This window comes from Candida tropicalis (genome assembly GCF_000006335.3).
Source record: "Candida tropicalis MYA-3404 genomic scaffold supercont3.8, whole genome shotgun sequence".
Classification (NCBI taxonomy): Eukaryota; Fungi; Ascomycota; class Pichiomycetes; order Serinales; family Debaryomycetaceae; genus Candida; species Candida tropicalis.
In genome coordinates, this window is record NW_003020060.1 from 323,567 (window position 1) to 462,437 (window position 138,871).

The 138,871-nt window shown below is 31.9% G+C and overlaps 65 protein-coding genes and 2 non-coding genes across 67 annotated transcripts in view; 37 read left to right on the plus strand and 30 right to left on the minus strand. All coding sequences in view use genetic code 12, as the record gives it.

Annotated features, from left to right (window-relative positions):
- CTRG_05364 (uncharacterized protein) overlaps positions 1–810 on the plus strand; it is a gene marked incomplete at both ends in the record, with an annotated part of 903 nt that extends 93 nt beyond the window's left edge. The window contains one exon of the mRNA XM_002551020.1: positions 1–810. This exon is cut by the window's left edge and continues 93 nt beyond it. Within this exon, the coding sequence (XP_002551066.1) occupies positions 1–810 (810 nt within the window).
- A 4,388-nt stretch (positions 811–5,198) lies between these two features.
- CTRG_05365 (uncharacterized protein) lies at positions 5,199–5,567 on the minus strand (the record flags this gene model as incomplete). The annotated part of the gene is made up of 1 exon (XM_002551021.1): positions 5,199–5,567. One exon carries the CDS (start codon positions 5,565–5,567, stop codon positions 5,199–5,201), a length of 369 nt encoding a protein of 122 aa, XP_002551067.1.
- Positions 5,568–7,002: 1,435 nt separating this feature from the next.
- CYC3 (holocytochrome c synthase) lies at positions 7,003–7,833 on the plus strand (the record flags this gene model as incomplete). The annotated part of the gene is made up of 1 exon (XM_002551022.1): positions 7,003–7,833. One exon carries the CDS (start codon positions 7,003–7,005, stop codon positions 7,831–7,833), a length of 831 nt encoding a protein of 276 aa, XP_002551068.1.
- Positions 7,834–8,005: 172 nt separating this feature from the next.
- On the minus strand, positions 8,006–10,276 carry CTRG_05367 (uncharacterized protein; the record flags this gene model as incomplete). Its single annotated transcript, XM_002551023.1, has 1 exon — positions 8,006–10,276. The coding sequence occupies one exon, from the start codon at positions 10,274–10,276 to the stop codon at positions 8,006–8,008; it is 2,271 nt and encodes a 756-aa protein (XP_002551069.1).
- A 1,273-nt stretch (positions 10,277–11,549) lies between these two features.
- Positions 11,550–12,236, plus strand: CTRG_05368 (uncharacterized protein; the record flags this gene model as incomplete). The annotated part of the gene is made up of 1 exon (XM_002551024.1): positions 11,550–12,236. One exon carries the CDS (start codon positions 11,550–11,552, stop codon positions 12,234–12,236), a length of 687 nt encoding a protein of 228 aa, XP_002551070.1.
- An 88-nt stretch (positions 12,237–12,324) lies between these two features.
- On the plus strand, positions 12,325–13,635 carry PUS4 (pseudouridine synthase; the record flags this gene model as incomplete). Its single annotated transcript, XM_002551025.1, has 1 exon — positions 12,325–13,635. One exon carries the CDS (start codon positions 12,325–12,327, stop codon positions 13,633–13,635), a length of 1,311 nt encoding a protein of 436 aa, XP_002551071.1.
- Positions 13,636–13,705: 70 nt separating this feature from the next.
- On the plus strand, positions 13,706–14,443 carry CTRG_05370 (uncharacterized protein; the record flags this gene model as incomplete). The annotated part of the gene is made up of 1 exon (XM_002551026.1): positions 13,706–14,443. The coding sequence occupies one exon, from the start codon at positions 13,706–13,708 to the stop codon at positions 14,441–14,443; it is 738 nt and encodes a 245-aa protein (XP_002551072.1).
- Positions 14,444–14,459: 16 nt separating this feature from the next.
- Positions 14,460–14,888, plus strand: CTRG_05371 (uncharacterized protein; the record flags this gene model as incomplete). The annotated part of the gene is made up of 1 exon (XM_002551027.1): positions 14,460–14,888. The coding sequence occupies one exon, from the start codon at positions 14,460–14,462 to the stop codon at positions 14,886–14,888; it is 429 nt and encodes a 142-aa protein (XP_002551073.1).
- A 139-nt stretch (positions 14,889–15,027) lies between these two features.
- CTRG_05372 (ADP-ribose 1''-phosphate phosphatase) lies at positions 15,028–15,504 on the plus strand (the record flags this gene model as incomplete). The annotated part of the gene is made up of 1 exon (XM_002551028.1): positions 15,028–15,504. The coding sequence occupies one exon, from the start codon at positions 15,028–15,030 to the stop codon at positions 15,502–15,504; it is 477 nt and encodes a 158-aa protein (XP_002551074.1).
- Positions 15,505–15,835: 331 nt separating this feature from the next.
- On the plus strand, positions 15,836–17,920 carry VPS1 (dynamin-like GTPase; the record flags this gene model as incomplete). Its single annotated transcript, XM_002551029.1, has 1 exon — positions 15,836–17,920. The coding sequence occupies one exon, from the start codon at positions 15,836–15,838 to the stop codon at positions 17,918–17,920; it is 2,085 nt and encodes a 694-aa protein (XP_002551075.1).
- A 554-nt stretch (positions 17,921–18,474) lies between these two features.
- CTRG_05374 (uncharacterized protein) lies at positions 18,475–20,052 on the plus strand (the record flags this gene model as incomplete). Its single annotated transcript, XM_002551030.1, has 1 exon — positions 18,475–20,052. The coding sequence occupies one exon, from the start codon at positions 18,475–18,477 to the stop codon at positions 20,050–20,052; it is 1,578 nt and encodes a 525-aa protein (XP_002551076.1).
- Positions 20,053–20,103: 51 nt separating this feature from the next.
- On the minus strand, positions 20,104–21,003 carry CTRG_05375 (glucose-6-phosphate 1-epimerase; the record flags this gene model as incomplete). Its single annotated transcript, XM_002551031.1, has 1 exon — positions 20,104–21,003. One exon carries the CDS (start codon positions 21,001–21,003, stop codon positions 20,104–20,106), a length of 900 nt encoding a protein of 299 aa, XP_002551077.1.
- Positions 21,004–23,073: 2,070 nt separating this feature from the next.
- AUR1 (inositol phosphorylceramide synthase) lies at positions 23,074–24,465 on the plus strand (the record flags this gene model as incomplete). Its single annotated transcript, XM_002551032.1, has 1 exon — positions 23,074–24,465. The coding sequence occupies one exon, from the start codon at positions 23,074–23,076 to the stop codon at positions 24,463–24,465; it is 1,392 nt and encodes a 463-aa protein (XP_002551078.1).
- Positions 24,466–25,989: 1,524 nt separating this feature from the next.
- On the plus strand, positions 25,990–29,088 carry CTRG_05377 (uncharacterized protein; the record flags this gene model as incomplete). The annotated part of the gene is made up of 1 exon (XM_002551033.1): positions 25,990–29,088. The coding sequence occupies one exon, from the start codon at positions 25,990–25,992 to the stop codon at positions 29,086–29,088; it is 3,099 nt and encodes a 1,032-aa protein (XP_002551079.1).
- A 2,201-nt stretch (positions 29,089–31,289) lies between these two features.
- GPR1 (Gpr1p) lies at positions 31,290–33,752 on the plus strand (the record flags this gene model as incomplete). Its single annotated transcript, XM_002551034.1, has 1 exon — positions 31,290–33,752. One exon carries the CDS (start codon positions 31,290–31,292, stop codon positions 33,750–33,752), a length of 2,463 nt encoding a protein of 820 aa, XP_002551080.1.
- Positions 33,753–34,300: 548 nt separating this feature from the next.
- Positions 34,301–36,667, plus strand: CTRG_05379 (uncharacterized protein; the record flags this gene model as incomplete). The annotated part of the gene is made up of 1 exon (XM_002551035.1): positions 34,301–36,667. The coding sequence occupies one exon, from the start codon at positions 34,301–34,303 to the stop codon at positions 36,665–36,667; it is 2,367 nt and encodes a 788-aa protein (XP_002551081.1).
- A 1,300-nt stretch (positions 36,668–37,967) lies between these two features.
- SGE1 (Sge1p) lies at positions 37,968–39,212 on the plus strand (the record flags this gene model as incomplete). Its single annotated transcript, XM_002551036.1, has 1 exon — positions 37,968–39,212. One exon carries the CDS (start codon positions 37,968–37,970, stop codon positions 39,210–39,212), a length of 1,245 nt encoding a protein of 414 aa, XP_002551082.1.
- A 102-nt stretch (positions 39,213–39,314) lies between these two features.
- NUF2 (kinetochore-associated Ndc80 complex subunit) lies at positions 39,315–40,793 on the minus strand (the record flags this gene model as incomplete). Its single annotated transcript, XM_002551037.1, has 1 exon — positions 39,315–40,793. One exon carries the CDS (start codon positions 40,791–40,793, stop codon positions 39,315–39,317), a length of 1,479 nt encoding a protein of 492 aa, XP_002551083.1.
- A 250-nt stretch (positions 40,794–41,043) lies between these two features.
- Positions 41,044–41,790, minus strand: CTRG_05382 (putative monooxygenase; the record flags this gene model as incomplete). Its single annotated transcript, XM_002551038.1, has 1 exon — positions 41,044–41,790. The coding sequence occupies one exon, from the start codon at positions 41,788–41,790 to the stop codon at positions 41,044–41,046; it is 747 nt and encodes a 248-aa protein (XP_002551084.1).
- Positions 41,791–42,112: 322 nt separating this feature from the next.
- On the minus strand, positions 42,113–43,237 carry CTRG_05383 (mRNA-binding phosphate metabolism regulator; the record flags this gene model as incomplete). Its single annotated transcript, XM_002551039.1, has 1 exon — positions 42,113–43,237. One exon carries the CDS (start codon positions 43,235–43,237, stop codon positions 42,113–42,115), a length of 1,125 nt encoding a protein of 374 aa, XP_002551085.1.
- A 952-nt stretch (positions 43,238–44,189) lies between these two features.
- Positions 44,190–44,831, plus strand: CTRG_05384 (uncharacterized protein; the record flags this gene model as incomplete). Its single annotated transcript, XM_002551040.1, has 1 exon — positions 44,190–44,831. One exon carries the CDS (start codon positions 44,190–44,192, stop codon positions 44,829–44,831), a length of 642 nt encoding a protein of 213 aa, XP_002551086.1.
- A 352-nt stretch (positions 44,832–45,183) lies between these two features.
- SNF1 (AMP-activated serine/threonine-protein kinase catalytic subunit) lies at positions 45,184–47,064 on the plus strand (the record flags this gene model as incomplete). Its single annotated transcript, XM_002551041.1, has 1 exon — positions 45,184–47,064. One exon carries the CDS (start codon positions 45,184–45,186, stop codon positions 47,062–47,064), a length of 1,881 nt encoding a protein of 626 aa, XP_002551087.1.
- Positions 47,065–48,229: 1,165 nt separating this feature from the next.
- Positions 48,230–49,765, plus strand: HST3 (NAD-dependent histone deacetylase; the record flags this gene model as incomplete). Its single annotated transcript, XM_002551042.1, has 1 exon — positions 48,230–49,765. The coding sequence occupies one exon, from the start codon at positions 48,230–48,232 to the stop codon at positions 49,763–49,765; it is 1,536 nt and encodes a 511-aa protein (XP_002551088.1).
- Positions 49,766–50,233: 468 nt separating this feature from the next.
- Positions 50,234–52,045, plus strand: CTRG_05387 (uncharacterized protein; the record flags this gene model as incomplete). Its single annotated transcript, XM_002551043.1, has 1 exon — positions 50,234–52,045. One exon carries the CDS (start codon positions 50,234–50,236, stop codon positions 52,043–52,045), a length of 1,812 nt encoding a protein of 603 aa, XP_002551089.1.
- A 189-nt stretch (positions 52,046–52,234) lies between these two features.
- Positions 52,235–53,263, minus strand: HPD1 (Hpd1p; the record flags this gene model as incomplete). Its single annotated transcript, XM_002551044.1, has 1 exon — positions 52,235–53,263. The coding sequence occupies one exon, from the start codon at positions 53,261–53,263 to the stop codon at positions 52,235–52,237; it is 1,029 nt and encodes a 342-aa protein (XP_002551090.1).
- Positions 53,264–54,347: 1,084 nt separating this feature from the next.
- CTRG_05389 (putative lipoate--protein ligase) lies at positions 54,348–55,754 on the minus strand (the record flags this gene model as incomplete). The annotated part of the gene is made up of 1 exon (XM_002551045.1): positions 54,348–55,754. The coding sequence occupies one exon, from the start codon at positions 55,752–55,754 to the stop codon at positions 54,348–54,350; it is 1,407 nt and encodes a 468-aa protein (XP_002551091.1).
- Positions 55,755–55,793: 39 nt separating this feature from the next.
- Positions 55,794–56,633, plus strand: POP4 (RNase P/RNase MRP complex subunit; the record flags this gene model as incomplete). Its single annotated transcript, XM_002551046.1, has 1 exon — positions 55,794–56,633. One exon carries the CDS (start codon positions 55,794–55,796, stop codon positions 56,631–56,633), a length of 840 nt encoding a protein of 279 aa, XP_002551092.1.
- VPS51 (Vps51p) lies at positions 56,628–57,590 on the minus strand (the record flags this gene model as incomplete). The annotated part of the gene is made up of 1 exon (XM_002551047.1): positions 56,628–57,590. One exon carries the CDS (start codon positions 57,588–57,590, stop codon positions 56,628–56,630), a length of 963 nt encoding a protein of 320 aa, XP_002551093.1.
- A 440-nt stretch (positions 57,591–58,030) lies between these two features.
- CTRG_05392 (uncharacterized protein) lies at positions 58,031–59,170 on the minus strand (the record flags this gene model as incomplete). Its single annotated transcript, XM_002551049.1, has 1 exon — positions 58,031–59,170. One exon carries the CDS (start codon positions 59,168–59,170, stop codon positions 58,031–58,033), a length of 1,140 nt encoding a protein of 379 aa, XP_002551095.1.
- Positions 59,088–60,746, plus strand: CTRG_05393 (uncharacterized protein; the record flags this gene model as incomplete). Its single annotated transcript, XM_002551048.1, has 2 exons — positions 59,088–60,104; positions 60,228–60,746. The coding sequence occupies 2 exons, from the start codon at positions 59,088–59,090 to the stop codon at positions 60,744–60,746; spliced, it is 1,536 nt and encodes a 511-aa protein (XP_002551094.1).
- Positions 60,747–60,813: 67 nt separating this feature from the next.
- CTRG_05394 (uncharacterized protein) lies at positions 60,814–62,064 on the minus strand (the record flags this gene model as incomplete). The annotated part of the gene is made up of 1 exon (XM_002551050.1): positions 60,814–62,064. The coding sequence occupies one exon, from the start codon at positions 62,062–62,064 to the stop codon at positions 60,814–60,816; it is 1,251 nt and encodes a 416-aa protein (XP_002551096.1).
- A 2,130-nt stretch (positions 62,065–64,194) lies between these two features.
- Positions 64,195–65,445, plus strand: CTRG_05395 (uncharacterized protein; the record flags this gene model as incomplete). Its single annotated transcript, XM_002551051.1, has 1 exon — positions 64,195–65,445. The coding sequence occupies one exon, from the start codon at positions 64,195–64,197 to the stop codon at positions 65,443–65,445; it is 1,251 nt and encodes a 416-aa protein (XP_002551097.1).
- A 276-nt stretch (positions 65,446–65,721) lies between these two features.
- Positions 65,722–68,487, plus strand: SEC5 (exocyst subunit; the record flags this gene model as incomplete). Its single annotated transcript, XM_002551052.1, has 1 exon — positions 65,722–68,487. One exon carries the CDS (start codon positions 65,722–65,724, stop codon positions 68,485–68,487), a length of 2,766 nt encoding a protein of 921 aa, XP_002551098.1.
- Positions 68,488–68,599: 112 nt separating this feature from the next.
- CTRG_05397 (uncharacterized protein) lies at positions 68,600–71,629 on the minus strand (the record flags this gene model as incomplete). The annotated part of the gene is made up of 1 exon (XM_002551053.1): positions 68,600–71,629. The coding sequence occupies one exon, from the start codon at positions 71,627–71,629 to the stop codon at positions 68,600–68,602; it is 3,030 nt and encodes a 1,009-aa protein (XP_002551099.1).
- A 1,958-nt stretch (positions 71,630–73,587) lies between these two features.
- CTRG_05398 (uncharacterized protein) lies at positions 73,588–74,562 on the plus strand (the record flags this gene model as incomplete). Its single annotated transcript, XM_002551054.1, has 1 exon — positions 73,588–74,562. The coding sequence occupies one exon, from the start codon at positions 73,588–73,590 to the stop codon at positions 74,560–74,562; it is 975 nt and encodes a 324-aa protein (XP_002551100.1).
- An 80-nt stretch (positions 74,563–74,642) lies between these two features.
- On the minus strand, positions 74,643–75,638 carry CTRG_05399 (DNA-directed RNA polymerase III subunit; the record flags this gene model as incomplete). The annotated part of the gene is made up of 1 exon (XM_002551055.1): positions 74,643–75,638. The coding sequence occupies one exon, from the start codon at positions 75,636–75,638 to the stop codon at positions 74,643–74,645; it is 996 nt and encodes a 331-aa protein (XP_002551101.1).
- A 200-nt stretch (positions 75,639–75,838) lies between these two features.
- Positions 75,839–76,777, plus strand: CTRG_05400 (uncharacterized protein; the record flags this gene model as incomplete). Its single annotated transcript, XM_002551056.1, has 1 exon — positions 75,839–76,777. The coding sequence occupies one exon, from the start codon at positions 75,839–75,841 to the stop codon at positions 76,775–76,777; it is 939 nt and encodes a 312-aa protein (XP_002551102.1).
- Positions 76,778–77,054: 277 nt separating this feature from the next.
- ARG3 (ornithine carbamoyltransferase) lies at positions 77,055–78,080 on the plus strand (the record flags this gene model as incomplete). The annotated part of the gene is made up of 1 exon (XM_002551057.1): positions 77,055–78,080. One exon carries the CDS (start codon positions 77,055–77,057, stop codon positions 78,078–78,080), a length of 1,026 nt encoding a protein of 341 aa, XP_002551103.1.
- A 337-nt stretch (positions 78,081–78,417) lies between these two features.
- Positions 78,418–79,299, plus strand: CTRG_05402 (methylglyoxal reductase (NADPH-dependent); the record flags this gene model as incomplete). Its single annotated transcript, XM_002551058.1, has 1 exon — positions 78,418–79,299. The coding sequence occupies one exon, from the start codon at positions 78,418–78,420 to the stop codon at positions 79,297–79,299; it is 882 nt and encodes a 293-aa protein (XP_002551104.1).
- Positions 79,300–79,950: 651 nt separating this feature from the next.
- CTRG_05403 (uncharacterized protein) lies at positions 79,951–81,150 on the minus strand (the record flags this gene model as incomplete). Its single annotated transcript, XM_002551059.1, has 1 exon — positions 79,951–81,150. The coding sequence occupies one exon, from the start codon at positions 81,148–81,150 to the stop codon at positions 79,951–79,953; it is 1,200 nt and encodes a 399-aa protein (XP_002551105.1).
- A 958-nt stretch (positions 81,151–82,108) lies between these two features.
- Positions 82,109–84,007, minus strand: SPB1 (27S pre-rRNA (guanosine2922-2'-O)-methyltransferase; the record flags this gene model as incomplete). The annotated part of the gene is made up of 1 exon (XM_002551060.1): positions 82,109–84,007. The coding sequence occupies one exon, from the start codon at positions 84,005–84,007 to the stop codon at positions 82,109–82,111; it is 1,899 nt and encodes a 632-aa protein (XP_002551106.1).
- Positions 84,008–84,642: 635 nt separating this feature from the next.
- CTRG_06371 lies at positions 84,643–84,713 on the plus strand. Its single transcript has one exon. It is a non-coding gene; the product is annotated as a tRNA-Gly (tRNA).
- A 440-nt stretch (positions 84,714–85,153) lies between these two features.
- On the minus strand, positions 85,154–85,708 carry CTRG_05405 (polyphosphatase; the record flags this gene model as incomplete). Its single annotated transcript, XM_002551061.1, has 1 exon — positions 85,154–85,708. One exon carries the CDS (start codon positions 85,706–85,708, stop codon positions 85,154–85,156), a length of 555 nt encoding a protein of 184 aa, XP_002551107.1.
- A 2,628-nt stretch (positions 85,709–88,336) lies between these two features.
- On the plus strand, positions 88,337–90,265 carry BMT6 (Bmt6p; the record flags this gene model as incomplete). Its single annotated transcript, XM_002551062.1, has 1 exon — positions 88,337–90,265. The coding sequence occupies one exon, from the start codon at positions 88,337–88,339 to the stop codon at positions 90,263–90,265; it is 1,929 nt and encodes a 642-aa protein (XP_002551108.1).
- Positions 90,266–90,436: 171 nt separating this feature from the next.
- On the minus strand, positions 90,437–91,549 carry ADO1 (adenosine kinase; the record flags this gene model as incomplete). The annotated part of the gene is made up of 1 exon (XM_002551063.1): positions 90,437–91,549. The coding sequence occupies one exon, from the start codon at positions 91,547–91,549 to the stop codon at positions 90,437–90,439; it is 1,113 nt and encodes a 370-aa protein (XP_002551109.1).
- Positions 91,550–91,843: 294 nt separating this feature from the next.
- Positions 91,844–93,574, minus strand: PBP2 (Pbp2p; the record flags this gene model as incomplete). The annotated part of the gene is made up of 1 exon (XM_002551064.1): positions 91,844–93,574. One exon carries the CDS (start codon positions 93,572–93,574, stop codon positions 91,844–91,846), a length of 1,731 nt encoding a protein of 576 aa, XP_002551110.1.
- A 320-nt stretch (positions 93,575–93,894) lies between these two features.
- On the minus strand, positions 93,895–94,872 carry CTRG_05409 (uncharacterized protein; the record flags this gene model as incomplete). Its single annotated transcript, XM_002551065.1, has 1 exon — positions 93,895–94,872. One exon carries the CDS (start codon positions 94,870–94,872, stop codon positions 93,895–93,897), a length of 978 nt encoding a protein of 325 aa, XP_002551111.1.
- A 500-nt stretch (positions 94,873–95,372) lies between these two features.
- Positions 95,373–97,442, plus strand: CTRG_05410 (dipeptidyl-peptidase III; the record flags this gene model as incomplete). Its single annotated transcript, XM_002551066.1, has 1 exon — positions 95,373–97,442. The coding sequence occupies one exon, from the start codon at positions 95,373–95,375 to the stop codon at positions 97,440–97,442; it is 2,070 nt and encodes a 689-aa protein (XP_002551112.1).
- A 387-nt stretch (positions 97,443–97,829) lies between these two features.
- On the plus strand, positions 97,830–100,256 carry MDL2 (Mdl2p; the record flags this gene model as incomplete). Its single annotated transcript, XM_002551067.1, has 1 exon — positions 97,830–100,256. One exon carries the CDS (start codon positions 97,830–97,832, stop codon positions 100,254–100,256), a length of 2,427 nt encoding a protein of 808 aa, XP_002551113.1.
- A 1,320-nt stretch (positions 100,257–101,576) lies between these two features.
- On the minus strand, positions 101,577–104,081 carry POL5 (DNA-directed DNA polymerase; the record flags this gene model as incomplete). The annotated part of the gene is made up of 1 exon (XM_002551068.1): positions 101,577–104,081. One exon carries the CDS (start codon positions 104,079–104,081, stop codon positions 101,577–101,579), a length of 2,505 nt encoding a protein of 834 aa, XP_002551114.1.
- Positions 104,082–104,296: 215 nt separating this feature from the next.
- Positions 104,297–105,367, plus strand: CTRG_05413 (uncharacterized protein; the record flags this gene model as incomplete). Its single annotated transcript, XM_002551069.1, has 1 exon — positions 104,297–105,367. One exon carries the CDS (start codon positions 104,297–104,299, stop codon positions 105,365–105,367), a length of 1,071 nt encoding a protein of 356 aa, XP_002551115.1.
- Positions 105,368–105,535: 168 nt separating this feature from the next.
- On the minus strand, positions 105,536–107,020 carry SHE3 (She3p; the record flags this gene model as incomplete). The annotated part of the gene is made up of 1 exon (XM_002551070.1): positions 105,536–107,020. The coding sequence occupies one exon, from the start codon at positions 107,018–107,020 to the stop codon at positions 105,536–105,538; it is 1,485 nt and encodes a 494-aa protein (XP_002551116.1).
- Positions 107,021–108,394: 1,374 nt separating this feature from the next.
- OPT8 (Opt8p) lies at positions 108,395–110,608 on the minus strand (the record flags this gene model as incomplete). The annotated part of the gene is made up of 1 exon (XM_002551071.1): positions 108,395–110,608. One exon carries the CDS (start codon positions 110,606–110,608, stop codon positions 108,395–108,397), a length of 2,214 nt encoding a protein of 737 aa, XP_002551117.1.
- Positions 110,609–111,454: 846 nt separating this feature from the next.
- HGT10 (glucose-inactivated glycerol proton symporter) lies at positions 111,455–113,083 on the minus strand (the record flags this gene model as incomplete). The annotated part of the gene is made up of 1 exon (XM_002551072.1): positions 111,455–113,083. One exon carries the CDS (start codon positions 113,081–113,083, stop codon positions 111,455–111,457), a length of 1,629 nt encoding a protein of 542 aa, XP_002551118.1.
- A 4,403-nt stretch (positions 113,084–117,486) lies between these two features.
- CTRG_05417 (SCF ubiquitin ligase complex subunit) lies at positions 117,487–119,307 on the plus strand (the record flags this gene model as incomplete). The annotated part of the gene is made up of 1 exon (XM_002551073.1): positions 117,487–119,307. One exon carries the CDS (start codon positions 117,487–117,489, stop codon positions 119,305–119,307), a length of 1,821 nt encoding a protein of 606 aa, XP_002551119.1.
- A 748-nt stretch (positions 119,308–120,055) lies between these two features.
- Positions 120,056–120,817, plus strand: ORM1 (sphingolipid homeostasis protein; the record flags this gene model as incomplete). The annotated part of the gene is made up of 1 exon (XM_002551074.1): positions 120,056–120,817. One exon carries the CDS (start codon positions 120,056–120,058, stop codon positions 120,815–120,817), a length of 762 nt encoding a protein of 253 aa, XP_002551120.1.
- A 1,048-nt stretch (positions 120,818–121,865) lies between these two features.
- On the plus strand, positions 121,866–123,278 carry SHM2 (glycine hydroxymethyltransferase; the record flags this gene model as incomplete). The annotated part of the gene is made up of 1 exon (XM_002551075.1): positions 121,866–123,278. The coding sequence occupies one exon, from the start codon at positions 121,866–121,868 to the stop codon at positions 123,276–123,278; it is 1,413 nt and encodes a 470-aa protein (XP_002551121.1).
- A 383-nt stretch (positions 123,279–123,661) lies between these two features.
- IHD1 (GPI-anchored protein IHD1) lies at positions 123,662–125,296 on the minus strand (the record flags this gene model as incomplete). The annotated part of the gene is made up of 1 exon (XM_002551076.1): positions 123,662–125,296. One exon carries the CDS (start codon positions 125,294–125,296, stop codon positions 123,662–123,664), a length of 1,635 nt encoding a protein of 544 aa, XP_002551122.1.
- Positions 125,297–126,976: 1,680 nt separating this feature from the next.
- On the minus strand, positions 126,977–127,906 carry CTRG_05421 (uncharacterized protein; the record flags this gene model as incomplete). The annotated part of the gene is made up of 1 exon (XM_002551077.1): positions 126,977–127,906. The coding sequence occupies one exon, from the start codon at positions 127,904–127,906 to the stop codon at positions 126,977–126,979; it is 930 nt and encodes a 309-aa protein (XP_002551123.1).
- Positions 127,907–128,469: 563 nt separating this feature from the next.
- Positions 128,470–129,228, minus strand: CTRG_05422 (uncharacterized protein; the record flags this gene model as incomplete). Its single annotated transcript, XM_002551078.1, has 1 exon — positions 128,470–129,228. The coding sequence occupies one exon, from the start codon at positions 129,226–129,228 to the stop codon at positions 128,470–128,472; it is 759 nt and encodes a 252-aa protein (XP_002551124.1).
- A 617-nt stretch (positions 129,229–129,845) lies between these two features.
- Positions 129,846–129,918, minus strand: CTRG_06373. Its single transcript has one exon. It is a non-coding gene; the product is annotated as a tRNA-Ala (tRNA).
- Positions 129,919–130,380: 462 nt separating this feature from the next.
- Positions 130,381–131,211, plus strand: CTRG_05423 (uncharacterized protein; the record flags this gene model as incomplete). Its single annotated transcript, XM_002551079.1, has 1 exon — positions 130,381–131,211. The coding sequence occupies one exon, from the start codon at positions 130,381–130,383 to the stop codon at positions 131,209–131,211; it is 831 nt and encodes a 276-aa protein (XP_002551125.1).
- Positions 131,212–131,251: 40 nt separating this feature from the next.
- On the minus strand, positions 131,252–132,406 carry SKI8 (SKI complex subunit WD repeat protein; the record flags this gene model as incomplete). Its single annotated transcript, XM_002551080.1, has 1 exon — positions 131,252–132,406. One exon carries the CDS (start codon positions 132,404–132,406, stop codon positions 131,252–131,254), a length of 1,155 nt encoding a protein of 384 aa, XP_002551126.1.
- A 64-nt stretch (positions 132,407–132,470) lies between these two features.
- NUP82 (linker nucleoporin) lies at positions 132,471–135,035 on the plus strand (the record flags this gene model as incomplete). Its single annotated transcript, XM_002551081.1, has 1 exon — positions 132,471–135,035. The coding sequence occupies one exon, from the start codon at positions 132,471–132,473 to the stop codon at positions 135,033–135,035; it is 2,565 nt and encodes an 854-aa protein (XP_002551127.1).
- A 2-nt stretch (positions 135,036–135,037) lies between these two features.
- Positions 135,038–135,928, minus strand: CTRG_05426 (U2 snRNP complex subunit; the record flags this gene model as incomplete). The annotated part of the gene is made up of 1 exon (XM_002551082.1): positions 135,038–135,928. The coding sequence occupies one exon, from the start codon at positions 135,926–135,928 to the stop codon at positions 135,038–135,040; it is 891 nt and encodes a 296-aa protein (XP_002551128.1).
- Positions 135,929–136,217: 289 nt separating this feature from the next.
- On the plus strand, positions 136,218–137,216 carry SNF4 (AMP-activated serine/threonine-protein kinase regulatory subunit; the record flags this gene model as incomplete). Its single annotated transcript, XM_002551083.1, has 1 exon — positions 136,218–137,216. The coding sequence occupies one exon, from the start codon at positions 136,218–136,220 to the stop codon at positions 137,214–137,216; it is 999 nt and encodes a 332-aa protein (XP_002551129.1).
- Positions 137,217–137,342: 126 nt separating this feature from the next.
- The window catches only part of CTRG_05428 (uncharacterized protein), a gene marked incomplete at both ends in the record, with an annotated part of 1,821 nt that continues 292 nt past the window's right edge, over positions 137,343–138,871 (minus strand). Inside the window, one exon of the mRNA XM_002551084.1 lies at positions 137,343–138,871. This exon is cut by the window's right edge and continues 292 nt beyond it. Coding sequence (XP_002551130.1) covers positions 137,343–138,871 — 1,529 coding nt within the window.

The following is a 138,871-nucleotide window of genomic DNA, read 5'->3' on the forward strand; positions in this document are numbered from 1 at the left end:
GGGTTGAAAAAACAAGCAACTAAGAAAACAAGGAAGAGTGTTCTTCAAAAATGTCAAGAATTACAAGATAAGTTAAATCAAAAACAACAAGGTGAATTAAAGAAATTTGACGGTGGTGGCGATGTTGTTGATGATGATGATGATGGAGGTGAAGAAGAAATGACTCCTGAGAAATTACTCGAACAAATGTCATTAGATAACAAGCCACAAGAAGAACAGACAACTACTACAACGAGTAATGAACCAAAGAAGAAGAGAAATAGACAAAAGGAAAGATTAGAAAGACGTAAACAAGAAATTGAAAAAATCAAACAGGAAGCAATTAAAGAATCTGCAAATAGTATAGATTATAGAAAATTAGAACAAGAATCTATGGAGAAAATATTATCCATGAATAATCTACAATTATATGAAATTAAACCTGATGGACATTGTTTATTTGCTTCAATTCAAGATCAATTATTAATCCATCATAATAAATCAGTTGAAATTCAAGAATTAAGAAATTTAGCAGGTGATTATATCCTAGAAAATCAAAATGATTTTATTCCATTTTTAATTGATGAAGAAACAGGTGAATTAAAAAATATAAATGATTATGTTGAAGAATTAAAATCAACAGCAATGTGGGGGTCAGATATGGAAATTCTTGCCCTTGCTAATATCTTCAATTGTCCAATTATTGTATACATGGCAGGTTCTTCAGAATTGAAAATTAATCCTGATGGTGAATTAAAAGAGTTAAATTTGGGTTATTTCAAACATTCATATGGTTTAGGTGAACATTATAATTCTTTAAGAGATTTATAAACCAATTTCCTTATCCAAATATTATACATATATATACAATGTCGTAATACGACATTTTTCTCCAGTTACCAAGGAGTGTGCGTGTGTGAATGCGATATTTAAGCAGTCGTGCATATTACAGTTTTCTAGATCTTGCCTCGTAAATTTAACTCTAAAGTTTTTTGTGTAACCTCTACAACGACAAATAATCCGGGGTAGAAATGTTTAATCCGATCTGTTACACAAACACGGAAAACGTAGGCTAAATAAGACGAAGAAAATATTTTTTTTCCATTTGGGGGGGTGTCATTTCCGAAGGAAAAAGAAAAAAAGGAGAAACCAAAAAAAAAAAAATTTCATTTTGTAATTACGTAATGGGGAAAACCAATTTTGGTTTGGGGAAAATTCAAGTTATGAGTTGAAATGATTTGAAATGGTCTCTAATGATATGTTAGTTAAATACTATTATAGTCTTTAGTTAGTAATATTTTCATCATAATTTATGCTTGTGTGAGTATCATTGGTTGTATAATGAAAGTAATGGAAGAAGAAGAAGAAGAAGAAGAAAGAAGGAAAAAGTAAAGTAAAATGAAAAAGAAAAAAAAATTTTTGATCGACAAATCTTCAAAGCAAAAAAAAAAATTTTCCATTTCATTCGCCCAATTGAATCTGTCCGGCATATAAACACTCACATTATCGCCAATACACTACTTCACTTTATATGATACCAGTTGTCGTTGTTTCAAACAAGTTATAACTATAATGAAATCTAAGTTGAACCTAAGGATTATAATTATTTAATTCAATCAGACATTTTTTTTTTCACTTACCAATAGGTTATGTGTAGATGTAAATTGATAACTAAGTTTTTTAAATTCTTTGATTTCTCTTGATTGATTAGATATTTTAAAAATTCCAATATTATTAGTAAACCTTTCAAAACTAGGATACAAGAAGCGTCTCTCTCTATGAGTGTGTGAATATCTTAGTTGAATGAACAGTGAATAACTACCAAAGTATTAAGCCATGTGGGTAAGGAGTTTTTGTTGATGAAATCAATGGTTTGTTATAAAAATAATTATTTTTTTCTTTTTTTTAGTCATGAGCAAGATTTATCGTGTGTATCATTGCTAGTAACCATCTTGGATGTAAAAAATCAACTTACAACGACAATAGCTAATAATAAAAAGAATCTGATTTTAAATCACACATTGCGTTGAATAGAGTTGTTTCCTTTTTTTTATATTTTCTATTTCTATTTCTATCTTTATTCATTCATTAACACACACATATATGCACCACACGACAAGAATTGTTCTTGTAGAGAAGTGAAATATTCGTTAGCATTATTGGTTTCCACGACAACCATATAGATGATGATAATAGTGATGGTGATGGTGATGGTGATGGCGATAGTAATGATGTTGTAGGTTATAATCGATCAATTTATGTGTTTTACTTACAATATGGATTAGTTTCAATATTAAAAGTTGATAACAATTGAAATACGTTTAACTGTATATTTCAAGATAAACTTTTTTTTTCTTGGGGTTATATTGCGAATTTTGATAGATAATGCAAGCAACTATTAAACACAACTATTCCATTTTTTGTCACATTATGATTAACCATGATTTGCGATGAAATAAAAGTGGATTATCAATTCCACTACTGAAAGACGTCAAGGGATATTGTCATCTTTAGTCATTAATACCGAGAAATATCAACCTGTTGGTTACTTCCTTGGACTAAAGGGAAAACAAAAACGAACATAAAGAAGATTTAATGTCAGAGTGGGGGAAGGGGAAAGGGACTAGAGAGGGAGATAGAAAGATCGAGAAATACATGGGGATAGAAGATGTATAGCAATAAACATTGGAAATAGACGAGTGAAGAATTAAAACTTTTCCCTATTCAAGGATTTTAAAAAAAAAAGAAATATTAGAGAGGAAACTATTGTCGATATACAAAACAGAGACAAGCCCTACTTTTGAATATTGAATCAAGACAGTCTTTTTGTTTAATTGGTTTAGCAGTTGTTCCACAATCATGAATTAAACTGGATTTTGGTTATACATGAAACAGATATCGGAATAAGAACAAAAACGTTTTCTTGAAATTTTCAACAATAGATTAGGCAACGAAGGCGTATTATTAACCCAATTGGTTATTACACTACAACTCTTAACAAGTGAACATCTAATCAATTATGTAAGCGTGAAATAAAACAATATAGAACAAAAAAACAAAAACCAACTTTCGTCATAGACATTATATCTGTACCTGCTGGTTTATTGACTATTTGTATAACATTCTCAAAGCATTTGGTATCATATTTCGTAAAAAACCATTATTTTCAAGAGTAGAAGTAATCATCCGATATGTTAAATGTACAAATTAAAAATTGAAAACTTTATTGCAGCGGCTAATCTCTAACTCATTCAATTGATATTCATAACCCTGGACATCGAAACTTTTTCTTTCCTATTATCGTTGCTGTTTAAAGAATCAAAAATTTTCAATCCTACAATTAATTAAATCAAATCGGCGCTGTGGTTATTTTTAGTTTTATCTTAGTATTGCATTGTACCTCTTTATGTTTGTACACTAGTATTTCTCATAACCTTATCTAAACCTAACAATAATCTATAGTATTACAATATGACTATTAGTCTTTAGTTTTTTTTATCCGTTTTCCATGTTGATTGTTTTCCGTGGATTGTTTTATCCTTTGAAATAGGATCGACAATGAATAATGTGTGTGTGTGTGATTTTTTTTTTTTCAATCCACAATAATGAACAAATTAATATGCATGGAAAATTTTTTATTTTTAATGGCTTATTTCATTGACGCAGTTCTCCTATACTTTACTTGCTATTTAGGTGCCGTTGTAGTTGATGATGTTGATGATGATGAGATTTGCTGGTGTTAAATAGAAGGGGCGGTTCTTCTCTTTGTTTTGTACCTTATCTAGTCCATAATTTATTTTTTCTTGTTTGGTCAATCAATGACTTGCTATATACAGAGTCAGACCTACACGCCATGTTGAATGTATCGTTTAATTAATTTTTCAATTGAATACCGATTGGTCAATTGTCTTGTGTGTGTGTGTGTGTGTGTGTGTGTGTGTGTTAGTACATGCCGTGTTGAAACGTCGATGATAATGCAGGCAATTTTAGTAAATTTGTTCGCATTTGCACTAACGACAATTTACTACTCATAGTTAACCATTACTCCCATTGGACGAAAAGCCTCCATCAATTCGTGTCCTTGCATTTGTTAAAGATACAAGTATCAACTAATATTCTTCTTACATGGAGTTATGCGATGAACATTGGCCACTTACCATCGATTGCGGAGTCTCTGTGGTTGTTTTTTTTATCTTTTTGGATCGTGCTTTACAATGTACATAGATATTTATTCATTTACACAATTGATTATACTTTCAGTGTGTTGGCTTATTCATTCGTAAGTTATGATACCACTCGTGTCGTACTACGCTAACCAGATTCCTCGGTATAAGTTTCAAGAATTAACCTACCATGTAAGAAAAAAAAATCTACATGTCTACACTTATTGGGTCTGTAATAAACTTTAAAGAAGTATTGTTTATTCTCAAAACCATTATCCACGTGAACTTCCCCATCATTACCCATATGAAGATTAAATTTTAATGTCGTAAGATTTTTTCTTATTCAAGCCTTCCTGTCCAACTATTAAATCGAAGAAGAATTAGTGGATGTAGGGGAAGAAGGGAGTCAAGAGTAAAAAGACTAAGGGTATATGGGTTCATGCAGACGGAATAGTAACTCCCGGGAAAGAGAACACTGGTCCCTATATTAGAAACCAATTCCACTTCGGTTCCCCCTTTTTTCTAAGAAAATAAAGGAAAAGAAAAGGTTTGGAATATTAGAGAAAATAAATTAAGGTTCATAATGCAATATCTAAACATATTGGTATTAGAAATATCTACTACTTGGTTAATAAAGATGAAATTCATTTTACGTGTTTTAGGAGAAAATAGTATTAAAAATAAATTGATAAGCCTCCCTGAATACTCCCATATTCGTAGTTCTCACTTTTGTTACATGTTTAAATGGAGGAGAAAGAGAAATGATTTCAATGTCAATTGCATTGGTATCTCTCTCGCCCATATGTTCATGTATTTATTGTTTAAGTTACAATCTTTACGGGATTATAGATTGCATGTCTATAAGCACTCTTTTTTTTTTATTTTTGCTTTCTTCTTCTTTCTGATCTTTGTAAAAACTTAGACGACTAAAATCAGTTTAAATTCATAAGTACATTTGTTCATTGTAATTTTGCTATTCGACCATAATGAAAAAACAAAACTAACATCATGTATTGGTGGCTTTGAATAAAACCAAAATGTCGTGTCTTGCCAGTCTCAATAGTGGTAGTATGCGGCGCATGGATTGGCTTTCCAAAAATGGAAATAAAGCACGACAACAATCCTGATTACAACAGGTTTGTGTTGTAACAAAGTTCTCACAGACACACGACTAAAATATTCAATCCCCCGTACGATTTTATTCTCAACTTGTATTGAACCTATGCAATAGTTGCAAAATGGTAAAAGCAATGCAAATTGTATTAGATAGATAGATAGATAAATAGGTCGGTAGATGCAACGTATCTTGAATGAATTGCCATGAATATTATTATTATTATTATTACTGGTGGTACTTCTCGTAGTAATATCATTAATTTTAAAATATATACGTATCATTAATTTACAAGGGAACATACAGAACATAACTACCTACGCTAATAAGACCAAAATAATAATGATACGTAATAAAAATAGAAAATTATCAATATTAGTCCAACGGGGAATATCGTGGTTTGTTCTATTAAATCCATATGACACGATAATATAATTGAAAAATAAATGAAATAAAAAAAAAAATGTCAGAGTTACAATTTTCGACATGTAGAAACTAATTTTCTCTATTGAATTTATTTTGTTACTTAATGTAGATATTACTGACTTAGGTAATCGCAATAAGCCATTATATACAAGTAACTGAAAGAATGAACTTATTGATAACAAAGTTAAGTCTATAATGCTAAAATAAATAAATACATAAAAAAGAAAGATTGACGATATTGTTGAACCACATTATTTTTTCAATTTATCCTGTGTATAAAAAACAATATCCAATCGAAACATAAAAACTCCACTTTTTATTTTTCATATTTAACATTTTAAAACATTACCAATTTTTTTGTAAAGAATGATAATGAATCATATGTATAATGAACGTTTTAGACTAAAAATAATAGGGAAAGATATCAAGACTAGAATCATCATAGAATAAAAAAACAGACACATGTTAATCATGTACATATAATTTTTTAAATGATTTAAATGTCAGATTGTGAATTTTCTAAACTAAAACCTAATCAACAAATCAACCAACTAGCCAAACTCAATCAAGACATAGACGAAGAAATCAACCAATAATATATTTATTTTTAATTGGCTATACTTACTTGATTTGGAAAAAGGAACTAAACTTTTAAACTATTTCGGGGTCTTCAATAGAACATATACTCTAATTAAATTATTCTTATTTTCACAAAAAAAAAAAGGTCTACAACATCAAATTCAAAAATATTATTATCAAATAATCAACATGTTCAATAATATCATCTACGGTATTTAGTTCATACTTTTTAGATATGAATTAGTTGGAATATCTGATCACAAACTAATTATACTGTAACCTTAATAAATATACTTTTTTTTTTTTGGTTTTTGAGGTTACTTACAAATCAATTTACATTGATGTATATATATATATGTATCATCCGTGGTACTCAATTGACACCTATCAAACCATACTTCCCGTTCATCCTATTTTCTCGGTACATTGTCATTAATAATAAATCATTATCACAGACAAAATATCATCTAGAAAATTATTGGATGTTCAATTTGACGTATTATCTTTGATAAGAGTTTGTTTCAATTTCTAAGCAAATGCAAAAACAGTCACGTGATTGTCAACACACGTTATTACATAAGCATATTGTAGGGAAAATTTCTTTTTTTCTTTTTATTTTTTTTTTTTTTTCTCTTGCCTTTTCTCTCATCAAAAAAAAAATAAGAATAATCAAGTCTTGTTTTAGTGGTTGATTCATTCATCATAAACTAAACTTTACAAATACTACAATAAATATTCATCATGGGTTGGTTCTGGGCCGATACACCTCAACAACAGCAACAAAAACAACAGCAACAACAGTTGCAAACATCATCTACATATTCAGCTTGTCCAATAGATCATACAAAACTTTCCACATCTTCCGCATGTCCTATTAAACCAAGTAATGGTGGTGATAATGATGATGATGTAGAAGTATTAAATCCATTAAATAACATGCCTATGGCTATATCATCTGAATTGGCACCAGGTCAAAAAATCAAATTATCTACAGAACGTACCATTTCTACCATTCCAAGAGGAGAACTGGAAGGAGAAGGATTATGGGAATATCCAAGTCCTCAACAGATGTTGAATGCTATGTTAAAAAAAGGTAAAGGAGATGGAATACCTGAAGATGCAGTTGAAAGTATGGTTGAAGTTCATAATTTTTTAAATGAAGGAGCATGGCAACAAATTTTATCTTGGGAAAAATCATATACTTTAAAAAGTCAAGTTGAACCAAGATTGAAAAAATTCACTGGTAAACCTCATGATTTAAGTCCAAAAGCAAGAATGTATTTATGGTTAGGTAATTTATTTCCTGAAACTTTTAATACTATCCCTCCTTTTGATAGACATGATTGGACAGTTTTAAGAAGTTTAGGTAAAAATAATGGTTGGCAAGAAGTTCGTTATGTTATTGATTATTATGGTGCTCCTGATGATGAAGAAACTGGAATGCCTGCTTTTATGTTGGATACTCGTCCTGCTTTGGATAATTTTACAAATGCTAAAGATAGATTCACTCATTGGGCTGTTCCATTATGGAAAAAAGCCATGGGTGAAGTTAACGTTGATGATGATTACTAATAAAGAAAATAAGAACAAACAGAAATAATTAATATATTCTTTGAATATGTACATGTATATATATATAAATTAATATTCTTATGTAGAATTGTGTTTTTTTTTTTGTTTTTAAACTGTGTTTTTTTCAATAATAATAATATTTTGATTTTATTTATTTACAGATGATTTTCGTTTAAGCATTGACTCTTTGTAATAAAGTAGCTGGAACATCAACAAATCCAGTTAAATTGTTGATAAATTTAGGTAAAACATTACCAAAATCTTTCCAATCTTTTTCATTCAATTCATTAATTAATTGTTGAACTTTATCCTTCTTACCTTTTCTTCTATAATGTTGCAACATGAAATAATAAGTGTAAAAATTAGGACCAACTTTACCTTCTTGAGCTTGTTGTTGTTTTAATTTATTGAAATAAACATCAGCTAATCTTTCATCTTTTTGTAATAAATTATGAATAAAAGTGTTCCAAATTATGTTATCATTTCTAATTTCTTTAATATAGTTGTTGAATAAATCTTCACCCAATTTAGCATCACCTAAAGTTACTTCGGCAATGATAATTTGAGTATTTAACCAAGATGAACGAGGATATCTCTTCTTTAAAATATCAAACAATTGTCTTGCTGCTTCAATATTTCCACCTTGAATCAAACCTTTCAATAAAGTAGAATGCATATGTTCATTGAATCCTTTTTTGTTAGCCTTGGATGATTGTTCCATTTGTTTTAAGTATGATGATAAATCTGGAGTTTTACCAATAGCATGTAAACTTTCAAAATAGGCATTGATTAAAATAGTTCTGGTAGTGACATTTTCTTCAATTTCATGTTGTCTCATAAATTGAGTTAATCCATTAACAGCACTATAATTTTTACGCTGGATATAGTAATGAAGGAAATCATTCATAACATTTGTACTTGGTTTATATTGTGCTTTGGATTGGGAAATGAATTCATGTAATTTTTGTTCAGCTTCATCAGTTTTATTGTTGGAAATCAATCCACGCAATAACCCATCATTAGCTAAGTTAGTAGCTCCTGGAATAGATGAATAATTCTTCATATATTCATTGGCTTTTTCAAATTCACCAAAATTGGCATAACCACTGACAATAGCACCAATAGTTCCAGCATTGAATTTCAATCCTGATGCTTGAATGGTTTTAATGGTTCTTTCGAAATTTTCCATCAATTGTTTTCTAGAATATTTCAGTTCAGATTTGATTCTGGTTGGATTAGTCATGGCTTTAATGACAACATTCCAGGACTCAATATTTGGTTTAATACCTGAATTGATGATATTTTCGAAAAGGGTGAAAACTTCTTCATATTCTTCAAATTTCAAATATCTTTCCATTAATGCACAGATAATCTTTTCATCAATTTGAATTTTTCTTTCTTTACAAACTTCAACAAGTTCCAAGTAGACCATATCCAATTGTTTCTTATCAAAAGTATTATCAATTTTATATAATGATTGAGCACCATTTGGATCAAATCTCTTCTTTTCATCATTTCTCAAGAAGTTAGCAAAATTTTGGAAACTTCCTTTATTGTATAATCCCAAATGATTTAATGTCTTTTGAATATTGTATCTCAATGGGATATGGTTTTCTTTATTGGAAAATTTACTAGCATCAACTGGTGAATATTTAATTTCTCCAAGTGAACATAATTGAACATAACAATAAACTGCTAAATTATTTAAATAATATGGTTGATAATCAATTTCTCCCTTTTTACCTCTAATTGAATAAATTGTATGCATATAAACATATTCATTTTGTTTACAATATTCAAAACATTTAAACCAAAGTGATAAAAATTTTTGATAATGGGTTGCTGTGATTTCTTCCCCTGGTGATACCATTAAATCTTTAACACCAATTTGTAAGAAATGCCATGGAGTTGCAATTTTATTATTAACAAAAAATTCCAATAATTCATCTAATGATTTCTTAAAAACTGGTTGATTGTTTTTTGGTTGATTTTGAGCTAATCTGAATAATTCAATAGTTAATGGATAAAATTTAAAGAAAATTTGGGAATCACTAATTCTTTCATCTTGTTGAATAGATTTTAAAAATGAAATACCTTCTTCTAATATTTCAAACGATTCACTTAAATCTTCATTTTTTAAAATTGCAGATTTAATTTGTTCAGAGATGTCTTGCAATTTTGGATTGATTGGAACATATTCTCTTTTTGATTTCTTTTTAATATCTTCTTGTTTCTTTTCTTGTTTAACAACAGGCTGTTGTTCAGAACCAGGAGTAGATGAGGTAGTTGTAGTACCTGTGGTGGCAGTAGTGGTAGTAGTAGTAGTAGTTGATGAAGATGATTGATAACGTAATGCTAAAAGACTGGTTGAAATTCTAGGAGTTGATACCTTTAATTGGTTGAAACTACTTGAAGCAGTTCTACCAACTATTTTTCTTAACATTATGATCTATTAACAAGGAATCTAATTACTGTTGATATCCATTCCTTCATTCAATTTCGATCCACGAAAAATTTTCAACTTTTTCTCTTTGGTTAAATTGACCAAAAATTCGGCACATTCGCACGACTATGTCGAAAGTGATTGTCAACGGGTCCAACGAAAGAGATGAACAACCAATGAGGATATTCAACTAGAGAATAGTACTTCAAGGTCGGCGAGTAAAACAAGAGATCAATATTGCTACATTATTGATAGATAAAACAGAAGTAAATAATATATATATATATTTATTATAACAAAAAGATGCTACATTGATATTGAAGTTAGTACCTGGAAAAGTCGGCGACAAAGCCCCACGACAAACAAGATTCTTTCTTCCCAAATACCGATCTCTATAATAACAGGATTTTCAGTTAGTATTCAATATTAAAAGTCTTATTAAATTATGTAGACTGTTTGAATATTTCTTTCTGGGTCTTCTTGTTTCATCATCATTTATAGATCAGGTATATAAAATATACTTAAACAATTCTTATCATAAACAATAAATATCAATTGAGCTGGGTTTATGCTATGGAGCCATAACGACTCAGTATCATCATTATAAATTAATACATGAAACAAAGAAAACCACCCAAAAGAACACATTCGCCCACATCTTGTTTTGAACCTTGATTACTGAAAATGATATATTGCTTTACAACATACATCCAATAATCATGGCTGGTAATATCTTCTTAATAACATACCTGGCTAATACCGATGATCCAAACAAAAGGAATGACGAAAAGAAGAAGAAGAAGAAAACCTTTAATAAAATTTTTTTTTTTCCAATTTCTGTTTCTTGTGATGAATTTATACTCACAGGAGAAAAAAAAAAAAAAAAAATCCCAGAGTTGTGCGAGACACGCCCCTGTGTGTGTGTGTGTGAACTTTTCAGTGTTTTATAAAACCCTAATAAAATAAATCACCATACTGAAGATGAATATCACCAAAACTGCATTGAAGTTAAAAAAAAGGTGGCATTACTAGAAGATATCCTATCTACTCATGGAATACTTGGACAATTGCACATAGGCACTGCGAAAAGTCATCTGTCATTGAATATGGTTATTATTAAAGTTTATCACGTGCCATTGATCACGTCTGGGGTACAAAAACGGGATTCAGCAAAAAAAAAAAGTTAAACTAAAAATTGAATATTAGTAAAATTAATAAGATTATCCTTATCAACTGTACATACAGATATCACCACACATATACCATTAGAAAAATGACTGATATGAATGAAAAGATAAAGAGTGCTTCACAACTGGGAGAAGGAGACATCAGTGAGCAAGAGCCACAGAAGTTAATATATTTTAATTACAATGAATATGTGGCTATTGGAACTAAAGGCATGGGGAACGATGAAGAAATATCATTAGTAATTAATCATTTTCCTAATATTTATGAAGATATTAAATCTAGTATTTATAAACAAACTAGAATAATTAGAATTCCTAGGATTTATGATACTTTAGATTATCCTGATTTAATTCCCCAATTTTCAAAATTTTATCCTGGTGATGAATCAGGTGCAATAACTTCGGACGAATATATTAGTGGAGAATATGATGATGGAGAAATATTCAATGAAAGTTCAAAGATACAAGGATTAGAAGATATTATTAGTAAAGAAAAACTTGAAAAGATTGTTGATCATGTTAATTTAATGTTGCAATTAGCCTTTAATCCGTATAATAAATGGACATTGCTAGAGAATGTACTTGAGCTATTAACTGGTGGATTGTTCCTACAGATCTTAAACTTAATTGGTATTTATTCTTATACTAGAAGAAAAGTTCAACAATTGGAAGATTACATTGATGGAATTAATCAAGAGAATCTCAAAAAGAATATTGATTATAAGGTTATATCTCCAAGAGTCAGTGGTTATCTAACAGTATGTATCATCTAACACTCACTGGAAGTATGACAATTCCGATTACTAACAATCTTCCCCCTATCTAGCTTGATATTCAAATTCCTAGACCATCAAACATGGGATGAGATATATCCATGCGAAATCCGAAGCGAAAATTTTCTGGAAAAAGGAAAAAAAAAAGAAAACAAAAAATATCAACTCCTTTAATATCATTAATCCATTTGAATCAGGTCAATCGTATATGCTATTACGCAGAATGAACGGAGTATTTGCAGTTTATAAACCATCGGGTATAACATCCGCCAAATTTATTGATAAAATTCAAGACAAATTCACCAAGTCTGGTGTTTTTGCCAAAGATTTACAAGAAATGAAAGAGAAAATTAGAAAAGATTTAGGTACAAATAAAAAATGGAATCAAAAGAGAATTGATAAAAAGGTATCATCAGCTAAGATTAAAATTGGTCATGGAGGTACTTTAGATCCTTTAGCTAGTGGGGTATTAGTTGTTGGTATTGGATTAGGTACAAAAAAATTACAATATTACCTTGCTGAATGTCAAAAAACATATGAAACTAAAGCATTATTGGGGATTTCTACAACTACTGGTGATTCAGAAGGGGAAATTATAACTCAAAATAAAATTGATCATATTACTAAAGAATTAATTGATGAAACTGTACAAAAATTCATTGGGAATATAAAACAAACTCCACCTATTTTTTCTGCTTTGAAAGTTAATGGGAAACCATTATATGAATACGCAAGAGAAGGATTACCATTACCTACAAGTATTAAAGTCAGAGATGTTACTGTTAATGATATTAAAGTTATTGAAGAAGATTCATTGAAAACCGATCATGAATTTGTTAAATTACAAAGTGAATTGGATGAAAATGGTGTACCAAAAGAACATGGATTAATGAATAACCCAACTTTGAATGATTCTCCATTGTATTTTTCTAGTCAATATCTAGAAAGAGCAGAAAAGGAAAACTTACCAAAAGAAGTAGGTAAAGCTAGATTATTACCGGATGGTGAATCATTACCGGAAAAATTGCCAATGATTCATTTCGTAAGTGATGTTTCTTCCGGTACTTATATTAGAAGTTTGATTAGTGATATTGGAAGAGCCATGGAATCCAGTGCATATATGGTTGAGTTGATTAGAGTTAAACAATCTGAATGGAAATTAGATCAAAATGTATTTAAGATTGAAGATTTTGATAGAGATGAAAAAGTATGGGGTCCAGTTTTAAAGAAAGTTTTTGATGAAGGAGGTGATAAAATTATAGACCTACAAAAAGAGTTTGAAGAAATGACCAAACAAGTAGAACAAGAAGAGAAAGAACAAGGCGAAGTAGGTGAACAAGATGGTGATAAAGATCAATCCATCCCACAAAAGAGACCAATCGATGATGTTGAGCAATGAGCACTAACGAACGAACGAAAAAAAAAATTAAAATCCCTTTATTTTTATTATATAGACTTTGTTCATAGAAATGAAATATCCAATAATGATCAAGAAATTTCAAAGATTAAATTATACAAATTCTACTCTTTCATATTTAACAAAAACAACTATCAATCCCAATGATTTTCAGTTGAAAAAACCAACACATTTCATCCCCAAATCATTACTTGTTTTATCAACTCCAAATAATTTACCCCAAGTTATTGAAGATTCAATTAAATTTCATCAAGATCCATCTCTTTCAGATCTTCAGCTTGTGGTTGCTGGTGTAGATACAGTAGTTCCATATTCACATCGTAATGGAGTTTCTGAACTTTGGATGAATCAGCCTATTAAAATTGGACAATCGTTATTATTGGAAGATCGAGATGATTTAAATAAACCTCCAAGAGAATCAGATGGACTTAATATAGTAGTAGCTAAGAAGAATTGGAAAAATATTGAATCTAATTTGAATATTAAATTAAGAAATGATATGAATTTGAATTTAAATCTTGCAAATACTGTGTTTTCTACTGGATCGATAATTACGTTATTTTATTTTTCACATATTAACAATCAAAAGGGTGGTATAAATCATCTGGGTCAACATTTATGTGATTTACAAATTGAATTACCAAGAGGCGTGGTTCCAAGACATTCACATGCGTCTATTCATGATAATTGGACTGATTTATATCCTGGTGAAAATTCATTTAAAATTACTAAATGTGTTGGTAATTTGTTGAAAACAGTTGATAATAAACCAGCAGCCCAAGTTTCTTGAAGATAATAATAAATTAATGAGTATTGGGTCTAAAGAAACTGAAGTTTATGTGAAGATTAAGAAACCAAATAGTAATACTATGGAAAGATTTAAAGTTATTGCTGGAGGTGGAGGATGGGGAGCTAAAGCAGATATAATTGCCTTATCTCCAGAGGCTAAGTTAGAGAATGGAAGTGAAATTCAATTTTATATGGTTACTCCAGAGGATAGATATTTGAATCGTCATGACGATGGAAATGTTGATAAATATGTCAATTCATTTACATTTACAAATTCTTATGAACAAACAGGATATGAAGATCATCAATCCGAAGAACAGAAAGTTTATGAGAATGTCTTTGGCTGTGGAAGTGAACATGGATTCTTTTTCAATGGCATTAAACACAATTCCCCTGGTGAATCAATCACTTTGAAGTTAGGTGGAAGTAAGGAGAAAAAAATCTAGCAACAATCATCGGTATGGGTAGCAGTGAAACAAAAGAAAAAAAATTGACAACCAAAAAAAATCCCCCTTGATTGTGATTCTTCTTTCTTTTCCTCTATTTGTACATATTCAATTATTAATAAATACAACTCAATTGACAATGTCGGTCATTAAATACATCCAAGGTGATTTGTTCACTCATTCAATTCCTTCTGGTAAAAAGATAATCCTTGCTCATGCTTGTAATACTCAAGGATCTTGGGGTGGTGGAATTGCAGCAATTTTCAGAAAAAAGTTCCCTCAAGCAAATAAAGAATATAGTCAGTATTGTCATGAAAATAACAATTTATTGGGTAAATCATTGCTTATTGAATCGGATAATCCATCAATTTTAATTGCTTGTTTATTCACAAGTGACTTTAACCAATCTGCAGCACAAATTGTTCATCATACTGAACAAGCTATAAATGATTTAGATAAAATCTTAAAATCATACGAGGATTTAGAAACTATAGATGGTAAAATCGTCATTAATATGCCAAAGATAAATGCTGGTATCTTTGGTGTTCCATGGGAAAACACCGAAGCTGTGATAAAGAAAATCAATGATTTATATTTCAATGTATACGTTATATAATTTCATAATAAAAAATAAACAATACGAATTTGGTCTATCTTCATGTCTATCATTTATCCTCTCCAATTGATCATGGTGGTGGCAGTGTTGGTCTTTGACTGCAACAAAAACATGATCTTGGTGGTCGTGTACATTTGACCATTGTTTAAATTTTTTTGAGAATAATTTTTTTTTTTTCGGTGGCCACACAAATCAACGTACAACAACAACGATCTCTCTCTCTCTCTTGTACAACATGAAAACGATAACAAAAATTTTGACAGCACTTTTCTTTATTTGATTTTAATAAGGACATACACCATTCATTTTTTAGATCAAACATATAGTCAAGATGGATGAAACTTTGATTGCAACCATTAACAAATTACAAGATGCTTTGGCACCATTGGGAGGAGGGTCATCTTCCCCAGTTGATTTACCACAAATTACCGTAGTTGGTTCTCAATCAAGTGGTAAATCTTCAGTTTTGGAAAATATCGTTGGTAGAGATTTTTTACCTAGAGGTACTGGTATTGTCACTAGAAGACCATTGGTTTTACAATTAATTAATAGAAGACCACCACCAGATTCTAAAAAGAATGATTTAATTGATGTTAATTCATCGGAATCTACTGGAGGACAAAGTGAAAATAATGCCGAAGAATGGGGTGAATTTTTACATTTACCTGGGAAAAAATTCTACAATTTTGAAGATATTAGAAATGAAATTGTTAGGGAAACTGATGCTAAAACTGGTAAAAATTTGGGTATTTCTCCAGTTCCTATCAATTTAAGAATTTATTCACCTCATGTTTTAACTTTAACTTTGGTTGATTTACCTGGTTTAACTAAAGTGCCAGTTGGTGATCAACCAAAAGATATTGAAAGACAAATCAAAGATATGATTATGAAATTTATTTCCAAACCAAATGCTATTATTTTATCTGTCAATGCTGCCAATACTGATTTGGCCAATTCAGATGGTTTGAAATTAGCTAGAGAAGTTGACCCTGAAGGTGCCAGAACTATTGGTGTTTTAACTAAAGTTGATTTAATGGATCAAGGTACTGACGTTATTGATATCTTGGCCGGTAGAGTTATTCCATTACGTTTTGGTTATGTTCCAGTTATCAACAGAGGTCAAAAAGATATTGAAGCCAAAAAGACTATTAGAGACGCTTTAAAGGATGAAAGGGCATTTTTTGAAAATCATCCATCTTATAGAGCTAAAGCCCAGTTTTGTGGTACTCCATACTTGGCTAAGAAATTGAATGGTATTTTATTACACCATATTAAAGGAACTTTACCAGATATTAAAATGAGAATAGAACATTCATTGAAAAAATACAGTCAAGAATTAGCATTACTTGGACCTGAAATGGCGGAATCTCCAGCTTCGATTGCTTTGAGTATGATTACCAATTTCACTAAAGATTATACTGGAATTTTGGATGGTGAATCGAATGAATTGAGTTCTCAAGAATTAAGTGGTGGTGCTCGTATTTCATTTGTTTTCCATGAAATTTACAAGAATGGTATCAATGCCATTGATCCATTTGATCAAATTAAAGATGGTGATATTAGAACTATTATGCACAATACTTCAGGTTCTGCACCTTCATTATTTGTTGGTACTCAAGCTTTTGAAGTTTTAGTTAAACAACAAATTAAAAGAATGGAAGAACCTTCTACTAGATGTATCAATTTGATTTTTGACGAATTGGTGAGAATTTTGTCCCAAATTATCAGTCAACCACAATATTCAAGATATCCTGCTTTGAAGGAACAATTGTCACAATATTTTATTCAATATTTAAGAGAAGCTTTAATTCCAACTAATGAATTTGTTAATGATTTGATTCAAGCTGAAGAAACTTATGTTAACACTGCTCATCCAGATTTGTTAAAAGGTTCACAGGCCATGGCTATAGTTGAAGAAAAATTCCATCCAAAACCACAAGTTGCTGTTGATCCAAAGACCGGTAAACCATTACCACCAAGTCAACAACCACAGCAACAAAATCCAAATTCACCAAAAGTTGAAGATGGCACTGCCAATGGATTTTTTGGTGGATTTTTCTCTAGTAAGAACAAAAAGAGATTACAACAAATGGAAGCACCACCTCCAGTATTAAGAGCCACTGGGACTATGAGTGAAAGAGAAACCATGGAAACAGAAGTTATCAAATTGTTGATTTCTTCTTATTATAATATTGTTAAACGTACTGTTTCGGACATTGTGCCAAAAGCTATTATGTTGAAATTGATCAATAAATCCAAAGATGAAATTCAAAAGACATTATTAGAGAAGATGTACAGTAGTCCAGATTTGGAGGATTTGGTTAAAGAAAATGAAGTTACAGTTCAAAAGAGAAAAGAATGTATTAGAATGGTTGAAGTGTTGAAGAATGCTAGTGAAATTGTTTCCAGTGTTTAGAATTGATTAGCTTTTTATTATTATTATTATTATTTTGATGAATAATTAAAAATTAATAGAGAATTTATATCCCCTACCAACTTGCAATCTATGTTGAGAGAATGTATCTTTTGTTTATTCAGTTTTATATTTACTTAATTAATATTTATATATATATTTGTGTGACTCTACTTTTTGTTCCTTGTTGTTAATTACTGTAGATCATTCCTGTAATTTCATTATAGGATATATTATTTTTATTCTTGATTTGATCTTTGAACGGTTTGGTTGTGATGTTGAAAATAAAAATTGAATTCATTTTTCAGTCAATGATTAAATAATTGGTAACTGCACGACATCGCTATTTATTGTTTACAATTTGTCCCAAAGGAGATTGAGCGAGAATTGGGGGCCATTTTAATCTTAAAACAATTTTTCTTTTTTTTTAGACCAAACAAACAAAAAAAAAAAATAGATGAATAACCATCATCATCACCATCATCTTCAGATAAGACGTTAATTGAATTATCTGTTAGGAGTGGGCTATAAATGTTAATAACTTAGGGAATATCAAAATGGAATCAACTATGAATTATCCAAGTAATGTATCATTGAATACACCAATTAAAAAAATCAGAAATCTTACATTAAATTCACCACCTGATAGAATTCATCATCATAGTGAAAATAAACATAAACGAAATAAAAGTAATTATGATAGTATTAATAATGAATTATATCCAAGTATTGATGATATACAAACATCACCAACTGTTTCTACGATGTTACAAAAAGGTTATTCTCAAAGATTGACAAATAATGTTTTATCTGAGTTGAATTTAAGAGCTCAAGAGATAACTCAATCAATGTCATCACCTTCAACAACAAAAATAGCGTCAAATAGAAGTCAATATTCTCAACAACAACAACAGTATCAACAGAATCTATTTATTGGAGGTGATACGTCAAGAAATGGGGGAAATCAAGTCATGAATAGAAGAAATAAAAGATATAGTGGGATACATTTTAATAAATTTAAACAAATGGAATCAATAAATCAACATTATTCAATACATAATAATAATAATACCAATACTAAAACTCCATCACCACAAAAATCTAATTATGAATCAACACATGTTAGATCATTATCTAAAGATACTATACTTCAACAAAATCATCATGGATTAGAAGAATCTGCAAGCAAAAGAAGAAGAACTTTAAATGGTAATGATGAAGTTATTGCTATACCAATATTACAAAATAAAGAGACTACTATAAAAGAATCTAATAGTAGTACTAGTATTAGTAGTATTACGGGTAATAATAATAGTAGTCCAAGTAGAAAAATTTCACCATCTAAAGGTTCAAGAAATTTGAATTCAATGTTGAGACAAACTACTGATACTGGATCCCCAAATAAAGATGAATTTGCCAAACCTTATCCACCAAGTTTTAAATTAAGACAAAGTTCATTAGAAATGGCAGGTGTTGTTCAACCTAGTAGCAATAGTCAATATTTCCAACAACAACAACAACAACAACAACAATCAAGATTTATTAAACCAATGGTTCCTAGTTTACAAAGAAAATCATCAATTCCAACATTAAATAAAAAACCATCATTACCAAATTTAAATAAAAAACCGTCATTGCCAAATTTAAATAAAAAACCATCAATACCATCGTTACAAAAGAAATCTTCAATACCTACATTAAATAAAAAATCATCAATTCCAACATTACAAAAAAAACCATCAATGAATTCATTAAATCGACCTTTTGGTGGTAACACTCCAACATCACCAACTGGTCCTGTTCCTATTCCTCCACCTCATGGTGATTCATTTGATAAGAAACAACCAATATCACAATTTAATAATTATAATTCCAATCATAACACTATTACTAATAAGAATACCCCACATTTATCACGAGTAAGTCCTTCAAGATCACTTGGAACTAGTTCATCTACAAGATCAATCAATTCTCGTGTATTGTACAATTCAACTAATTTAAATACCTTACCAAAATCAAAATCAGTAACGATACCCCAACCTTTTTCATTATATGATAAACCCACAATTTCATCATCACAAAAATCATTAAATAATTTTCAAAAAAATTCAAAGATAAATTCATTTAATAATTAGTAAAGAAATATAATATTAATATATATATATATATATACTATCTTTCAATGTCTAATAAATCTTAGCTTGAACTTTAATTTCACCACCAAGAGTAATTTCTTGAGCACCTGACCATTTATCACCTGGAGGTAAAGAAATCATTGTAGCGACATGACCAGGTTCAACACATAACATTTGATGAAATCCGGATTTTGGTTCAAAATCAGCCATACCTTCAGCTTTTTTAGTCCAAGGATTCCAAACAACAGCATCAGGTAAATTTTTTCTATCAACATTAAATAAAACTTTACCTTTATCAACAATTTGTAAAGTTTTTTCAGTACTTACATTTGAATAAATTCTATCAAATTCTTCATGGAAACTAATAATTGGAGCCTTTTCAATATAAGATTCGCCAACCAATTGATCAAAACAAGTTTGTTCAGCCAAATTATTAACTAAAGAATCAGTAATATCATCAATTCTATAATAAGTATGGAATAACCAATTGAAATCAAATGATTCTTTACCAGTATTTTCAACATCAATAGTTGTAATTAATTTATCTTTAGATAAAGTAATAGTTAATAATAAAGTGAAATCAAAATTCCATAATTTTAAAGTTTCTGGATCAACATTTTCAGGACCTAAACCAAATTGAACACTAATTGGATTTTCAGTAGTTTGACCCAAAAATTCCCAAGTTGAATTACGAGCAAAACCATGTTGTGGTAATTTAAAAGTTGGATGATTTGAATCTTTTTGTTTACCAAAAACTGGGAAAACTAATGGAATACCACCTCTAACGGCTTTACTACCATCTAATTTAGCAGCATCTGATAACCATAATTTTTCAACATTATTATTCTTCCATGAAATAATATTAGCACCAAATTTCAAAATAGTTACTGAATTGGATGAATCAGATGGATCAGTGATGATGACACGATCTTCAAGTTCTTCGACTGGCATGGCTTGTAATAATAAATTCAATAAATCAATTGATATTGGAGAATACTTTTAAAAAAGTAAAAAAAAAAGGGGAGAAGAACTATCAAAATAGAAATAAGAATGAAATAATTCATTTTAATCTGTGGAAATCAGTCCTCCTATTTATTGTTGCCGTGTTCCGCGTTGGAAGGCTGGAAAAAAAAAAGTTGGGTGGTGACGTGTACATGAGGACAAAAACAAAAAGAAGAAAAAACACAGAAAACTTTAACAATCAATCAATCAATCCAATTAACAAACAGACAAACAAACAAACCAAAGGGTAACATCTGGTGTAGTTGTATGTGTGTGGAAGGGGAAATTGAAATGAAATCAACGACCCGATAATAATTTACTATCATAGAATAGGCTTAATAGGATCGTTTCATTGATAAATAGGTCTTATTGTAAAGTTGATTGGTACATTTCTTGATCACGTGGATTGATGGTGAATTACCGAATACCTTCCTAATTTGGACAGGGTGTGCGGTGTAAAGCAATTTATTCAATTTGGGGGAATTAATAACCATTTAGTAATAATTCAAAAGTTTCTGCTTATTTTCTTTTTTTGGTTATGTTTTAGAAATTAAAGCAAATAAGAAATAAAATAGGGGCAAATGAATTGAAGTAGACAAGACTATTAATGGTAATGGGTGGGCAGGGGCCATTCTTTTTTTTTTATATATATACAATTAGTATTGGATAATTTGACGAAGGAAAATATGGATGGGAAAGTGATGTATGATCAGATAGTAAATGTACGTCTGGTTAGATTTTACCTTCATCGATGTAAGCAATTCTTGTAAGTGTAAAAAAATATTATCGATCTTTAAGTCTACAGTGGTTTATTTTGCAGTAATTTTGATGCAAATTTTAACATAAATTTCAATAGATTTCGAGAGTAACTTGAGTTTCTCTCTTGTCCAATTCAGCCTTTCAAATTCACATCTCGAACCAAATCAAGCCAAGCCAAATGAAATCAAGCTATAAGCTTAAGTTTATTTCCTGCCACCATGGATTCCTCGGAAGGGGCATGGGCAGTTTCTCTACGAAATAGATGATAGTTTACGCTGGGGGGGGGGATTAATCCCAATGCAGTTTCAAATATCTCGAACCAAAATTATATAAAAAAAAAGAAAAAAGAAAAAAACAAACGCGAGACCGGAAGTACCGTGGTTTGTGCAGGAGGAAGAATACATCCGGTTCTTAAAATAGTGTATAACTTCACTTGCCTTAATGTTACCTAGAAGTAAGAGAACAGAATCAACAGTAACATCATCATCAAGAACAACAACAACAACAAGAAGAAGAAGAAGAAGAATAATGAAAAAAAAGAAATAATAACTTGTTGCTATTGAAGAATCAGAACCCCCCAACTGTAAAGAAAAAAAAAAGAAATTTTATTTAAACAGAATAATTACTGTGCACATTCACACGACCTCATAGTGTTGCCCCTATTTTTTTAGTTTTCTCTCAGTGGTATGAAACAAGAGTAAAGAGAGACATCATCAAACATTTTAATTTTTCATAGAAACTAAAGACCAGAAAGACCTTTCTCCCTTCCACATAAAATAGACCCTTGTGTGTGTGTTATTGTGATTGTTTATAAGTATCATCTATAAAGGAGTGAAATCAGGTGAATAATTTTCTTATCTATCAACCCACGAGCATCATCATTATCATCATCATCTTTTGGAAGTAATTTCAGATATTATTGCGGTTTTTTTTTTAAAAATTCTATTTTTTTTTTGATTATTGATAATTCTCTTTACCAAAGACAAAGAGAAGAAGCCATATTTAACTCAGTAAATACACCGCCCATTCCTACTTGCCGATCATCCATAACAGTTTTGTCTTATTTCAAAAGAGCCAGCCTTTTAGATACTTTGGTGGTCTGTATTCATTCATAAACTAGAGTTTCATTTGTTTTCTTTATTTTTCCCCTTCTGAATCTGTCTGTCTGTGTGTCTGTGTGTGTGTTTATTTTGATCCGTAAATTTTTTTTTATATATTTTCTTGCAACAGATTGACAACCAGTTTTAATTATCAGAAATCATGAGTTCATTATTACGATCAAAAGTTATACAGAAACCGTATCAACTATTTCATTATTACTTTCTCCTGGAAAAGGCTCCTAATTCAACCATCAGTGATTTGAATTTCGATACCAATATCAACTCAACTATCCGTAAATTGAAACATCATCATTGGACTTTGGGAGAAGTTTTTCATTATGGGTTTTTAATCTCAGTACTATTGTTTGTCTTTATCGTTTATCCTGCTTCATTTTTAATCAAATTACCAATAGTTTTAGCATTCAGTGTTTGTTTTTTGATTCCTTTAACTTCCCAATTTTTTCTTCCTGCATTACCTGTATTTAGTTGGTTGGCTTTATATTTCAACTGTGCAACTATTCCGCAATCTTGGAAACCTGCAATCACCGTTAGAGTTTTACCAGCTATGGAAACCATCTTATATGGTGATAATTTATCCAATGTTTTAGCAACAGTCACTAATGGTGTCTTGGATATTTTTGCTTGGTTGCCATATGGTATTATCCATTTCAGTTTCCCATTCATTCTTGCAGCAATTATCTTTTTATTTGCCCCGCCAACCGCTTTAAGATCATTTGGCTTTGCCTTTGGTTACATGAACTTGTTTGGTGTCATGATCCAAATGATGTTCCCGGCTGCTCCTCCTTGGTATAAGAATTTACATGGTTTGGAACCAGCTAATTACTCCATGCATGGTTCACCAGGGGGCTTGGGCAGAATTGATAAATTATTGGGAATTGATATGTATACCACTGGGTTTTCAAATTCTCCAGTTATTTTTGGAGCTTTCCCATCATTGCATTCTGGTTGTTGTATCATGGAAGTTTTATTCTTGTGTTGGTTATTCCCAAGATTCAAAGCGTTATGGGTTACTTATGCTTCGTATCTTTGGTGGAGTACGATGTATTTGACCCATCACTACTTTGTTGATTTAATTGGTGGTGCCATGTTATCATTAGTTGTATTTGAATTTACCAAATACAAATACTTGCCAAGAATTAAAACCGGCTATTTCTGTCGTTGGTCTTACACTGAGATTGAAAGGATAGATATTAATTTGATTGACCCTTTGTCAAACAATTATGTCGCTGTTAACGACACAGAAAGTAGATTATACACCAGATTATACCAAGAAACTCAAACATCCATGTCTCCAAGGGCTGCAACCCCAGAAGCTTTTGAAATGTCAAATTTTTCTAGATCCAGACAAAGTTCAAAGAACCAAATTCCGATAATGGCTGAGAATCCTATTACTACCGATCTACAGACAGAAGAAGATAGAGACGAAGTGTCCTCCAATACTCCTTCTGTTTTTGATGACGAACCTCCAAGCAGTACTTATACAGTCTCGTCAACCACTTCCTTAGATGAAATAGAGTCAAAAAGGATATAATAACTATATCCTTTTTAAATTTAATGTCTTTTTTTTTTCTTTATTAAGACTCATACATAACACTAATGACTTGCTTTATTTTTACAATTACAATTATAATTATTTTTGTTTTTTAGTCAAATTTAAATGCCGCATCTACTAATAATCATTAAATGGGTTTCCTTTTTTATTTACTGATTTACTTCCTTCCTGTTTTTTTTTTTATTTCAATCTGTATTGTTTAATATTTTAAATCATCCTTAATAATTAATATACACATGTCTAATTTTTCGTCGCTTTGATATCCTTGTATTTGTTTGATATCGTGACTCGCGTCACGGTACATGTACAGGAAAGAGTAGAGGGTTGTTTTGATATTGGTTTAGGCGTTGTTTATCTTTCAGTGTTTGTTTACATTCCTTGCACCCAAGAAATATGAAAAAAAAAGCAGAGACCGTGATTATGGTGTCATAGATAAGATCATAAATAATAATTACTAGATCTAGTTTGCAAATGTTTCATAAGATCAATAAGTGACTTCGTTCGTTCTCATCACAGATTTGTTTCGCTTTATTATGATTTTTATTTTTTATTTATTTTTTTGCAGTTAATATTATTGTTTACTTGTTTGTTGATTTGTTTGGTTTTATTTATTTATTTATTTATTTATTTTTGGCAGAGTTATTTGATATTTGTATTAGCGTGAACCAGCAGCCAGCAATAATCAATTCTCGAAGGTTACATTGACAAGCCATTCTAGTTCCTTTTTACTTTTGATATTTGAATTTGATCGTGATCTATATCTGTTCATTTTCTTTTCGATCCATTCAACTATTTGACACAAGATCCACTTATGCGTCCCCAGATCTAATGCATACTATAAGATCCTTGCACAAAAGACGCCAATACATCTGAAAAGGATGGATGGACTACTTTCATGAAATAATAAATCACGAAAATGGTGCTTCATTCATATGTTCTATTAATAGAACAAATTTTGATTATTTCAAATTATATCCTTCTCCAAAATTTAAATGTATGGTTTCAAAGTTGCACCTTCTTGCATTATTGTACATTTATGAAATTAGGATTATAGATATGGTGAATATTATTTAAGAGTTCTTTACTGCGGTTAGTTTTTATTATGACTTGGAGTGTTGGGTTGTTCCCCAAACATACGGAATTGTACTTCTTATTGCATATTGTCACGTCAATCGTGAGAGATATCTAAGGTTAAAATAATTATTTTAGATCTTTATTATTTACATTCTTTTACAGTCGTCATATGAATATGAAATTATTATTAGATGAATAATCAAGCCAGGAGGAATTCTAATTAGACAAAGACTTTTCTACATATGAGTAACAAATATATTCCTAAAATTATAATTATATAAAGAGGATATATTTCCCACTTTGTTGAAGTTCATTTCAGAATTTAAAAGATTTTCCCCCTCCTTTTTTATATCAAGAGATTCATTTATTAATCAATTATTACATTCGCTTAACAAAATTGTTTCAAACTAATTTGATTTTATTCTGACAATGAAGACCAGTTCACTCGTTTCGTCTCTATTGTTGGCTCTCACTCCAGTTTTGGCTGATCAATTTCGAGTCAAATTATCCATTGAAGAGACTGACTATTATTTTAAAGTTAACGAAGGTGACGACAATATTCAATTATATGCTGATGAATTTGATGTATTTGAACTTACTGGTGAAAATTATTTACGTATTTCTGGTGATGCAGCTAATGCAATTTCAAGTACTGCTGAAGATCCATTTTTGAAGAAAATTGAAATTGGTGATGCTCATACACCAAATACTTGGCTGTTGGACGACAATGATTTGATGTATGATAGTCAATTATATTACTGTGGTGATGCTCCTCCATTTCATATTATTACTGATGCTTCCACATACCCAGGTAATGAAGGTGGAGACATCTGTACTGAAATAGTTTCATTTAACACTGTTCCATATCAAGAACCACCTCCAGAAAATACAGTTGATCCAGCTGAACGTATGGAAGTCAAGGGTAAGTTGGGTGAAGACGATGTTACTTTGAGTACTAATGGAGAATACGTTACTGTTGGAGGAGAAGACACTGCTTTGTTTACTATTGACGAAGACGGGTACTTGAAAGTTGGTGAAGACAAATGGGTTAAAGTTGACTCCGGTACATTGGCTCTTGTTGACGCCAGGGAAGAAGGTACCGATGGCTGGAGCTTAGTTGGAGACCAGTTGAAACTCGATGATGACTTTGTTGTATACACTGCTTGTGAAGTTGATGACGTCAAGATTGTCCACGTTGATGCGAGCGGCTGTGATGAGGTTACTGAAATTGTCATTGAAAACTACGAAGAACCACCTCCAGAAAATACAGTTGATCCAGCTGAACCTATGGAAGTCAAGGGTAAGTTGGGTGAAGACGATGTTACTTTGAGTACTAATGGAGAATACGTTACTGTTGGAGGAGAAGACACTGCCTTGTTTACTATTGACGAAGACGGGTACTTGAAAGTTGGTGAAGACAAATGGGTTAAAGTTGACTCCGGTACATTGGCTCTTGTTGACGCCAGGGAAGAAGGTACCGATGGCTGGAGCTTAGTTGGAGACCAGTTGAAACTCGATGATGACTTTGTTGTATACACTGCTTGTGAAGTTGATGACGTCAAGATTGTCCACGTTGATGCGAGCGGCTGTGATGAGATTACCGAGATTGTCATTGAAAACTACGAAGAACCACCACCAGAGAACACAGTTGATCCAGCTGAACCTATGGAAGTCAAGGGTAAGTTGGGTGAAGACGATGTTACTTTGAGTACTAATGGAGAATACGTTACTGTTGGAGGAGAAGACACTGCTTTGTTTACTATTGACGAAGACGGGTACTTGAAAGTTGGTGAAGACAAATGGGTTAAAGTTGACTCCGGTACATTGGCTCTTGTTGACGCCAGGGAAGAAGGTACCGATGGCTGGAGCTTAGTTGGAGACCAGTTGAAACTCGATGATGACTTTGTTGTATACACTGCTTGTGAAGTTGATGACGTCAAGATTGTCCACGTTGATGCGAGCGGCTGTGATGAGATTACCGAGATTGTCATTGAAAACTACGAAGAACCACCACCAGAGAACACAGTTGATCCAGCTGAACCAATGAATGTAACCGTTATCTTTAGTGATGAAGAAATTTATTTCAGAACTGATGGTAATTTTATTACCTTAAATGAGGAAGATGTTGTTGCTTCATTTATAATTGATGAAGATGGTTACTTGAAAGTCGGTGAAGACAAATGGGTTAAAGTTCTTCCAGCTGAGTTATTAGATGTTGCGCCAGAACAAGGTCAATTGGTATTAGTTAGTAACAGAGAAGAAAGTACACAAGGTTGGCGTTTGTTGAATGATTTATTTATTCTCGATGAAGATGAAGTTTTATTTGCAACATGTTTGGATGATGATGGTAATCAAATTGTTTACGTCAACCAAGAAATGTGTACTGCTTTAGAATCAGTTCTTGTTCAGAATATTGAAGACGAAGAGGATGATCCAACTTCTACTGAAGACGAACCAACTGAGACTGGTGATGAATCAACCACCGAAGACGAACCAACCGAGACTGGTGATGAATCAACCACCGAAGACGAACCAACCGAGACTGGTGATGAATCAACCACCGAAGACGAACCAACCGAGACTGGTGATGAATCAACCACCGAAGACGAACCAACCGAGACTGGTGATGAATCAACCACCGAAGACGAACCAACCGAGACTGGTGATGAATCAACCACCGAAGACGAACCTACTGAAACTGGTGATGAAACGTCTACTATTGAAGAACCTACTGATTCTGATACAGATACAGGTACAGCTACTATTGCTCCAGGATCTGATAGTGAGACATCTACTACTTCTATTGCTGAAGATCCAACTGAAAGTGAAACAGAGACAGGAACAGGTACTGTTGCTCCAGGATCTGATAGTGAAACATCTACAATTACTGCAACCACCACTGTCCCAAGTGTGATTACTACTACAGAATGTGATAGTGATAGCAGTTGCTCAGTCATCACCACTACCATAGAACCGGTATTTACAACCATTACTGAAACTGATTGTGATAGCCTGAGTAGTTGTTCAGTTGTTACAAGAACCGTCGAAGTTATTTTGACTACTGTTACCGATGAAGTTATTGTTACTATTACTGATTGTGATGAAGAAACTACTTGTGTTACTAAAGAAACCATTTGTACAACAATTTACACCACATATTGTCCAGTTCCTGTCACTACCACTGAAGTTGAAACTTGTATTACTGATTTGACAATAACTATTACTACATGTGATGAAGAATCTATATGTGAAGAATACACTACAGTGGTTGAAGACACTGAAGTTACTACAACATTGACTACTTATTATGTTATTACTAAGTTCATTAGTGGAGTTGAACAAGTTGTTACTGTACCAGTGGTAGAAACAGAAGGTCCAGCTGGTCCAAGAGTAGGTCCAAGTGGGGATAAACCAGAAGTTCCAGCAGTTCCAGCAGATGCTGAGAATATTGCTAATTCTGTCAAATCTGCTTCTATTGGTGCAATTATTACTGCTTTGGTATTATTGTTTCCTATGATGATGATGTGATTTGAATATCATATTTTTTTTTATATGATATTGTTTGATTTATTTATTTATTTCATTCATTCTGGAGTGTTTTTTTTACTATAGTTTAATTTCGGTTTTAATAATTATTATTCATTATTTATTATTCACTATAAATTTTCATGCTGTTATGCCCTTTACATTTTTCTGTTGATTAATTATTATTGCTTGATGCAAAAAATAAATTAACATTTTGATTTATTAACTTCGGTATTCTTTTCTGCTTTGATAGTTAAAACATGGATTGTTAAACTAATAAGAGAGAATTTATTCATTTTCAAAGGTTTCAACTTCAATTTCAATTTGATTTTCTTATCATATTCTATTTTCTCCAAAATATGGTGTGTTATTTTCTTGAAATGGTTTTTTTTATGCTTCTGTTCTACATTACTTATTATTGTACATTATAAATATAGTTATTATTATTTTTTTTTTAGTTTAAAATTTAGTTAAATTAGTTAATATTAAGAATCATAGTTTATCTAGTAAAGTGGTATCTTCTCTAAGTGTGTAAATCATATTAACATTGAATAGTTTAGTGTATCTGGTTGCTATACCCGTTATTGGAGATAGTTTCATATTCTGCCATTTATTTTTTTTTTGCAGCTAATATTATATTCTTAATAAAGAAAAAAAAAAAGTCGGAGCTTTCTAACTGGGTCAATATATAGGTGACGGGATTTGAACAACGTTATTTTTGAAAACCACAAGTGGGTAAAATATACTAACAAAGGTGTTTCACTATGATGAAGAACCATTATGATAATGTGTATCCTGAAACACATGATCTGTAATAATGATAATGCGAGAGTTACAGTGTGCATTTAAATTATGCGGCGTTTTGGATCTGTCATGCACGTTGATACATTGATTAATCTTGTCTTTTTTTTTTTTTTAATTTATTTATTGCCGCCAAATTATATGTCTTATCAAAGATTAACACGAATGTCAAAGTCCACCCCCGAGACGGTGAATGAAATTTCTCTATTGGGTTATGATATATCTATTAGAACAAAGTGAGGTGGTGGTGGGGGGAGATAGTATGACGAAATAATGACATCGTATGCACGGTAAGTCACGCGGGATTGAGTCGGGATATGGTTATGTGAAATGATTGTAAAGAAGAATGTAAAAGAAGGTTTCTGGTTGATACGCCACGAAGTTGAGAGCAGCAGTAGGGGGATATACTGTAGGAGAAGGAGAAGTAATAGAAGAAGAAGAAGGAGTCAGCGGTGGGATTAAATGTAAAATTGCTACGGCGATAATGTGGCGACACTTTTTTTATCATTTTTGTTCCGTTCCTCCTCCCCTCCCTCAGACGAGCTCTATTGATTAGGTCCAATTCAGACTGACAGGGGGGTCGACGAGGGGGCGGGAGTGGGGATGGAGAATAAGCCGATTAGAATTAACACAAGGCGGGAAGATAATAATAGATAATAAGAAAAAGAAGAAAAATGTCGTCATGGGTGGCACACGACACACACGTAGTTGGGTGTACAAATTGATTCCAGCTTCCTTCCTTGTGAAATTTGTTACTGCAAGTATTTTGCTTACATAATATTTACAACCAACTCAATTCTCTCTTTTTTTTTTTTGCAGAGACACACAATAAAATAAAATAAAAAATAAAATAATAAAAATTTTTTTTCTTCGTCCTTTGCCTTAAAGTAAATGGATATTGTTGGCCAGGACACACACACTGGATTTTTCTAATTTCTTTATCATCATCAATATCATCATCAATATCATCATCAATATCATCATTCAAACATTATATTGGCTATTGACTATTGGCTATTTTTGTTTGATACATCAGTTTTACTTATCTTTTTTTTTTGTTCATTGTCACTTTTCATCATTTCGGGTTTTATCAATCCTATTAATTCCGCATCATTAACTTAACTTAACCCTCCTTAACTGACAAGACAAGACAAGACAAGACAAACCAAAAGAGAAAAAAAAATAAAATTCAACCAAAAGAACCAGAAAGAACCAGAAAGACAGACGGACAGACCAGGGTTGATATACATCTATTACTTATTAATATCTTAACAGATTTACATCATTACTTCACCATATTCATTTTGCTACTTCATCAGCATCATTCAATAGACTTTTTGACTTAGTCCCACCCTTTTTTTTTTTCTTATTATAATAATAATTAGTATTATTGATCATCAAAGATGTCACTAGATAATCACAACTTAATGGGCACAGGGCTACTACAGACAACCCTGTCATCAATATATACCATGGCTTCATCTACAACATCATCAACAACAACAACAACAACTGAAATACTACTATCGGCTTCATCATACGCATCATCATTACTAGTGTCATGGGCATCATCTACACTCTCACCTTCAACTACAATCAATATTCCCACTACATCGTACCCACTAAATAGTATTCTGTCGACAACATCTACAACATCTATTATTGGCAATATGGTGACAGAATCAGTACTATCAAGACTCTTCAAAAGATTAAACGAAGCCCTTATCGATCCAGTAATCAACCAACTAGTCAAATTTACCAGCCATCAAGCATTTGTTCAAAGAGTGGTTGCCATATCATCATCATGTGGATCAATAGCAGCTGTATTAATAGCAATGTACTTTTTATTTGCTATTGACCCCAAAAGAACTGTTTTCCGTCATCAGTTGATTTTCTTTTTACTTTTTTTCGATTTAGTCAAAGCTTGTATTTTATTATTGTATCCAACAAGAGTTTTGGCTCATTCTTCTGCATATTATAATCATAATTTTTGTCAAGTTGTGGGGTTTTTCACGGCAACTGCAATAGAAGGGGCGGATTTTGCCATTTTTGCATTTGCTATACATACATTTTTATTAATTTTTAAACCTTCATTGAATTCAAAAGTGAAAAATACAAATCGTGTCGAAGGTGGCCTTTACAAGTTTAGATTCTATGTCTATTCATTGTCATTCTTCATTCCTTTAATCCTAGCAAGTCTAGCCTTTATTAATGATGGAGGATATGAACCATTAGTTTGTTGGTGTTATTTGCCAATGCGCCCTGTTTGGACCAGATTAGTATTGAGTTGGGTTCCTAGGTATTGTATTATTGTGGCCATTTTTGTTATTTATGGTCTTATCTACATTCATGTTATAAGCGAATTCAAAACATTGGGTGGTGTATTTAGTAGTGTTGGATCAAGTCATACTAACCAACACGAATTACACGAACCAGAAAATCCAACTTTTTTTTCGTCACTAAGGTACTTTTTCCATTCAATTAAAAATACTTTATTCCCAGATATGAATATTTGCACAAATGATTTACGTCCACTGAGACTGCACCACCTACTGGAACAAGATCAGCAACATAGTCAGCGTCATAATGGACAAAGGGGCAAACATGATTCCGTCAGAAGTACAGATGATGACGATGATGATTCCGAAGAATTGGCAGAAGCTTTAGAACCAGAATCTGTTGATTATCAAGATGTTGAGAATCAAAAGGAAAATGGAGCTATGTACACTAATGAGGAGATCCAACAAGCTAATTTAGAAAGTTTTAGAAGACGTCAAAAGATTATTCAAAAACAAATGAAATCTATTTTTATATATCCTTTTGCATATTGTTTTGTTTGGTTATTCCCATTTATTTTACAGGCTACCCAATTCAATTATGAACTTAAGCATCATCCAGTATATTGGTTAAATGTATTGGGAGCTTTTATGCAACCATTTAATGGGTTTGTTGATGCGTTGGTTTTCTTCTACCGTGAGAGGCCTTGGAAAAATACCACTATGAAGACATTTGAAAAAGAACACCGTCAAAGAGTGGACACTATTATTATGAACAATTTGCAACACCGCAAATATAGTGAGGGGGGTGACTCGACATATAGTATGGCAGCAACTAGTGCGAAAATTGCAAAGAATTCATTGAGTGCCAGTTCAGGTTTGGTAGATATAGAACAATATTCCCGCTGGAGACGGTTCTTGAATGACTTGAATCTTCCATTTTATGAATTGCCTACACAGAAAAACATTGCCAAATTTCAAAAAAAGTATATTGATGAGAAATTAAACAAATCTCCACAAGATTTAGAAGAAGCTGCTAATGAACAACTTGAATTGTCCATTCCTAAAAATTTAACGGAAAAGTATAGAACATCATCTGGTGATGAAACTAATCCTTTTGCAACTAGTGCGGGCACAAGTTATGATACTATAGGATTACAAGATGTTCATGATTATTCTGATATTTTAAATGATAACACGAGTGGGATTGCACCACTTGAAACAAGAGATATTCCTGGATTCAAACCAAATTTTGGTAAATTTTCATTTAATAGAAGGTCATCATCAACATTGGGAACAAGTAGAAGGGGTAGTACAGTTCTTGGGTTTAACAGAAAAAGATCTAGTGTTGTTGATTCACCTGATCCTGTTGTATTGAAGTCACTGATAGGAAGAAGAAATTCTAGTTTTGCTGCTGGAAGTAATTCAACTTTAAGTACACCACATCGACTTGTACACTCTCCAACATCGAGTACTTTTTCACCAATTGATGATAAAGAAGGCATTTCTCCTATGGGGAATGATACAATTGAAGATGAAGATACCGAGTTGGATTTCTTGGAATTTTTAAAGAGGGGTCCACAAACCTAATGACAATGTTGGTTATGATATGATTAGCTACAATGATTGATTGATTTTTTTAATTTGTATAATTTATTATTATTTACTATTTGCATTGATTGATGGACATTTTCTATTGTAAGACATAGTTATTTGTATTTATTAATAGAAATTGAATTATTTATTTATTGATAATCTGTTGTTGCTGTTGTTGTTGTTGTTGGATGAACGATTGGTTGGATACCAGTTTGTTTCTTCGTGGTGAGGGGTGGGCGTGAGGAGCGGAGAGTGGAGGCGAGAGATAGTATTAAACTATGGCGGAGTCATCCGTCCGTCCTCGCCTCCTCGCCCCCTCGCCCCCTCGCCTCCTCGCCCGCCCCCCTCTTTTTCTATATATTTATTTTAGGATTAATTCGGTTATCGCACGCACGCGTGCAGATGAATTTTTCTCTTGAAATGATTCTCCACACTTTACATAATTTTGCATAAAGAGCAAATCATTCCTTATCATCATCGTCATTCCATCATCTAAGATTCCTTTTGTTTTTTGTTTTAAGGTAGTTTCAATTGAATTGTCAATGGACAAGATGAAAGGATTATTTGATTTACCAGAAGAGTTAATTTATAATATATTTGACTACATACCCAAAGAGACCTTATCTAATTTATCTAATATCCGTATATTCCATAAATTCATTATCAATCATCTCTTTCCCATATGTATAATAACTAACCAACAACAACAACAACAACATAATAATAATAATAATAATGATCTTTCAACTTCGACAATCAATAATAGTAAGATATTTAAAAAATTATCAGATTTTAAGAAATTCCAATTCAAACATGAATATTTTCCTCGAAAATTGATAATTTATGAATATAATCAAGGTGATGAATTGATATTAAATCAATTGAATTATTGTCCTCTTGTTGAATTACATTATCAAGGATTTGAATATTTTGGCGGCATAATTAATAATGAAAGAATATTTAAATTAGTAATTGTTGATCAATCATCTTATAATTCATTAATTAATTATATACCTGAACATATTAAAGAATTAAAAATCTCTCAAAATTTAATCTCATTGATTAATACTACTACTAATAATGATTTGTATAAATTAGAAATTGATAATATTGATTTTGATTTTGATATATTTCAAGGATTAACCAAATTTAATATTTATGATTTAAGAATAATTGGATTTATAAATAATTCAAAATTTAATCTCCCTAAAAATATAACAAGATTAACTATTGTTGAAAATCAAGAATCCTTATCAATAATGAATTTAGAAACCTTACCATTGAAAGTATTCAAATATAAAGGAAATTTAAACATTAATAGACTTTCAACATTTTCAAATATAAAATTACCAAAAGATATAGATCAGATATCATTAAATTGTATCAATTTAATTGATTTAAAAGCAATTGAAAAACTTGAAGATCTTACAATATTGGAAATAATAGATTGTCCTAGATTATTATCATTTTTCAATAGTAAATTCCCTGATAATTTGAAAAAATTGGTTTATAAATTTCAGTCAATAATTCCAAATTTAACATTTTTCCAAAATCAATTAATTAATAATTTTCAAACTACTGATCTTATATTTGAATCAAATGAAATGATTTTTTTAAAAATTGATGAAAATTTCCAATTACCCAAATATTTACAAAAATTTATCCTTGATAATATTCCATATGTTAAAATTCATCGATTATTATTATTGAATTTACCAAACTTGAATGAATTGATAATTAAAAGAATACCTGGATTTGTTAATAATAGATTGAATATGAAATTTCCAAGTAGTTTATATCGACTAACTTTAAACAATGTTATGCTTGAATCAATTGAAGGAGTTCAGTTTCCTGATAAATTGACATACCTTGATTTGGCAAGAAACCAGTTATCTGATATTAGTAGTAAACTGACAAATTTGAAAAGGTTACGATATTTAGAAGAATTAAATTTACTGAGGAATCGATTTGATAATTTTGTATTGAAAAATGATATACCAATTGGATTGAAAAATCTTAGTTTACAAAGTAATTTAATAAATCAATTTGAATTGAATCAAGATTTGGAATTATGGAAATTAAATTTAATGCTTATTAAAGATGTTCGATATTATGATAATGAAATTAAATTTCCTAATAAATTATGTCATTTACAAATGTCAATTCAAGTTAATCAATTATCTGATAATTTCCAATTACCAAATACATTACAAACATTACTGATACATCATCCATATTATGGTAAAATTCCAACTACAATACAATTTTTCAATATGATACAATATTTACCATTGAATGAATTAACATTATTAAATTTGATATTTGTTAAAGATTGTCAAATTAAAATCCCTGCTAGTGTAGAGAAACTTACAATCTCAGGGAATTTCAATCAGAATATAATTAATAATTTTAATATTTCCCATTGTGAACATTTAACTCATTGTAATTTAACAGGAGGAATAGTTAAACATTTTAATTTAAATTCATTACCAAATCAATCAATTTATCAATTAGAATTAAAAAATATGAAATTGAAATATATTACTGGTGATTTTAATAATTTTAAAAATTTGAAAATTCTTAATTTAGAACAAAATCAAATTATTTCAATTTTAAATTTACCAAGATCAATAAATGAATTAATTTTAAATAAAAATGAATTAAATGATTTATCAAATTTAAATTTTTTATCTATAGAAAATTGTCATTATTTATCTAAAATTTATTTAGAAATGAATCCAAATTTAAATTCAAAAGTTGTTTTCAAAATTGCTAAATTATTAATGAATATTCTGGAAAATTTCGTTGGTATTTATCTATCACTGAATTTAATCTTTAGTTCAAATTTATTCTTAGAAAATTATGATATTTATGGCAAAATTATAGTTAATACTGACTTTATTAATTGAATATATGTATATATACACTCATGATTATACCTAATGGGTTTATGCGTATTCAAGTCACGTGTGCTCTGGGCTACCATGTGCAGCAATTTTGACACAAGTACACGTCTCCAGAAATCATCATCATCATCATGTTTTGGTTGCGACACTACTTGCCATACAAACAAAGCGCAGAAAGAAAATTCTTTGTTAAATCCCGTAGATCCTTTTCATAAATGAATGAATGAATGAAAGGACAACATTCGACAGTGGAAAAGGAAGGATTTACAAAGATCAGATTTTGAATTATAACATTCCTTAATTTTTCACACTTGTCTATATATTTCATATTTAACAAACGTGAATTTTTTTTTTTTGTTTCAACGCTTTTTCTTATTCTTGTTCTTGTTCATCTTGTTCATATGATTGATCTACAAAGATAGTTTCATTGAAGAATCTGTTTATTTTTACCGTTTAGGTTTTAACCAACAAAATCATCATCCCTGGTTATACATTATATATATATATATAATTCAAACTTAGGATTGGAAGATATTCATAAATTTTTTTGTTGTTGATTGTTTGATTGATTGATTGATTTATTTCTAATTGGTATTAATTTCATCATTTCCATAGTAGTTTATATTAATTTAAATGACACTTCCGGAATTATTACCTGAACCAACCAATTTATCTGATCCTTTTAGATCACCAATTAGAAGTTCATTTGAAACTCATGATAGAAATCCTTTTACTTCACCTACATCATCTCAATATCCTGATAATGCAACTACTAATTATTCTCCAGAAACTTCAAATTCAAGATATTATCCTCCTTCTCATCCTCCTCAAACACCAAATACTTTAGCTATTCTGCCAACAGCTCAACAAGAACAACAAGAACAACAAAATAAAAAATATGAAGAATATGTTGAAGCAGATGCAGGTGATGGTACCAAAGCACATGAACAATATCTTAATGGAGTTCCCCTTTTTTTAACTATTACATCATGTATAGTTTCATTATTTCTTGTTGCTTTAGATCAAACTGTTGTATCTACAATTTTAACAAAAGTAGGTGATAAATTTAAATCATTTGAAAAAATAGGTTGGTTAACTTCAGGATTTATGTTACCTATGGCATGTTTAGTTCCATCTTATGGTAATATAAGTATTGCATTTGGTAGAAAATGGACATTAGTTGCAGGTATAATTATATTTGAAATTGGTTCATTAGTTTGTGGGGTTAGTAATTCAATGAGTTTATTAATTGGAGGTAGAGTTATTCAAGGTATTGGAGGTGGAGCAATTCAAGCAATTGTTTATGGTTATTTTAACTGAAGTTGTACCAATGAGTAAAAGATCATTGGTATTTGCATCTATTTCAGTAGTTTATTCAACTTCTAGTGTATTGGGTCCTATTATTGGTGGAGGTTTAGAAAAAATTAGTTGGAGATGGTGTTTTTATATAAATTTACCTATTGGTGGAATTGCTTTATGTGTTTTATTATTTGGTTTTCATCCTCCTAAAACTAAAGGTAATATTAAAGAAAAATTATCACAAATTGATTTTATTGGATTTATATTATTAACTTCTGGTTTAGTTATTTTATTATTAGCTTTAACTTTTGGTGGTATTAATTATCCTTGGAATTCAGGATCAATAATTGCTTTATTTACCGTTGGTTCAGCATTATTATTATTATTTATACTTTGGAATTTTAAATATTCAGAAAATCCTATTATCTTATCTGAATTTTTAAAAAATTGGAGAGTTTTAATGGCTTGTTTAGCAGGAATGTTTAATTTTGCATTTTTTATAAGTAATTTAACTTATTTGGCAGTTTATTTTCAAGTTATTTTCAATCATGGAAGTTTACAATCTGGTATTGATTTATTACCTTTAGTTATTTCTGTTACTTTGGCTTCTTTAGCTAATAGTTTTTTCATTGATTTTACTAAAAATGTTAAAATTACCATGATTGTTTCAGGCATTTTATCACCTTTGGGAACAGGTTTAATATTATTATTTAATACTGATAGAAATGTTGGTTTACATATTGGTATATTAATTATTAGTGGTATTTCAATTGGATTACAATTTCAAAGTTCTTTATTATCGGCTCAATTGGCAGTACCTAAAGATATTCCAGGGGCTACTATTTTAGTTACGGTGTTTCTGGATTTTCTTAAAAATATAGCATCAACAATTGCAGTTACATTATCACAATTATTATATCAAACAACAGGTCAAAATTATATTAATAAATTATTAAAAAAATTGGATAAAAATTCTCAAGAATATAATGATTTAAAAAATTATACTGCATCATCATTAATATCCAATCCTGAATTGGTTCAAAATTTACCTTCAAATACTAGAAGTTTAGTATTGGAACAATTTATGAAAGGTTTAAAAAATGTATTTTATTTGGGTTTAGCATTTGCTATTTTATGTTTCTTTACTTCGATATTCACTACTAATCAAAGAATACCTAAATCATCAGAAATTAAAACTAAAGAATCTGACGATAATGAAGAACCAACAGCTAATGAAGGAGAAAAGTAGCTAGATACAAATGGGTTATTCATAAAAAATGGCGGGAAGATTATGTAGTTATTATTGTTACAAATTATTTGGTCTATACAGGTTAGTGATATAAATATATATCTATTTGATATTTTTGTTTAATTCTGTCATATATCTCTTAACAATGTTTCTTAAATTACCCAACTTTAATTCTAATTCTGTTGTTTCTTTAGAGAAATTGTCTTCTAATTCAGTGATTTCTTGTTGAACTTTTAATATTTGATCCATTATACGTTTATGATCATCATTATGTTTTTCCTTTTCACCAAGTATTTTATCATATTCCAATTTAGCTTCTTCTAATCTTAATTTAATAGCTGATTCCTTTTTATCTGCTTGATTTATTAAATCTTGATATTTTTTATTCAGTTTATTAAGTTGATTTTGTACAATTAGGATTTGTCCTGCTAATTCCATTTGTTTTCTAGTTAATTCATCTAATGTCTCTTGATTGTCTCTTAATATTTTTAATTCAATCAGTTCTTTTTCAATGTTTCTAATAACATCTTCAGCTAATTTCAATAAATCTTTTAATGAAATTTCATTCACTTGTATTGAATCAATTGTGATTCCCATATTTTGATGTCCTTTTTCTAAATTTTTCAAAGTTGTTTGCATGTTTACTAAATCACTATTCAAATCTTGAATAATCTTTTCTAATACGGATAAATCAGCATCAGAATATTTGGTTAAATTTTCAACAGATTCTTGAGTTTCATTATATAAATAATTCAAATCATATAATTTTTGAGCTAAATTGGTTTTCTCCTGTTTATAATCATCATGTTCTTTAGTTAATTTCTCTTGAACTGTTTTCAATTCTCTTAATTTATTTTCTAATTTACGATTATATGAATTAACATATTGTAAATTAGCTCGTTTATCACCAGTTTCATAATCAATTTCTAATTTTTCTTTATTTTCATTAATTTTTTTCAATATATTGACATTTTCTTCTTGAATTAAATTGACATTTTCTGCATTTTCTTCTGCTTCTTTAGCCAATTCTTCCATTCCAGCTGATTGATCTTCTCTAAATCTAATAAAATTAATAACTGCACTTAAAATTCTTCTTGTTCGAAATCCATCAGGTTTACCTAAATCCATTAATGTAAAATCATTAATTCCACAGGCATATAAAAACCTTGTTAAATATCTAAGAAGTAAAGTTGTAGGTAATGTGGAATATATATATCCAGTTTTATCGTCATTTTCTAAATTTAAATTCCCATTTTCTTGATCTTGTTGTTGTTGTTCTTGATCTTCACTATTCCCATTAAATGATCCATTTTCTTCTAATTGATTAAATTGTGACATTTTCCTAGCTTTTTCTCTAATAACTCCAAATCCAATTCCCATAAAAGTATCTATGAATTCTTCATATAATTTGGTAACGAAATCAGGTGTTGGTTTAATGATTAATTCTTGTGTAACTTGAAATCCACATTCTTCTAAACAAACAGTGATTTCGGTGGCATCTAGTAATGGAAACAAATCTTTTCGAAGTCTAAGTTGTCGTGTGCCATTTGTTATATCACCAATTATGCTAAGTCGAGACATGGTTATATGTAATCTAGTAGATTAGAATATTCTTTATAGTTATGTTTTGTTTTGTTTTGTTTTGATTTTCAATTTTTTTTTCTTTTTGGTTTTGGTTTTGGTTTTGAGTTTCGCACAATCTTGGAGACCGGCCGAATTAGACACTGCTACTACTACTCATTCTTCGGCCGAAATATTCAATATTATCACGAAATCACATTACATTATATTAGACATATATATATATAGTAGAATAGTTATATTACCACTCTTAGATCCTTTCAGCAGCCCAGATAGCACCACGACAAACCAATTTAATAGCTTCAGTAATAACAATATAGGGAACAGCTTTTTCAGCATCATGATTAAGAGCAGTATCTAAATGTTCTAATTCATCATCTCTAAATTGACTTATTTTATTTTTCAAATCATTTAATTCATCACTTGTTTTAATATCTTTATCAATTTCATTTATATCAATTTTTTCGCCTGATTTTTTATCAAATAAATCAACATTATATTGATTCATTAATACTCTTAATTGTTGATTATAATGTCCACCAATAACAGTTTCAACAGCAACAGTACATGCCATAGCTGCTTCTTTCCCAATTAATGCAGTACCTACTCCCATTCCAACCGCTCCAACTTTCCAAAATGGTGTTAATAAACTTGGTCTAACTCTACGTTTTGTTTGTAATCTATTAAATGTATTATGATGATGAATTTCTTGTTCCCACATATGTTTTAAAACTGGTTTTAAATGAGGATATTTATTGGCTAATACAAAATATTGTCCCATATAAATATAATTGGCTCCTAATTCTCCTGCTTGATCTACTCTAATAACTCGATCTAAAAATGCCTTTTGAGCTTCAGAAAGTGGTCCATAAGTTATATCATCTTTTTGTTTCTTGGTATGGTTGGTCTTCTTGGTAGACTTGGTTGACTTGGTAAGTACTGACGATGTGGTTGAAAATTGTCTTATAGATCTCAATGTAGATGTTCTTGAAAGCATGGGGTTGTGATAATGTAGTGTGGTTCAATTAGGGATCTCCCTTTGGTATAAAAAGAAAGAATTATGAACTGAATTTTTCACACCAATAGGAGAATTGAAAAGGCAGGAACGAGAGAACGGAAGGAGAAGAAGAAAAAAAAAAAATAAGGTGATAATTGAAAAACAAAACAAGCATGGTTAGAACATTCCTTTTTCATTTCATTTCATTTCGTCGTATATAAAAGAAATCAATGGTTATATATTATAAAAGGGTTGGTATACCAAAATATCAAAAAAGGGACAAACGGCTAACTTTTTTTTTACGTAGGTTTTATAGAATCTATTATTCATTTGATCTGAATGAACTGATAATCTTGAGCATACTGATTCCAATTTCAAAAGGAATCTCTTGAGTATCTCTTGAATTTGTCACTGGCTTAAATTCATTAGCAGGGATTTTCAAATGTTGGAAAAACTTATTAGGAACATCTTTGATTAATAACCATTCTACAGAGAAAATACCCTTCCATCTGGTTTGTTCACACCAAATATCCAGACTAGCTGTAAAATCAATAGCACTCTTCATTTCTGCAATGCCACAAAATTTACCCAGAGAATTAACCAGAAAAAAAAGGAAAATCTTTCCATCAATGTTAGGATTACCTGTCGACACCAATTCATTATAAGCTTTATCTAACCGTTTATTTCCCAACTCGGTTGATGTCCAAATGTTGTGAACAAATGAAGCATTAACATCAAGAATATTGTAGGATTTAATGACAAAAAACTTTGAAGTTCTTGGAACGGTAAAGATAGCTCCTGTGTAAGTTCTGAAAGTAAGACAATTAGCTGGAGCGGTAACAGACAACGAAGTAGGTATCACGGGACCAGGAGGAGAACCAGTAGAAGGAGAAGGATTTGCAGTTATCAAACCTGGGCTAGTGACTGGCAAAATATATGGTGCAGAAGAGACAGCAATCGGTGAAGGAAGTTGACAGTCATAACCGGGTTCCTTTTCAGGAACATATACACCCATCTCAGAAGAAGGAGAAACGGGGAACATACTCCCAGCAGCATTGTTGTTAGTATTATTCTGAGTATTAGTCAATCTAAAGTTACTAAATGAATTAGCATTCTTGTTGAAGGATGTAAGATAGTCGTTGGACCAGATGTTAGTTTTAAAAATTAATGGCAAGTCGTCGATTTCAGATTCTATTGACTGAACTTTATTGATAGATCTTGGTGTGCAATATCTAATTGACTGAGTCTGAGAATGTGAACTATAGGTAGCGGTACCATACGATGAAGAAGTAGTGGAAATATCATCTAATGAAGGGATATAATAGCTTTCGGAATTGATCTTACTGTTATCATTGTCATTTCTACCAGTTGTATTGTCTTCATTGAGCGTAAAAGTTTGCGTGCTATCAATAGCAAAGTCAATTGGAGTGTCGGATATATCAAACATCAAAAGCGAATAAAAGAAATGAATTGAAGTAGGACTGTTGGGACAAGAAAAAGTGACCAGTACTTCTTGATATATAGGATAGTAAGAATTCGAGCCGAAAAAAATATGAAAAAGGCTTAAACAAATAGTTCAGGGTGCTTGTGGTGACAGGTATTTATAGTTTAAAATCTCTCCGATAAGACCGTAATGTTGAGAATAATAAACGGGGAGGGGAGTACTAAATTATACCAATATCACTATCTAAGAAAAAGGAAACCAAGAACAACGAAACCCTTGGATGATACTGAGTGACAAGTGATTTTTTGGTTTAGGCTCTAAAACGATCAAGGGGGAAGTATGACCGGAGATTACTCAGATATTGATTGATGATTGGATGATGGGGATACTTGCAACCTTAAACTCTCCAGCCGTAGAAGGATTCCAAAAAAACGAACTGATACAATATCAATGACGAAATGGGGTTTCCACCTTTTTTTATTTGAACTATATTTGGGAAAGTGGTAGACCAAATTTATGAGTTTGAGGATAATGGAATTAGTTCAATTATACAAATGTGTGTTTTTCTTTTTATTTATACTCTTTTGAATTTGTGGAGAAAGAGGGGTGGTGTTGGTGGTAAAAAGGAGTGTTTGAAGGGCTGAAGGAGGAGTTGATAGAAGTGGTGAAAGGTTTAATTAAAATGTGAAAATCAAGTGGAGAAAGCAAAAAGTGAAAATGAATGATAACTTATCAAATGTGTGTGTGTGTATGGTTGTCGGTGTGTGAGTTTCTCTGTGTGTATGTTTTTTTTGCAACCATAAAACCTGTAAATCTACCGAATTGGGAAATTATTTCCTTTTTACATGTTATCCCAAAGATTAACAAGAAAAAAAAAAAATTCAAGCGAAGACAACCAAAATTGATTATGTTGCCAATGCTTGAAGATTAGTACATACCACAGCAACAGATAAGAATGGCATACATGATAAAGCAAGTCGATGAAGACTATCTAAAATCCAAGCTAAAAGAGGAAAAACTGAATACTTCAACCAAACTTCCGAAAATATTCAACAAGAAACCAACAAATTATAAGAATGTCAAATTACTGAAATTAAAACTGTGGATAGAGGATCAAATTAATCAACACTTACCTGATGATGATATCGCAATCGATTATATTTATGAATTGTTACAAAATTATGATGATTCTGATACAGATAGTGGATGCCCTGATATATTTAGTATACACCAACAAGTAACTGATTTCTTAGGAGAGGAAGATTCACGCAAGTTCTGCAAACAACTATGGAAGTTGATTATAGAAGCCTCGAATGAGAAATCAGGTATTCCGAAAGTGTTTCAAGAGAAGGAACCATTGAAGAGGATCACACCAGAGGAATCAAAACCAAGAAAGAAAACAAATTACAATAGAACAACATCAAGCTCCCCCAGACTAGAGAATGTTAATGATTCGTATACTAAAAGGGAATACGAACATAGATATCAATCCAGGAGAGATTATGAACATAATTATGTTTCTAGGTCTGGCCGAGATCGAGATGAATCATATTATAGACTGAATAGAGGTAAGGACTCATATAGAAAAAGGTCATAGGTTGTATATGTGTTATATGTATTATTTACTAAGGTTTTGATGATGTAATTCCCGTTATAGATAGACATCTCTCCATCTGTGTTCAATCCAATATCAATTGTCATTACAGAAGTCGTGTATCAACCACCAATGTTTCTGTCATTTCTTTTTCTTTTAACTTTTTTTTTTTTTTTTGTTCAACTGTGTCGAACTAATTTTTAGGGAGAGCGAATGACAACGAACTAAGTCGTACTTACACATTCAGTTCAATAATCAACATAATAAAAACTATTATTACTACTATTTTCGTGGATATTTCAATTAGTTATTATCTCCATTTGTTTGTTAGCATAAATCCCATTAAAATATAGTCATGTCTGATCAAAATCAAGGACATAACGATCAACAACAGCAGCAAAGTGGTGATCACCAACACCACCACCATCATCATCATCACCACCACCATTCCCATTCTCAACCTCAACAACCTATTCCGATTGATCCAAATGTAAATCCTGCCAATAGAATAGGTAGATATCAAATCATCAAGACTTTGGGTGAAGGTTCTTTTGGGAAAGTTAAATTGGCTCAACATTTGGGAACAGGACAAAGAGTTGCTTTAAAGATTATTAATCGTAAAACATTAGCCAAATCTGACATGCAGGGACGTGTTGAAAGAGAAATTTCTTATTTAAGATTGTTAAGACATCCACATATCATCAAATTGTATGATGTTATAAAATCCAAGGATGAAATTATCATGGTTATTGAATTTGCTGGTAAAGAATTGTTTGATTATATTGTTCAAAGAGGTAAAATGCCGGAAGATGAAGCCAGAAGATTTTTCCAACAGATTATTGCTGCTGTGGAATATTGTCATCGTCATAAAATTGTTCATCGTGATTTGAAACCAGAGAATTTATTATTGGATGATCAATTGAATGTTAAGATTGCTGATTTTGGTTTGTCAAATATCATGACTGATGGTAACTTTTTGAAAACAAGTTGTGGTTCTCCAAATTATGCTGCTCCTGAAGTTATTTCTGGTAAATTATATGCTGGTCCAGAAGTTGATGTTTGGTCCTCAGGGGTTATTTTGTATGTCATGTTGTGTGGTAGATTACCATTTGATGATGAATTTATCCCTGCTTTGTTCAAGAAGATCAGTAATGGTGTTTACACCTTGCCAAATTATTTGAGTCCAGGTGCTAAGCATTTGTTGACAAGAATGCTTGTTGTCAATCCATTGAATAGAATCACTATCCATGAAATCATGGAAGATGAATGGTTTAAGCAAGAAATGCCAGATTACTTGTTGCCTCCAGACTTGTCCAAGATCAAGACTAGCAAAATTGACATTGATGAAGATGTTATCAGTGCTTTGTCACTTACCATGGGTTATGATCGCGATGAAATTATCAATGTTATTGAAAAAGCAAACAGAGAAGCTGCCGCCGGTGGTGCTACCCCAAACAACCAATCCAAATCGACCAACGAGGTTTTGGATGCTTATTTGTTAATGAAAGAAAATCACACTTTAGTTAAAGATTTAAAGAAGAGCAAATCAGAGAATATTGAATCATTCTTGTCACTGTCGCCACCACCAAGTTCATCTTTCCCCCATCCGGGATCCACCAGTTCAGCACCTGGTGTTCAACAATCATTGACTTACCAAACTTTGGCTACTGTTCCAGATTTGTCTACTTTGCCTAACTCTACCATTGCTATATTACCTACAAGTTTACCATCTATTCATCGTGCGTACATGATGGAAACAAAGGTGAATGATCCACAACAACAAATTCCTGCTCCACAACCAACCAAAAAGCTGAAAACCAGATGGCATTTTGGTATTAGATCCAGATCTTACCCACTAGATGTTATGGGTGAAATATACCGTGCATTGAAAAATTTGGGTGCTGAATGGGCCAAGCCAACTGAAGAAGAATTGTGGACAATAAGAGTAAGATGGAAGTACGATTCCACACAACAATATGAATGTGGAAATGCTCCTAATTTGATGAAGATGCAAATCCAATTATTCCAATTGGAGCCAAATAATTACTTGGTTGATTTCAAGTTTGATGGTTGGGAACAAACGAATGATGATAATGCCAATAACAACCATTCTAATACATCACAAGATCATAAACAACAAGATTTAGACGAAGTTGGTTCATTTTCAGCTTATCCATTCTTACATTTAGCTACAAGGTTAATTATGGAATTAGCAGTAAATAGTCAAAGTGGATAAAGTCACATATAGGAGATGGTGTAGGATGAGAATGTTATCATTTTTTTTTTCTTTTAAATAAATAGAAATGCCGATATTAACGTGTCTCTTTTCATATTGGTTGGTTGGTTATTATTATTATCATTTTCATTTTCGTGTTTTCCTGTACATTGGATCCAGCACAGTAATTTGCCAAAGGATTTCTAGTGAACAGAATTGGTTGTTTTTTTGTGTGTGTTTATGTTTGTTGCAGAAATGTTCGGTATTTCCTAATCGGGGCAAATTAAATACAACATTGTGTTCATAATTTCTGGCAGGAACAAATAACCCACCGCGCGAACAATTTCTGTTTCCGCATTACTTGCATGCCCATCCCGTACTAAAAATCTTTGGCCCTACCACCAGAGATTCATACCACAAAGATAAATCAAGTCAATCAAAATCAATTAACCATCAACAAAAAATTTTTTGTCAAAGTTAAAAAAAAAACCATCATCCTTTGATTCTTTTCTTTTCTTTCTACTTGATCATAGTAATCTCATTGAATCAGATTTATCTCATATTTCACTGATTATAAATTGAATCAACAACTGTACAATTCAATTGTCACTCAGACTAGCTAATCCAGCAAGAAAGAAAAAAAAAGTAATACGTCATTAGACACCAGTCACGTGATACAGCATCAGCATCCGAGTACATTTCAACAACTGAGATTCAATACTGACATCACTACAAGAGGATAAGTCGGTATTAATACTACAATAATTATTAACAGGTAAAGGATATTGAAAATTAGCAATACAGTTTTTGCTAGTACTTGGTTGTAAATTATTTTTTTTTTCCTTTTAGTTTTAAACCTTGAACCAACCAACCAACGAATCGAAACCATCTGGTGAAATTCGAGGAGAGACAGACAGCCAGACAACCAAACAAAAAAAGAAAGAAAGAAACAGCAAAAAAAAAAGAACCATCAAGCAACATTACGACTAATTTGTCTGTGCAACATTCCTTTTATTACATATTTAATTAATTGGCAGACAAGGTGACTTTTACAACATCATATACTGATAGCTTTAACAACTAGTCAAGAACAAACTCACATACATTGACAACCTTTTTCATTTTATTCTAAAAAGGACATTTACTAGCTATCACATACACACACACACACACAAAACATACAATCATGATACCTATAGACTTGTTGGATTCGCCGAATGATATTCCTTCTGAAACTTCTATTAAACTAAATGAAGTTATCAAATTCATTTCTAAAAGTAAGAAAATGACTGTGTTAACAGGAGCTGGTATTTCATGTAATGCAGGCATACCGGATTTTAGGTCGTCCGATGGGTTATATAATATGGTTAAATCCAAATATCCAAAATCAATTGTAAGAGGACAAGATTTATTTGATATTTCTTTATTTAGAGATGAAATATCCCTTTCGATATTTTGTACATTTATGGAATCCCTATACAAATCATCATTGAATGCCAAACCAACAGAGACTCACAAATTCATCAAAACTTTAAAGGATAAGAACAAGCTATTACGATGTTATACTCAAAATATTGATTGTATCGAGCAACGTATTGATTTAAATATGGGAATAAATCTAGAAGAATTTGATAGAAATACTCGTTTCAGACAAGTTTGGAATAATTTAGATGTTGTTCAACTCCATGGAAACTTACATAAATTATCTTGTACCAATTGTTTTAGTCAGTTCAATTGGAATGAAGAATTCCAAACATTATTGGCAAATGGTTTAAACCCAGAATGCTCCAACTGTATGCTTAAATATCAAGAAAGATTATTTCAAGGTAAAAGACTCACGGGCCAGACTATAGGTTTATTAAGACCAAATATTGTATTATACGGTGAGCATCATCCACAACTGGAAATATTAACACAAGGTTTAAATGCAGATTTGAGACTGAGACCAGATTGTTTAATTATCATGGGTACAAGTTTAAAAGTTGCTGGAGTTAAAGAATTGGTTAAAAATTTAAGTAAAATCATTCATGATAAAGGTGGGAAAGTTATTTATATTAATAAAACTAAATTAAGTGCTAGTTCATGGAAACAATATATTGATTACGAAATACTTTCCGATTGTGATGACTTTGTTAGAATTTTGAAGAAAGAGATTCCTGATTTGTTTTTAACTCAAGAACAATTGGATTCAAAGAAATTGAAACATGCTGCTGGAATTCATATTCCTCTACCAGTATTAAAACAAGAACCAGTGTTGAAACAAGAACCAGTATTGAAACAAGAACCAGGATTAAAACAAGAACCAGTATTAAAACAAGAACCAGTATTAAAACAAGAACCCGGATTGAATCATGATCCAGTGCTAAAGCAAGAACCAGGATTAAAACAAGAACTGGGTCTTAAAAAAGAACCCACTCCAAAACAAACCAAAAGACTTAAAAAAGAACCAACACCAAAAAAAGAATCAAAATCTAGCAAAACTAAAAAGGAGACAAGTCCTCCATCACCTCCTACAACTCCAAATAAACTGAAACAACGACCAACTTTGAAAAGAAAGTCATCTAGTGAAATGAATATTGAAGAGGTTAATACTAGACTTAAAAGATTACGTAAAAGACAAGGTCAATTGAGATCACCAACATCGTCAATTAATGGTAGTGAAGAAGAAGATAATTACGAAGTACATTTTACTAATGGTAAAGAAGTTCTTGTACTTGAGTAATCCTTGGATTTTCTCACATAGTTAGTGTTGTATATGTATTATAATTAATAGTAATTGAATGAGTTTGATGATGATAGTGATGATGATTATTTCACAACTTTCGGCACGCGCATGGAAGTGTAACTCCGGATCACGGACAAACACAGAAATCAAACAGAGAAAGAGAGAGAAAAATGAAAAAAAAGTAGAGACCGGATTTCCCTTGTTCTTAGTGTTGCTACATTAGTTTCCCATTTTGTAAATTTTCATACTGCTCCACCGTTCATTTACCTTGGTCTCCAATTCAATCATTACTCCACACATATACATATACACACACATATATAGCAGATTCATTTATCTCCCAATTAAATTATTATTGCCATTGTTGATAATCTTGATTACTACTTGAAATCTCCATCTAGGCAACACCTACGTTAGCAAGCATACAGTTACATGGTTTATTAAAGAATAGCCAATCAATGGAATATGGAACAAGTTTCATCATTATTAACAAACATATTAACAATTGAGGAGAATCCATCTCAAACAACAATTTCTCTGCAACCACAACTGAAGCGAAGTTCATTGGAAGCAACAACAGTAACTGAAACGGAAACTGTGAATGCAATGGGAGAAATGAGTAAAAAGAAACCACAACGGAAATCAATGGATCTTGATTTTTCATCATTTTGGAAGAAAGAATATCCTAATCAAATAAGTAAATCTGAAAGTCAACTGAGTTTTGTTAGTATGAATTCCACAAATGCTAAATCAACAACTACTGCTACCACCCCAACAATACAAGAGAAACCAGCAGTTAGTTCTGCTACTTCATCTGCTCAGTATATGGCGGATAAATTAGTTGAAAAAGTGATTTCAGTAATGGTATCTAATGAAATTGTTGACGATCAAACTAGTAAAGTCTTACAAGAAAGAGCAATAATGCAAAAACAACGACCAAGTTTAAGTATTGCTTTAATGCAAAGTAATAGTAATGAATTACATCAAAGAAATTCAAATATGTATATATTTATTGATTATGTTGAAAAATTTTTCAGTTGGCAAGATACTTATTATACAATAGGTATTTTGTTACTTATCACTCATGCTATTTTAAATCCTTATTTAATTACTATATTTCCATTTATTCAATTGATTGCAACAACATTTGTCCCACATTATTTGAATATTTATCCTCCTGATACGAATCTAAATTCTGATTATTTGGATGTGAATCCAATTCCATCTGACAGACCATTAAATACGTATTCTTTACCAAAACCAGCACCGTTGTTTTCACGGGAGTTTTTCATGAATTTAACAGATACCCAGAATTTTATGACTTTAAACATCAAACTATTTGATTTTGCTGTGTGGTTGACATCAGATTATTTGTATTTTAGAAATGAACAAGTAACATCAGTTATATATTTAATGTGCGTGGGGTTTATATTTGGTAACTTGTATTTCTTACCTATTTTGGTTCCATTTTTATTGAATCATTTTATCATTGTGCAATTATTTTTGATTGTTAATGTATGGAGTTTAACTATATTGTTACATCCAACAATACGTGGTTCAATTTTGGAATGGATTTATAAAGAAGACACCAGATTGAATATTCAACAATTCATGAATAAGCTAGAAGATAGGCTCACCAAGCACTTGGTTAGATCACCAACTGTAGATCAAGCAAGATTTGAATGTACAGATGATAATGATACAAAAATGGTGGAAATTTATGAATTACAGAAAATGAATACAAAGACAAAGATATGGGAGTTAGTTGGATTTACTCAGAATTTTTATACTACAAACCTGGTTGTTCGAAGATACAATAATGCTATTCTAGAATTGGAAAAACAGAATGAGGACGAATATTATCAAGAAGATGATGCTAAGCTTTTAAATCTTAATAAAAGAGATACCTTATCTGAGATTAATCCTCCAGTTAATTATAAATTTTTGGAATCAGAAAAATGGAAAATTGATTATAATATAAATGCATGGGTTGAAAATAATTTGATTCAAGATTTAGTAATCATCGATGAAGATGAAAAATGGGCTTATGATGTAATCACTAGCGAAGAGGATAGTGATGATAAAGATAAAAAAGATGTATCATCTGAGGTTCATACAATTAATGAATTAACATTAGATCAGATTGAAAAATTGGCTAATAATCATGAACTTTTCAGAAGAAGGAGATGGATAAGAAAAGTAGTTCGCATGAATTATCATGATAAGAAAGAACAACAACAAGGTGCTACAAGTACAGGAATTTCTTCATGGGTATAGGATATGTTCTAATAAAATCTAATAATGAATGCAATGATTAGTGAAGTACGTGATTATCTCTACATATGATGTGATGAATATTCTGTTAACCTTTTTTTTTTTTTTCATTTTGCACCAAGTTACAATACCTCTAAAATTTAGATATCTTGACAGCTCCTAAAGACATGTATTAAACCTAGTTAAATAAATCTATTTTTTAAGATTACCCAAGAACTCAAAAAGAACAGATAAATCTCTATTAGCATATTTTTCTTGTTCACAAGCTTTATCATACCAGTATCTACCAATATCACCAAGCATAAGGAATTGATTATTAGCTTTAGCTGATTCAGTAGCCAATACAACATCTTTTCTAGTTAATTTAGTAACAAATCCACCTTTATAACCATTATCACAAGTTAAATTTTTTTCAGGATAAACACCAGGAATTGGACAATTATCAACACTTGCCCAAGATTTACCAGTTGAAGTAGATACCAATTTAGCATAATTTTGTAAATTCAAACCAAATGAATTAGCCAATTGAAAACTATCAGCAACAGCAATATTAGTAATTGCTAATAAATAATTATTTGCTAATTTTGCAGCTAATCCAGTACCATGATTACCACCACATGGGAAAATATTAACACCCATATAATTTAAAAGTGTAACTAAATTTGGATCAATATCTTCCACAGTATCTCTTGAAACCATAAATGATAAAGTACCATTTCTTGCACCAGCAACACCACCAGAAACTGGAGCATCAATAAATGTAGCACCTTTTAAATTATCAGCAACAAATTGATGAACTTCTCTTGATGTTGGAATATCTATAGTTGAAGAATCAACAAATGTTAAAAGTTTATTTGAATCATATTTACCTGAATTATTAAAATGTTCAACTAATTCGGAAACAACAGCTTTAACATGTTTACCTTCAGGAACCATAGTTACAATGAAATCTAATTGAGATTCAGGTTCAGTAGTGAAATCTTTCAATGAAGACAATGGAGTTAATTGAGAAGCATTATGTGGTTTTTGACTAGTTACTTGAGTAATAAAATCACTTGTATGTTGTGGATTAACATCATGTACATATAATTTATCAACTGGTTTTAAATTATTGTAAATATGTCTTGCCATATGTTGTCCCATAAGACCCAATCCGACAAAACCATAGTTGGCCAATACTCTTGATTGAGTAGAAAATGTACGAATAGATGATCTCAACATTTTGGAATGAATGAATAATTTAAAGAAGAAAGAATAAGTGATTTGAAATACTTTTTGGTAAAAGTATAAAAATAAGGAAATTTGCTTTATATATATAACTAAAAAATACTAATGTAGAAATTTAAGAATTCCTGATGATATTTATATACACCTTGTTTAATGAAAGAATAAGAATAAGAAATGAAAATTTTCCCCTTTTCTGTTTAACCTATTTTATTGGTTTAAGTACAATCCAGGAATAACCGACCGGTTATTGTTGATTGTATTATCATTTTCAATTGTGGAGATGAAAAAAAATCTTGACTCCCTCTTGCTACATGCTGATCCCCCATCCTCATTACCCCCGCCTTCTTCTTGTTTAAATGTCAGTTAAATCTCGGGCTAGTCTAATGACAAGTTTAAACAAATGCTTTTCCCCACTTTAGCGCCCAAACTCAGAAAAAGGGACATTGCTTCATCGTGGGATTGGCATTCTCACCGGGCTTGCCAGAGTCAATCTGGTACAAGTACCCGTGTGTAATTAGAGAAATAACTTATATCAAGACGTGTATATGATTAGTAGTTTATGTGTAGTTGAAGTTTTCTCATTAAAGTGCTTGTGACATTTAACCTCATTTGGTATACACCATGATATTGCAAAAGACACACATATGCTAACAATTCTTACAGACACTCAATGATATAGTTACAGAAAGGAGCCAACAGTCATGGTGATGTCGAAATATAAGGCTATTTGACATCCATACCGACACTACTTCCTATTATCTGAACTACATTATACCGTGGTTGATTCAATTGTTGTTTAGTATAAATTTACCCCAGATTTACGTAATATCCACGGAAACTTTGTGTGTGTTCCCACTCTCTCCCCCGCGCGCGCGCAGGCGCGTTTCTTCTTTTTGATTGCTGCTGCGTTGCGCTTGGGTCGACGCTCGTGGTAGAGGAAGCCAAGCCCTGAGCCACTTCGTCCTAAATCATATGCGCTACTCTGATTACCAAATCAGGTATATTTCAAGAACGCCACACTTGATGTACATTTTGGGGGTAAATGCGCTATTTACAAATTATATATGTATATATACATCTAGACAGTTCCATCTATTGACTCTCCTATCCAATCACTGATCTCATCGTCGAGGACATACCCTGCAACATTACTACCTGTATATTGCAAAGGATGATTCTTGATATGTAATTGAAGATATTGGAATGATTGTGAAATCTCTTTACTTTTGGCATCATTGGAACCTTTAAAATCTAATTTAAACCCTTTTAGTAAACCTTGTTCCACTTCAAATAATAATGTAAAATTGTGTTTTTCGTTGGTTAATAAATGGGTAAACTTTGGCGTGTGGCCAAATTTCCATGACCATTGTTGCAATTCTTCAGAAGTTTGTTTAATTTCACTAGGTAATTCTGTATTTTCATCAATTGTATAAACAGTAACTGGTACATTGCCCATAAAATCCAGTAATCCAAGCATATCATTAAATTCAACTGCTTCTTTATCTTGTTCTTCATTGGATCCATAAATATTCTTGAATTCATTACTAACAACTTGAATAAACTTCTCAGAGTCCATTTCTAAATTCATAACTTTAGATTTAACTGAAGAAATAGAATTCATAGCATCAACAACACCTAATTTAGATTCATCTCTATGTAATAATTTCCCTAATACATCTAATTTCAGATTTAATAACATTGTACCATGATGATATGATTTCCCTTTTGATAATTTATAAGCAGACCCACTAATTTTGTAATTAATCCCATCAATTTCTTCACTTACTATATCACCACGTTCATTAGCTTGAATTTTAAATAATGGATTGGATTTATTAACTCCATTAGTTATATATTCAATAAATTTAAATCGATCAAAATTCCCCTTTGTTGTCATAAATGAATAATTTACATTTCCTAAATCATGAACAACTGTACCTCCTCCAGATCTACGTCTTAACATTGGGATTCCAAGTGAATTTAAAACTGGTAAATTAACTTCTTGCCATGGATTTTGATTTTTACCAATAACAACACATGGTGTGTTTATATAAAACATTAATCGATTGAAGGTATTGTCTTTTGGTGATTCTGGTTTTGGCATGACATTATAGATATAATCTTCAATGGCAAGATTGATATATGGATTATTCAATTTTGAAACAAACACAACTGGATTATGTTGTTGTGCTACTTCAGATAACAGTTGTTGTTGTACTGGTGGTTGAGGTTGTTGTTGTTTTTCAATTGCTTCATGATAGTATTGAAAATCAGCTAAATTATCATCTTCAAATGCTGTTAAATCATCTTCAAATGGAACACTAATGTTATTGAAATACCTTTTTGGTACTATTCTAAGTGGTTTTAATCGGACGATTCGTAGTAACATCATCTTTTGATTTCCATTAATATTCCCACAAAATTTCATAAACCTCATCAACTGCATCGAGAAAATTTCAATGTCTAAAAAAAAAAAAATTATCATCAAATAATCAAATCAGTACAACCAGTACTATTATCAACCATGTCATTAACTCCAAACAATGAAATTGAGAAGCATCTTCTTTCTAGATGTTATGATTCAAACTCTAGGATAGTTGAATTGTTAGAATCAAGATATTCCCTACATGGAGATCAAAAGCCAACTATATTATTCAAAAATATCACTAATAATGAACCAAAGAAACGAACATCTTTATTGAATCAAGATTCTACAGATGACGGTATTTCAAAACAGCGAAAGCTTACAACCAGACTTGAAGTTAAAAAATTCATTTCAAGTACACTTATCAATCAACGTAAATTAATTAAAAAAATCCAACACTACAATCGAAACAAAACATCATCTTCATCAGCATTGAATGTTGATAAATTATTGCAAAAATATAAAATTCCAAATTTTGATGATTTTATAACAATGAATGAATTATGGCAGAAATATATGCAAGATTTAATTTTCCAAAATGGTCAAAAATTACAACCATTATCAGCTATACTTCCTAGATTATCAAGTGCTGATTTTAATGGATGTTTAATAACGGTTTTACAATCACGAAATACAAGTGTTGTTGGAATTAGAGGAATTGTAATTTGGGATTCTCAACATTCTTTCACTATAGTAGTACCTAAAGATCAAGATAGTAAAGAATGGAATGAAGATAAATCAAATTTTACTCCAAGTGAATTAATTGGAGGATTAAAAGTTGTACCGAAAAAGCATACAATTTTTGGATTTGAAGTTATTGATCCAAGTGATGAAGAGAGTTATATTGGATTTACTATAGTGGGATCAAGATTTGAATTTAGATCTGTTGATAGAGCAGGTAAGAAATTTAAAAATCATTCTATTGATGATATTCTATAAAAGTGTGTTTTCAATCTTGGTTAATTGTAATGCAAGTAATTCGTTATCTGGATTTTCCTGTAGTATATTTTTTATATCTTGAATAGCTTCTTCTTTTGTTGTGTCATCCAAGTCTGCTTGATTGGGTAAATCTAATATATAATTAATGTGATCTATTATTTTTTGTTTTTCAGATTGTTCTAATTGATCATTATCATCGTCATCGTCTCTTAAAGTTAGTATACTTGCACTATCTGATGCAACAGAACTATTTAGTTTATCGAGTACTTCTTTAAATGAACCATTAAATTTGTCTCCCTCTGTAGATACAAAATCTGATAATTCATCAAGTGTTTTATCAACATATTCTTCCTTAGTCATCTCTTTCTCCTTCTTGTTAGTAGTAGAGTCGTCATCATCATCGGTGTATAGTTTAAATACCAAATTTGATTCTTTTTTAGATGGCAATCTAGCTGTCGATAAATCTGCTAACGTATTGCTTAATTTGATCAATTCATAATAATTATCATAAATAATTGATTTTTTAGTTTGATTAGATGAATTTAGTTTTGAAGACAAGGAATTCCTTAATTTTAATATATCTTCAATAGGTGAATTCTTAATCATATTCTCAATATTCTCTGGATTGGAAATATCTAAATTTTCAACAGATGTAACACCAATTTGAGAACTTGAAGAAGATGATGAATTTGGATCATCATCATGATTATTATTCTGATTTAAATGATAAAATTCCTGTAATGCTTTTCTTCTAGATGATACTTTTCTCGTAGTTGGAATGGTTGAAATAGATGATCTTGGTGAATCTATTGATGATGGCAGTTGAAAATGTTGAGACCCAATTGGAGAATCAGGTTGTGACAAATTTGGTGTTGAAGGAACTGATGAAGACACTCTTCGGGAAGAGTTATTATTCTGACTTGGCTTCTTATATGATAACACTGGTGAATCTGGCATGATAATCTAAGTCTGTTAATAATTTTACAATGACCTAAACCGTACCACCTCTGTGTTGGACGGGAGATTTTGGAATCGGCTTTGGTAGTATTTTTTGGCGATCTCGCTGTTGTCTGGTACATGCAGGAGAGTGTCAATGTACACGACCCTCAATAGCAAAAGAGAAAAAAAAACAATTCAAAACATAAACAAAAACAAAAGGCAAAAAAAAAAAGAAAAACATAAACATCAACAAACCTGAAATTCATTCATTAACCATAAAGTCATTTCCACCTGACCAACCACTGGATTAGTGTTGTATTTAATAGATACCATGGATCATTTAAAGGACGGTATGTAACATAAGTTTACAATCATTTAGTTGTATATTTGTATTGAAAAATACTAACAGCAATTATTTTTCTTTTTCTAGATTTTGACCCATCATCATTGACATCAGCTCAATTGAGGAATATTTTAAACAGACATGAGGTTAAATACTCCTCTTCAGCTACCAAATCATCATTAATTGAAGTATTTAATTCTGAGATTGCTCCAAATGCAAAGAAATTACTTAAGAAATATAATGAGAAGGTTAAAAACTCCAATGATGAGGGGTTTGTGAATGCCTCTGAAGAACCTAAGGTGTCATCGACAACAAATAAGAAGAAAACCAAATCAAAGAAAAGCACTCCAGAAGTTGAATCAGATGATAAAAAGGAACCAACTCTTGAAGTTGCCAAAACTAGGGCTAAGAAACCAGCTTCAAAATTGAAGACTTCTACTAGTAGAAGAACATCTAGTAGAACTAAAAGTCCTGAAATTGGCGATACTGATGAAGAAACTGGTTCTGTTCGTGCTACTAGAAATAGAAGTAACGGGAATTCCGAATTGAATAGTTTGTTTGATTTGGATGATTCAGTATTGCAAGTTAGAAAGACATCTGGAAAAGCCAAAAAGACAAAATCCAAAACTACCAAGTCAGTCGAAGCACAAAAAGAAGAGGAAGAAGAGGAATCTCTTTTTGTTAAAGAGGAGAAAACTCTAAGCCCTGAACAAAAGAAAGAAACTTCATTTAGTAAAGAGAATGTATTCCAATCTCCATCACCTTCTGCTTCTGCTTCTTCTTCAGCTAAAAAGAGAAAACATCCGGAAGATGAGAAAGAAAGTCTGGTGAGAAAACGTACTATTAGTTCAGCAAAGAAACTGAAACATAGTGAAACCCCATCAAGCGTTAAGAAATCCCATGTCAAGAAGAAGGAGGAAGAGGGTGATGACAGTGATACAGAATTGTATGAAAAATTTCTCAAACAAGAAGAAACCACCAAAGACGATTCAAGTTCAACTATAATTACCCCATCCAAGCAGAAATCTGTGAAATCACGTTCATCAAGCTCCAAGATTTCTAAACCAAAATCAAAATCATCGTCTAGAAAATCTACCCCTAGTAAGATTTCAGTAAGCTCTCCAACATCTTCTAAGGATGAATCGTTCAAGTCTGCTGAGGAGGATACATCCATGGAAAAGAGCTTCAGACAAGTTGATCCAGATATGGCAAAACTGTTGGGTATTACCATCCAAGGGTTCCAACCTCCTGTCATTACGACCCCTTTGAAAGAAGAATTGGCTAGAAAGAGACAACCAGCACAAGATGCTTCCACACCAATGAAGGATAACAAAAAGGTAATCACTCCAAGAAAATCATCTTCAAAAGTGTCAACACCAAAACATTCCAAGGACAATGTGACACCAATTTCTAGTAGAAAATCTGTATCTAGTTCTGCAAAGAAATCATCAGTAAATTCTAGTAAGAAATCTACTCCACAGAAACAATCTCCATTGATTAGAAAATCTGCTTTAACTCCTAAACCAAGATTATTATCCTTGGGATCTCAAAAATATGAAACTGATAGTGACGAGGACGATGAAGATGAAGATAATTCGGAAGTAAATTTATCTAAAACATCCGAGGCAGAGACTTCTTATATCGCGTCCAACAAGGGATCAATTTCATTTTCCAAATTTCTTGGGTCCATGATTTTGTGGATTTTTGTTGTTGGTAGTGGATTATTTGGATTGTGGTATTATGAACAAAAATATTCCGTTGGATATTGTGGACAAGAAATTGATCAGTTGACATTTTCTGATTCTAATAATATCTATTTAGAAAGCATTGGTAAATTCTTGGATGATAATTTTAAACCGAATTGTATTAGTTGCCCTAAATACAGTAGATGTCATCCAAATTTGAAATTGAGTTGTATGGAGAATTTCATGGAATCTAAACCATGGTATGATTTTATTGTTCCTGGTCATAAGAAGTGTATCCCTGATACTAAAAAAGCTGAGAAATTGGAAATTATGATTGATGTGGCATTGGATTTATTAAGAAGTAAAAATGCAGCAATTCAATGTGGATTGGGTACAGATGATGAAGAATGTGGAATCAAATTAGAAGATTTACATGATTTATTGTTATCTATTAAAGCACCATATATTACATTGGAAGAATTTGAAGAATTATGGGAAAAATCAGTAATTGAATTAGAAAAAGAACCCGATATTGTTATAAGGCAAGTACGATAGATTTTTTTAACTATTTATTATTATTATTATTCACTTATGAACTTTGATTAATACTAACTTTAATTAATTTAGAAACGATCTCCAAATTTACAATCAGCAGAATTCACTTTTGACATTAACGACGCTGAAACCAAGGAGAAAGAGACGTACAAGATTTTTCGATCAACGTCCTTATCAAACATCAGTTTAAAGTGTCAAATTCATAATAGCATTGTGGGAGGATTGACTCAATACAAGTCGAGAATAATCACCATTGTTTTAATAGCATTGGTGATTAAATTTATTCAAATTAAATATAAAAATTATCAATTGGAATTGGCGAAAATTGATATTATCTATGAAGAAGTATTGAATAAATTAAAAACACAATCCAAAATTGGACAAGAAAGCAATAATCCAGAAACATATTCATATATTGGCTCTAATCAATTACGTGATTCAATATTAAGTAATGAGAATAACTTAAATCAAAGATTGAAATTATGGAAACAAGTTGTTGATAAAGTTGAAAGAAACAGTAATGTCTCCCATAGAATTATTGAACATCATGGCGAAATCATGAAAGTCTGGGAATGGATTGGTGTATTCTAATCGTAAGTATTTTTCTATTGTCTGTATAAATATATATATATATATATATATAATCATTATGTCGATTCTATCCAGTATGATGAGCCACTATATTTGGCATACCCCAACATGAAAAACCTAGAGGTTTAGCTAAATAACAAACTCCTTCAGTTTCAATTCCATCATATCCTTCTTGTCTATCCCAAGTGGTACCAACAATTAAACTAGTTGGGAAAATGACACCTTGTTTAATGACAATTGATTTCATAAACAATACAGCTCCACCAACAGAATCTAAAGGAATGATATAATCAGGATCATCTTTATGTAATTCAAATTCATTATCTTTGTTGTCAATGTAAGTTTGAAAATGGTACATATTATTTTGAACATCTCTTGGAACATAATCCCATTGATCCCATTGATTATTATCCATTTTATCCAATTGTTCTTGATTTGGTTTTGTTCTTTCACCTCTCCATGAATTTTTATCATAATCTTTTAAACCTGGACGTTCAATTCTTGGAACAACTATATCTTTTTTAGAATTTATAAATCTTGATATGAATTTTTCAGGATTATCAAATCTAATCATATCTGAATCAATAGTTAGAATATATTGTTGATTATTTAAAGAATGTAATAATAAGAAATTTCTTGATTTTGCAATTAATCTTCTTCTTAATCTTTGAATTGAATCTCTATGTCTTTCATTTCTATTAAATCCTGAATTTTCATCTAAAAATGGAGCCGATACAATAATTATGGATTCAAATAAAGTTGAAAATAATTCTAAATTATTTTCTAATTCATTTTCAAAATATTTTTGAATATTATTAAATTCATCAGGATTATTACATAATAATGATAATGATATAATATAATCTGATTGATCTTCAACTATTGAAAGTATTGTTTTTAAAAATTGTTCAAAATTTCGATCTCTTCCATATGGACTACTATTTCCAATAACTGACATGATTAAAATAGTTTGTTTACCAGGAAAATAATTAACTGAACTATCTTCAACTATCCCATCATCACGATTCATTGATTTATAAGTAGATGTGAATTTATCATTGGTTGAAGTATAAGTTACTTTAGTAAAATCAAAATCATAATCAATGAATGTTAATTTTTTAAATTTTGGTACATATTTAGCAGCTTTCCCATTAGTATTTGATGAAATTGGGATTTGCAGTTTTAAAAATGATGAATTGTTGGAATTTGATGAAGTATTAAACAGAATTGAACTTGAATAATGAACAAATCCAATAATCGATAATATTATAAGTATTGGCAACAATATGTGTCTTTTCCTCTTAAGTGCAGTTAACATTATTGAATAATAGTGGGAAACAGTAAAGGAATGGGTATGTTCAAAAATTATAAATAGTAGTTAATGGTTATTGGGTGATATTTGATGAATCCGTTGAAAAAAAAAATACGATAAATCCGAAATGAAAAGATTAATTCTCGGAAATTGAATAAAGGGGGAATGTCAGAAAATGAAGTACCAATAGACAATTGATTGATTGACTGATTGATTGGTTGGTATAAGTAGTTGATAGTTGGCTTACGTGGTCTTTATATATATACAAAAAGAACCTCTTACTTTCCAAGTATATAAATAGAATTCAAAACAAGATTAAGCCTCGTATTGGTGTATAGAAAAAAAAAAAACAAAAAACCCTCCGATATCCCTTTAATGGTTCATATTGAAGCGATAGGCTAACAAAACTTGAATGAGCCAGTTAAACTATGGTACTGTACAGTGGATTATTATGTGTCCGTGTCTGTGTGAGTCGGCTGAGTTTCGTATCTGTAATAGTTTAATAATTAACTCCTTGTGTGTACCAACCCACGTGTGCTCTAATAATATTAATAATATCAACAACATCTTCGGCTTCATCTTCTTCTCATAACGGTGGTGGGAAATCTTCATTGTTTAACTAAAAGATAACAAATGGTCGTGTGAGTGTGGACAAGACTGTGCAGCGTCTACAACTCGATGCTCCCGACTATACAATCTGTCTGTTATACTTCCCCCGCCCCCACCCCATTATCATTGATCTGGTTGTTGTGGAGGTGGAGGGCATTTAAACCGTACATTAGCTGGATAGTTTAATTGAATAAGTCGTGTGTGATAATGTTCAATATCAGCCACACCACAGACCGCACTAGATGATATGTGATACAACGTATGTGTAAAGCCATCGTTGAAAAGGTAGCTTCGCGAGAAGAAAAAGATGATGATAAGTAATAGCATGAATATCAATATCATTCATAATAACTTGTGCTGATTTATTGTCTTTAAAAATTAAACATCACATTACATTTCACAAAAGTGTCGTGTACTTTGTTACCGTTTTAATTTTCTCTCGCCGTAACGATTTGCAATATGATAACAACAACAACAACAACAACAACAACAACAACAACAACAAAAAACCCTCCTACCAACTGATTATTCCTTTATAGATTTACTTTTAAAGGTTCACATCAAGTGAGGACATTTCCTACGATTATTAATAAATATATTCAACAATCAACAAGACGCGTTACTAAATGGTTAGATTTCAGGAATTACCAGTTGAAGTTGTTGAACTTATCATCAGTTATATTCCGAATACAGAATTAGAAAGACTTTTCGAACTCCCAATTATTGGTAAGCATGCAGTGAGAAGGTATTATTCTACTATATCAATTTCTGATAAATATGAACATTCTGAACCATCCTGGGGGGCACTCAAGGGAGAATCTCTGCATTTACTTTACAAGGGATTGCCAGATGTGTCAGTTGCTGAGTATTTGGAGTTGAGAAAGTCAAATGCTTTCATATCTCCTAAACTGTTGGTGTTTCAAGGAGCAAATGAACTTCTTAAAATTGCAAAGTCATTTCCAAATTTGTTGAAAAACACAAAAATCACACTTCGTTTACAATTATCAAAGTATTTTAATTTAAAACACTTTATTGAAGAATACAACAAATCACCCTTTGTTGTCCATCATATGCATTTAACGGTGTACGGGTCCAGAAAGGACTTTTTGCCCATACAGTTGACTAGAAATGTTTCATCATTATTTATTTCCACAGGAGAACATCACAGAATTATTTTTGCAGATTATTTTCAGAATTTAACATCATTGCAAACTCGGGCCAAATTTAGAGAAATTGATATCGATACTATTCCTAGAACTATTAAATCATTATCTTGCTGTTTTCAATGTGAAAACGTTGATGAAGTAGAATTAGATTTTCCCAAAGGTCTAATTCATTTGGACCTTGCATTGAATGATCAAAGACAAAATGGTCAGGAAAACATCAACTGCTATGATATTACACAGTTGGCAAATCTTAAGCATTTGTCACTTGCTTTTCATATAGATACCAGATATTCGCCTAGTCTGTGGATGGTACCAAGCTCGATTAAATCGCTTAGTATCGACTGGCCAACTTTAATTCACGATGACCTTTCCAGCTCGTGTCTCATTATCAAATGTGCATTACAAAGGTTCAGAATTATACAGCCAGAATTGGCTGGATATTTTGTCTCTTCCTAAAACATTAGAGATATTAGAAATTCCAGAAATCTTTCTTTATCGTCATGAAGATTTATCCAAAAAAGAAATGCAACAATTGCCAATTGGACTTAAATCATTGCAAACTAGACCAATTTATCAAACTGACATACTGATGGTTGTTGATTTTACAATGAGTGATTTTTACCAACTTCAAGAATTGCATCTTGGTTTTACGAAACCGTTGTCCATTCTGGATATTCCTACTACTTTATCAACACTAACTATGTATAATTTGTCCAAATTTGATTTTAATGAGTTGACTAAATTGCACAACCTTAACAAACTAAATATTAAATATGATTTGTCAAAAACCGGGTTTTCATTCAACCTTCCAGATTCTCTAAGGACTTTAGCTTTAGAAAATTGTGGTCTATCCAAGATTAATATTACTAGCCCAGGAGTAATACACTTGCACTTGGCTTGGAATAATTTTAAATCCATTGGAGAGGATAATTTTGTTATTCCAAATACAGTTAGAGAGTTGCTGCTTGAACATAATGCCATTTCAAAAGTTACCAGAATCGATTCAAAGAATTTGGAAATTTTAAGATTAGATAGTAACAAGTTAGTAACAGTCTGTGGTCTTCCCAAAAATCTCAAAAAATTGTCACTTAGTCGTAATCGATTAGGAATATCCAAAAAATCATTGGTTTTCCCCAAAGAATTAGAACATTTGGTTTTATCTGAAAATGAAATCGATATTGAATGGTTAATCCTGCTGAATTTATTGGAATGTACAAAGTTGAAATCTTTGTTCCTTAACAAGAATAACTTACTTTCCTTTGATACTGCTTGTTTACCAAAATCTTTAACGATATTAGATTTATCCTCCAATAAAATTAAAACTTTGGTGGGTGATTTTTCAAACACAAATCTTGCAAAATTATACTTGCAACATAATCATTTAAGGAATTCATTTTCCAATAGGAAGGAACAAAAGGTATTTTTCGGTTCTTCCATTAGATTTGTGGATGTCACTTATAATCATTTACTGAAATATGACGTGGCAGGAATATTGGATGACTTATCTAACAAACCAAAATTTGATATCCTTAATGTTGAGCAAAGGTTATGTGTTGATTTGCCGGATCCATATAAAGAGCAAGCAAGAAAAGTTCGCAAGTTGAATCATTAACACAGTTTATATATTTATAGTAGAGTAGCAAACACATCCTTTATAGCTTAATCACCGTAGAATCAAACCTAGGAATGTCAGATATTTGAGTTGCCATTAACCGAACTTATGTCACGTGATTCTGCTGTCCGTGTTCACACGACCTCGTTTCAATATTTTATTTTTTTTTTTTTTGTTTGTCGATTGTTTTGTTACCACGATTCAATATTCCAGTGGTTCCACCATTAACAACTACGATCAGCAACTACCATTACGACACACTCAGCAGGGCATACAATGTTTGATTTGCAACCAAATGAAGCCAAATTGATGGCCACTTATGGTTTGACAACCATGAGACCAAATAGTCTTAAAGATATAAATTATCATGAATTTAATACTCCACCTGATGAAGTATCTGATTTAAGTACCGAACAACAATACAACATGTTGTTGGATTTAATTGAATCTGAACAAAAAGTGGTTGATAGTAGAAGAACTTCACAAGGAGAAGAAAGTATATTAATGGAATTGATATCTCAACATAAAGATAATCAAAATTTGAATCAATCATATTCAAGAATGGAACGTCAAATTCATGGACAAAGTGAAAATTTAAGAATGGCAATTGAATCAAATTTTATTCATTTTATAAATACAAAACTGAAAATTGATGATTCGTTAATTGATTTTATGAGACTGAAAACTAAAGCACAACAAGATCGATCAAATTCGAGAGTTTTTAATCCACAACGACGTAATATGGTATCAACAAATTCAAATGGTAAAGAAGATTTAACCTCTGAATTGGAAGAAAATATTAGTAATTTAATGAATAGTACTTCAGCACTGATTCAACCTATTAATGAAAGTAAGCATAAAGAAGATAAAGTTTTAAAAATGACGGAATTTATTAAAGCTAATCAACATTTTTTTGATTTACCTAAAAATTTAGTTCATTCATTGTCTATTAGTGATAATGATAAATTCATTGATGATTATAATAGATATATTCATGATAAAGAAAGATTCTTAACCAATTTCAATAATAAATATAGTGAACAAGTGTTGAAATTAACTCAAGAAAACAACACACAAGCATTACAAACCATAGATCAAGAAAGGAAATTAAAATTGAGTTTAATTTCTAAAACTTTTCAAGAAATTGATACTATTGCTCAACAATATAGAAATAAAACATATCAAGAGTTTTTATCATTAGATCATGAAGTATCTAAAAGTCATTCAAATTCAAGATTTATTTCTTTAGTGGATAATTTATCTCGATTAAATGTTGATTCTAAAATGGCACATCCAATTGCTGATTTTTTAATTAAACAAATTGAAGTTGTTGATCAAGATTTTAGTAAACAAGTGGAGAAATTTGATGGGAAATTCTTGATTGCTCAAAATAAATTGGTTGATTATATTCGTTCATTGAATCCTGAAAGAAGAGAAGGATCTCATATTAATTATATTAGTGAAAAATATGATACTTATAAAGATGATATTGGTCTGACTTCAAGAATAGATCAAAAATTAACTATAATTAAAGAAGCATTTGAAAGTAATGATTCGTTAGATTTAAGTTTAATTAATGAAACTTGGTTGGTTTTGTATAATTTCATTAATTATTTGGATAATATTTTAGTAACAAATATTGTTAAATTTTTAAACAATTATGTTCATTATACTAAATTAGGTATTGATCCTGATGGTAATATTAGAGATTTATGTGTTAAATTAATCAATCAAGTGGTGTTGATATTAGTAGCACTATTTGATGATGAAAATAGTGATAATAATCAATTGGAAAGTACACCCAAGAATTATAAACAATTTGTACCATATTATAGTAATTCATTATCGGCAATTTATCATTTATCAAGAGTTAATGATAAAGTAAATAAAATCATGAATAGTTTTGGGGATGTTATTGGTACAATTGGTAATGCTAGTCAATTTACCGATACAAATAAAGTGATTAAAAATATGAAGAGTTCATCACTTAAAATTAATCAAAAAATCTTGGAAGCAGTTTGTGCCACATGGGTTAATGATTGTTCACAATTTTATGAATTGGAAGATTGGTCATTAGATAATTCAATTAAAGAGAAGTATAAGACTACTAATGGGAAATGTACTAAACTTATGAGTATTATTCAATGTTATCAATTGTATGTTTTATTAAAAATTAGTGAATTGGTGGTTTATAATGAATCATCAGAATATAGAATAGTTGCTGCTTATCCAAGTAAACGTATGTTGGTTTCGATTGAAATTCAATTCATGAGAAGTTTAAATATCATTGTTGATTCCATGATGAAGAAATACAATTTAGATAGACAAGAAAGTGGGAATAATGATGATCTTTACAACAACAATAGTTATAGTAATAACAAAAACCTACAAGTATTCAAGATTTTAACTATGAATAATTTTGATAAATTATCACGAGTTATTTATCCAGAATTATTAAATCAATTTGATAAATTTTTTGATAAAGATTTACTGAAACAAAATTTGAAATTATTTGCAGATATTGATAAAGCAAGTTTAACAATAATTGATGATATTTTAAATATTGAAAAATTATTTATTGCTCAACAAGTTAATAAATTTTTCCATTCAAAACAATCATTACCACAAGTTTTAAAAGTTGATGGATTTATTTATGAAATTTTAATTCATTTTGTTAAATTAATTAATAAAATTAAACCATTAACAAGTCAAGAGATTTATATTACAATTATAAATGAATTACAATTAAATTTACTTAAAAATATAATTGATAATATTCGTCAAATTCCTTTAAGATCTTCATTAAATTATATTAATTTAAAATTAGATGTTAATTTCATTTTATTAATTTTTGAAAATTCTAAAATTTTGAAATTAAATGATTCAAGTTATAAATATTTACAAATTTTATTAAATGATATTGAAAATAAAAATAATGAATTATTTAATAAAGAAAATCAATTCATTTATAACAAAAAAGATTTTGATCAAATTTTACAATTAAGTATTCAAGATTGTTCAAATGAATTTAGTTGTTTTTAAAAGAAAGAATCTTACATATAAAAAGTTATGTCAAAATAAAGTAAAAATCATGAATATATATATATATATAAGTAATAAGCAATAATTCGTATACAAATGATATGTAACTTATTCATTTATTTAATTCTTGATCTTGATAGTGTTTATGTAATCTTGGATTTCTTAATTTGCTTAAACTACTACTCATCATTTTATAAAACTCTGGACTTGGATCAAGTTCATCAACAAATTCTGTAGGTTTAGCAAATTCATAAAGTAATGATCCAACAGATTCATTTCTACCTTTATAATTTGTAGTAGTTGTTGTATTAGCAGTGTTGAGTAATAATGAATTTTGTGAAGCTACTGAACCTAATAATGGTAATGTTTGTTCAACTGGGAAATCAATAGATCCAGTAGATGTGATTGATGAAGATCTTGAAACTTTAGCTATTCCAGATGGTGGAACTATTGGTGATGGTGGAAGAATTGGTGATGATGGATAATCAACTATATCTTCTTCATCTTCATCTTCTACTGCAGATCTTGGAAGCTGTGGTGGTGGAGGTGGAGGTGGTTGTTGTTGTACTTCATGTTCACTTGGTCCTGTTGATATTGATTGATTATGTGAACTACTGTCACTTGTAGTAATATTATCAGAACTACTAGTTTCAGTTGTACTTTCTCCTACTGGGTTAGATATTTCTATATGTGGAATTGGTATTTCTTGTTGTTGCTGTTGTGATGGCTGTGGTTCATTTTCTGGGATATTTTCATCAATAGTATTTGTTGGAATTAATCCTCTGAATGCTGATTCCATAGAACTTCTTCTGCCACCCAATTGTAGGACTAACAAATCCCGTACCAGTGTAGTACTTCCAACACCTTCAGACTCTGAAGTTTCATTAGTATTAGTAGTTAGTGGCGCCTGCGCAGGTTCATCAATTCTTAATGGTGACAAACTTAAAGATCTACTATTATCAGTATTAAGATGATGACGAATAGTCAGATTTTCCGCAAATTCAGACTCTGCTTCTTCATATGATGGTGGTAATGCTGGTGGAGGTGCGCTGTCAGCTTCAAATGGAGGTGGATTTGTAGATGGTTTTCTTAATAAATGAATTGGTCGTTGAACAGGCAGCATTAATGGACTTGTAAATGTACCTGGATGTGGTACCGCCTGTGGTGAATTAATAGCACTAATATTTGCTTCATCTTTTGGTTGATACAAATTAGCTTCTAAATGCATATCTGCTTCTCTTTCAACAACACCAGCATTTTCAAGTCCAGAAGTAATATGATGGAAATCAATAGGCGTCACAGGTCTATCAATTCCATTGTCACCAGGTGTAGAACTTCCTCTTCTTGATCTTCCACTACTGCTGTTGCTGATACTTGTGTTGAGACCATTACTTCCACCATTAGTATTATTGTTGAATCTTCCAAAGATACCATTTGCAGCACCACTCCCACTACGAGAACGGGCAGAATGTTCAACTGGAATAACTCCTGGAGATAATGGAGCAGCTTCATGACTATGATTAGCCAATAAACTACGTGAACTTCCTGATTGAGGAATCAAATCATCATAAGCTGGCAATAAAGTATTACCATGGGAACACAAATTATTCAACACGTGTAATGGAGAATCAATACTGATTTCATAATGTTTTCTCTTTTCTGGGTTATTTGGATCTATTCTACTGATACGTAAACAAATTTTTATCCAATGATGGGCTTGAATATTGTCATAGGAAGTATCAGGATGAAGTTTACTATTTGTTCTCACATTCAATTCAGTTGGGACAAATAATTGGAATTCTAATTCTTTAGGTAATATATCTTCATCAAAATTATTCAAATCAGCAGTTTGATCTCCATTTGTCGAAGATAACAAAGATCTGCCCTTTTCTGCTTTATGTTCCAACAACAAATATTTCTTGGATGGTTCCATTCGATGAACTTTTTTATTTGAACAATAATATTCTAAATTTTCAGTAAGATAGATTCTAATTCTATGCAAAGCAACTTTGCCAAAAAGCGGTACAAATCTAAATGCTAATGGTAAATACAGATCTAGCACAACTGATTTTGCACCAATAACAATATCATAATGTAATTGATCTTCCCAATCTCTTGAAATAACAATAGATTCATTTTCTTCTAAACTTGCTTCCGATAAAGTTCGAACTATATTTAAATTTAATTTTCCTGATATATTGCTTTTAAATGTTCCTGGTCTGGTGATATTGACTTCTAAAAAATATGCTGTAGTACCGAAGGTAACATCGCAACTTTCTGGAATGGAAGCAGGTAATGGATGTTCAAAATTATAGATATAATCACCAGGAGCAAATTGCATATGAGCATGGGAATCTGTGCTTCCGTTTGAAGAAGTTGATGGTAAATCCAGAGACGATCCATTTCTTGTACTATCTGTAACTGACGCTATTGAAGGAGATTTTGCTCTTCTCATAAAACTTGGAGATAATGTTCTGCTAAAGAAGTTTGAAGTTGCAGTAGTTTCTTCACGGTGGGATTTTCTAGTTGGAGAAAGTGTCAACGAGGGGATACTACTATTTGAAGATTGATGATGTGGTTGTGGATGAGAATGAGAAGGAGGAGGAGGAGTTCCTGATCTACTTGTTACAGTGTCCTCTTCATTTGTATTCTGATGATGATGGGTACCGTTCTTTTCAATAAACCAATCGGCACCATGATTTTTAACTTTTTCATTTAAATTTCCTTGGAAAAATGGCCATGTATGTGTTACAATTTCATTTATTTCGTTATACTGATTTTTTTTTGGTGGTATACCTTCAGGCCAATCTGTTCTTTGAACACCTTTAAAAGTCAAGTTGATTGATTTGATTTTAGTTGGCTTAAACACTTTAATGACTAATGAACCTCTTAATAAAGTAGGAGGTCTTGCCATATATTCATGAGGCTCAAATCCCTGGACAAATAGATTTCTTTCCGATGGAATAATATATGCCGCAAATGAAGAAGTTGAAACTGTCGGCTTATCGGGTAAATTTGGAAGCAAGATCTGGGTTGGAGATTGATTTGAAGAATCAGTATTATTGGCACCGTTAGGTGAATCAGGACCAAGAGGATTTGATAATTGCAGCGGTGCAAAGAGGGGGGAATTTGGGATATTCATCTTTGCTGTACAAACCAAACAAAACCAAACCAAAAAAAAAAAAAAAGTTGTTAGATCACTTGGGAATGCAGCTGGTGATAATGTGTAAAAAAAAATCAGGAGGTAAGATCAAGTAGTCGGCGACGGATGAACTAGATAAATAATATAATTTATTAATTAGACAACTCAAAGATATTGATCAAAAAATTAAGTTGATTTGATGAAATCTGATCTTCTAGTTCTATTAGTATATTAATATAAATTAATATATATTGATATATATATCTATAAAAGAAAAAGGGAAGAGAAAGTTGTTGATTGTTTTAATTGTTGAAATTTATATTATCTCGGATTTATTGGGAATAGTGTGCGACATTATCAAAAGCAACCTCCACAATGCAATGCCGCGACATTTATCTCTCTGTTTGTCCATTGTACTATTCTTGCACAATAAGCCTGTGTGTGTGTGTGAATGTATTCATTGGCTTGGAATACAATAGAGAATAGTCACAGAAATTCATCTCTGTATGTATGTGTGTATGTATTAGTGGTGAGATTATTATTAATGACTCCTTCTTCTTCTTCTTCTCCCTCTTGTTCTATTATAATCGTATGTACTCTGTGGCTTTGTTTGTCTCTGTCCCCTATTTTTTTTTTTTTTTTAAATAAAAATTTGAACCGGCGCCCCATAACCATGCACACCGAAAAAAAAAAAAATATTTTATTTTTCGTGCAACGGAGAAACAAAAAAGTAATTAGCCATGTGTGCACGACCGTGTTCTAACCTTAAAACCCACTATACACATTTTACATATTACATATTACTTCAATTGTAAACCATTAAAACAACTACACGGCAATAGTGCAATCAATAATGCATATCTTCCATGCGGGCAGGTATGTATTCTTCTTTCACTCCCTTCGTGAGCATAAACAATTTCTCGACCTATGCTACTAAATCGTGTCTACTATTATTATTATTTTGTAATTTAGAAAAGGGGAGAGATAGGAAAATTATACTCATTTATTATTAATCCTGTTTCTGTGCTTTGTTTAATCACAAATATGATTCTTCAAAACGGCATATTCTCATCCCTTCGCCCAGTTCCAACTTCCAACTTCCAAGTTCCAAATTTCAAATTTCAAACTTCAAACTTCAAACTTCAACGTCGAGCTTGTATCTATTGATTTCGGATGGAATGGGTGTTGGTAATTTTATGCTTTTCTTTTTCTTTTTTTCATTTTTGTAATCGAAATTTAATGATTCTTTCTTTTATAGGAATTTACCTTTCTTTTTAGTATACATTAGTTCTTATATAAATTGTAACCCCACAAGCTATTTCGTTTTCCTTTTTTTCTGTTTGTTTGTTTGGAATCCATGATCACTGATACGAGGCGTTCGTTTATTACTTTATCATAAGCCAATTGATTCTTCTATCTACCAATGCATGTCTTTCTATTCTTTTGATTTTTTTGTTTTTTTACGTCACTGTAGATTAATGATCTTCTTCATTATTTTCTTGTTGATCTGTCACAGAACTGAAGATGAATAAATCTTTACTAAGTAATTTCGCAGTAACTCCATTAATCCCCGAAACAAATTCTTGTCTTTTTTTATCTAAGATATTTCATACATTATAGAAAACCTATAAAGTAATAACACCATGACTGACTAGATCACTCTGGTATATTTGTTAACAGTCGTATGACTTGTCATGCTTATAATCTAACTGAAATAATAATATTATCATCAATGCAACTGTGGTATTGTTCCGAAGCCCAAATTTTTTTCTTGGTATCTCATCTCATATATCGTGCACGTGTTTGTTATCACATGTATTTTCAGTCACAGATACACGACCTGTTCCTTTATTTTAATTTTTTTTTTTTTTAATTTGAATTTGAATTTGAACTCTCATCGTTTGAAACCACACACTAACATATATCAAGTAAGTCAGTATTATTAACTACATCATACGATGCTTCTAAGAGCTAGAATTCACAATGTTTACCGAATCACAAGTATTATAAATAGACTTTCATTTACTCGAAGTTATGGTCTTAAGTATTATCCACCAAATATTCCACAAGATGAACTTGATCAAATAATGTTAAAAACTGGAGAATTTCTTAAAGATTATGATCCTCAAAATAATTTAACAACATTAAGTGCAATATATACTAAATTTGGATGGTTTTTCATTCCTTCTATTTATAATCAATCCAAAAAATCTGAAATTGTATTAACTAAAGATTTAATTAATGCTGGAGTTGATGAAAATACTCCTCATACAGAAATTCAAAATTATATTGATGAATGGTGTAGACATAATTTACCAATTACTCCAGATGTTAAAAAATCAAAGAAAGTCAATAAGAAAGCAGTTGATGATTTATTTAATGATGCAATGGGTATAAATAAAAAGAAAGAAGAAGCAAAATTAGCTAAAGAGAAAGCTAAAGAAGAAGCTATAAGATTAAAACAAGAAGAAAAACGATTAAAAGAAGAAGCAAAGATAAAAGCAAGAGAAGAAGCAAAATTACTTAAATTAAAAGCTCAAGAAGAATTCAAGATTCATAAATTTGAAGAAACTTTGATTAAAAGACCACATACTAAGAAATATACTATAATTGTTAAATTTGATGAAAATACTGGGAAATATGATATATTAACAAGTATAACTAAAGATATTGTAAAAGATTATTTTGAAACTGAAATGTTTTATAAATTATTAAAAGAAGGTAAAAAATATGATGAATGTAGAGAAATTATGCAAAATGTTTGGAATGAAAAAAGTCAAACAGAAATTGAAATGTCCAAATTTAAAATTGCTAATATGTTGAAGAATGGTAATGATCAATATAAAGGTGAAACTATCTCTCTTAAAGATGCTTTAAGTGATCCATTATCTGACGGTACTCAAAGGAGAGTTGGTTTTGTCCCTAAACAATAATCAACTTTTTAAAACTATCTATATATATATATTAACCAACCTATATCTTGTACATATACAAATGGAAGAAAGAATGAGAATTATTCATTCATCCAACTATCCAAGTAAACCAAATCTTCTGAATCTTGTAAATCTTGAATAGTTGATTTATATTGGAAAATACTGAAATTTGATTGATTAGATTGTAAATAGTCCAAACATTCTTTATCAACAGCTTCAGAAATAGTTTGATAATTATTTTGAAATACAGTATTTCCTTTATCAATAATACTTTGCCAAGTAGCTCTAAAAATCCCACTATTTTCTTGATTACCACCAACTTCTTCAATTCTATCATCATAAATCAATACATCACATAAAGATCTAATATCATTTATACCCAATTCCACACTTGTTATATTACTACTATTGATATAATCAACAATTTGGTCCAAATCAACACCACGATGATGATTATGATGAGAAGTTTGTAATGGATTTGAAGAAGAATCATAATCTTCAGATTCTGGATTTTGAATATAAATAGTTTTGGCAACAATAAATCTCCAACAAACTTCAACTAAAGTATCAATAAATTCAGTATCTAATTCAGAATCAGTAAACCATGGACCACCAGTAACATCAATACTTGGTTGTAAATTATACAACATATAAATTTTTCTAGTTGGATGTTTAACTGATTTAATACTTTTAATATATCGATTATTTTCTAAACTTTTCAAACATTTTTGAACTATATGTTGATGTAAATTAGTTTTAGCTTTAATAGTTTTAGTCCAAATACCTTCACGTCCAGAATTTTCAATATATGAATAAATCATAGCTTCATCATCTGTCATAGATGAAACTTTTTTAGCTTCTTCTTCAGCAACAGCTTGAAATTTTAATTCATCTCCTGTTCTACTAACTTTAATAAATTTATGATCAATTAATTCTTGTAAAAGATCCATATAAACGGATTTTTTATTAACTCCCAGGGCTGTTTCAATTTCTTCTTGTCCAAATAATTTTGAACTTGGAAATTCACGCATTTTAGCGTAAAGATTCCGTGCATCATTACTAAGCACGTCTGACATAGTGGATCAACAGATAGTTGGTGGTTCTAATACAAGATGGAGATGTTGATGATGTTGATGATGATCAAGATGGGCTGCATCAAATAAATTTTTTTTTTTTTTTGGTTAACGAAATTTAATGCGATTCAAAAAAAAAATTTGTTTGTTTGTTAGCAACACGGCAATAACCATTAGATCAGTTTGAAGGAATACTTGCAGCAATGGTTAATGAAGATATTGATGATGATCTATTTAATGAGATTGAAGAGTTGAATAAAACTAAGAATAGTAAAGTTCAGTTTAAGAAAAAGCTCACAAGTAATAAAAAAATCCTGCGATCGAAATTATCTTTCCAAGATGATAATGATGATGTGGAGAATAACAATGACAATGATAATTACAACGATACATCTACAATCATTCCAACATCTAAGATATTATTTAAAAAGAAACTAACAAAGAGCACAACTCCAGAAACCAAAAGACGACCTATTAATCTAGATAAATATCGTACAAATCAAAAGGTAGACGAAGAAGAGTTGTTGTTAGAACTAGACGATGAAGATCCTGAGAATAATCCAACTATTGTAAATATAGATGAATTGAAAGATCCAAAACTTGATAAAATTCGACAAAAGTACAACTCAGATATGTTACCCCCTCTTCCTCCACAGGAACAAAAGAAATATGTACCTATTGAAACTAATAGAGATCCTAATGAAGATATAAAAATGTCAGTTAGAAAATATGCCAATGAATTAATTAATGAATATAAAGATGAAAAAAATTATGATGATGGGACAGAAAAACAAGAAAAGGAAGAACAAATTGAAATTGATAATGATGATATACAATTAAATGATGAAGATATGGGTACTTTAAATACAAAAATTGATTTTGATAATAAATTCAATTTTGAAATTCAAACCGATCATGATGAAGAAGATAATGATGATGATGATAGGAATGACAATACTAATGTAGAGATGAAAATTCCAACTGTGAAGGAACAAATTGAAAATATTACTGGATTAATCAAACAATTTGAAATCACTAATCGAGAGAAACAAAATTTGATGACAAATTTAAAGATTGAAAAAGAAGAATTATCTCAAAAGAAACATGATCTTATTGAAGAGTTAAATAGGTTAGTCATATGATGTAAATATCACAAGTAGTGTACAATGTGTCAAAAAGATTTTACACCGCCAAAAAAAAAAAAATGGGTGCAGTTTATATGCAGACCGCGCTTAATGTGAGTCAATTACCCAATTAGGATGAACTAAAAAATTTATAGAAAGAAGAAAAAAATTTTCAACGGTATAAATAATCCCATAATTTCCTTGTTGGAAATTTTTTCATATTCTTCTTTTCTTTTTTTCTTTTCTTTCCTTTTCTTCTTGTTATTCGTTAGTTAATTAATCAAATAATATTCAAATGATGTCATCTGTTAGAACCGCTACAACTACTAGACTTTTCACTACTTCTGCTGTTAAAGCTTCAGCTACCCCACGTCATTTAATTAATATTGCACAATTATCAAATGAAGAATTTTCTTCTTTGATTAATAAAGCACAATATTTTAAAAGTTTAGTTAAATCAGATAAACCATCTATTGAAAATCATCAAAAATTATTAGGTAAATTAGTTGCTTTGTTATTTAGTAAAAGATCAACTAGAACTAGAATTAGTACTGAAGGTGCCGCATCATTTTTTGGAGCACAACCTATGTTTTTAGGTAAAGATGATATTCAATTAGGTGTTAATGAATCAATGTATGATACTACTAAAGTTATCAGTTCAATGACTTCATGTATTTTTGCTCGTGTTAATTCTCATCAAGATATTTTGGATTTATGTAAAGATAGTTCTGTTCCAATTATAAATTCTTTATGTGATAAATATCATCCATTACAAGCTATTGCTGATTTATTAACTATAAAAGAAACTTTTGGTGAAACTAAAAATTTAAAATTAACTTGGATTGGTGATGCTAATAATGTTATTAATGATTTGGCTATTGCTTGTTTGAAAATGGGTATAAATGTTTCCATTTCAATTCCAAATAGCATTACTTTTGATAAAGAAGTTTCTGAAATTGCTGAAAAATTAGCTACTGAACAAAATTTAAAATTTGAAATTGTTAATGATCCAAAAATTGCTTTAAATAATGCTAATATTGTAGTAACAGATACTTGGATTTCAATGGGGGAAGAAGCACAAAAAGTTGCCAAATTAAAACAATTTGAAGGTTATCAAATTAATCAAAAAATGTGTCAAGATGGTAATGTTGCTTCAAATTGGAAATTCATGCATTGTTTACCAAGACATCAAGAAGAAGTTGCTGATGATGTATTTTATAGTGACAATTCTGTTGTTTTTCAAGAAGCTGAAAATAGATTATATGCCGCTATGGCCGTCATCAATGGATTTGTCATCAATAAAGGTGATTTATTAAAATAAACAGGTTTATAATAATAATAGTAGTAATAATTCTTTAATGTATATATATATGTATGTGTGTATGATCACGTGCTCAAACGATTAAGCGCGGATACCTGATTGGGTAATAATATGCGGTATTTGCCGATACCAATTAGGAAATGTCCGCTAAACGGAAGAAAAACGAAAAAAAATCTCCACATTGGAAATTGCTCAATGTTTTTTCGGAGAATATAAATACTGCCCCTTAATTTCCTCCCTCTCCCCCCATGAAGTTATTCTTTCTAGGAATAATATCATTTTGATTCATTCATTCACCACCACCACTAGTACTGCTACTACTATTATTATTATCATTATGACTACAGTTATTGTTTCAGGAGCAACTGGATTTATTGCTCAACATGTTGTTAAATTATTATTGTCCAAGAATTATCAAGTTATTGGTACAGTTAGATCACAAAGTAAAGGTGAAGGATTATTGAAATTATTTAATAATCCAACCAATTTAAAATTTGAAATAGTTGAAGATGTTGGATCAGAAGGAGCATTTGATAATGTATTAAAATCACATCCTGAAGCAACAATTTTTTTACATTTAGCATCACCTTTCCATTTTAATGCAACTGATATTGAAAAAGAATTATTATTACCTGCTGTTAATGGAACTAAAAATGTATTAGAAGCAATTTATAAATATGGTATTAATATTGAAAAAGTAGTTATTACTTCATCTTATGCTGCTATTGCTACTGCTTCAAAAGAAGCAAATAATAAAGAAATTATAACTGAAGAAAGTTGGAATGAAATTACTTGGGATCAAGCTTTAATTAATCCAGTTCAAGGTTATAGAGGATCTAAAACATTTGCAGAAAAATCAGCATGGGATTTTATTAAAAATCATCAAGATACTATTAAATTTAAAATTTCATTTATTAATCCATCATTTGTATTTGGACCACAAGCATTTCCAATAATTGATAATAATAAAAATTTAAATACATCATCGGAAATTATAAATAAATTATTAAAATTAAATCCAAATTCTGAAATTCCTCCAACTAAAGGAGGTTGGATTGATGTTAGAGATGTTGCTAAAGCTCATGTATTGGCATTTGAAAAAGATTCTACTGAAAATAAACGATTATTAGTTAATAGTGGAAGATTTTCAGCAATTTCTTTAATTAGATTAATTCATAAAACAATTTCCTCAATTAAATCTTCCTTCAATTTCAGATGATATTACTGATGGTACTGAAACATTAGCTAAAATTGATGATTCTAAAACTAGAGAAATTTTAGGTTTTGATTATTATTCACTTGATGATTCAATTTATGATACTGTTAGTCAAATTTTATCGGCAAATTAGAAATAAAATACGTTAATTTATACTATAAGAAGGTTTGTTTTCTATAATTAGTATCTTCTAAACGCGTTTGATTTGAATCTATGTATTTATAACCGACTTGAAACTCTTATGTATAACTTGGAACTGGTTACATAAATGAAATTCGGTGATGATACGCCTTGTTTGGAATCTATCGACCGATTCTACAACGATTCTGGACCCGCATCCTTCTGCGGGCACAGGTAACTGAAATTAAGACAAAAATTACTTTCATGAATATAATAATTATATAATTAAAAAATAAAATAAAAAGAATGCAAAACTAAATTAAAACTAAAACTAAAACTAATACTAAAACACCTCTATAAAAGAAAACTAAAAGTAAATAATGTATGAAAACATATAATAACAAATGAAATTGAAAAAAAAAAAAAAAAAAAATAAGAAAAGTAAATATCCTCTTTTGCTTTTTTTGGGGGGGTAATCTATAATTTTTATGGTTGTTGATTAAATCAATGCGATTGATAATGCAATAATAATGTTCACTTCTTTCTGAGCCAGTCAAAAATTCTTGAACTTCTTTTCAATTTTGATTTGATTGAACTAATAGATGAAGTATCGGTTGAATTTGATCCTCTTCTTTGTAAAAATCCTCTATGCTTAAATTCATTTCTACTCAAATGATAAGGAGATGCAGTCGTTGCGGTATTAATAGATTGTGCACCTGTAGATGATGTTGCTGCTGTTCTAGCAGTCGATAAGGATGATGAAGACGATGGTTGGGTAAGCGATTTTGCATTCTTAAATGCTGGAATTTTTGTATCTTTAAGAATCTTTCTTTCTGCTGGTGATTCAGGTCTTCTTGGAGATGGTAAATCAGTGGTGGATTTCAATGGTGGTGTACTAGTTGAAGACCTTGATGGGGCTGCATTCAAAACAGGAATGTCATTATTGGATAACTTGGGGACATCACCACTATTACGTATGATCGGATTTGGCGTTGGGGAATCCGAAGTATGTCGTTGGGTATTAGTTGGTGATAATGGAATTTCTTTTGACAATGAAGATGATGACATTTTGTTGGTCACGATTCCTGGTTTGTTTCTTTCCGGTAAACTGCTATCAGAACTTGCCACCATATATAACTCTTTGTTATCCACACCACCACCATCATTTGTGACAACAATCTCGGGAGTGGTCAAGGCGGTTGGTGGAGTAACTGCTCTTTCAACGCCATTAACGTTTGAAATAATTCTATGATATCTATTAGCATTTGCAGCAGATCTTGGTGTAGCAAAAAAGGAATACGAGGATGCATCGTCATCCACCAAGTCAACATCATCGTCAACATCCTCATCTTCATCTATTTCCTTGATTGAACTATCTGTTCTTTGGAATCTAATAGGAGAGTTCAATGACTTAGAAGGACGATGGAACTGATTGAATTTAAATGGTGGTGGGGGAGGAGGCGTGCTAGTTGGGTCTTTGAAATTTGGGAATGAAAAATCCTTGTCCAAATCATCTTGCATGGAAAATAACGTTGGTGGTGGTCGAGGAGGAGTTTGAGGAGATTGTTGAGACTGTTGCTGTTGTTGTTGGGAACGAGGAGAGTTGCCAAACCCCAAACCTATTCCTAGACCTATAGCATCAAAGTCAGCCGACATTGATCTTTTGTGGCTGCTTCCTCTTCTTCTACTAACAGTTGGAGAAACTAGATAATTTGAACTTGGAAGGGAAGACATTCTTTCTTGTACGAGAGGGTAAGGAACAGGGAGATAAATAATGACCACTTAGAACTGGAGATAAATAATGACAAAAGACAGAAAAAAAGAAAGCGAATGTGATTATTATATATGAATGAAAGGAGCGACTAGTCTAGGTGAGGTCTTTATTGTAAGTTGGTTGGTTGGTTGATTTAAAGAAAAAGGATTTCAAATTGATGTAGTTTTTAAATATCAAGTTTTTTTATTTTACTTTATTTAAAGCAAACAGAAAATTTTTCCTTTCCCTTTTCTGTGCCAAAATGTTCTATTATTAAATTTTGTTTGGTGCAGAGAAATCCAAAAGGGGAAAAAAGAAAAAAGAAATTCCTAGCCAACCCGACAGACAGCGCAGCACAGCACAGAACAGCTCTGAACAGCACAGCACAACATAAGACAGACAGACAGACAGACAGAAAAAATTGTTTGCAACATTGCAATGGACCTTTTTTTATTTTTATTTGTTAGTTGGTTCCACAAACTACTCCTCCAAGATATATCAAAGCCATGGTAAATGTGTCGTATACCTACTTACATATACTATTAGTATTAGTTTCATTGTACTACTTATTATTGTCAGCCTTGTAGATAATAACATCTTCTGGTGAATGTGTTGTTCGTGTGCGCGATGGTGGTGGTGGTGTTCGGGGCGTGGTCGGTGCTGTTACTGGGGGCATGGTTTGGCGCCGTCCCCTTTTTACTCCTCGTCCCGCGCCCCCTGAAAACGCGTCTAAATTTAGATAAAATTCTCCGTTTGACAAACATTTCCCAATTGGGAATAAATATAGCGCGCCTCATTTTACGATTTTAAACTTAACAAGAGATTTACATTTATAACGTCTGCTACTGATAATCTCCTAATTTGTGAACCTGATAATTAATTAATTAATTTATTTATTTGCTTACTTACTTACTTAGTAATATCACATGACAATTACATTTACTTTCTCTTTTTTGCAATTCTCTTCAATGCACGTTGTTCATTCTTCAGCACACCATCAACCATCTTATATTTACCTTTAACACCCTTTGGACGTCCAGATAAACCACGATTCGACCCACGAGCAACAATAACAGTAACTTTCTTCTTTTGTGGTTTTTTACTAATCTTCTTAACCATCTTATTATAATCAGATACATCTTCAATACTCTTCAATTTCTCAAATTTCTTTTGCATCTTCATCTTCTTTCTAGCAACTGCTTCAAGTGCCTTCTTTGATAACAGTCTTTTATTTTTTAATGCTTTCTTAGAGAGAAGTGCAGCATTGGAAATACCATCAGTAATAGCACGTTCATCTTCAAATCCCCAATTTCTATTAAATGAAGAATCAATAACATCATGTTTTTGTCCTAATGCAACTTTATGTGCCAATGTGAAAAATTCTGGTGAATCTTCATCAAGTGTAGCTCCACGTGCTGATGATGGAATAGGATCAATATCTGGAAGATCTCCCAAATCATCTTGATCTGGTCCATCAAATTCTTCAAGTTCTTCTTCATCTTCTTCGTCAGCACCATTTTTGGATTTAGAATCATCTTCATCAATTTCAATACCCGCATCGATATCTCCTGATTCAGCAGCAGCTTTATTATCCATTTCATTTTGAATGAAAATATCATCTCCAAAAGATTCCAAACCAGCGAAAATAGAATCAAATTCAAACACATTCTTACTAGCTTGTTTGCTTTGAGCTTTAATTTCTCTTAATTTCTTGACTCTTTTTTGTTTTTGTTTCTCCATTTTTTGCATAAGTTCTTGAAGTTCTCTATCAATTTTTTCTTCATCATTCAATTCTTCTTCGACATCAATTGGTGTTTTGTCAACTTTATCATTCAATCCTAATAAATCTCTAGCCTTTTGACGGAATCTGATCAAATGTTTAAATTCTTTTTTACCAAGAACTTTCAAATCTTTGGCACATTCAGCTAATTCAGGAGTGAAAATCTTCAGCTTGGTAATAATTTTCCATTCATGATCTTCATTTTTATCAGGGATATCAAATTTATTCAAAGTACCTAATTTATCAATTGGATCTTCTTCTTTAATAAATTCCATAATTGGCATAGTATGATATAATGTATAATCACCTTCTTCATAACCTTGTCTTTGTCTGGTACTAGCAAATTTTTCAGGATTGAACACTTTTGCTTCATTGTTTTGTTTTTCAGCTCCTAATTCTTCAAAAACTTCTTTTGGATCCAATAATCGAGGATCTAATTTCTTTGGTGCTTTAAATCCTTTACAAACAACGAAAATTTCTGCAGATACATTTCTTGAAGCTGGTGGTTTAGTTGCTTCAACTTTTTCAAACAATTGCTGGAAAACCCACATTAAATTATTATAATCTCTTGATCTGAAAATTTTGGTAACAAATGTTCCTCCTGCGGCTAAATTTTCAACTGCTAATTTTAAAGCTTGTAAAGTTAATTGAGATTGTGTGAAAGCATCTTGAACCCAACCCAAACCAACATTAGGAGCACCATCATGTAATACAGTATCTGCTTTCCAAGTTTTCATATGACCTCTTAATCTACTTCTACAATCTTCAGTAGTAATATCTGATTGAAAAGTAATAACATTAGGTAATGGCTTAATTGGTACAATATCAACCCCAATAATTAATGAATTAACGGGACATAATTGTGAAGCTACTTGACACCAAGAACCTGGAGCAGCACACAAATCTATAACAACTTTGGATTTTTCTAAAAAATGTCCATATTTTTCATTAATTTGAATGATTTTAAAAGAAGAACGAGCTCTGTACCCTTTTTCTTTCGCAAGGTAATAGTATCTATCTAAACGACCTTTACTATGTTTCTTTTGTTGTTTACCCATGGTTTGATATGTAGTTGATTGAAATAAAGTAGATTATGGGTTTTTATTCCCTACATATTCGAAAAAAAAAAAATTACAGATGAGATGCGATAAATGGGAGAAAGAGAGAGAGAAAGAAAAAAAAAATATTTGGTTGATAGCACACGACCTGGTTAAGTATGTGCTAAGAAGATCAATACCGGTTGTAGATGTTTTAAGAGTTGATGGGTATTAGTTGTATATAAAAATGAAATGATGTAGTAATGGGATTTTGGAAGTTGGGGAAATTTAACTAGGATTATATTATGATTTGTTTGAATATTTATCTTTTTTGAAAACTTTTTGCTAGAAAGTTCAAATAAAATAGGGCATCTAAAATTTAATCCAAAGAAAATCCATGAAACGACTCTATGAATATACTCCAGTTACTTTAGGAATGTGATAAAAGAGCTTCCTATTGCTACTTTATGATAGTTAACCAAAATATAACTATTTATAAGGTGGCGTGTTGCGATGACATAGTCAGTACGAAAGAAAGTGAAAATTTTGGCTTAGGCAATAAGAACATCAATTTGGTCGAGTTGAAACACTCAGGCTTAGGAGATATTCTTGACATTCACCGAGGAACATGCGGTTCGAAAACTGCAGAGTCTAAGGGAACGTTGGTATAGTGGTAGAACATCAGCCTTCCAAGCTGAGGACACGGGTTCGATTCCCGTACGTTTCATTTTTTTCCTTCGGATTAGACTCTTTTTTTTACAACCAGAAAAGACGAACTGGGGAATCTATATAGGATAAACCGTTCTCATTAAGGTATAATAAGTTGATCAGAAAGACGTACCATTTGATGAAAAAAGAAATAAACTAGTAGAGATTCTTTCTTTTGAAGATGCTGAAATGAACATATACATCAAAGCAATTTTACCTGGGAAATAATTACCACATCCGTCTCTGAATTTTCTTAACTGTGAAAATAAACTGTAGGCTTACTGTAAAATTGTACACATATGTTAGAAAATGAATAGTTTGGAACCCGAACTAGATTTGCAAAATTCTAAAGCAATGTATATTTTGAGCCCTTTTTCCTTAAACCACTACAGATTGCAAAAAAATGTCCATCATCAATACCCACATGAATGTATATTTTTTTGAATACTACATATATTTCTAATAATTATTTCCATCAGAATCCTTTATAATAGAAGACAGATCTAATGCATCTACTAATTCTGGTCTTTTCAGTTTAATTAATTCATGTTTTGCTTCTGAATAAGTGCACCATCTTCTTTGTCTTTTATTCATTTCTGGCCATTCCGTACTTAATTTATCAACTTGTAATTCAAAAAAATGAAATTCAGATTTTGGAGTTGCAATATCAGGATTAAATTCTCCTTTAATTATAGGAGCTTTATTACCTCTAGAATCAAGAACAACTGGTAATTTTTTAAGTATAATTCCTTCAACTCCTGCTTCTTCCCATGTTTCTCTAACTGCTGTTTCTAATTCTGATTCATCTAATTCATTTCCTCCTTTAGGTATAATCCATTTATTTTTATGTTTAGATGATGATATCATAATTATTTTATCTTTGGTTTCATCAAGACATATACATCCAGCTACGATTCTAGCTCCTGTTTCTGAATTATAACGTTGATTTTCTCTTCCTTCTCTTGCTTTACTGGATTTCACAGGTAAATTGGGATTTTCATAAGGTTGTTCCATGGTATTTAGTTGAAATATATATTATTCTAAAAAAAAATTAATGTATTATTGGAGAATTGGTAATTTCTGTAGGAACAAAAATTTCAAAATTGCAAAAATCGGTAAGAATGGAAATTTAACAATACACAAGTATGATAAGGACAGTTAGAATAAAGAATTGGTGAGTATACTTGAATCTAAAAATCAATTGAGTAGATGTCAAATTATTTGCTATAAATTATGGGGATAAGAACATTGGGTGAATTCAAATGGCTTTGCAATTCAATTTTCAATTGTTGAGAATTTTGCACATCCGCACTACCCATTTCAAACATGTGCACGTGACAAAGTGTTTTTTTGTATACAACAAACAACTATGAATTGCATTATTCTAGTAGTCTATTTAGTTGCTACAACAACTGAGATGTATTCATTTCACATATTCTAATAATCAATCACAGTCATAATATAAGTTTGCTGAAAAAAAATCATCAACTGATGGGGAGTATAGATTACAACTTGCTGATTCGACTATGATATTTAAGTTAATTCACCTTTTAATATGAGAACATTATAAAATCACCAATGTGGTAATAAATTAGTACATAATTCATTTCCATTTTGATGATTGTGCTGCAATTTTCGTGTATTAATTTTAACCTTATTTTGCAACAATTTTTTTGCAAAAAATCAAAATTAATAGGAAGAAAAGATCAAGTGGCAGAATAAGAACACAGATCAAATATCCGTTGTATTTCCTCTCATGCTTACTATCAATTTGCCAAAAAATAAACAAATTATAATAAAAAACCAAACACTTAAAACTTTGCATGTTTACACAAGTCGGGAGAATACCATATTTTCATTGTCAAATCACTAAATATTGATATTATCAATTTCCTTGAGAATCAATGCCAATCAACGGTGCGGATCATAGAGGAAAGGGGGAGATGGAGCAATGTAAAATATTATTTGAGGAGTAGATCTCTATGTCAGCCCCCCTTTTTTTGTTGATTTACTTCATAATACACAAACTGAAATCTTACAAAAAGTTACCCCAAAGAAACTAAATAAACGAGATGGATCAGATTAATATTAATGACATGTAGAGTCATAGCCAACATCCAATAGACTCTATGATTAACATACTTTGTCTAATCTAATGTTCACAATCATTGAATTGATAGTGAGGAGGCAAAGTACATTGACATGTATTGGTGCAATGCATCACCAAAGAAAGTCAATCTCAATTGCCATTACATTATTATTTATTTTTATTTTTCTTATTTTGCTATAACTGAGATCTTTACACTGAGTAACTTACAATGAGACTGGTTCGTAAATGATAAAAATTCATGACCTTTCAGTATTGTAATAATACTATAACCACCATTACCAATGATGTGTTTCAATTGTTTAAAGAACAATATTCAAGATAAGAGTCGTGTATCTTAGACCATGATTCAGCTGTACAATTGTGAATTTCTTTTTTTTTTTTTGCATTGTGACACTACCTTTATTTCTCTTTGTAACACGTATTTGTCATCACCAGATTTTGAATGAATTGCCGGTCTAAAAATAAAAAGTTAGGTGTTGAAGTGAATTAATGTGAAGTAAAGTAAAGTGAAGACAAAGAAAAGGGAAGGGGTTCAAGAGAAAGGGAGAGAGAGAAAAAAAAGAAAGGAAATGCAGAATAAGAAACATGAGTATACGTTTAGAGGCGCATGGTTGAACCACAACAGATTTACTCGTGTGGGTGTATATAACTATCTATTTAAATAGTGACTTTTTTTTGACTTACAACAACTGCAAATGGATGAACATTAACAGAATATATTCATTAATAATTTGCTACAAATCATTGGATAACGGGGGAGGGGGGGATCATCATCATCAGAAATGTACGTGAGCTATTGTCTCTGTGTTATGTGTTCTAAATTTAACCATTGTTGCGTTTCAAAACAGGCAGTGGAATTTTTCATTCTCTGCAAGTTGCGAAAAATACCAAACACAATAAACTCAAACATATACACACAGAGTGGAACCGTCAATGGACCCGACTCGTATCAGAAACTGACTTCTCCTAGATTGTTAGATAAGATGGTTCTAACTTCTGTTGTGTTATACACTTATTGACCATAATCTAAAAGAGCAAAGCATAAAGATAAGACAAGAAATGACGAAGAAGAAGAAGAAAGCAAGGCTGAGGGTGAGAAGAGTGAAACAATGGTACAAAATAGTAATAACTGCATTTTACTAAGCTACAAGATTCTTTGTGATGTTCTTCTTGTTCTTATTCGAATGTAAAAGCTAATTATTATATTCGTAACTTTTATTTTTTGTTAGCACAGAAGCTAGATGTTACAATGTGCCTTGTTTTCAAGCAGAACTCATCTGTTTTTCTTTTTCTTATTTGTTTTCATTCTTCTGCTCAGGTGAATTTTTTTTTTATTTTTATTTTGATTTTTATTTTGATTTTGGTTTTTCATCTTCACTTTCACTTTCACTTTTTTGTTTTGATTTGATAAATCACGTCGGTATTGTGCATTAACCTATTCCATTTGCAATTGAGATAGTTCCCCTTAAGGCAGTTACTTCTACTACTACTATCACTACTACCAGTCATCATTGCCATCTGTTATTCTCAAGATGCTTCCTAATTATTCCATTGATTCCGTTCAAGGGATAAAGAACATTAAACCTGGTATGATCAAAGGGTTCAACAATTTACGAAAATTAACAACTTCTCAATATAGAAGATTGACTATTGGTATCATAATACTATTCATCTTGGTTTATCCCTTGCATTACTTATCAAGACATCCTTTGGATTCCATGGTTAATTTCAAATATGTGGACCCATTCAATGATGAATCTCGACAATATACCAGTATACAAAAGGGTGAAAACTATTCATTGGTTATATTCCCACAGAATTTTACAATTAATGAACAAGAAGTACGCGTTAAATTCAATATCAGCGAAGATGATGTAATTGAACAAATCTTATCCCAGGACTCTACCATTGTTCCAAAAGAAGTATTTGATGAACAAACTTCACTTCACAAGATCAAAGTATTCAATTCAATGTCTGATTCAGAAAATTGTGATGATTTTAAAACCGAAACACAATTAAGCATATCTGATAATAAAATAATAAGACAAGATTTTGAAATCATGTTGCAAAAATTGGATTATCAATTGAAAAACGATCAAGCCATCTCAAAATTAGCTTCCTTTTTCCAAGACAAATTGGATTTCTATTTGAAATGGAAAGTATATCATTTTCATTTTTATCAGTTTGCTGGAACTTCAGTTTATTTGAAAAATCATGGTGTTCATTTAATGGTCAGCAGAGTTATCCATTCATTAAAAGGGAGAAAAGGTGATCCACAAATTTCATTATTATATGCCCAAGTATATGACAACAATTGGCAAGAATTAACCAATGTTGATTTAGTATTACCTGTCCGTGATATCCATGGAGAGAAAGTAATGCAAAAATTATCATTTCCACGTTTTTTGCCAACTCCATTTTATCATAATTCCGAATTCACTAAAGAAAGATGGTACGGTCCTGAAGATGCTCGTATGTTACTTTCAGTAAATGAAGATGGTGACGAAGAACCAGTGATTATCTACAATGCATTCCATAGAAAAGTTCATAATCAAACAGTGGTTCCAACCAATGATAAAATGGTTACTTTGAATTTTGATTTCTTTCGTTCAATGTTTATTACATGGCCATTTAGATATCAATTGGCCAAAGAAAACATGGATGGTATTCCAAATGAGGAATTTGCTAAAGTCATTTACAATAAAGCATTGGAATTAAAAATCGAGGGCCAACCTCGAAAACCAGTTGAAAAAAACTGGACTCCATTTTTTGATACAAACCAGAAAAATTCCAAAGCAATTCATATGGTATATCAATGGGATGGTTTACAGATATTGAAATGTGATCTTGATAATTTAGCTAGTGAAGATGGTGGAATTACAAATTATAGTTCATGTCGACTTGATTTTGAAGAACCAATTACTGAAATTCAGGATGCTTTTGGTCCAGTTAGAGGAGGTACAGAATTGATCCCAATTCCACTGAATCCAAATGTATGGATTGGATTCTTGAGAGCTCATATTGATAATTGTGGTTGTGGTAAGGCCATGTATAGACCCAACTTGGTTATATTGGAAAAACAATTGGAACAATTTAAAGTTACTCATTTATCATCATATATGTCATTGGAAATCCCTGTTCCAGGTTGGAAAGATCCCGATGTTCAATGTGCAACTAAAGATCCAAGTGCTTTAATTCCAAATGGTATTTCTAATTGGGAAACTCAAGGTGATCAAGATGTTTTAACCATGTCATTATCGGTTGCTGATGAAAAAAATCTACTTATAAATATTCATAATTTAAACAAAACAATTAAGGATTTGAGGAATGGAGTATCAAGAATTGATTGGACATCAAAGGAGTTTAAACTGAGACAAATGAAATGTGTCATTGAATACTCTAGTAACTTTTGTCAAGCATATGGTCAATATCAGTTAGGAAAAACTGGAACATTTGAATAGGGGTGCAACAATAATTAATAATTTTAATGAAATAAATGTAGTATATTAAACCTGTTGAAGTATAGAGATACAATAATAATAATAATAATAATAATAATCAAAATAATAATAAAAGTAATTAATAATTCTATAACCCATGTTGAAATGAATAAGTAAACATACCAATCCCCTCTACTTAGTGTAAGTTTGTTTTGGGAATGGGAAAGTTGGACCAACTTGTTGAATAGACAAAGCAGCAGCCCATTGACCAACATCAACTGAATCAGGTAAAGATTTACCTTCAACCAAAGAAGCAATGAAACCAGCAGCAAAAGCATCACCAGCACCATTAGTATCAACGACTTTTTCTTTAGCTAATTCTTTAACTGGATATTGATTAACTTCAAAAGAATCTTTATCAGAATCATAAGTAACAGTAACAGTTGGTTCTAAACCTTGAGTGAAAATAACAGTTCTTGATCTTTGTTTATTTTCTTTTGGTAATTTAGCAACAATTTTAGCAATTTCAACAACATCATCAGTTTTCAAATCATGACTTTCAGCATAAGCAGCAGCTTCACTTTCATTAGCAATAACATAATCAACAAATGGTAAAACTTCATCTAATTGTTGTTTGAAAAATTGAGCAATAAATGGAGCAGAAAAATTCAAAGCTAATGGTTTATTAGTTTCACTAGCATGTTTACCTAATAATTTAATAGCATCTGGAGAAACAGTTAAATGGAAACCACCAATATAATAATGAGAAGCTTGTTCAACAATTTCCCAATTTTCTGGTTTTTTCAAATGTTCTGGTTTAAAATGATTAGCAGCAGCTAAATCAGTAACTAAAGATCTATGATGATCATAAATCAAAGCAGCACATTTACCAGTAGCAATATCTTCTTGAACTTGATATTTAGTAGTTAAACCATATTCTTCATTAGCTTGATTTAATCTTTCAGCATAAATATCTTTACCAACAGATCCAAAATAAACAACAGATTTTGGTGGTAAAATATATTGAGCACCTCTAGCAGTATTTTGAGCAGCACCACCAGCAACTAAAACCAAATCATCTCTTTTAATCAATTCTTCAAAAATTGGCATGTGTTTTGCATCAGCTAAAATAGCATCATTGTCTTTCAATTCATATTTTTTCAAATATTCTTGATCAACATTGGCTTGTAAATCCAATAATGGGTTACCCAAACAAACTAATTTATATGAAGACATTGCAGTACTCAGTAATCTTTTAAAGATGGTAGATTTGAATAATAGTAGATTTCTGTTCATCGTTAACATTAAGAAAAAAAAAAAAATTGTTGGATGAAAATTTTTCGTCGTTGTTTGGGCTACGATTGTGTGGAGTACTTTTGTGTCACACGTTATAAACGAAATCTCGTGGTTTTCTACCCAATAAGCAAAAAAAAAAAAATCTTAGATCTCGTAACTGAGGCACGTGCAAGAGAGTCCACATGACTATTACTATGTCAATGCTAATCAAAGGTGTACTTATACATTACTAATACTACTTTATTGGAGAAAATTGGAGCTATATACTATTAAACATTTGATGCAATATCACCCGTTTCACACTCAACGTGTGTTTCTTTCTCTATCGGCATTTATTCTTTGATTTATCAAATAAATCGCAGTTTGAATAGAATTCATCGATCCTGTCAAGGTTAATTTTCTGATATTGGTCATACCTCTACCTCCTCCCAACATTATGGATTGACCTTTGTCTGGTTCGATCTTGACGTATGTACATGCACTTGTTTCTCTTATATGTTTGATATTGTTACCTCCTTTACCAATGACGGAACCAATACTTGAATTAGCAACAAATACATCCTGATTGAATTTCTCAGGACCAGCTTGGACTGGTTGATGAGTAATAACTTCTCCAATTAAAGTGTTTCCAAATTCATCAGTGTACTGACTTTGAGGTGGCACATTGATTGAAGGCTGCATTCCACGAGTTGGCATTTGATTAGGACTAGACACCATGGATGTACCAAACTGTTGTGGTTGAACTGAAGGTTGAAACATCATTGAAAAGTTATAAGGAGACTGCTGTTGTGGCGGTTGTTGTTGTTGGTGATGCAGTGATTTACCATATGGTGGCATCTTTGGTTGATAAGCCATTGGGTTATTGTATGATGAGTGGTTTGATGAATGTCGTGGTGGTTGCTGCTGTTGATGTAACTGCAGTTGTTGATGATGATTACCAGTTCTACCTCCAAGTTGCTGGTCACGAGAATCTCCACCGTATCTATTATTTTCTGGATTGTACAAAATAATCTTGTTTTTCTTTAAAACTTCTTGATGTTCAAGGATAACTTGGGAAATGTAATAAACAGCAATGTGAATAGCATCACCAACCCCCATAACAGACAAGACACGATCAGTAGAATATGGCAACGGAGTTTCTGCAGCTTTTAGTTTTGCAGCAGAATTTTCTTCAATTTCTCTAAATTTTAAACCCAGCTTACCGATTATAAACCCAATCAATGGATGTGGAATTAACAATTTCAAGTTATATTGTAGTGAATTGATACTAGCAGGTTCGTCTTCAGGTTCATTCAAAATAACCCTGGTGATCAATCCAAAAGCTCTAGCAACATTTTCAGCAGGTCCTTTAACAGTAACAATTCTTTCTGGAACACCTTTCAAATTATCACTTACAGTGATTCTAACAGCCGCCTTTTCTCTGAGATGACTGATGGTTTCTCCCTTTTTCCCCACAATTGCACTGGCTTCCTTAACAGGACAATACATTCTAAACAGGACAAATGTAGGATCATCCTTTTCACGATGGTTGGAAATTGGCTTGGAAGATGATGAAGGTTCTTCTGCATGTGATTCGGTAGATGCTTCTGGTACATAAGCTGGCTCGAGAGTAGCATCTTGCTTAGCAGAGCTGTCATTTGTTTCATCCTTCTCACCTGATTCATCTTGTGGATCCTTCTCAACAGGTGCATCTCGTTCTCCATTATCTTCATCATTAGTGAAATGATTATTGTTGTTATTATCATTAATCTTTGGAGCAGTATGTTGTAATTCTTCTTCTTTATCATGCAAATCCAATTGTTCACTATCTAATGCAACTCTCTTGGCTGAATATGCTTTACCAATATCACCACTATTATGAGCTGTAGAGTCTTCTAAACTATCATTATCTTCAGTGTCTTCATTTTTTCTTTTCAAAGTAGTGGATGGATTGCTGGTGACTTCTGTAGATGGAATTTCTGGAGGTGGAGTGACAATTGAATCATTAGGCTCATCAACATTGAGCTGATTAGAATCACTACTACTATCTGACATGATTATAAATAGACAACAAACAACAAAAAGACCGCTAACGTTGTGGTTTTTTTTTTTATTTTGTTATTGAAAAGTTGTTTTACTTCACGCCTTCTATTTTTTTTTTTCCTTCCCTTTCTATGGGTTTTTTTTTTGTTTGGTTGATGGAGGAGAGGAAGCAAATTTGGGTTGTCTCTCTCTTTTTTTTGTCACTGTCGACACGACCACTTGAAAATTTTTAAATTCAATTTTTTTTGGCGTGTCACTTCCCTTGCATTTGAGTGGTACACTACCTGTAGTATTAAACATTTATATTTACATTAACAAAACCCTATTTACTGTTACTTTTGCAATAGCTGTTTCCTACGTTTCTCTTCTTCTTTTGCTTGAAGATACAAATCATCCTGCTTGACATTCATACGTTCAAGGAATGCTTGTTTATCCAAATAACCACCTTTATTATGTGTTTTCAACTCTTCATTGATCTTTCTCTTATCAACGAAACTTGCCCAGTCCAAACGTGATTTTTCAAGTGTAGATAACTTCATTTTCTTTGAATTTGAATTTACTTCCAAGAATCTATCAATCAATGATGGTCTTTTAAGTTTAATTCTCAATTCTTTAGTTTCCTTTGTGACTGGATCAGTTCGAAACACATTCACATGTGAACGTCTATATGGGATTTCATTATCCACAGTGGCACTTGATATACTACTAGTAGAATTAATATAAGCTTTAGCCTCTTGTGAATTCTCATCAACCATTTTAGTTTCGGTTATTAGTTTCCCGGCAAATGTATAGTTTATTTGGATCTTGATTTGTTTTGGTGCCAGAGGATCTCTCACTTCTGAAACAACCTGCTCCTCTTTACCTTCCTTAGTTTTATCATCGTTACGTTCAGAATCTAGTATATCATACACCAGTTTTGCTGTTTTCAAACTATCAAATATCGAGTTAATATCCAAATCTGATTGTTCTTTCACCAAACCAGTTTTCTGATCCACTTCGAAATTCCCAATGAATTTAGTTTGTTTAGATATCTTTGCATTTAATAACTGTGATCGCGTTCTTACTTGTGATGTATTGGATTCAATAGTTGAATAATCCGGAATCTTTGAAGATTTGATATCTTCGTCCTCATCTTCATCTTCACTTATTGCTTCTTCGTCCTGTTGTTTCTTTTCTGGGTCATAATCTTCGTCCTCCTCATCATCATCATCTTCATCCTCACCCTCTTCATTTAGACTGGTTTGCCTTTTGTTGACTTTTTCATCAAGTACCACTACTTGATGCTCATCACTAGTTTCTTTCTTTGCCATGGATGTTTAATGCCTCTCTTTCTCTCTCTCTCTGTGATGTCAGGTGTATAAATAAATAAATCTGTGCCTCTTCGTGCCGTTTAGTTTTCCAAAAAAAATTTCTATTTATAAGTTACTCAAAAACAACAAAAATAGTTCAGCTTAATTCGATAATTTAAATTGGAAACCTTTATTGATACTTGGCCAACTAAAAAGAAAGCGACGATTTTTTTGTTTGCGTGGGCCGTTTTTTCGTGTGGCACGCTCCGAGTTTGTGAGAGTCGTGGGGCGATTGATAATGAAACAGAAAATTACAATCCAATTCTCTGACTTCTCTTTTTGCCACAATAAGTATTTAAATACCCATTCATCTTCCTTCAATTATCCAGTTTTAGTCAATACCTTTTCTTTTGGAAGAATAAGAAAGAACTTGCTTGTTAGTAATTGTACTAATTTTTTTTATTCATTATCTACAAAAATTTTGAATAAATATCTATTACACCTTTCCCTTATTATCAATCATGTCAGCCAACAAGGAATTATTCTATGCCGACGTTGATTCACCAATCGTCGTCTTGTCTGCTTTGAAACATTTCAATGCCTTATCAACAGACAAAGCCAAAAAATACGCTCATTATTTATCTAGAGCTTCATTCCACGGTACAAGAGCTGTTTTGAGATCAGTTTCTCCAGAAAGTGAAAATATTTATGATATGATTTTAGCCATTCATGCCAAATTAGGAACTCCTAAATCTGCCGAAGAATACACTGAAAAATTGGCCCCATTGGATGCCAAAGACGTTCAATATTACTTGGATTATGCTTTGCAATTTTTGGATAATGCTGGTAATTTCAAATCTTTTGGGGATAAGAAATTCATTCCACGTTTATCTGTTGAAAAGTTCGACCAATTGATTGAAATTGTCAATGACAAGCAAATTAGTGACTTGTATGCTAAAGTTAAGGAACCAATGTTTAGCACTGAAAAGGGATTGTTGGGTTACCCTGCTGCCGGACACGTTTCCAACTATTACCCAAACAGTGAAGATATCACCAAAGCTGAAATTGTTGCTGTTAACCAATTATTGGCCAGTAAAGGAATTATGCCAGAAAACACCAGAGTTGAAAAGATATCTGATTCTGAATATATTGTTCATGTTGCATCTGCTGAAACCACCAACAAAACTGACTATTATCCTCAAGATAAATTGACTTCTGAAGATGGTAAATTCTCTGTTACTTTTAAATTTGGTGATCACAGTCCTGAATTTGCCAAGATTGTTGAAAATTTCAAGAAAGCTTTACCATATGTTGCTAATGAAACCCAAGAAAGATTACTCAAATACTATATTGAATCCTTTTCTACCGGTTCTATGAATGCCCACAAGAAATCACAAATTGAATGGGTTAAAGATTTGAAACCAGAAGTTGAATCCAACATTGGTTTCATTGAAACTTACAGAGACCCATCTGGTGTTAGAGGTGAATGGGAAGGTTTGGTTGCCATGGTCAACCATGAAAGAACTGCTAAATTTAGCAAATTGGTTGACAATGCTGGATTTTTCATTGCCAAATTGCCTTGGGATAAAATTTATGAAAAGGATACTTTTACTCCACCTGATTTCACTTCTTTGGAAGTTTTAACTTTTGCCGGTTCTGGTGCTCCAGCTGGTATCAACATTCCAAATTATGATGATGTTAGATTAAATTATGGTTTCAAGAACGTCTCCTTGGGTAATGTCTTGTCAGCTTCACCAAAAAATCCAAAAACCAAAGAAGTTATTACATTCATTAGCGAAGACTTGGAAGAAGGATTTAAGAAATGGCGTGATATCGCTTTCGAAGTCCAAGTTGGTTTGCACGAATTATTGGGTCACGGTAGTTGTAAACTTTTACAAGAAGTTGCTCCTGGTGAATTCAACTTTCCAAAAGATTTGGATGTTAAAAGTTACTACAAACCAAACGAAACTTGGGGTTCCGCATTTGGTCAAATTGCTGGTTCTTATGAAGAATGTCGTGCTGAATTGGTTGCTTTATACTTGATTTTGAGCCAACCAAAAGAAGTTTTGCCAATTTTTGATATTGTTACCGAAGAAGACCAAACCAAGGTTAAATTCTTTTCTGCTTTAATGATGATCAGAGCTGGTTTACTCGGATTGGAATTCTGGGATCCTAAATCCGAAAAATGGGGTCAACCACATATGCAAGCCAGATTTGCCATTATGAAACAATTACACAAGGCTGGTGTTTTCAAGTATGAATTTGATGGTGAAAATCTTACTATTATTATGGATGAACTGAAATTGAATGATGGCACTGCTGTCAATGCACTCGGTGACTTCTTATCGAACCTTCATGTATTCAAATGTACTTGTCAAGTTAAAGCTGGTACTGATTACTACTTGGAAAAATCCAGAGTTGATCCAGAATACAGTAGATTCAGAGATATTGTATTGAGAGAAAAGAGACCAAGAAAGAAGGTTATTCAAGCCAACACCTTTTTGAATGAAGAAACTGGTGAAATTACTGTTGTTGAATATGAAGAAAGTGAAGTTGGTATGATTCAAAGTTACTATGATAGAAATATCTAGACTTTATATAGGCATAGAAAGCAAAAATAGTTATACCTGGTAGTTAATGTTTAGAATGAATGTATAAAAAGATGGTTAATGATTTAATATACCTCGACCGATCAGCGGACGAACCTGACTCGTTCAACGGCAGGCTGCGTTTTTCTTTTTTGATTGCACTTCCTGTTTCGGCTCCTGTAGCAAAATGAGTAAGAACGACGCAGCGAGAGAGTCAGAGAGAGAAAAAGAAAAAAAAAAAAATTTTGTTGATCGCTCGCATTATCAACCATTCACCATTTGTCCGTCCAACAAAACTTGTACCAGGAATTTCGATTGATTTAGGCACCGGCCAGAAAGAAATTGGAAAGTCAAAACGATTCAGAATAATTAACAGGATCCTTAGAATAGATGGTACTTATCACATCACTAAGACAATCATTACTACAGATAAGTAGGAGTAGTGGGTGTACTCTGACTATTACTGCTAGATTTCTTTCAAGAGGATTAAAAAGTACATCCCCATTGAAATTTCACGTACTTCCGTCATATCCAACTACTACACTACTACGCTCATCAATCACATTACAGGAACAACTTAGATCATACTCATCATCATCATCAGTTGAAGAAAAGAAAGAATTAACACCGGCACAAATCCCAGTTAAAACTCATCTTGATGCATCTAATTTGAAAAAACAAGAAATCAAACAAGAAAGACTTGAAGAATTTCAAAAACAAGAAAATAAGAAAACTTTTCGAGAGAATTTATCCACAATTTGGAGGATTGTTAAATTAGGTAAACCAGATTGGAAATTATTTGTATTAGCTGTGGGGTTTATTTTATGCGCTGTATTATATCCGACCACGGCAGTAAAACTTGTTGGATCGGTATTGGATTCTTTTAATAATAATATTAAGGATGAAAATGGTCAATTAATGGTTTGGGGTTATAGTGTAACTACATTATTTGGATTTATGGTACCATTTATGGCTCTTAGTGCATTATGTTTTTGGGCAAGAATTTGGGTATTGAAATTATTAGGTGAAAGATTAGTAGCAAGATTAAGAGCTAAAGTAATGAAGAATTTATTACGTCATGATCAAGAATTTTTTGATAATGATAAACATAAAGTTGGTGATTTAATTAGTCGATTATCAAGTGATGCATATATTGTTAGTCGATCAATTACTGCTAATTTACCTGATGGGTTGAAGAATTTCTTATTTGGGATTATTAGTTCATATATGATGTATCTGATTAACCCAATCTTGTTTGGTATGATGTTGTTAATTTCACCACCAATTACTCTTGGATCTGTATGGTATGGTGAAAAAATTAGAAAATTGTCTACTAATTTACAGAATGCAACAGCAGGATTAACAAAAGCTTCTGAAGAGACATTGAATGCTATTAAATTGGTCAATGCGTTTACTGGAGAACAAAAAGAATTACGCAAATATTCTAGCAGATTAAGAAGAGTTGTGGAAGTTGCCAAACAAGAAGCATTTGCTCAATCAAATTATTCTGTATCTATTTATTCTTTATATCATGTTGGATATTTATCTTGTGTTGCCTTGGGTGTTTATTTGATGACAAAGGGAACAATGTCTGCTGGTGATGTGGTTGCATTTACCATGTACCTGGAATTCTTCAATATGGCGCTTTACAGTTTAACAACCACATATTTGGAATTAATGAAAGGTGCTGGTGCGGGAGTTAAATTGTTTGCTCTTATGGACTACAAGAATAAAGTTCCTCCTGTTCAAGGTGAAAAAGTAACTCCACTGCATCCATTGTTGGGTAAAAATGATATTGAATTCAAAGATGTCACATTCAGTTATCCAACACGTCCAAATCATATAGTTTTCAATCATTGTGATTTCAAGATTCAAGGTGGTACAAGTACTTGTATTGTTGCACCAAGTGGTGCTGGTAAATCCACTGTGGCATCATTATTACTTCGAGCTTATAATATCCAACTGGGAGAAATCCTCATCGGTGGTAAAGATATAAAAGATTTCCAAGTCCGTGAACTTCGAAGATATATTGTTGGTATTGTTCAACAAGAACCAGTTCTATTGTCAGGTACTATATTAGAGAATATCGTTTATGGGTTAACCCCGCAAGATGTTAGTAAATTAACCATGCAAGATATCATTGATGTATCAAAGCAAGCTAATTGTCATGATTTCATAGTTGGATTCCCTGATGGTTATGACACAGTGATCGGTAATAGAGGAGCATCTTTATCTGGAGGTCAAAAACAAAGAATTGCCATCGCTAGGGCATTAATCAAGAAACCGAGAGTTTTGATATTAGATGAAGCCACTTCAGCATTAGACTCCAAATCAGAAGGGTTAATTAATGAAACATTGAAAAATTTGACTAATGAAGGGTCCATGACTATAATTTCAATTGCCCATAGATTATCCACTATTTCTAAATCAGAATTCGTGGTTGTATTGGGTAAACATGGTCAAGTTGTCGAAACTGGTAAATTTGTTGAATTGTTTAGTAATCCAGATTCGGAATTATCTAAATTATTAGATGAATCAGCTACTTCACAACAAGAACAAAGACAAGATGAAGAAGGTGAACAACACGAAGAAGAAGAACAAGAACATGATTTAACAGAAGAAGATATTCAACATATTAATAGAGAAGCTGAAGAGATTGAGAATGACCAAGTTGCATTTAGTAAAGCCAAAAATTTGATTGAATCATTACCAAATGATTTGAAACAACAGTTGCTTGATGAAATCAGACTTGAAGAAGAAGAAGAAGAACAACAACAACAACAACTCGAAGAGCAAAAAGAAAAGCCATCATCTTAGATATCAATAGAAATCAACTCACAAACACACATGTACAGAAACCAGGGAAAAAAAATACCATTCTATTTATTTTTTTAATGTAAATATATATATTCATTCATTATTAAATCTTGACTATGAATTATGTTTGAACGTAGGTAACCATTTTTCTATTCTTTTCTTTTCTTACTTTCCAAATAATAATAATAATAATAATAATAAAATCATATTAGATCAAAATCATTTGACTTAGATATCAATTGCTTTCAATGGTTTTGGATCACTTTGTTTACCATTTTCAAAAGTCATAACTTTAGCTTCAACAGCACCTCTTTTTTCAGCAGCAGCTTTGAATTCTGCTTTTAATGAGTTTCTTAAAGCTTGAGCAGCAATTGCAAAAGCTTTGTTGACTGAAATACCAGCTTGTTTAACTGCAGACATCGTAATATGTTTATGTTTTAAAATGAATATGTAGTTAATTTAGTTATGGAAGAAATGAAATGAACAATAATTTCTCTTTTGCTTGAATTTTTTTTTTCTCTCTCTCTGTCTCGTTTTGTTCGGTGTTGGTGATAGTTTTCTATTGGATGAGAGAGAAGTATTGAACCACACACGACTTTTACTGATTTTATATTTACATGCAGATATGTATATGTATATATTGATGGAATTAAATCAAATCAAATCAAATCTGGTGTGATATAACTCTACTTTTTATTATTGTTGGTGTTATTCTTCTTGGTGTTGATCCAATTAATGAAATCAAAAAACAAAGATGATTGTAATTTACTATCATTGGATAAACACCACTTTTTCAATGAATCACAATAAATTTCAACCACTTTCTCCATGTTATTTTCATCTAAAACAATTAAATTTTTTGCAACTATTATACAACTTTGATTATAACTTTGATTAACTGCTTGATTAGATGATTTAACAGTATTTGCTTTGTCTTGTAATTCAGAAATCAATTGAACTAAAGTTTCATAATATTCATTTGGTTGAGGATAATATTTGGTTAAATCATTCAAATCGATTTTAGTTTTAGATACTTTATTTTTCAATAATTTATGAGCTTTAACACCAAGGTTTTTATCCAAAGTTAAATTCATTAAAGTGATTAAAGGAGTAATGAAAGTTAAATTGAACTGCAGCGAAGGATTAACTTTAATGAAAATTTCTAATAAATCCAAGATTCTATTCTTGAAAAAAATCATATTTTCCTTAGCTTCTAAAACTTCCAATTGTCTCTTATTACCAGTTGGTAAACTATTCAAAGTATCTTGACGATGTTTGAAAATTCTTGATAATTCATCATCCATAGCCATCATTTGTTCATCATCCATGAATCAGATTCATATCTTCATTAGATGACAAATCATCAAGTTCATCAAATTTAACTTCCCCAGTTTCTTTAGTTGGAATACCCAATGCTTGTGCTAATTTTAAATTTGTTTGTTTATCAAGTTCAGTCATAGTATCATTAACGTCGTCCAGATCACTGTCATTCTCGCTATCACTATCACTATCATTGTCTTCATCGTTATCTTGGTCTTTCTCTTCGGTTTCTTCGTCTTCTTCTTCGTCGTCATCCTCACCATCACCATCTTCATCGTCTTCTTCCTCTTCTTCCTCATCATCATCACCTTCGATATCTCCACCTTCACCTTCGAAAAGCTTTTGTTGACCTTGCTTATTTTCCTTGGCTTCTAAAACATCAAATAATAATCTAAAACAAGCATCATTGACACGTAACTTACCATCTGTTTCACTACTCTTACACAAGAAATTTTCCCATACTAAACTGGATAATTTTTTAAATAAAGTTGATTTTCTAGAAATAAAACTTAAAACAATTTCAGTCAATACAACACTATCATCAACTTGATCATCATCTTCATCCTCATCTTGGTCTTGAATTTTTGAAGTGAATTGATTTTCAAAAACTAATTTGATTTCATTAATGACTTGAACTGTTTCTTCATCTTCCATATACAATTGAATCAAACACATTGAAAATAATAATTCAAAAATGTATAATTTATCAGATGATTTATTTAATTCAATGATTGTCTTTAATAAATCACTTGTTTCTTGTTCAACAAGTGCTAAGTCTTCATCAAATTCAACAAGACATTTCTCAGTTTGTGATAATTCTTTGATAGTTTGAAAACAGAAAGTTGACCAAGTGGTAAAGTTGTTCTCATTTGAAAGTCTAGTAGTAATTAATTCTGACAATATAGAACTTAATCTTTCTTTAGCTACTGATTGTAAAAATTTGGAAATATTGATTTCTTTAGATTGGAAAAATGCATATTTGATCATTTTAGTCAAGATAGATTCAATTATAGAATCAGATAATTGAACTTGTTTGTTATGTTTAATCAAATTGACTATTTTATCCAAATACCATTTTAATATATTATCATTTGAATTCTTATCACTATCTTCAACAACATTTTGTGATTCCAATTTTGATTCAAAATTGTTCAACAAAATACTAATAAACAGATTAATTTGAGATTTAACCTGTAATATTTCATCAATAGTACGTGATTTACTAATCAAGTCAAAATTCCAACAACCACCTTTAGATTCATCCAATAAACACAGTAAAACAATAGGAGCAAGATTTTGTTTTTCTTTAATTATTTTAACAAGTGATTTGATGGTTTGTTGAGAAATCTTGTACAACATTCTTGAAGATGACGCATGTTGATTAATTAAACAACGCATGAAATTTGGTGTAAATAAATATTGAACCAGTTGAAGATTGATTAATGAAGTTACAAATTTTTCAAAAATTTCAAATCCCCAATATTTACGTTCATATGATGATTTTTCAGAAAATAACGTTTCATCAATAACAACTTTCCAAAATTCTTTAATTGAAATGTATTCCTGTTCAGTTTTAGCCTTTTTGGATGATTTCTTTGATGAGTCTTTCTTTTTTCTCTTTTTGGAAGTTTCACTGGTTGGAACAGCATCAATATCATCATCTTCATTTGGTGATGATTCAAGTTGATTAAATTTCAATACAATTAAATCCCAAACAAATGGTAATCGAGAATTCCAACTACTTTTTTGTTTTTTGTTATTATCATCATTCTCTTCATCATTAATAACTTCAACATCTTTCAAAACTTTAGCTAAAACTGGCAAATTCCCTTTATGAAACGGATCACCATTTTTCCAGTTGGCTTTCAAATTACTAATCTTTTGTGATAATTTATCACTATTTGGAATAGACAAATAAACGGCCAACCCTTCAGTAGACAAGTTCAATCCCAAATCATTAACAGTAGATAAGATCTTGATATAAATTTTTTTCTTATAATCAATGGAATCATCATCTTGAACTAATTTAATGAATTGAATCAAAGTGAAAAACCCAGTTTCACGAATCCAATTCTTGACATTACTTAATTCCAACAAAGTTTCAACAAATTTAATAACATCATCTTCAGAACTTTGTAATATAATCTTTGAATTAATTAAAACTTGTAATCCAAATAATCTACCAAATAAAACTGCACGTTGTTCTTTTCCTTTCATTGAACTAGTTATTTTAGTAGTTTCAACAAGTAAATCCAAATATTTACCCACGGTTAATTCTTTTCTTTCAATCAACTCATTAACAACTTCAGTTAAAGCCATACTAAATCCAAATTTAGCTGATTGTCTAGTAGTTATTATACCTTTGATTAATCTATTCAAAGCATATTCCCATTCTTTAGAATCATTAACTTTAATAAGTTCAGAAATTAATTGTGTTGCTGCTGAAAGTCTTTCTTTAGGTAAATCAGAACCCAATTTAAAATAATGATCTCTCAGAACAGACATTATATCAGTTTCTTTTATATATATATATATGTTCTTCAAGGGTCCACAATAAATCAGTACTTTCAAGATCGATTCAACGATAATTTTTTTTTTTTTTCGTTTTCACCTGTTGTAGGTGTTTTTCTTTTTTTATTTTGTCGATGCTCATCTTGTCTTGATGAATTGACACAATTTAACAATATGGGATTCCTCCACAAATACTTTGAAAATAGATCATGTCACAACAGTTCACATTAAGATCTCATAATTCATCAATAACTTTCATATATCCTTCACCAACATCATCATTACATTTATATACTGCTGATTCAACAGGTTTGATAATTGAATGGGATTTAATTACACGACGTCCAGTAATAACATGGCAAGCTCATAATGATACCATACTTTCTATGTCTACAATACATAATCATCTTCTAACACATTCAAGAGATAATACTATTAAAATATGGAACAATACAGATTGTATCATGGAAATACCATGTAATTCATTGAATTTTAGTAATGTCGTTGTCGTACATGATGAAATCTTGATTACTCCAGCAAGTATCAATTCTAATAATTTAGATGTTTATAAAATTACATCAGATTGGCAACTTACAAGATTAATAAGTGATATTAATGTTTATCAATTAGTTGAGAAAGGTATTCAATTTGAAGAAATCGGAAGTAGGAATGATTACGGGATAATTATGAAAATTCATCTTGTGGATAATATAATATATGTTGGATTTGAAAGTGGTGATATTGTTGGATTAGAATTAATTCTTCCAAAACCAATTGTGAAAGAAAATTCAAATATAGATAAACTAATTATAAATCAATCACCTAAATTAATTGTAAAATATCATAATTCAATTCATGTTCCAAATCCAATTATTTCCATGCTGACATTTCAAGATATTTTAGTTTCTGGTTCAACTACTAATAAAATTGTAATACATAAACATCCAGTTGAAATTATTAAAGTTACCCATTCAGGAGTTCAATCCATAGTCAATTACAAGAATGAAAATTTAATAATTGGATTTTGGAATGGAGAAATACGATATGACGAGAATGTGATTAAACGTGATGTGCCCATGATTCAGAATAATGATAACGATGATAGATCAAAATCAATTAAAAAACTAACGTTCATGACACTACTAGTTCCCCAGAAAGTTGAGTCTACAACTACGGGTAAGAATAAATACTCTCAGTTGATTAGAGGCAAGAAGATCTTAACCACAGACACTCTACTTGTTGGATATGAAGATGGAAGTATTGTGGCATATAAGGTATAATCTCCCAGAAAAATATGTATCGGTATATAAGTATATATTTCCCTAAATTTACAAAAATCCTCTAATTCAAAAAATAAAAAAAGAAAAACAAACAAGTATAAAGAGAAAAAAAAAAAGCAACGATCCACATCAAAAATAGAACCCAATTTAATAAACCCTTCCGTTGTATTATACATTTAATGCAAAATTACTGTCAAAGATCTGTGAATTTCTCTTGCTGTTGTTGTTCGGATTATATGTAGATCTTCTCTTGGCTTGTTTCCCATGGTTGTTATTGTTATTGTTGTTACTACCGTTTCGAACGGAACCTGATCTTCTAACAAAACCATTATTGTTATTATTATTATTGTTGTTGTTGTTGTTGTAGTTACTACCTTGACTATGCTGACGACGGTTACCTCCATTATCTGATCTTGCATCATAACTTGTGGTACGACGATGATTATTGTTATTATAATGACCAGAATTGTTATGTTGGTTATTGTTACCATTCCACTGGTGTGTCACTTCGAAATCAGTACTTTGATTACTGAATTGTCTAGGAGTAGTTGGTGGTGTGTTGAATTTGGATCTGTTCTTAGGTATGTTAATGATATTGTTATTAACTTGTGGCTTCTTTGGTAAAGAACTTGGAACAGAATTTTCCGGTATACCTGATGGCAGATCTTTCAAAATCATAGAATTACGCTTGTAATTCTTCTTCTTTCTGAATGGTCCTGAATTTTGTACTGGAGTAGCGGCACCCGAATTGAGATTTGATTGACTGTCCAAATCTGGGGAATTGATCAAAGTGGCATCTTCTTCAAATGAAGTATTGGCCAAGATTTCGTTTGAATGACTGATGATTTCATCCAAATCAACTTCAACTTTTTCCTTCTCCAAAATCTTTTCTTGTAAATCAGGATATTTTTCCATCAAGATTTTAATAACATCTACATTTTGTTCAACTTGGCCCTTGGTGTCTTCCGCGTGTAATTTGATCAAACTGGCCAAACTGGTCAACAATTGTAAAATCTTGTTATTCTTATTGACATAAATATTGTCCATAGTTTTTCTCTTGTTGGTTAATGAATCCAATAATGTATCAATATCTTTATCATTGCTGGAAATGGAGCTTTGTAAATCTTCATACCTTTTAGTATTCTCTGTTCTATACTTGTCAAAACTAGTTTGCAAAGTGTTGAGTTCTTGTTGGTAGTGATTCTTGTATTCCATTTGTGAAGCAATCAAAGCATCATAACTGATTTTCAATCTTTCAAATTCTGCAATACTGGCATTGGAATTATTCTGTAAGTTTTCACACCTAATCTTCATATTCTTATTCAGAAGCAGTAAATTTTCAATCTGACTATTCAAATCATTATATTGATCTTCCAAATCCAAAATCCTACGTTCCTTTCTCTTTAATAACGCAGACAACATGTCATTTTCATGTTTGGCATTAGCTAATTGATCTACGAATGAATCATTCTTTTTGGCAACAATTGAATGTTTCTTAGTTAATTCCTGGTGTGACTGTTTCAAAGTTGTCAACTCGTCAGTTAGCTCGTCTATTTTGGAGTGTAACGAATCAATAACTTTGGTGGAAGAACTTACTGGAGTAGAACTTGTCTTGACGTTGTTCTTGGATGGTGAAACTGGTGTATCTGGCATGTTACGTGTAACTTTTATCTAATCAAGAAAAAAAAAGAGCAAAATGCCTTGGAATAACAAAAAAAAAAAAAATGGAAACGGAATATCAATAAAAAAAAAAAAGAAAACGATAAAATAATCTTCTAGATAAATATGTGTCCCTTGCTATTATAAAAAAATATAATTGGTGAATGTAAAAGAAAATTCCTAAAATCAAAAAAAAACAAGAATATCTTTATACTAAACAGACAAAAACAAGGGTAAGGTAAGTGTGGGATGTGGGATGTGGGATGAAGGAGGAGGGTAAAAGTAGATGTTAAATATCCTAATACTTATTACTATAAAGATTGGTTATATTTAACAGTTTTTAGTACTGATGGAGTAATTCTTCTAACAGCCGGTGGTAAGTGGATGATGAAAATAAGTAAGGGGCTGGTTGTAAAAGTAAAAGAAAAAGTGTTGTAAATCAAAGAAAAAAAAGAGAGAGTTGGAAAGAGTATTGGTTGTCAAAAAATTATGAGCGTGTGAGTGTGAGTATGTGTGTGTGTGAATTTTTTTTTTTTACGTTCTCGTTGTCTACGTTGTTATTATTATTCTATTCATAGTGGGAATGAAGTATTTTTTTGGGCGGAGACACAGAAAAGGACGTGTAGAATTGTTGTTTTTTTCTTTTTTGAGCTGCGCATAATGATTTGCCATACAAAGTACGGCACATAGACACAAATGCAGTGAGTGCAAAAAGAATAATTTTTGATTTTTTTTTTTAGACGACAACGATGACAACACAACTTTAACGCGCACACACAAACAAAAAGAAAACAAATCAAGGCAAATGTTCTCTTTAATTAAATTTATATCCCTTGATTTATTCACACCCGTTACTTCCTGTCTGACTCCCTACAGGCTTAAAATAAAAGAAGTCAAATCAGAAACATCCTTAATAATAATAAATCATTCCAAACATGTAAAGAATAGAATGTGAATCACAATCACAATCACAGGACACAAACAAAAAAAAACAACAACAACATTCTCTAGAGACCGTGTTGCAAAACAAAAAGGGAATAAAAAAAAAAAAAAACTCAAACTGAAATTTTTTTTAAAAACAAGAGGTCGTGTAAAATTGTTTACATTTTCATCTGATTTTGTTATTTTCAATTACAGGTCGTGTACAAATGTTGCAATTTGAACCCTGGAATACATGAAGCAAAAAAAATAATATTGATTGATAACCCAGTTGCCAATCCAAGGAACAACAACTGCAAGTAATAAAAAGTTATTGTGCAACCAAAAGAAGAACGAGACCTGGTCATTGAATGATTTACACTTAAAGCGATTATACGATGAATAGTTAAGTGTATATTGCTTATGATTTTCTTTGTTTATTTATTTTCCTTACCAATGTTTAACCCCTAGACTTGTCAAAAGCATAGTAAATGCGCTGAATAAACCTTCCCCTAAAACCAATCCACTACTGAAAATAATCATACCAATCTTACCTCTATCACTGAAATTATGCCAATTATAATTGATCAATCCTCCAATAAATCTTGCCAACGTGAAATTTGGTGTATTATAAATACCAATCCCTACAGCTACTCCACTTGGCAAATAAACAAGAAATTTGTAGTATTGGGAGCGTGGTGACACTGTATTCTTCAATAAAGAAATTATTCCAAATACTACCCCGAAACCAATGGAAAACTCTCTAACATATGGAGGTAATCCAGCACCAGTAACTAATCTTGAACAATCAATCCATATAACAGCTGTTGGGATTCGAAACATGTCACTTGGTATTTGGTAAACGGAATTGTAAACTTTATACATAACCGAACTCAAAACGACAGAATATAAGGTGCCCAATATCTGCGCAATGAATTGTGCTTTAGGAGAAGCACCAACAAGATGACCAGTTTTCAAATCTTGCATTAAATCACCTGCCTGTTGTGCTCCAGCTTCCGCAACTCCACCAGCAACTAAATTTATCAATATTTTAGCAGGATGGTCTTTAGGAACAATCAAAGCAAATATCAATTGTGATAATTTTCCAATACCACTAACAGGATTCAAATCCGTCTCTCCCAAAGCTCTAACACCCAATATGGAAAAAAACATGGCTAAGATAATTGCTGACACTGCAGCATATATTGGAACAATCTTGCCAAAAACGACTCTTAGTGAAACAATGCAAATTAATGATGACACAACGACACCAATAATTGTAGATCTTGTAGACACTAAATGCTTACTAGGAACTTCTTCCACATATTTCACATTATTCTTTCGGATCGTATTTACCGTTGAGTTGTCTCCATCGTAGGTACTATTAGTTTGGTCCTCATTAGATGATACTGACGAAGAGTCGCCTCTTAACAACGCGTGCAGCTGTTGTTCTTGATGTTGCAACTCTAATGTTTGCTCATATAATCTATTCTGTCTCATGTTCTTAATAACTTTGTAAATGGATTTTGTACTTACCACAACAAAAGATACCAATGAATCACTAATCATTACACTCAAACTGATCCATAATATCCACCCTTGACCACCATGGATCCAGTCATCTATTCTTCCTGGTGCCCATTCCATTTTTTGTGCAAGTGGTGCAAGAATGGCCCATCCTAAAATAGCTCCGAAAAGCATATAACTCACAGTTGGCAACCCCATAATTATCCCTTGTCCCACATATGCTGGTGATGGTTGTAAGTTCCAAAGGTAGTTTTTTGAAAGATATGTGCCAAATACTGGAAGTTGTTTAAGAATCGGCAAGAAATATGACACAACTGTGTAAACAGAAGAAACTGTGAAAGTTATTGATAATGATCTAATATTAGAATTATAATCCTCTTTATCATCATCCTCATCATCATTGTTGTCCTTTGGTTCTAGTAAATGTGATTTTGATGATTGCTGGGTCAAGATATCATCTCCTGTATCTTGAACCATCGATTCATTAGGTGACTGTCTTTCTTGATCTTCGTGAATCTTTTCAACATGATCTTCTTTATCATGATATATCTGACTGCCGTGTAGCACAGATATTAATGTAGCAGTAGCACTACCGGATGGAAATGGCAATTTCTCTTTAACAATGACTTGTTCTCTCAATGGAATGGCAAAAAACACACCAAATAATCCGAGTCCAAGTGACCAAATCATCAACTGACTTAGACTTAGTTTCAATTCACTACCAATACCACTTTCTTCAGCAGTCATAAATTTCTCCATTGCTGGGATTATTCCTACTAATCCATAACATAATGGTCCTGTACCGACAGCAACAGCTATGCTTTGAACAAATACATTCTCCACATCAGTGAAATTTTTCGATATACCTATTGGTAATACTTTAAATATAGCAAACGCTAGTAATGCTGCTGGTAATGACATCATTGAAACCCAACCACTTTGAAATCCAAATTGAAAGTTTGTTATACATATTATCGAACCTATTATTAGCCCTACTACTGTTGATCTTAATGTGACTTGTTGTATTGAAACTTTATCCAAATATGAAGTATCATTTTGTATTTGTGGGATTTCCATATCTCCAGTATTAGTAGTAGTAGTAGTAGCAGTAGATGATGAAGGTAGTTGTTCTGTCATTATGCTACTGTCTGACTATTTATATAATAATGACAAAAATTAACAGACTACTGATAGCAAATAAATAAAATAAATTAGAATGACTCTTGTAATTCCTATCTATTTTGTGGAAAAGAAAGAAAGAAATATATGAATTTGAGCCATAGTTTTCCCTATTTGAATTTTTTTGCGATTTTCTCTGATTTTTTTGTCTTTTGTCTTTGCTCATTCGGGAGCCGTTGGGTTTGATGCCGTAGGGTCGGGAAGTTCGTACCAATCCGCGCGTACGATACCAAGAAGAGGATGTTAAAAAAAAAAAATATTTAATTCGGTGTGTTGCGAAGTTAAGGTTTCTTGATTACTAAGAACATCGGGGTTGCTGTATCATTAAACCCCGCGATTCTGTAGACAAAAAACTATTGCAAAATCGCACGTGACTAGTTTTCTTTTGTGTGTAAGTATACTTCAGGATACTTAATCCAATAAAGGCAAGTTAATCCTCTTGAATAAACATAACTTCTTCTTTAGTTTGGTGAGTCAAGATGTGTGTGTGTGTGTGTGTGTGCATTCCATTATCGTTGCTTTGGAAATCGCAATTAATAAGCAAGTTATTGTTCAAGCTCATCGCTTGAATAGATGAGTTGCGGAAATTTTCACCAAATAAGGTAATATACCGTGCGTGCACAAAAAAAAGAAAAGCTATAAATCGCGGACAGGCACACAATTATCAAGACCTAAAAAAAGAACTATGGTGTATATTGCATTAAAAAGAATATCATTAAAAATTAAAAATCAATTATTTAGGTATATTAAAATAAAAACAAAAAGAAAACTCTAAATTATAATAAATAACATTAAACGATTATTCTAAACTTGTTCTGGTTTTTCAAAAACCCCATTGGAACCATCATTTGAACCATCAGAGATATCTTCTTTAGTTTCAAAGTTATCTTTCTCGAAATCATCATCGTAAAGACCCAAGTTCTTAGCTTCGTCTTCAACATCTTGTAAGGATAATTTAGGCATGGTAGCAGCAACTCTCCATGGTTGTCTCTTTTCAACATAAGCTTTGGCGAAAATAATATCAATTTCTTCCAAGGATCTACCAGCAGTTTCTGGGTAGAAGAAAAAGATAACTGGGACAAACAAAAAGTTCATACAAGCAAAGAACAAGTAACAACCCCAACCACTGGCAGCAATGAATGGAGGAGTAAACATAACAACGGCAAAATTAGTCAACCAATTGGTACAAGTAGAAACGGCAGAAGCAGCAGTTCTAGTTCTTAATGGATTAATTTCTGGTGGGTAGATCCATGGCAATGGCAAGATAGTAAAAGCAAAGAAAACAATAAACAAGTAAATACCAACAGCAGCACCTTTAGCATTTTGTTTAGTTGGGTGAACTAAACAAGCAAATGAGATAAGGAAAGAAACACCTTGACCAACAGCACCAATGAGGAACAATTTTCTTCTACCCAAAGTATCAATAAGGAAGAAAGATGGAATGGTGGATAAAGCATAAATGGTAGCGAAAACACCACCCAAGATCAAAGACAATCTATATTGGGAGTAATCGAAAACGGTTTGGTAGAACAACAAAGTGGAGTAGTAAATGGCAGCGTTACAACCAGTCAATTGTTGGAAAAATTGAGTAGAAGAACCAATAATCATTCTTTGGAAGTGAGCAGTCTTACCACCAGACCACAAGTCTCTGAAACTATTCTTACCGCCACCAGTTCTAGAAACAGCATCAACGATAACAGTGACTTCAGCAACAAGAGCATCATCATCTGGAGTAGTGTCATGTAAAGCAGAAAGAACTTCATAAGCTTCTGGTTTTCTACCTTGAGCAATCAACCAACGTGGGGATTCTGGCAATTGAAGGATACCAAACAAGACCCAGAGAGCAAAAAAGATTTGGAAAGCAACTGGGAATCTCCATTGAACAGAAGTGTTAACATAAGATAAACCGAAATCTAACCAATAAGCAACCAAAGTACCAATGGCAACAACAGCACCTTCCATATTAACCAATTTACCTCTGTTTTCAGCTTTAGACATTTCAGATTGCCAGACTGGAATAGTAGCAGTATTCATACCATTACCAATACCCGTGATAACTCTACCAACAACAAATTGTCCTAATGGCCAATGTGGTCTAAAAGCAGTACAGGAAATAACAGTACCAATGATAATAATAAATGAACCAACGATAATTAAAGGTCTTCTACCAATTTTTTCACCTCTAATTAAAGCAAAAATAGCACCAAAGAAACAACCCAATTCATAACATGCAGTAACAGCACCTTGAATAGTTGCATCATCTTTAGTAGCAGGGAATTCCCAGTTGAATTGTTCACCGGATATAAGACCAGACATAAGACCTTGATCATAACCGAAAAGGGAAAAACCAGTAACTGCAGTAGCAGTAATGGCAAGTCGTAATGGTCTACCTCTGAGACCAGCTGTTCTAGTTCTAGCTTTCAAAAAATCCATGATTTATTGAATATTTAAATAATAATGATAGTTGTTGTAGTTGTAGTAGTAGCAGTAGTAAATCTTCTAAAACTCTAAAAAAATAAAATTTGAAAAATTAATGAATAGTTATTCCATGTATATGGATGTAGATTAAGAAGATCTTAAAATGCTATAGGATAATGAAAATGAAACAATACAATACAAATCATTTTGAATCATGGTGGAATCCACTCTATATTTATAGTTCATCAATCTGGGGGAAGAAGAGGTTTGTAAAAACTTTTTCTTACTATACAATACAGCTACCACAAGTTGAACCAAAAAAAAAAAAAAAAAAAAAAAAAACAAAACAAGGTTTTTCATGCATGTATTAGTTTTTGCAATGCATAGTCTGTTATACAGCGTGGAGGAGATTAGAAAGTAAAATTAACACAATAACGAAAGTTTTTGATTTTATTATTAGGGAATCTATATTTACAGTAATGCATTAAAATACACCCACTCATCTAAGAACCTGTATTATGACGTCGATCAGTTTTGTGTTGGTTCCATCTCTCGCCGTACCGTCTCGAAGTCAGCCTTCAATTTTCCAATATGTAAGGCATGGATTAAGTGACTCATGGTTTATACATTGCATGTTTGAAAATTTGCAAACTTCCTTTCAGCCATAATTTGATCATTTGATAAACTTGGAAAGGTGTTGCTTCCCATCAATCTAAACACATTGAATTTAAGTGGTTTTTTATGAAATCAAAAAAAAAAACGTATGGGACTTATCACTCCCTTAGTTATTTTCCCTGCCGGAAAATTTAAATATAACACAAAAGCAAAGACTTTGTCAAAAGAAAAAAAAAATCGGAAGTCTACAAACCTTAACCCACTGCACAAACAGTTTATGAAAAAGGCAAAAACAATTTAACACTAAGTGTATGAAATGACGATTGTTTTTTTTTGTTTTTTTTTTTTAGTTAATTATTTTTTTTAAATAACTAATTTTGTAAATCATTATTCATAGAGCTTATTCTTATTACTCATCACAATATGCAATTCTAGAATTCAACCTGTCATTTTATTTGAACGAGGGGTACACTAGACATATGTAGATATTCACCTTATGAAAGCTTGAGATAATTTCGATTCAAAACAGATACATGCCCCACCAAAAGAAATAAAAATGTGGATTTATTTATCCATGGCCTTGGTATCAAAGCATTTATTTTTCAATTTTCCCCTTCCCCACCATTCACTAAGAAAAAGTTTGCATGAAAAGAAAAAGCCCTAAAGATAAAAAGCAACTTAACAAAGCTAAGCAACTTTGTGATGTCGTGTAGATGATATCATGAAATATAAAAGACAGAGACTATTGCCTGCATGAGTTACTAACCTATTACAGCAAGCAATATTTTGTCATTGTCATTGCTCAAAGTTTGTGTGTGTGTGTGTCATTATGGGAGATGGGCTTATTATAAAATAGCAAGGAAACAATTTTACTAAACATTGTGCTTTTATTTATTCCTCGGGTATTTTCTTTGTTTCATCATTGATTTTTAGATACTACAGGATAATTTCACATTTTATTTTCAGTTTTGGTTTTTGTTTGCTTGATTAAAGGTCTAAACCTTGATTTTTATTTAATGAAACTCGGAACCGTGTGGGTTTTCTCTTGATTTTTTTGCTACCTACATTTGAGGATGATTCCTCTTAGTTAGATACTGTTTAGTTATCTTTATTAAGTTGATGTATAATAGATGATATCTATTTAAAGATTGGCTTGATCATAAGAAGAAGAAATTTCCAAAATTAAATTTCCCTCGGAACTTATGCACGGAGAAAATTGTAAGAAAAAATATAATTTTTTCCGACCAATCATATTTCTCCGGTAATCCAAAGTGTAAAAATAATAATCCAGTTTTGTGACACAACTACAATTGTTTTTAAGTTTGATTACTCAAGAGTTTTATATTTGACATCACTATGCATATATAATAACGGAATTCAGAAGGCAGGAAAGAAGGAAGTTCAGAGAATAAATAAAAAGAAACGGTAATGTTCACAAAACACACCGTTATGTTACAGTTGACATTGCATTCTGGTTCGACTAAAATGTGTTAAAACTTAAAAATGTAAAGTGGGGGATGATAGTGTAGTGAGTTGGTGGAAAATGATAAATGAAAAAAGAACACTGAATTGAATTGATTTTATTGGGAGTTTGCATGTATACAAGTGTTACACAACCATTTTCGGTTCAAATAAACCTTATCTCTTTATTCAAAAAGGGCCTTGTAAAATTGATCAATGAAAATATGTGGGGAAGAAATTGAGTGGTGAAATTCTGCTCTTGATTTGCTATCCCCCCCCGTAGGAAGTTATTTTATTTTTAATTTTCTTACCATTGAGTATAACTACAATATGATTATTATGAAGAACAAGGGATGAGAATTAATTCCGCTGTGTAAATTTTGCAACTTTTGGTCTTGACACGAAAAAGAAACAACATAGAGAACAAATATAAGATTTTCGAGCCAGTGGAATTGGCTTGGACAACAACCATTTATAATAAAATTTGTTTCAGAGAGTGGGGAATGGATATCCAACGTATACTGGGAAATAACAAAAATTACATGGGATATAACAAGATTCGGGTATTGAAAGCATTTTACTAAAAATAAATACTGTTGTACTAAACTAAGTCCTTTAAATCACTGTCAATTCGGTTTCTGTGTTGCTTCAACAATGTCACATCTTCATTCTTGATCTTGCAGATCAGTAATTGCTCGATATTTGGCTGGAATATAACAATAAATACGACTCTAGTTTTAAACAATAGTCATTCGTGGGGAAAACATATTCAAACTGAACCAATCGGAGGATTAATTTCCATTATTGAAATACAATCACATAACCACCTGATTTTTCTTTTTTTTTGTTGTTGTTTCTTTTCATCCCCCTTTTTAAGAATAACCGGGGTAGTACCAATTTTTGATTATCTCTTTGTTTAGTTTTGTTTTCACATATACAATCTTTCCCAAAGATGGAATTATTAATACCCGGGAACACTAGGTATCCACACATCCGTATCACCGAATCGTTTCTGTATCCCTTTTATCATACGCCATGTCCACATTTTATTACTGTCTTTGAATTTTTGTACCTCATAAACCGGTAAAATCTATTTTTTTTATTATTATTACTTGACGTTATGTTACTATTTTTTAAGGGCTACTAAAGTTTTTTAGATCGTGCCTAAGGCGGGGGAGAAAAATGGTGGGGTGAATAAATACACATACAGAAAATGGAGTTAGTAAGCGATTAATATTAGATATTTGAAAGCAAAAAAAAAAAAATAGAAATATCATCTGGATTATAATTATTGACACATGGGGAGGTAATTACATTTTCATTGGTTACTTAAATTTGTGTAGACTCATAAGAACATGAAATATTCGACGATATATTAGTACACAATCTTGTTCGCATTTCTATTTTTTTTTTGTTCCACGAATTGTTAAATACAATAATTACAGTATTATTTTTTTGCAACCATTACTCCTAGATTAATACACGGGATTGCAAGCTGCAAGGAATAGCAAGCGATTAGGTATAAGACTGATAACATTTTGTATGAGAATTGAAACTGTATATACTTTATTAAATCACTGATCGGGAAGCACTAGGTTGGTTATAATGGGGAAGTAAACCAAAAGGATGAAAATCATAGTTCTGAATAAACAGAGGTAGACCTAGAAGATCCCTTCAAATTCTATGGTTGTTCCTCAGCCAAGCATCACAGCTGGCACCAATACTCTTATGCCAATGAAATTGGGAAAGTACTATGAACCTACCGCTTGTCATTATGATCTTGGCAATGCTGTTTCAAATTATATTTCTCAATTATACTTGGCTCTTGCTAAGAAACTTCCATCCACTTTGGATCATCGCTTAATGGGCTTTTTCAGTTCGCAACCACTATACCGATAATATCAACCCTGTATTGGAACACTCTATGCATACATTGAATCAATGATGCAATACACTCTCGATTAATCGATTCTAGTTTTTTTTTTCCCAGTGACGAGAATTTGCTCGACAACACTACATTTAGTATGATTCACGAGAGGTAGTTTGTGGATGTTTCAACACTGTTGTTTCACATCAAAATTGAGGGTGCAACTTACATGACGACGTCGACCAACAAATGAGTGCCAACGGAACGAAAAAAAAATAATAATACACCACGAGCGCAAGGCAATATAAATCAGGGGAAAATCAGTGGCAAAGGGGAGACAAAAAAAGATTATTAGGTCAGTTATCATTTACCAACGCGGGAGATAACACCGATTATCAAATCCTTTGATCATTTTATTTTTTTTTTCCTTCTTCTTTTACTATTGAATTGGTTTAACCACAACTTGACATATATAATGAATGTGTCAGTACTTGATTTGGGCCATGATATTTTAGTAAATCATATCTCCACTTATTTATCACCAGAGGATATTTTCAAATTTTTTAGTCTTTCAAAATCATTGTATGATATATTCCTGAACTCGTCCATTATTTTTCAAATTTTGTACAACAAGAAATTCACCAATAATGAAAACAATTACACATTAACACTCCAGGAGAAACTCAATTGGAAACAATTATTTTATTTACGTTGTAATCGAGATCAAAAATTTTACACTTGGGGTGCTCCAGATAATGGTCGATTAGGACACAAATCAACAGAAGTTCCTAGGGAGAATAAGTCAAACACCTTTGGATGGACAGTTCATTATCCGACTAATGTTTCGTCTTTCAATGATCACATTATAGTGGATATTGCTGCTGGTGGGTTTTCATTTTTTGTATTAACCAATGAAGGCGAATTATGGTTCACTGGATTGGATTGGAAAAAAAGTCAAGGAGTAGCAACCCCGGGTCCCATTACAACAAAAGATTTTAGACCAAACCCTGGTACAATGGCACTTTATACCATGGAACGCAATACCAATCAGACAGTTGGATCTAGAAGAAATCTCAGAACTGGAGTATTGCCGATTCCATTAATGGCTGGTAGATACGAAGATGATGATGACGATGATAATGATAATGAACAAGAGAATGGTATTGCTGCTGTTCCAGCTATAACTACCCCACCAGCAGCACCTACTAGCACTGAAATCCCACAGGCAAGACGTAGAATTGAACCAGTGACTCAGACAGAAGAGAGCAACAACCCCATGTCACATCGTCCTTCCAAAATCAAGGAAACCGCCATGATTTCTCGATTATTCTTGCCTCCATTAGAAAATGAACCACTGGATTCAATAATTTTATCCATAAGTGCTGGAAGAGAGCATATTATTGCATTAGATAACAATAACCATATTTACACTTGGGATGCTGGAACTCGCTCGAATGTTGGTATATTGCTTGATTTTCCAGGGATACCACCCGAAGCCCCAGTGATTAAGATTGTTGCTGGTTGGAACTTGTCTACTGCATTGATTGAAGGAGTCGGGTTGGTTGTGTGGTATACTAGAGTTGGTATCACAAGAGAACAATTTCAAGCCAAGGATTTCCGCTCAGAAGCCAAATATTTCATTGTTCCTTTCAGCAAAGGGGATATAGCTGATTTTTCTGCAGGATCAGATTATGTTATGTTTATCAGAAAGTCTGACGAGAAATTATATCAGATTAGATTCAATGCTCATGATTTTGCCACCAGGGATACACCTATTGAACCTGATGAATTGCGACAAAGAATCAGCTCAATGGACAATTTCAACAACTGGAGGGCAGAACAAGATGTCGTTGTCAAATTCACCAAAGTTAAAGGATGTTTTAACAATTTTGTCGTGTTCACCAACCATGATCAAGTATTACTTGGAAATTTGAAACATTCCTTGTATCCTGAGGATGGGAATGAAGAAGGTGCACATCCGATAATCATGCCTGAATTACAAGGACAAAACATCAAAACCATTGAGATTGGTGATTATCATTATTTGGCACTCACTGCTGATGGGTCACTTTTATCTTGGGGATTAGAACCTAGAGGCTGTGGATGTTTTGGGTTAGGTTATAAATTGACGGTACGTGATGAACATCCAGACGACATCAAGTTTGAACGTACTGATTTGATTGTGTTACGACCACTTAAATTGACAAAACCACCGATCAAAGGTAAATGGGTATCAATTGCTGCTGGTGGTTGGCAGTCCTGTGGTATCTATGTACCGTTAGAAGATGATGCTTGATGGGGATATTTTTATCTTTTTGTAGTGGTGTTTATACGATGGATAATAGTTAAAACACAAAAGTAAAACAATTTCTTCCGAAAACTGACAAGAGTAAGGTATTAATTTTCGAGTCATTGTATATACGTTGCAAATACAGTAACTTCTAATAGAGAATGTGATATACACAGTGTGAATCAACATTCAGTTATATATCGGGGAGAATGTTAATCAATTGCCTATCTAATCTGTTAAGAAAGTTTATATTTGGGTGGGGGAAGTGTACGAGTGGCAAGAAATTTTGATTGTTTGTTTTCCGTGTAATTGTGTGTGAGTGTGCCAGTGTGTGAGTGTGCCAGTGTGTGAGTGTGAGTGTGTGAGTGTGCCAGTGTGTTGTTGTTGTTTTTTCTCCGTCCGTCTGACTCTCTCAATTTCGCCCTTGAAAGTTTTTGTTTGTTTTCTTTCTTGCTCACACTTTTTTTTACTTTTTATTCCTCACTTCTCTTTCTCTTCATTCATTAATTCATTTGAATAAAATTTTTACTGTTCATATTCTTTTCCTTTTATTTGCTTTAAGAGAATCACCTATCTTACAAGTTTATTGAGTGTCTAGTATCACAAGTACTTCCACATTTATATTATTATTGTTATTATTATTATCATATAGACATATCCATTTTTTTTATTATTATTTATCTATTGTTCAGTCAGAAAACCTACTACCATCCAATTAGTGATCTACCCAAAAATCGTTTATTATTAATACCAAATGTCTGAATTATCTCCAAACACTGCCAATTTGTCTACAAATATTACAGTTACCCCGGCTAGTAACACCGTTTCTCCAAAAAACTCAACCCCTCCCTCACCTGAACTACAACATTATACCATCAATGGCAATAGTCATCACAGAAGAGGAAGCAGCATAAACAGCTCCACGGGTTCACCTTCTCGTAATAGAAGCAACAGTAGCAGTGCGAATGTATTGACACCAACACCTTCTCATCATCAACCTGCCCATGCTTTAACTAGACAAAGAAGATCTTCTTCTTTGATTCAACATTTAGAACCAGATACATTAGATACCAAGATTGATCAAGCTTTAAACCCCAATGTCAACGCAAATTGGGTCCATCAAAAGGGTGCATGGGTGATCCATGTGGTTATTATCATGTTACTTAAAATGGTTTTTAATTTTATTGGTATTTTGAACAACGACTGGAGATGGACATTGACTAATTTAACTTATAATATTGGATCTTACATCATGTTCCATCAAGTTAAAGGTACTCCGTTTGAGTTTAATAGTGGTGCATACGATAATTTAACTATGTGGGAACAAATTGATAATGGAGATCAATATACTCCGTCGAAGAAATTCTTGATGTTAGTACCAATTGGATTGTTTTTAATCAGTACACATTATTCAAGCTACAATTTGAATTTATTTATTGTGAATGGGATCAGTTGTCTCTGTGTGGTGGTTCCAAAGTTGGCAATTTCCCATAGATTAAGAGTTACTTTATATTAGTGTTGATGCTTGGATGAAAGAAAAATACGAAAAGCAAAATAAAAACTTTTAATACCTAGGAAAATGACTAACCATAAACTAAAGAAACAAGAGACTCATAAATCAGGAAGGGAAATAAAGTAAAATTCAAAAAAAAAAAAAGACAAAACGAAAATTAAGAATGAAAAGCAATGATGTTTAACTCATAGTGTCGGAGTTATTGTTTGGCTCGTTGCTTTATACGAGTAAGTCGTGTATGGTGAAAACATCTTTTTTTTTTCTTCTTTTTGGCAGATTTTTTTTTTTTTCATTTGCCTATTTTATCTTCTTTAATTATCATTATTATTCCTCTTTCAATAGTAAATACTTTTTTTTGTTTTTGTTTTTGATTTAGTTTTTTGATTAAATTATTATTATTATTATTAATTATATACGTATTTAACATTACAGTGATAATGTGTTCATTGTAGAATCCATTCAATTGCATAAGTTTTTTAGGGACGCAATTGTGCTCGCGTGATCGGGAAAACAATAGATCTTAATAAAGTGGAAAAGATACAGAATGATACAGTAAAGTTCTGCTGGATTACTTTCCTTCCATGTGATTAGTCGCTTGTTTCTGACTCCGATAGCTTCAGATCTTGTTAAGGTTTAGATACTTCAGTGGTTATTCGGACCTGCTAACTTTGAATTTGACTCTGATTTGCCTTCCATGTGCGACATGTCACGTGTTGATAACAGTCCGTGACAGCTATTCGCGGGGAGCAAACAATTGGTTGATTTTTTTTTTTTTTTTTTTTTGTTCATCGTTAATTACACGCACTATAACTATCGTAGATTTTTGACTTCGGTACTCACGTTTCTTATTGTTATAATGAGATGCATTGAAATTTTCTCATCACTTCATAATTTCTCCTCAAACAAAAAAGGAACTATAAAAAGTTCAACGATTCTTCTTATCCTTTTTTTTTTTAATTCTCCTTTTTCTTTTTTCTTGTTACATCAATTCTTGTTTCATCAAACAATAATCTACTCCCAACCCCCCCCCTTTTATATTTGTTAGAACGTTATGTCCCACTACGCTTTATCTGAATCCCACAGACAATTGACTGAAGGTCACTTGAAAGATACCGATCCAGAAGTTGACCAAATCATCAAGGATGAAATTGAAAGACAAAAACACTCCATTGTTTTGATTGCTTCTGAAAATTTCACCACCACTGCTGTTTTTGATGCTTTGGGAACTCCAATGTGTAACAAATATTCCGAAGGTTACCCAGGTGCTAGATACTACGGTGGTAACGAACACATTGACAGAATGGAAATCTTGTGTCAAGAAAGAGCTTTGAAAGCTTTTGGTTTGACTCCAGATAAGTGGGGTGTCAATGTCCAAACTTTGAGTGGTTCTCCAGCTAACTTGCAAGTTTACCAAGCCATTATGAAACCACATGAAAGATTGATGGGTTTGGACTTGCCACATGGTGGTCACTTGTCTCACGGTTACCAAACTGATTCCAGAAAAATTTCTGCTGTTTCTACCTATTTCGAAACTATGCCATACAGAGTTGACTTGGAAACTGGTTTGATTGACTACGATATGTTGGAAAAAACCGCTGTTTTGTTCAGACCAAAGGTTTTGGTTGCTGGTACTTCTGCTTACTGTAGATTGATTGACTACAAAAGAATGAGAGAAATTGCCGACAAAGTTGGTGCTTACCTTGTTGTTGATATGGCTCATATTTCTGGTTTGATTGCCGCTGGTGTTATTCCATCTCCATTTGAATATGCTGACATTGTCACCACCACTACCCACAAATCTTTGAGAGGTCCAAGAGGTGCTATGATCTTCTTCAGAAGAGGTGTCAGATCTGTTAACCCAAAGACTGGTCAAGAAATCATGTACGATTTGGAAAACCCAATCAACTTCTCTGTTTTCCCAGGTCACCAAGGTGGTCCACACAACCACACCATTTCTGCTTTGGCCACTGCTTTGAAACAAGCCAACACTCCAGAATTCAAAGAATACCAACAACAAGTTTTGAAGAACGCCAAGGCTTTGGAAACCGAATTCAAAAACAAAGGTTACAAATTGGTTTCTGATGGTACTGACTCTCATATGGTTTTGGTTTCATTGAAAGACAAACAAATCGATGGTGCTAGAGTTGAAACTGTTTGTGAAAACATCAACATTGCTTTGAACAAGAACTCTATCCCAGGGGACAAGTCTGCTTTGGTCCCAGGTGGTGTTAGAATTGGTGCTCCAGCCATGACCACTAGAGGTTTGGGTGAAGAAGATTTCAAGAAGATTGTTGGATACATTGACTTTGCCGTCAACTACGCCAAGGAAATCCAAGCTTCTTTGCCAAAAGATGCTAACAAATTGAAAGATTTCAAGAGTGCTATTGCCAACGGTTCTGAAAAACTCCTGGAAGTTAGAAACGAAATTTCTCAATGGGCCGGTTCTTTCCCATTGGCTGTCTAAAAGAATAATAGTCAATCCTTTTGAAATTATAATTTAATTTATTACATTTCCTTTTCCTTCTTCTTTTTCATTTTCATTTTTATTTTTATTTTTATTTGTTAAATAGTTGTGTAATTTTCATTGTCACCAAAATACAAAAAAAAAGGGTCAATTTTGTTAATTATTATAATTGTAGAGAAATCGGACTATCACCGCTGTTGCAAACATGTAATGTTTGTAATTACATACATATTTAATCAAAAACATTGTACTTTGATAAGAAATTAGAAACAAAACTATAGAACGAAAATATTTTTAGAACAAAATAAACTAATAAAACTAAACATAAGAAACGAAGAAAAAGAAAATAAAATTATTAATCATATAGATAGCAAATGAAAGTATTACAACAAGTTCAAAGCTAAAGCAATCAAAGAACCAAAAGCTAAAGCAGGAGCAGCGGCACCAGCATCAGCAGTAGTGGTAGAACCAGAGCCACCATTACCAGAACCTGAACCAGATTCAGAAGAACTGGAACCGGATCCAGAACCTGAACCAGATCCGGAACCAGTTTCAGAAGAATTAGAACCAGAGCCAGATCCGGATTTAGTAGAAGAACCAGAACCAGAACCGGATCCAGATCTAGTGGCAGAACCTGAACTAGAACCTGAACCTGAACCTGATCTAGTATTGGAGCCAGAGCCTGAACCTGAACCAGTTTCAGTAGCATCAGCATCATCTCCAGTTTCGGTGGAATCTTCATCATCACCGGTTTCTGTAGAATCTTCATCTCCAGTCTCGGTAGCATCATCATCGCCAGTTTCAGTAGCATCATCACCAGTCTCGGTAGCATCATCATCGCCAGTTTCAGTGGCATCATCATCACCGGTTTCTGTAGAATCTTCATCGTCTCCAGTCTCTGTTGAATCTTCATCTCCGGTCTCTGTTGAATCAGCATCATCAGTTGCAGTGGAGTCTTCATCATCACCGGTCTTAGAAGCATCAGCATCATCAGTACCTGTTTCATCAGAATCATCAGTTTCAGTGGAGTCGTCGTCTCCAGTTTTACTAGCACCGGAACCAGATCCAGATCCAGCAGTACCAGATTCATTGTCATCATCACTGTCAGTGGCAGAAGCATTGGAACCAGATCCAGATTCTGAGCCATCAGCAGTAGCAGTAGCAGACCCGGTAGCAGCATCACTTCCAGAACCAGAATTAGAACCACCATTAGCAGCAGCAGCGGCGGCGGCACCTCCTGCAACAGCAGCACCTCCAGCTACAGCACCAGCAGTGTTGGAACCAGAATCGGTATCAGAAGTATTTGAAACATCAGTGTTATCAGAACCATCGGGGTTGTTAGAATCTGAATCGTCGGTGTTGTTAGAATCTGAACCATTAGTTGTTTTAGAACCAGAATCACCGTTGGTAGTTTTAGAATCATCATTGGAGTCTCCTTTGGTAGTGTTTGAATCATTGTTAGATCCACCTTTAGTGGAGTTAGAATCATCATTTGAGTCACCTGCAGTGGTGTTGGAATCACCGTTGGAGTCACCTGCAGTGGTGTTGGAATCACCGTTGGAGTTACCGTTAGTGGTGTTAGAGTCATCATTGGAGTCATTGTTAGAATCATCCGAGTTATTGTTGTTAGAATTGCCACTAGAAGTATTAGAAGAGTTATCACCAGATTGAGTGGTAGTACCACTTCCAGAACCAGAACCAGAACCAGAGGAAGAAGAAGAACCTGAGTTTCCTGAATTTCCACTGATACCACCAATACCACAGTAGTAGCTTCTAAGATCTTGAGCACTGATACTTGAATCATAATTGGAACAGTTACATTGGGCTAATTCAGACCAGTAATTTTCATCATTACACAAACATTGCAAAGTTTGAGATTGAGTACCAGCTTCACCAGAACCACCACATTCATTTTGTTTTTGTAAAGCATTGTTACAGTGTTCGTTACAATTGTCATCAGCTCTTTTAGCAGCAAGAGCAATTTGCAAAAGGGCAAAGAATAATGGAGTTCTTCTCATTTTATTTTTCTCTTAATTATTAATAAATTATTATAGTAATCGAAAACGAAAATAAAACGAAAACACAACACACCTTCAAGAAGAATTTCCAATCCTCGGGTTATTGACATGTATTTATATGATTTCAGGGATAATTACATACCGACAATTATTCTGTCACTCTCTATTAGTCTCCACAGCAATAATTAGAATAAATTTAACAAAATAATGGCGGTACAACGTGTGTTACTTTCTTGTTTAGGATTCAAGATCACTCAAATTTCAGAACATTTTCGTGTGAGACTAGTAAAATACACGGCCAGTTGCGTCTAATTCTAAAATTTCAGATGAATGCAAGAACGAATTTAAAAAAAAGAAAACAAGAACAAGTTCAATAAGCAACGAATTTCAGGTTCTATTGTGAAAATCGTGGTGTTGGAGATGTTCTAAAACGGAAACATGGAAACTTTGCAAAAAAAAATAATAAGGAGATCTGGAACATTTTCCAATTTCCATTTTTGCTTTGTTTGTTTCGTTGCTGCGAAGTCAATTTTGTACCATTTTGATTTTCCTTCTGCCTCGTGACACGCGCAAAACCCCAAAATTCAAAAAAATAACCAGTATCGTGACAGTTCTAATGGTCTATCTCTTCAGCCGTGACGATACTGTACCTCTTGGTGTGTGTAAATTCAGTGACCGTTATCATGTTGTTTGTCCAATAAATGATAAATCAATTGAGAATATCATCTAATTGTATAGAATAATTCAAGAAAGAATTGCAAACCCGGGGGTTACTTTGTTCAAATTTTAGTTCATACCCAAAAATTTTCTTTTTCTTTTCTTTTTTGGTTGTTAGCGTACCTTTCCCTCTTCTCGTATATGAAACTATGATTGACTACTACTACCACAATCACCAAGGGTTATTTTAGTTAAATTAATGTTGATTTGCTCGTGTCTCATACGTTTTGTGGTTTTTTTAAAAAAAAAAGTATTCTACAAACTAATTACTGTTACTGCTAGATCGTATGCGTCTTGACGGTATTCAGTTAGATTTCTGAATAAGACAGGAAACTCGACTCGAGGAATATACTTTCACGAAACTTACCAATAAAAAATAATGAATACACAATGACAGGAAAAGACATCAAAAACTTGTCTTGCTCTTCATGATTACCCCTTACAAATGAAATTGGTTGACTTGTAGACTCAGCAAATCAGTCAAAAAAAAAAAAGAAAAGAAAAGAGAATGAAACTAAAATTAAAGGTAGCTGGCATTTATTATTGGAGAGAAGAGAACCTGTTCCCAATAATGGCAATACCTGCGTTTGTGAGGCGGTCCTTGATTTCATTGGTTCACAACCACGAGTTTAATTTTCACATTATTCTACTTAGTTTCTCATAACAATGGCTAGCGAGAGAAAAAGAAAAGTCGCGACCTGAGAAATTAATTTTAGGGCACACATATACGTCTACGTCTATTTAAATTCCTCTTTTTCTTTTTGTAGTTCACAACATTCCAAACCGAAATATAAATATAAATTAAATCGGTACGATCGTGGTCCATACCCATTTATGAATAGCCAATCAGATTAATATAGTATCTGTCATAATGGAGATGTATTTATTGTTTCTATTGTTTGGGAACTTTTTTTTTCCTTTTTTGTTGGTAGTATTTATACTACACTGTAATACTCAATTAATCTATAAAAAGTTTGCCATGATAACAGCAACAGCACCAATGGAAAGGATGGCGTTTTTAGAACCCAGGTTTTCATTTTGAAGGGCGACTTGTGGAACAAATCCTGTACTGTTTGAATCTCCTCCATAAGAAGAATCTTCTGGAATTGTAGCTAAAGTAGGGATATCACCACCGGCAACAGCTGGAGTACCTTCATCAGCAGCTGGAGAAGAAGAAGAAGAAGCAGCAGCAGCAGCATCAGTAGCATCGGTAGCATCAGTAGAGTTACAGACTTGAGCTTTGATTTCTTCAATGGACAAGTTTTTGTCATTGATACAGTTACAATCGTGAACATGTTCCCAGTATTGTTCAGTGGACAATTGACAAAGACAGATGAGATCACCATCAGCACACATTTGCTTTTCAATAGCATCAACTTCTTTACAATGCATATTACATTCGCCTTCACCAGCTGGAGAACTAGCAGCAGCTTCAGCAACAGCTTCAGATGGAACAGTGGCAGCAACAGAAGATGCAACACCTTCAGCTTGGGCACTTGATGCTTCAGCAGCAACTTCACTAGCAGCATCAGTAGCAACACTTTCTATAGCAACAGGAGCAGCAGCTTCAGAACTAGCTTCAGGTGCACTGGTAGCAGCAGCTTCAGCTTGTGATCCAGCTTGAACAGTGGCACATTCTTTGCTTTTAGCAGCTTCAGCTTCTAAACCTTCAGGGTTGGTGCAATTACATTCAGCATAGTGTTTCCAAAAATCATCAACTGACAAGGAACAAAGACAAGAACCAGTGGTATCATTTGGACAAAACTTGCTTTGAGCTTCAACAACCAAACTACAGTGCAGGTTACAACTTTCACTTGGTTGAGCAGCATCACTTGAAGCGGTTTCAGCAGCTAAAACTGCTGGCAAAATAGCTAATAAAACTTCAACTCTCATTTTTTTTTTTTGGTGGATATTCAATAGATTTTTGTGTAAGTTAGCAAGAACCAGAACAAATTTTAAACTATTCAACAGGTTTTTGGTGAATCATTGGTGGTTATTTATATACTTTTTTCCAGCTCTTTATTGACTTGCAACTATTGGAGATGGCAATTAGTAATTGCGACCTTTTCGCTATTAACATATTTTTTTGAAACTCAAGAATCTATTTGTTGAACCTTGTTTCTTTTTTTTGTTTTGTTTTGCAGCAAATCTTTCATTAATTTTTGTTTCAACCAAGGGATACAATCCCTCTCTTCAATACTGGTTAACATAGGCACAGTGGCTGTGTGTGTATTAAGATATGGGCAAATTATATTCAGGGCGGTCAATGCTGAACATCGATCTACAATGTAATGACTGGTTATGCGCAAATGTTGATTATATATCGATGTGTAACTGAGAACGTGTTTCTAAATATAGTCAATTTAAATATATTTCTTGTTGTTTAGGATGGGGTATACATATATTATTTCTTATTTTGAGTTTTACTTACTAATTATTAAACAAAACTTATACACCTAAAGGAAATTCAAAGCTAAAGCAAATAACGAACCAGCAGCAATACCAACTCTAGCAGCAGCACCATTTTCGAAGGCTTGAACTGTTACTTGACTCAAATCAGTTTGATTTCCAGCAGCTGGTTGAGCTAAGATTACTGGTGGGGCTGATTGGGCTGGAACTGGTTGGAGTTCGGTGAATGATGGGGCAACAGTATCAGTGTTGGCATCTTCAGCAGGAACATCTTCAACAGGAGCAACTTCGGTAGCAGTTTCAACTTGACCAGCAACTGTTTCAGTGACAGCCTCTCCTGGAACTGTAGTAGTTTCAGCAACAGGAGCAGCAATTTCAGTGGTCGTCTCTTGTAAAGCAGCAGCAGCAACTGCGGATTCTGTAATTGGAGTAATATCATCAGATGAACTAGCTTCAGTGGAAGTGGAGGAAGAAGAAGAAGAGGAGGAGGAGGATGATTTGGAAGATTTGGAGGAAGAACTAGTGGATTGTTTTTCACTTGATGGTGGTTCTTCCGGAGCACCACAGATTTGACTCTTGATTTCTTTAAGAGATAATTTCTTATCTGGATTAATACAATCACAATCAGTAAGTGGTTCCCAATAATCTGAATCAGATAATTCACAGAGACAACTTGAATCTGAACCAGATGGACATGACTCTTGTTGTTTTTGTAAAACTTTGGTACATGATTCGTTACAACTTGTTTGTTCTCTTTTTGCTGCCAAAGCAACAGGCAAGATAGCTAACAAAATGGCTTTTCTCATGATGAAGCTAATGAAGATGTGAAGGGTTCAATTTTGGATGAAGCAATAGTTCTCCCAAGAAAAATTCCTTTCTTTATATGATTATTCTATTCTGTTGTGTTGTTTACAATTTCCAGTGGATTTTCTTTTCTTGGGGCAGAAGATTTACAATTTATTGCAAATTCTCTTTCGCTACACAATCGACTGAACATTTTCTCATGTTTCGCAACCCTGTGATAGAATGTTTTGAAAAATGGAAAATGAAAAAAAAAGGGAAAATATCAGATCTCCATTTTTGTATAGTCTCTATCTTCCTACGTAGATACAGTCTAGTGGTTGTACTTAACTTAGATGAGATATTATCATCAGTTTGACATCTTCATTTATGTACCTGGATAAAACTTTTGTGAAATGTATTAATGCCAGTAATTAATTTCAAAAGAAAGGAGAACTGAAATTAGGTCGTTTAACGCCATCTTAAAAATTGCTGATCATACAAATAACAGGTTGAAACATAACAACATTTAAAAAAAATATAAAATGTACTCCCTACTATTGTAAATCATTGCAACTTAATGTTTCAGTCTTTAAAGCCAAGATATAAAAAAATATTCAGGAGAAAGAGAAAAAAATTAAACTGGACGAGATAAGAGTCGAACTCATGACCTTTTGCTTGCAAGGCAAACGCGCTACCAACTACGCCACACGCCCGGTTTTCTGAATTTTGAATATATCCTTCATGTCATTAAAAAAGGTTCATCTAATAATTGCTATATTGAACATCTGCAATAAAAGCGAGTCAAACTCATTACATATACGCGATTTATTGTTCAACTTAAAAACGATGACTAACGTATTATCGTTTAGGTTTCCTCGAGAACTCTTTCCTTTTTTTTCAGATTTGGAATTTAATTGCTGGATATCAACAATTTTCCCCAAAAAATTGTTAAAATATCTGGGCAAATATTGCTTTGATTATAATAAATACCTCAACAACCCCATAAATTAACCAACATTCCTTATAGTTCACGGCATACCACCATCCGGGTTGGATTTGGGTTGCTAACCGATCATATTAATTACATGTACATTAATTTAACGTGGGGGTCTTACCCCCAAAAATGTGGGGGAACAAAAGTAGTATAAATAACCGCAAAAATTTCTTCAAATCAAATGAAAAAAAAAACAACTGAAAAATTATCAATCACGATAAGAATTATAATGTCTCAATTATTTTCCCTTAAAGGTCAAGTTGCTATTTTAACTGGAGGTACTAATGGTATTGGTTTAGGCTATGCTAGAGGTTTAGCTAGTGCTGATTTAGATCAATTAATTTTAACATACAGATCAGACTCGACATTTGAAAAAGCTAAAAATGCAATTAAAGAAGTAAACCCAAATATTCAAATTGATGGAGTAAAGATTGATTTTTTGAAGGAGGAAGAAGATGACATAGTTTCCAAAATTGTTGAAGAATCATTTAAAGTTTCAAAAACTGGTAAAGTTGATATCTTGGTTAATAATGCTGGTATTACTGAAAGATACCCATTTGAAGAGTTTCCACAGGAAAAATTCAATGATATTATAAAAGTTGATTTGAACATTCCTGTTAAATTAACTAAAGAAGTTGGTAAGAGAATGTTGGAATCAAATACTAAAGGGAAGATTGTATTCACTGCATCATTGATGTCATTCCAAGGTGGTGTATCATGTACTCCTTATGCTATTAGTAAAGGAGCAATTAAACAATTTACTCAAGGCCTTTCAAATGAATGGTCATCTAGAGGTATTAGAGTTAATGCAATTGCACCAGGTTATATTGAAACTAACATGACAGGAAGTATGAATGATGATGCCAAGAACCTTGTAGATAAAAGAATTCCTATGCAAAGATGGGGTAATCCAGATGATTTCATGGGTCCAATTGTTTTCCTTACCTCAGATGCATCTAAATACATCACTGGTGAAACATTGTTAGTTGACGGTGGTTGGATGGGAAGATAAATTAATAGAGTACATATCTATCTATATATATTGAATACATCTAAATACCACCAGCTTCTCTATACCATCTGATACCTCGATCAAAACTGACCACACATAAACCTTCATTACTATCACCACCAGCACCACCTCGAATACCTTTTTTGATAAATGTAACACCACTAGCAACACTCTGGTCTTGTTCATCATGAGCTGTATCGTCTAGATCGGAAATGGAAATATTTATAGTAGCTTCACGCTCACTGGTTTCCAAGTTCCATACTCTTAAACATTTATCAAATCCACAACTAGCTAAATGCTTGCCTTCTTCGTCAAAACTCAAACCCAATATCCAACCTTGATGAGCAAATCCACCAACTACTGATTTTGATGAATGTGATGGTGCAGCTAAGAAACCAACATTTTCTCCATGTTGTACATCATATAATGTAATTGATCCAGCTGCTTGGTTATCTCTTGCCACTGCTAATAAAGTACCATCTGGTGAGAATGCCAATACTCTAGGTATAGATGTGGTTTGAGAATTTCTGCTCGTTACCAAATCACTGGAATGGAAAGTATAGACTAATTTCAAACTTGCAAAGTCATATAACAAGACATCACCATTAATATAACCAACAGCACATTTCTTATTTTCTGTAGGACAAATTGCTAAAGAATTTGGGAATGTTGATGAATTTGGTTTCAATTCTCCAGCTTTTTCAAATGTTATCTCTGCAACTCCTTCGTTGTCGGTAATATTTAGCAAAAACACACTAGTTGTGCCATTTGCTCTGGTGACAATGAAATAGTCCTGTTTAGCTTCTGGATCTTTATAAAATCCCGGATTCCATGATTTTCCAGCCGAACACTCATCAACGTCTGTAAGGTCTTTCAAAGTAGAAAAGTCGTCATTAATATAGTATTTGAAGACAATAGAACCATTAAAGCATGCAAATGAAAAAAGAGTAACTTTCAATGTTGAATTTGGTAAAGTATTTTCATATACTGCTATGGCATGAACACCACTTTTATCGATGAATACTGATTGAACGAATTCTTTTGGTTGATGAACTTCATCTTGCTTGTTGTCCCAAAATTTCGCATACCCATCACTTGAAATTGAGACTGTAAACTTGTTGGTGATGGCCACTCCAAGGATATCCAGTTTATGTGCTTGTGAAGCACTAACGGTAGAAATATATTGTTTACCCATTGCTTTCGTACGAATTGGGAGTAATTACTTGTGATTGTTATTCTAAACGTTGTCTTTTTGCCAGATGAATTCTGAACAAAATGATTTTTTAGAAACCAATCGAAAAAAAAAACAGGAAAAAAAAAGGAGAAAAACAATCCAACTACAATATCAAGATCCTTTCCCTTCACAAATTCTCTTTCATCACTGTATCATGTCATCAATTGGATCAAAAGATCAATTTGTTTCCCAAATAACAAATCAATCCATCTTCAAGCATTTTTTGGATAGTAACACATCCAAAGAAGAGTTGTCATCTCCTCTTCCTTATAATCGATTGGTGTGCCGTGGGAATAGTGATGTATTCTTTGTAAGCAACAATTTGGTCCGTTGCTGTACAATCAACCCAGACACTACTAATTATAAGTTATTAAAGGTTGTCAATCCATTCTATGAAATCATTTCATTGCTCATGAATAAATCAGGCACATTATTGGCCCTTATTGGCGAACAAGAAATAGATGTGGTTACATTACCTGCAAATGTTGTGAAAGGAGATGGTGTTTATGTGGACGGAAGTTCGTTCAAGATTCAAAATTTAACAGGGAAAATTAGAAAATGTGTATGGCAAACAACAGCTGCCAATGATTCTATGTTGGTAGTCTTGAACGATAATTCAGAAATTAAAGCATTTGACTTGACAAAATCCTTGGAAGTTCCGATTATAAATATCGACTTGAAGACACTTGATAACTTCAAGAATCAAGAGGCCACTTCAATTGCTTTTGGATCGGACCAGAATTTAGCAGGTGGATTGACATTGTATGTATCAACAAAATCGAGTATATTTGCTGTCTATCCATTTACCACCTCCTCCACCAAATTAGTCACCACAGAAGAAGCCATAGATGTGGCTCTTCAGGATACTAAAGCAGCCATGGAATTAATTCAGGAGAAATACCCGACAAATTTAACAGAAATTGCAACTAGCCCAATGAATAAGGCTGCGTTAAAGCAATTTGATTACTATTTGAATATCAAAAATCAATTAAGTGGTACTGTACCTATTGTGAAAGAAGTTAGGGATGTCTATACAAATAATCCTTATGAATTATTTGTTGTCCAACAAAATTTGAATGATTTTGAAGGACCTGTATTACAGGGACCAATTGTTAGTGTCGGTTCAGATATTCAAGATATTACCTCATTTGGCGATAATCCATTTATCAGTTTCATGGCCAGTGTTGGTGATAATGCTGTTGTCAACTATTATGCCCAGCTTGCTCCAATGTTGATGAAATATAGAGCCTCAGGAGATGTTAGCGATGAATCTAAAGAATCGACTCCTGTTGTCCTAACCCCAAGATATATCAAACCAAGAAAAGGATTTGGTTTTGTTGATAATACTGAAATAGAAGAACGTGCATTAGTGAAACAAACTCAATCTCAGGCTTCATTTTGGAAAGAAGAATTATCCGTATTGGACCTCTTACACACCGACAAACTTCCTGCAGACGACACTAATACTACCAACAACAACAACAACAGTAATAAAAAACTCCCAACATATTTTGGAAGTCTTGATGAATTTAGATTTACAATCTTCATGGCATCGAAAAAAATAGTGATTGTTGATTGTACTTGGGTGAAAGATTTTGTGAATGATTTGGTTGGAAATAAAGTTGATGATGTCGCAGTTGCACCACATTACGGAGTTGCATCTGAAGAACCAGAGCCTATTCTTGCATTTACATATATCAAGGACAAAATCACGTCTACTGGAGAATATCTTTTAGTATTTAGAAGCAAGACAAAGGACGATTTGGAAGTGATTCAAATTGTGAATACTGCTCCAGAGGATTTAACAACCGAGCCGAAAGAAATTTTGCGTTTAACAGATAAGGTTCAGAGCAATGCAGGTTTGACATACAAGGCTCCTTCACCATTTGATGAATTGTTGGCAGAGTTGCAAAATTTGTCCAAAATTAAGATTGCTACAGGAGGAATACAAGGAAACACAGGGTTGGATAAAGGAAATGTCGATGATCTTGAGAATTTGAACAAATTATCGATTAATACTATACAATTAGCCAAGGAGTATTCTATTTTTGGAATCAAATTACAAACAAGAATTTTGTCAAACTTGGACTCTTTGAAAGAACAAAAGAGTATACTCAACAAAATCAAATCACAATGTGAACCAAATGACAGTGAAATTAAAAAAGGAGAAGAAGACAAATTGACCAAATTGGCCGATAGACAAGAGAAATTAGATAAAAGATTTGTTGACTTGCAAAAGAAGATTTACGATGCATTGAATAAATACAACAAGGAGAGGTCATTGCCAATATCAGATGCCGAAAGTTCATGGTTTAAAGAAATTGATAGTATTGATCAATCAGTCAATACTGGGGTTAAGGATGAGGTCAGTTTGACAGAGAAGATTGAACGATTGTCATCCCAGGTTAAATCAGTACTTGAAAGTTCTAAAGCTAAGGATAGCAAGACATCAGAAGTCACCCCTGTGGAACAATTAGAACTTGAAAGAAAGTTGAGTAAGTTAAAGCATTGGTTGATTCGTGAAGATAAAGCTATACAGGCATTGAAGGATAAGTTAACAGCATCATTGAAACTCGTTGATGAGCAATAAAATTAGTTTGTTTTTAGTTTGACATTTAGTTGTAGACCGTCATAATATCGATTATTAAATTTTTGAATACATATTTTGGCATGTTCGAGGGTGTCAAACTTTACCGTTACATTTCCTTTTTCACTTTCGAATTGAATATCCAATACTTTGGGGATTCCAATTTTCACACATTCTTCATTGATATCTTCAATTATATCAGTTTTGAGATATTTATCACTTGTCAATTCTTCATTTCTAAACATATTCTCAATAATAACAACAGGAAAATGACTCTGTTCTGATTTCTTTTTATCCAATGGTTTGTCATCAAATCTAGCATGCTCAACTCTTATAGTTTGGCCATTAAACAAAGAATTATCCATCATTTCAATAGCTAAATAAGCACTATCCAGAAGGGTATAAATGACTAATGCATCACCTTTAAAATTCCCCTTTTCATCACGATACATTTTAATTTTTGGTTTACCTTCTTTATCAAATTGAATTTTACCAAATGTACCAAAAGATTTTTCTATATCTTGTATTGTTAAAGTTGAAGGAAGATTAGTTATATAAATTGAATGATTTTTACGTTTTTTCTGATATTGTTGTTGTTTCAATTGATTTATTTCTGATTTTATCTTTGACATTTCTTCTTTTCTTTGTCGTTTTATATCTTCTCTATTCTTATCTTCATCTTTATCTTCTTCTTCTTTTTCAATATCATCATGGGATCTTTTTAAAATTGATATCCATTCATTTTTTGCATAATCAAATTCATATTCTTTATCATTATGTTCGAATAACCATCGTTGAGTGGACTTATCTAAAACCAATCGTGGATCTAATGATTTTATATCGATTTGATCTAATCTAGATGGATGTGGTGGTCGTTCAGGAAAGTTATTACCCATTTCTGTTGATAAGCTAAAGAGATGGATAGATGAATAGAGTGCGTGTAGATTGGTAGTTTTTTTTTTTTTGGAGGTGAGAGGAGTTCTAATATTTTTACGTAATCTCACCAAACCCAAACGGACAACCCAAATTGGGAGACAGAAAAAAAAAAAATCACCAACGGAATTATTGTGTGTTGACTTGGAATTGACACCAAAATCATCGATACATCATTTTAGACACTAATATCTGGGTGTTTTAGATCTATTTCCTTACCTTATAAACACATATATTCAACGAATCCACACGATGACGGACGTAGCAGCAACTCCTAATGACTATATTTTAAACTTATCACCAGAACAAATTGAACACGATCAAAAGATCGGTATTAAAGCCATTCGATTATTTTTGCAAAGTAAAACTTCATATGATGTATTACCAGTCAGTTACAGATTAATAGTATTAGATACATCTTTATTGGTTAAAAAATCTTTAACTATCTTATTACAGAACAATATTGTTAGTGCTCCTTTATGGAATAATCAAACTTCTAAATTTGCTGGGTTATTAACTTCAAGTGATTTCATTAATGTCATACAATATTATTTCCAATTTCCGGAGAAATTTGAATTAGTTGATCAATTAACTTTAGACGGATTAAGAGATGTTGAAAAAGCAATCGGTGTAGATCAAATTGAAACTGTTTCTATTCATCCATTTAAATCATTATATGAAGCATGTGTCAAGATGTTGGAATCTAAAGCAAGAAGAATTCCTTTGATTGATGAAGATGAAAAAACCAAGAGAGAAATTGTTGTGAGTGTATTAACTCAATATAGAATTTTGAAATTTGTTGCTTTGAATTGTAAAGAAACCAAAATGTTGTTAAAACCAATCAAGAATTTAACAGGATTGGGTGATAGGAAAGAAATATCTACTTGTACTATGAATACCCCGGTTATTGAAGTTATTCATTTATTAACAGAAAAGTCCGTTTCTTCTATTCCAGTCGTAGATGACCAAGGAAAATTAATTAATGTTTATGAAGCCTTTGATGTGTTGTCGTTGGTTAAAGGTGGTATGTATACCGATTTGGATTTATCAATCGGTGACGCATTATTAAGAAGACTGGAAGAATTTGAAGGGGTTCACACTTGTACTTTGAATGATAGATTGAGTACGATAATGGATACAATAAGAAAAAGTAGATTGCATCGATTATTTATTGTTGACGATGAAGGTAAATTGATTAGTGTTATTACATTAAGTGATATATTGAATTACATTTTATTTGGAGAGGATTAAATAAAAACGCATACAAAAATCCGAAATAATATCTATCATAAAAAACAAAAAAAAAATCAATCCATATGTATAAATATATTATATAAATAAACTTACATCTTTATTACTATTTTGTATTTTTTTTATTCAAATATCTCTTTCCAAACCTCTGAACATATCCAACACACAAAAATAATGACCCAAAATACCCAACACCACACATATATGCCATATATTATGACTTGCCATGAAATAATCAACCCACCAAAGTGACATGAAATTATTACAATAAGGAGATTTAGTTAATTTTGATTTAAAATGCTTATTGATTAAATCTTGAAATTTTTCATCCTCGTTCATAGAATCATTACCATTTTGTTTCGATTCATCTTCAATAATATCTTCAAATTCCTCATGTAATACTTCCATTTCTTCTTCACCATCATGTCCTGTTTTCTCCAAAATAACATCAGTTGCTTGGTAATGACGGTTTGATTTTGATAAGTTCTCTTCAATAATCACATCGTATCTCCATCTTTCCGGTATCAATCCACCATAAAATACCACTCCAAGACAATACCATACAAAACTTTTGTATATCAATGGAGCTACAAGTGACAAAGAAGAAAGCACCCCATCATAAAAAGCCTTGCAAACTAATGACGAGGCACCCGATGCAGATAATCCAACAAAAAAACCAATTCGAATTGAACGACATTCGGGTTTATCAAAATATGGAGACCAATTGAAAGCGAGTCCAGCTACACCACAAATAATAGCACATACGACATAAGTAATTAACAACTTAGGATATTTGTACAAGGCACAATATTCGACTGTTAGGATTGAAGAAGTAATCAACACAGTTATCCCCGTATAATCAACACATGCAAAAGCACTTCTTGTAGGATAATGGGCAAAACAAGAATATGTGTGCCATAACGAAGAATTCACTAAACATTTAGCAGCTGCAACTAAGAACACATACACAAGTATATTATCATTACGGGAATTCTGTTCAAATACATCAGTTAATGGGAAATGGTAAATGCAAATGTATAAGACAACAACCAAGCCAATTATGTGAGACCATATATTCATGGATTCATTATGATTGAAATGGAACATTGATTTCAACATTTCTTTATGGCTTAGCGAAAATCTGTAACCACTTATAATGTACTTGTTTTCTCTCCAAACTAAAGGCAATTCATAGTAGTGCAAATATCTCTTTCTGGCATTTCGTAAAGCACGATTGAAATTAAAAAACCGAAGTTGACTAAATACTGCATCATGGGAATAATCATCTGTTGCTGCTGGTCTGCTTTCTTTTATAAAATCATCAATGGCAAGTAATTTTTCATCAAAATATTGAATAGTGGTTATGATTTTCTTGGACAAGATCTCACGTTTCTTCATTGATTTGGAATCCTCATCAGTACATCCGTCATCATCATATGGTCCTATGTTTGTGCTATCCACATTGTTTAGATCATCAAGATCTTCTTCCTCATCTATAACCGCGGAATTTGAAAATAAGTAATTATATTGATCATCCAATAATTTATACAATGTATCCAAATTTGAAAACGAGTTACGTAACATTGACTTTTTAATCAACTCTAACCTTTCACAGATCAAGTCAAGTTTATTTGCAGAAAACTGCCTAAATTGTT